Source organism: Rhea pennata, chromosome 7 (assembly GCF_028389875.1).
Source record: "Rhea pennata isolate bPtePen1 chromosome 7, bPtePen1.pri, whole genome shotgun sequence".
Taxonomy (NCBI): domain Eukaryota; kingdom Metazoa; phylum Chordata; class Aves; order Rheiformes; family Rheidae; genus Rhea; species Rhea pennata.
Genome location: NC_084669.1, coordinates 9726880 through 9871058, shown reverse-complemented (window position 1 = coordinate 9871058; position 144179 = coordinate 9726880). Strand labels below are relative to the sequence as shown.

Here is a 144179-nt window from a genome sequence, read left to right as displayed (position 1 = left end):
GTAAAAGTAGTTCACAAACCCACGAATGAAGATGGGCACACAACAGGCTTAAGGGGAACATAAGGAGAACAACCACACTCTGCTGGAGTGGTGAGCTCCCTGTTTTTTCTTACCTTCCACCTGAAAATCAGGGTCCAATGGGGCAAAGAAAGGCCATTTCGGGATGCTGAGCCACTTCTTGCCCAGGATGATGGATTTGCTGAAGATGGCTCTGCTGGCTTCATGGAGAGGGCAGGTCACCTCAAAGAGGTCCCACAGCTGTGTGCTAGTGCATGGCCTGCGACACACTCTAGCACCAAGTGCACTTAAAACTGGCCTCCTCAGCCATGAGAAACACAACAGAGTGGTACCCAGCAGAAAGGGAGGAATGAAACATATGGCAGTGTGTCATGTAAAGGCCCATCAGATATGATTCCTCCCTCCTGAAAGACATAACGCAGGGCACTGAAACCTCCCTCTCTACTGGCCTAAGTATGGCTGATGTTTCGCACAATACATGTGAGAGTGGACCGTGACTGTGATGTGGGTTTCCATGGTCAAGTGGACTATGCATCTTTCTCTCTCTCTCTCTGCCGAGTGAAGGAAGTTGAGCAGCTCAACTAAATTCTAACCATGAGGGGTTCAAGGAAGGGCTGGTGAAAGCGTAGCTCTTGAATTCTTCAAGCACAAGATCTCTGAAGGGCTCCTTTCTGGAAGCACAGCCCCTTGGAGGCAGCAAGAACCAAATATCTCTTGTCAACATGCCATCAGCAAGAGAGAGGCTGCCCACAGCTCTTGCAAACAGTGTTAGCCCCAGGAGCAGAGCCCACCCTGGCCAGGTGAACATTTCTTCATTCTGATCACAAACAGAGCACACCTATTTTTATCCCGCTCTGGTCTGATTTGCATGCGTAGATGTTAGCTCTTCAGAACACAAGCAAATCCTCCCATTTGCCTGTATAACATCTAGTGCAAGAGGCCTCATTCTTGTGTAGAACGTTTGGGTGCTACCACAGTCCAAATCATGAATGTCATTTTTGTGCTTATCTTCTCTTTTCTTTGATCTTTCCCAGTCTCTGATTGCTGATAGATTCAGCTAGCTTAGAAACAAATATTTCTTGCAGCTATGCTCTTCCATAAATAGCAATTGTATACTTCTAATCAGAACAACTTTTTTTTAATGTGTATCTGGAAGTTAAAGAGAAAGAAAGTAAAATATTTTAGAAAGGAATAGGATGTGAGAATGTGTGTATGTCTCAATCCTCTGCAGTACAGAACTGAGCACAAAAATGACTGGTGCTCTCAGCAAACATCAGAGTCCTCAGCCATTTAAACATTCAATATGCAGGGGAAGAAGAGGCATGGCAGCTACCAGTTAGCTGGATGGGTTTATTTTATTTCCCTGTCTGTTCCTCTTGAATGCTCTTAGAAGGGATGGCTCAGAGAATTCAAACTTCCTTGCTTCCTTGTAGGAGAAAAAAAAAATCCCTGGTTTGGGAACCCAACTTCTCTACCCAACCAGGAAGTCACAGGTATATCAGATCAGGGGGTAAAAGAAATGCTTGCTTTGCCCCCACTCAGACACATCAGAAGTGAAACGAAGGTCATGTCTTTCTTCTGTTGCTCCTAGGTTCTTTAAAACAGTGTTTCCACAGATTCACACCAATGTGATGAACATTTTTCATGTATTATTAATGCATTTCTTTATACAATGTTCCAAAAAAAAAAAAGTTTTGATTTATTCCATGCCTTAAACCCAATGTGACAAACTAGTGAGATGGCAGCGGGCTGTCTCTTTCTTTCTCCAAGATTTGAAAACTGAACTTAAAAGTCTTGAATTATACTCAGATGCATTCCACTCTTGTAATATTAACATTTTTTTTATTACCTGAACTATTTTCCCTGTCTCCCTTGACTCCCACAGCAGGGACTCTCATATTATTTCCTGCAGTGTTCCACCCCCACTTTCAGAGACCTGGATTTGAGGAGCTGCCCTACCGTTTATCAAAGCCTTTCCCTTGGTCATCAGAGAGAGTCTTGTCTGGTCTGGGCTCTATGAAATTGTCTGCTTCTACTTTTTTCCTTGCTTTTTCTTCCTCTTCTTTGTATTGAGTTATCTGTTCACAGCTGAGTAATCTCAGTAGAACTGCGGGGATGGAGATCTTCTTCCCTCACGTCAAAGATACAGAACCTTTTTCAGCTGAGCTAGGGATTGGCAATACAGATAGGTATTTATAAGTGCATGCACAAAGCAGGTACGAGGTGTCCACTGTGGCAATCCCTGTGCAATATTGTATTGATCATATATACCTCTGACCCCTTTTTCTGCCCTCTAACTGTACAGTTCACCTCCACCAAGACTAACTACTTCTAGCCATCTATCCTGCTGAGTACCTCTCAAGCAGCAGCCATCTATTTGAAAATAAATAAATAAATAAGCAAAAAAAATGCCACCAATCAACTAAGAAAGCCTTGCTTTCTTTTCTCCAAGATGCAGAATTTTCTCCCAAACCAGAGTGGTAGGATTCATAATATTCATTCTTAGACCAGTGGAAATGTTTAAAGGTTGATGTATTGTAAAACAGGTTAAATTCTCACCATATTCACCCACAAAGAGTTGGGAATCACTTGTTTTAGAAGAGAGAAAAGAAATTTTAAATCTAATGTAAATTATGAGATAATATGTTTTAAATTACCAGTGTTGTTACACAGAGAGAAATCGTTGATCATTTTCCAAGGAAACAACTGATACTGAGTTTGTAGACTGTCCCTATCATCAGCAGGTATTTTAAGTATGAAGCATTAATATAGGTGATCCAAATGCAGAACGCTGTGATAGGATTTGAGGTAAATGTTTTCGTTGTACTTTCTCAGGGCTTAAATTCTTTGTGTTTTTCAACTGTCCCTTCTTCTCATAACATACAAATCCTCTATCTTGCCTGCACTTTAATTTTTAAGCTGTTAAAAAATACTTCTCTATGCAATCCTTTTTATAGTCTATTGAGTGTATTGAGTTCGCATATGTAGAAATTATATATAGTTCCTAAGCTCTGTTCATTTCCTTGACAGTCCTTTGAGTAGGCGCTTCTCAGAATAGAAATGAGAGTTCCCTTCCTGAGAGTGTGGAACTCATCTAGCCCAAATCAGCATCTATGATAAAGATACTGGCACTAGTTTCGTGGATGGTTATTATTTATTTATGTTCCCATGATTGGCTAATGGAGTTCTCTCACCTGGCATTAACAGAAATATCTTTTTAGAGTAACATTATTTATATGTACAGATGACAGGGGATATTTTAAACCTCATAAATCAATTCCATTAACATTGGCATGAACAGAAATCAAAATCTTCTTCCTTTATATTTGCATTTCAGTTATTTGGAAATAATTCTAAATCTTCAATATCTTTTTATTCTTTATTTTTGCCAAAAATAATAGCCAGTTGTCCTTAAAAAAAAAAATCAAAACAGAAACAAAAAAGTCCTCTTCAGCTATGTTTCTGTTTCCATTTTCTCTGAGTGTGTGCAGTTGTCGGGGAACTGATCACCTTCTGTGACTACTTTAGCAGACAACTGTAATGATGAGAACATCAATGTTTGCATGAGATTCAGAGCTACCCACAGAAAGCAAATTTGGAGTGCCAAAGTGAATGTAGGCAAACAGAATCTCACTCTAAGAGTAATACTTGACAACCTGCCAGTCAGGCAGTAAAAACAAAAGCTGTATGACCCATACACCAAATCAAGATTTACCAGCCCAGCTTAATCTACCCTTACCAAGGACTGTATGAGGCTGTTTTGCTAACAGTTGCAGAACATGCAGGCTGTAAGGTATTCATGCACATTTTGTAAACAGAAGTGGGCAAATCTATAGAATAAATTATACATAATTTTTCCCCACTTCTTTTGCCTGCCAGCATAACTATGCCCACACTGTGCTGAAAAAAGGGTTTTCATAGATTTGCGATCTTAAGTGTTGAATCTATATTTATGAGTTTTCATGATGTTTCTGTAATAATAAGATTATTAATGTCTCTTTTACGTAGTATGAGGCACTAAAGCAATCAATGCATGAAGCTCACCAGCCTGTAACAGCAGCTGGTTCATTAGCAGTGACTGCTGTAAAGAGTGTGGTGAACATTAAGGAATATGCAGTTATTTTTAGCTGGCACACAATATTCTGTGCAAATCCAGCACCAGAAAAGGGCATGGAATTTGTAAGCATTTCATAGTCCAAGAATCGTTCCCCGAATGACATCGTCCACAGACTTCTACCTTTTCTCTCTAGTCCAGCATCCTAAGGTCCTAGTAAAAATTTTGATTATTGCAAGTCCTAAGACAGACCCAGAGATGAGTTCCTGGTACATGCTCCAGTGTGACGTGACCATTTGAGAGTTATCCTCTGAGTGTGCTGAGCTGTGCACCTTTCTTTTCAATGTTTCGTCTAGTTCCCATTTCCATAATATGCTCGTGAGAATATCATGCTGAGGTTCTTCAAAAGCCTCATGTCATCTTCATGTATGTTGAATTTTGCTCTGTCCTTAGTATCTCTTTTTTCAAGTGAGATCAGGATAGATAAGGAGGAAGTCCTCAATATAAGTAGCAAAATCCAGATCTTGCATCCTTTTGAAAAATCACAGAGTTTGGTGATAGCAGGTGCTTTTGCAAATACTTTGGGGTTTTGGTGGCTACTTGTGGCCTAATCATTGATTCAAGGTTAAATAGGCCACCACAATGCTCACATTAGACATCATCATCACTATGAGGAATAGTTGCATGAGGAATAGTAGCACACTTACGGCACTGTGCTGAATACATTATTTTGACTAGGACAGTGTGTGAACATTATTCAGTTTTTAAACTTTATTTAACCAGACTGGTAATGTCCTTGCTCGTCTGAAGAGCTTGTAACAGCATGTGAAAGTGGCAGCTAAGGAAAATGCCATCATTAGAAATATTTTCATTGCATCTGTGGGCTCTCTCTCTGAAGGCAGACATGTTGAAGCGATGCACACAGTATTTTCAAATTAGGACAAATGTATATGAGGGGCCTTTGTAACTTTGCTGTATATTCTGGGAAAGCTCAAACTGAGGATCTGACCTGAATTTGAAATTGAGTGGTCCTACCAGTTAAGTAAAAACTCATTTTTCATTACAAGAATCCATTTATTAGGTGAACCAAAAGTCCCATAAGCAGATAGTTTTAGGATTTCAAAGTGCCTTCATACAGGTTCTAGGAAACAACTTGCAAAACATGCAGGAATTTTTACAGAGATGTTTAATAAATCAAAGAGACACTTACAACAATGAACATCACTCAGTTTAGGTGATTAGTTCTTTACAGTCATTAGGATTGGAGACCAGAGTGTGTGGACTAGTCTCTTTTTATAGATGATTGATGGGATGAGAGAGATCAGAAACAATATTGTAGACAACAGATGAACAGAGAATATTAAAAAAGCAATGGGGGGAGGAATGAAGCCCTGCTGAAAGATTAAAGAATAGAAAGAAGTACAAATGAGCAAATCAATTATTGTGTGAAGATTTCTAGGATGTTGTTTAATTCATATTGGCCTGTTCTATATTTAGTTTCCTCACAGTTTCTTTTTTTATTGATGTTTCTTTTAGTTCCCTCGCTGGAATCTGATTCTAAGATGCATCATTGAATGATCCTTTGAGAGGAAATGTTATAAAATGAGACCCAATCTAGCAAACATTTTCTGACATGAGCCATCTTGCTTTAACTAAGCAAAATTCAATGATGCTGTTTCTAAGTATGAAAATTGTTCAAAGGAGCAAAAAGTTTCCAAGTTTAGGCCATGGAGCATGTACACCTATTTGAGCAGGGAAGGGCAAAAAGGAAGAAGTGGTAAAGTCAGATAAGCTTTTTCCTTCTGCAGCAATTTATATGCCTTGTGGGATGTTTTACTATCTTACCAAGTAGACGGGATGGGTTGCTGCGAGAATGATCATTTGCTTCACTTTTTAGGTCCAGCTCAGTTAGATGTAAAGTGGGAGCACTAGCACAGGCAAAGATGATAAAATATGTGACCAGTTTCCTCTGGGAGTCAGAAAGGGGTGAACAGGACCTGTTACCACCCCTCAGCACTCCTCTACCAAGCCCTGCAGGCAAGGCAACCTCAGGGAAATATGCAGGGAGCAAAAAGAAGAGGAAACCAGAGGAGAGGTGCTCAGGTATAAATGTAGCTGAGTTGAGGCTGAACTTTCTGTGCAGGGTGATGGTGTCTGTGCATGGAAGATACTAGGAGAGAGAAAAGGATTCCCACCTCTGCTGGGAATAGGTGTGAGAATGGGTGTCAGTGCGAAGAAACCTGTGTGCCTCAGCAAGGTGTCATAGTAAGGCAATAAATAAATAAATAAATAAATATACCTTTAAAAATTAGTGTAGCAGGAGTCACAAACATTAAAATAATGTAACCACACTCCTGCACTCACCTCAGGATGTCATTACAGAGCCAAGTCCAGACTATTCAGGAATCACTTCCATGCTGGAACATGTTTGAATTGAGTTTAATACTAAATTATTCATTTTTGCAAAGCCTGCCTGTAATTGTTTTTAATGTAAGCACTGATACATGCTGTCACCTATACCACCATCTTAACATTCAAAACTTCCACTGGAAAGTTAGTTAGGTACTGTCTAAAAATACTGTATGAAAAGTGCTGCTTTCTACAAAAAATGTCAACTTCTTCCCAGAAAGTTTGTTTTTAACTAAAAAAAGGTGAGGGAGATTCACGTATATCTGCTGTGCTCTGTAGGAGACAATAATACATCATAAGAAAATTTTCAGCCAGGAGGTCCAGGAGAATGAGGAGAGGAGGAACTTGACTAGAGCTATTATGAAACATTGTGGTGGTAAGTTCATACCAAAAGTTTTCAGCCTTACAAATGTTCAATTTTTGATTTTTCCCCAGAGGGATCAAATGTTTATTTGGCAGGGGGTCAGTTTTTCCCCACCCTCAGACTTCTTATAGTTCTACTTAGGACTATATAGTGAGAAACCACACTAAATTTCCAGTCAGATGATGCAGTTGTTGACTGCTAATTAGGGAAGTTATCTGGATGATATCTGTATTTTGTTTTGCTAATGGCGGATACTGATTTTTCTATCTGTCCATTCTCATCACTGGCCCATCAGAGGAGCTGGACAGAGTGAACGCTGTGCTAACAGTGGCACAGCAGAAAGCATCTGCTCTGCAAGCATCGCACTTCCACAGCTTTGGCTGTGTCTGATAAAGAAGCCCTCTGCTCTGGGGAGCTGCCATGAGTTAACTGGGAAGTGTATGAGACAACTAGCTTGATAGCAATAAGGGGAACAGAAAATGGGGAATGGAAATGGGAGCAAATATGCTTGGGAGCAGCTGGGTTAAAAAAGGACCAGTTAAAGAGGACCTGAGGGAACAGGTAAAAATTTTTGAATGTGAAGATAAGGAGGGGGAACTGTGGTTAGGATTTTCAAAGGAGCATAAGGGGGAATTCAGAGGGAGCCAAACACAAAATCCCTTAGGATTCATTCACAATTCCAGCAACTAATTTACAATCTATTAGCCCAGTAGTTATCGATCTGGAATGCACATCTACCATCGCTACTCAAGAGACAGCTTTCTTATGCTGGTCAATCTTATAAAAACCATGATCAATTTTATTTGTGGTTGCCATTGTTACATAGAGAAGAGTGCAAACAGTGCTGTGCTTCTATTATAAGTTTGAGAGACTTAAACTCTTAAGAGAGACTTACACTACATTATAAAAAAAAGACCTGCTTGACTTCAACATATAAAAAATGAACTTGAATACTGGATCAGTGTCCATAGAGAAAAATTGTTTTCAGAAAGGAAATCCAGGGACAAAGTATAATGGATCAAAAACAGTAATTGTAACCCAGGGAAGCTGGGATTGAAATGAAATCAACATTTACGCTCAACCAAATTGGCCCTGCTCATCACACTAGGTCAGCCAAGTTAAGCAGAAAGCCAAGATAAACATGACATAAGTACTAGCGCTGTTACACATTTCATCACCTCCATGTATAAGAACCTAGGAAGGTAAGTCAGGGGCCACAGTTGAGTGTTGCTTCACCGGGTGCCACTCACAGATCAGATGGCTAATTCTTTTAAGTGTATAATAATGAACTTTATGAATTACATGAAAACTGAAAATCTTTTCCATATTCTTATTTAGAGCTCTGCACAAGGAAAATTTTAGTATACACCTAAAACCTGCAATGTAGATGTATAGTTCTTCAAGGAGAATGTGTTGACTCTCAGAACTGCATAGCAGGTCTCATAAGTGGTATGCATAATTGCACCTGAAATAATGACTTGTCTCTGTTATTTTAGTCATTTAGGCAATTAAATGAATAGCATGCTAAATTATTCTGTCAAATAATTCACAGATATTTAGTATATGTATTGCCATATGATCTCCAGTCAGACTCCTCTCCTGGAAACAAATGGTATCATATTGTCTCACTGAATAATGTGTGATTCCTGTTTAAAATAACAGTACTGTAATAAATATGGAAGCAAATAATTTAGTCAAAAAGTTACAGCACTTTTTTTTAAAGATGTTTTGGAAGTACTTTTATTTTTTAAATCCAAGCACTTTCTAGTTTGTGCTTGCAATTAAATGCATGCAAAGTAACATGGAGGTCAGACTTCATTATGGTTTTGCTTCTACAACAGGAAAAAAGCAGTTGCCATAATGTACATGTTATTTAGCTTGTTTGAGGATTGTAAAAAATAAATAGTAGTGAGAGTGGTGTCATCTGCACTGGAGCATGAGGGAAAAAAGACATGGATATTGGCTAAAGTGCTGACAAGAATTGCATAGAGACTTGCAATTAGGTAGGGCTCCCCTGGCTGCAGCAGTTATGGTTTTGCAGCTCGGGGTGCCTGGATGGGATCTGCAGCTTTCTTAAGGTACAGAAAAGAGACAGAGAGCCCTTGGCAGTGTAGGAGTGAGGAGCATGAAGACAGCATCCAACAGTTCATCCCTGTCTGTATCTCTGACTGGCTGCAACATTTGACAAGGCCACCCACCTCTGCCTAACCCCGTTTTGTCTCCTGTCCTTTCCAAGCAACTTGTGAGCCTGTGGGCCAAGGACCAGCTCAGATTCTGCATTTGCACTGTGCCTGCAGCAGCCAGTGTGTGCTGCCGTAGTGCTGTAACTGCTTTTGGGCGGAAGCTCCTACCTTCAGTCATCTTGCTAGCTGGTATCTTGTGTGTTTTGGAAGAGCCTGGCTCTGACCTTCACAGAGTAGGTTCTTGTAACTCTCTGCAAGATGAGGACACTGAATGCCCTAGAGACAACTGAGAGAAAAGAGCAGCAAAGCCTGGCAAGCCCTCTGTGCTGCAGCTCCTTATCCCCAGGGAAGCAGGGAAGCAAACGCTTGAGAGTACATTACCAGGCTATTTTAGGTCCAGGAGCTTTGCTCACTTTTTGCTGTTACACCTTCTCCTTTCCTTTCTATGCTCTTACCTCTGATATAAAGTAAAAATCCAAACATTGTGCCTTTCAGAAACCTTACCTTTTTCCCCTAAACAAACTGGATGGCTTTGTCAGCTCTTGCCAGCTTTCACCTGACCCCTGCTCTCCTTTACTGTGCTTCTGTGGCATGGACTGGAGCTGGCAGCTGCTTGTAATTTCCTCAACAGAGATTATCTTGGAGTCAGGGTATCCCAAGAAGTAAAGCTTGCTCCAGGCAGGAAAAGGCATAGATCAAGAAGGGTTTGCTGGTGTTTCATGTGCTCTCATAGCCCTCTGGTGCTATGGTCCCTTGTCTGTTCTTGTTCCCACCTTGGCATTAGAGTCATCTCTGGGCTTCTCTCTTTTGTGCCTGGAGCGGGAAGAGGACCTCCTGTGTTTCTGCTATGCCCAATACTAGGCTACAGCAATGAATCTGCTCTGTTCCAGAAGCCAGTTCTGCTGTTTATGTGTTTACATGAAAGGTGGATTGCAAGACTCAAGGAGCATGGCCTGTACATATTCTCCTTGAGTCGATAATCCTTATTGTCCTCTTTATATGGAGAGAATCCAATGGGTCTGTGCAGGCAGCGTTAGGTAACCAGAGCAGAGTACTGTATTAGCTCTACCTTTGCAGTGTAAAAATATCTCTGGTTTAGGATAGCTAAACAGAATTTGGCCCTTGGGATTTATAGCCTAGGCAGGGTAAAGTAAGAGCTGTGTACATTAAATGCAGACTTTGAGGTAGGCCATCGCATCTTTCCTAAAATGATTTTACCCTACGGTCACATTTTGTTTGTTTTTAATACTCTATAAATTTACTGAGGAAGCTTTGATGCATGTTTTTCAGCTTGAAAGCAAAACTCTCTTTGTCCACCACTTTACAGTTTTAATGCTTTTAGCAGGCAGCTTCAAGATACAAAAATGAGCTGTACAGAGAGCTGTACAGCTAACAAGAATATCCAGAGCTGTTATAGAAAAGATTTAAAAGAACACCTAAGGGGCTGGAAAGGGACAAAAAGTCTTATGGCTGGGGCATAAGCCAATCTCTAACTGGGGATAGGAATAAAGTTCCTCTGTGATAGGTTGTTCATTAACTGCTGAGTTTATGTACCTTCCTAAGAAGAATCTGGTACCAAGTCAGCGTCAGTGCCAGGTTATTGGATCTGGTGTGGTGCTGGAGTGGTATTGCCTCTCTTCCTAATTAGCTGAGCCTTTTCTTGCACTGGTTTTTGAGTCTGCATAAATCACTTGAAGAATTACTTCTGGGTTACAATTGTGGCTACAGGGGAAAAGTTCTTTTGCATGTCCAGCTTTCTACTGTCTGCACTTTTTTGTTTGTTTGTTTGTCTTTAAATTTTTATTATGTTTTTGATCTGAGCCCAAGAATTGAAACCTTCACTGGGAATTTACTGCTAGAGAGAATTATGAAACAAAATGCAACCGCAACACTTTAAATGTTGATTTAAGTGGTGTCTAGACCTCATGCTGGCTTTCTGCACTAGGATGAGTTTCCCAAAGAGAATATGCCTCCTCCCCTTCCCAGATTTTATATTAAACTTCAATTCCCTATACTCTCACTCAAATCTGGTCCTTCTGTACAAAGAGGAATAATAGGGCTTCTATGTTTTTATTTTATTTGGAATTTTTAAAAGGCTTGTATTTAATGGAAGTGGAGGGAACATTTAAAAGGGAAGCATGAACATGTATAGTGCTTTTGAGTTACTAGGTTAATTAAAGAAAGCCACAAAAAGGTAGCAGTGGAAAAGGCCAAAGTCAAAGCATTGATCTTTCTGTATTCTATGGCATTGCTGTCGGGTCTGAGGAAAGATCGCCTGACCCTCCATGAGACTGGTTTATGCTCCTGTGGGCACAATATCATAATGAAGATAGCTAATGCTGGCAAGTATTGCTAGAATCACTGTTTTTATTAAAGCTGAATACTAGATGCTTTTGTTTTTCCTTTACTTTAGGGATTTTCTCTCTTCACTCATAAATACAGTGATTTGCTAATAACCAGCTCTGCAGTTAACGTATCTAACTCTGAAATAATCCACAAACATAGACCCTCATATGTAGATCTAGCACAGAAAATCCTTCAGTCATGCTTTTTTTTCTTTATGTTGGAGAGTGGTGAAGAATTATCAGCTGTTTTCAAATGTTTCCAGGACTGGAATTCAGGGCTTGTGTGTAGTGACAGAAAAATGTCAAGGAGAAAGATTTTTTTTTCAGTGGAAAGTCCCATTTTAGGACAAAAGAAAATTAACAGAATAGTATTTCTGCTGTTTATTTTGGCAGCAAAACTGCCCAATCATTATAGAGTATTTTATTTGGTAGTGATTCCAAATAAATCATTGAGAGGATAATCCTTTGGTTATTCTTTTACTTCTTTTATACTAGACACGACAGGAAAGGCAAGGCATCTCTTATGTGTGGAGCTCCTGGTTAATACAGGACAAAGTACTGAGCCAGAAGAGTTTATTATTCAAACAGGCAACATACAGTGATAGAGGAGATTTTACTACCCACACTTTTCAGATGGGAAGGTAAGGAACAATGACAGTAAATAACTTGTTCAGGGCACAAAAGATGATATACAAAAATTCCCCCAGACCTTCACACTTTTATGCCAGTACATAAACTGATTTCTACTATTTATTCTCAATTTTATAGGACTTGATAGTTCTTCTCTAAATTTTTCTTCATATTATTGTTGGAAGCCACCTGGACTGTCACAGAGAAGGGCTTCATGCCTGTTCATGATGCCATTATCACAAGAGACAGTTTTGGAGATGCAGAGAATAAGCCGAGTCCCCCAAAAGATCAGCTGGCCTTAAATCTTTCCATCTTCAAAGCCATTTACTGTGTACATCAACACTCTTTGCGCATCTCCCATGCCCTGAAAGGAACGATCGTATCCTGATGGACGACGAAAGGAAGGCGGTATATGTGGGACTTGCAATTGTTTGGAATCGAAATGGCTCCAAGGTTGCTTTCAAGTTTCTTGAAGTCCCTTATTAAAAAGATATTTCTACACATGGAAAAAGAGGAGGAATGAATTTCACTTGTTTACACTGTAGTCCAACTTCTCAAGTTAGCAAAAGTTGCCGGTGGGTTTGACTTCTCATAGGATCTGATGTCGGGACCCCTTTGCCACGGACACAGTGACAGAATTAAATTGATCAGTAGGACTTCAATAGTGGGCAATATTTTCCCCTGAGCAAAGAACCACTGGAAATACCATCACTCAAGTCATATTCTGAATGTTTATGTGGCACCAAAAGAGATGAACTGGCTTTGTGCTAGCCCTCTGCCCATGGCCAGATCTCAATAGCTTGGAAAGGTCAATTAAATATTAAACTCCATCCAGGATAACAGGTTAAGATGACTACATGCCGTGTAGCTTCTTTTTACATATCATGAGCTGTGCACAAGGGCATATCTAAATAAAATGCATAGGAAATAGCATCACACAAATATGATCTACATTTTTTCTTGATCAAAGAGGCTGAGGAAAAAATAATTAAAAAGTAAAAGCCTTATGCAATGAGATTTAAAAGAAAACTTTGGAAGCTGACAAGACGCATCTGGCACAACTTCAAAGTCCATCAAAGTACATATAATCAATGTTTGTCAATAGCAGTTTTGCATCCTTTAATTTATCTTTCATGGATATAAAGCATGATGTTATTAGGATCCAGTCCATACCTTAATTCTGTTTGAGATTTGATGAATCAGGGCTCCATTAAAATTCAGTGCAAATCAGCTTACTCAAGGACACATTACATAAAGTCGTGCATTATCTAACTCCTTTTATCTTACTGGCTTTCTAACTAGTTAAAGAATCTGGAATTCTCTTAAACTTGTGTGTGTGACCACCAGTGTAGTAAATCTCAGATGCATTTTGCTTGTGGGCACCTGCTTAAATTAATGCATGTGTGACATAAATATAATTTCTAAATTTTTGTGTATTTTGTAATGGAAGAAAGCCATTCTGGGCTCTGCAGGTTCCAAAGCAAGGAATCATCAGAAATAAGGTTCCCTGACATGCAAAGTTCGGTCCCCTTTTAACCAAGTCTGTAATCAAGTGCTCACATCATCTCTTTTTCACCAGAAAATTCCATTCAGAATAGAAAAGAGTCCTTGTGGTCTCATTGTGCTTTCTTCCTCATGTTTCAGCATGTGACCCCCTCCTCTTTTTATTTACAGTACACTATTCCAATCCCCTGAGTCAACAACTGTATTCTTTTCCTGTTGGTGTCATGTAATGTGCTTAGCACTATCCTATCTAGCTGCTTTACAAACATAGATAAAACATATTACTGGGGAATTCCTATGTGGCTTTGAGCTGCTGTCTGGGTAATGCTTTATTTGTGTCACCCTTTTCTTTCTTCCTACTCTGACTATAAACTCTTTGGGAGAAAGGATTTGTGTTTTCACCTGTTCTCATAACATGTAGTGCAAACAAGATCTGACCCCTTAGTTTGTCACTGCTACCAGAATACAGGGTCGTTTACTCTTGCAATAGCACTGCAGTTCCCTCCCCTGCTACTGCTGTTGTATTTGCCTCAGCTTCTGCAGACTGGTAGTTACTTGAGAATTTAAGTTTTTATAAAAGGGAAAAAAGGATTCTTAGTTCTCACATTGGTGGAGAAATGATCAAGAATGTGAACACTGAAGTTTAAAATCCAGAAAGCCATAAAAAGCACACTTTCAAGCCTTTAAAATCTTACTTTTTTAACCAGATCTCTTTAGTTTTTCTCAGGTGAAAGGGAGAAATGAGTCTGACTCATACTTTTTTTAAATGGCAATAATAGAAGGAAAACAAATCTAATACAAGAAAAATATTTAGTTTCATCATTAATTCATACTATTTCCAACTTTGATATTTACTGTTTTGAAACATTCACAAACAGTCAAGACAGTGATCATCTGGACAGGATTCATTTATCTCATCAGGGCAATCTGTTGAACATTAAACAATATTTGAAGCACAGTTAATTATTTGCACTGAATTAGCTCGCTTTCAAATGATTGTGGCCTGTCTGAAGAAACATAGGCAACAAGAAAAACCTTATTCGAGGGATAATCTAGCAGTGTCAGAATGGTTAACGGTGCTTGGTCCCGTCGGGTTCTGCCGCTGGCCCTGTTCCTGGGGAACGCGTATTTGTGCGTGAGTACGCTTTTGCATTACTTTTGCGCCGCGGGCCGGCTCTGCTGGCCGCTGAGCCCTGCCCGGCACCTGGAGGGTTCAGCCGTGAATCTGCATTTCCGAACAGCGACGTGCCCAGGTGAAACCCTGCCCCAGCCGGAGCCCCACGACGCATTGCAGGGCGCAAGCGATGGCGGCTTGAGCGCTGGGGGGTGCCCAGCACTCAAGCCGCCCTCGGGTCCCGCCGGCGGTGCCCTCGGGTCCCGCCGCCTCGGCCGGGGAGGCCAGCGGCGCGGCGCCAGCGGCCGAGGCGGCGCTCCCAGGCCACCCCCGCCGGCCACGCAGCTGCAGCGGCTGCTGGTCTTCATGGTGAATGGAGCTAGGCGATTTTCTGTGAGGTTTCTGGAGGCAGCTCTCCCGTGGCAGGCTGGCGTGTTGCAAAGCGCGTGCTTTCGTGGAGATGGCGCGTTGTGTGTTTTTGCGGTGCCCGCTGCTCCTGAAAGCATAAGGTATCAGATTAAACAGGCCAGGGGTATGCTCTGCCTTGGCAGTTTTGGCAGCTCTTTTGCAGAAGATAAAATTTACTCCTGACCATATGTTTTGAGTGGCTGAATTATCATTGCTACTAACATGGAAAGAAGATTAGCAGTAAAAGGTTCAACCCAACTAGAGAAGGCCAGAGCCCTGCTCCGTCAGAGCTTAATATACTTTCCCAAATCTATTCATCTTGACTTTAAAGAAGAATGAAAGAATGACTCGTAACCAAAGCAAACTTAAAAGTCAGTTTTAAAAACATTTCTTTTGTTCCTCCGAGCATTGTGATCAAGTAGATTTTCTTATGAAAGAATTTCAGATTCTTTTAAACCTCTGCTTTTTAATGAAGACTCCTATGCATGCAAGTTTATATTTACTGGAATTCTTTTCAAAATAGTAGATGTTGACATGGTTAAATCAAGTCCTCTGGGAAGAATACATAGTGAGGGGTTTTAATGGGTTATGGATCTTTTTGAAGTGCTTGGTGAATTTAAAAACAGTGATTTTCACAACACAATAGGGTTTTTATTAATTAGTGTATCATTAGGAGTACCTATCCCCTGACAACAATAGATACGGCGCACTTGATCCACTGATACATGTGACAGCTTGCTGGGGGGATCAATTCTAGAGCAGTTCAATGCCAGTTTTACAGACGTTGCGGGAACCCAATCTAATATAAAGAAGCTCAGGATGAATTGGCTGTTTTAATTCATACCCAGTGAGGGAGAGGTAGGTGCAGTCTTCAAGTGACATGAAGTCTTGCACAGATTTTCCTAACTAGTTCTAAGTACTAGGTTGATTCATTAGCTTTGACAATCCTAATCCGACTTTGCTCTAAATATCACTGTGGAAAACAGAGTGTATATCTCCTCCCGCCACGAATATTCATTAACATTGCTAAAATGCAAAAGCAACTCTGCTGTCACTGAAAAGCAGCACGACAGAATATTCAGCAGGCTAGTTTTTAATAAAACATGTTTTTTCTTCATAATTAATATAACAAGGTTTTCTGGCTTAGCACTTGGCATGAATCCCAGAAAAAAAGAGGGGAATGAGTTGCTGTGACGTGACCATTGCATGACAAACATGTTATGAGAGGATGTTTTTGCCTTAATGATTTGTTACAAAGAAGTTACACTGAAATAGTTTGAACGAAACAATAACAGTCATTGCACACTGCTGAAACTGTGGAAAACACCCCCTAAATTCCCATTTCCATCTTTTCTTCCCTCCTGTAAGTCTTTTCATCATCCTTTTTATTAGAATCTGCTTTTAGGAGTTTTTGCAAGTAACACTCTGATTAGAAAATGTTATGGGTGTAACATAGCAGAAGTCAAACATAGGTAGTAACTCATATTGAGTTGGTTAGAACAGAACAGAAAAGCACCAAGACATTTGTGGATCCAGCAGGCTTTGGAGCAGGACTCAAGGCAAAAATTTCCATTCACTTCTTTCACTATTACCTGGAGAAAAACTGATTACACCTGCATAAATACAGCGTATTTCCATAAAGGGCATAAATTTACATCACAGATGCAAGTGAGAACAAAATTTGGCCCTTCCTTTAAGCATATATGCTATAACTGTATAAAAGATTGTCTTCAGATGTGACAGGCCTTCTCAGCATATTTTGGCTTTTAATTGCAGTAGGTCCTCACTGATTTACACATCAGCATTGCATGAATAAGAACTTTTTAGAGAAATCAATATGCTTCCACTCAGCAAGATACTGTAATAGAAAAATTTTCTGGCATAAAGTGTCATATTGTTAGGTGTTCCTTACTTTGCCAAAAAGAAGTTCAGCAAGCTCATCTGCAGCCAGTTATATTCAAACACAACAGTTCAGCCGAGTATTCCCCATTACCAAAGCAGTTGGCTTGTAGTGAAGCACTTTTCCAGAATACACATAGGTTTAAATGATATGCTGAAATATTGTGCTGAACTGGGCTAGAGAAGTCAGCAAGAGACAAGATGGAGTTTGATCCCACAGTGCTCCCGCAATGGAGCTGCTTATACACTAGGCTGCAGCTCCCATTCAGCAAAGCTCTGAAGCGCTTCAGGATATGCTTGCAGGAAAGAAAGTCATTTTTAAACCAACAGATGTTCAGATCAAGCTTTTACCTTATATCAGTATTCAAACTTTAAACTCAAAACCACCACTAACAGCAGGGAGGAAGAGTTGTAGGAGTCCGAGCAGCAGAAATGACTCTTCACTTAATATTTTGGAAATTCAAAAAATTGATGTCTGCTTAATTGTGATAGAGAGCAATTTGAACTCAGTAGCTGTGTTCAGTTAAATAATCAAGTGCATTTATTTGTGAAATGATAAGGATTAAAGTATCCCATTAAGATCACACAATTGCAAAGAAAAGCTCCTTCTTTAGCATCAATAGCATCAATGCCTATCTTCTAGGTGGACTGCAGTAGATATGAAACTGTTACAGATACCAGCAGTATCAATCTTTCCTTGGCTCAGGTGCTGGAACACCCATGTTTTAGGGTGAAAAGTCTCACAGTCAACTCAGTTTGATATCTTCTCATGATAGTTTTTCTATCCACCAACAGATTTATTCCTGTAGCAAACTTGGTGTTTCCTTCAGCTTCTCATTCTAGTGCTGCATCACTCACAGAAAGGGTTTTTGCTCTGTTGCATTATGAACTGATCCCAGCAAAGAGGAGTGAATGCTGTCAAACCTGTTTTGATTTGTGGCCCACCAGGCATAATACTTTACTGCAGCACCAGCCTAAATTTGCCTGATGTAGCAGGAAAGCACAAAAGCCTTCACAGTGCCCCCAGCTAGTTGTGCACTGCTCTCTCCTAGAGGGAGCATTCCTTTCTGACCCCCGAAGGCAATCAGCTTATGCCCTGAAGCATGCAGGTTGATATCCCTTGTAACTAAAGGGACTTAATGACTTTGCATAAGCTTTAAGTCTAACAGTATAACTTGCGTTCTCAGCACAGGCTGCAAAAGCGTTTGATAATGCAGTAAACTTGAGTTAGTGTGACAGGGCTGGTTTGTGCAGCCCCATTGAAACAGATTTTGCAGCTTCCTCTTACTCTAGCATCCAAGATTGGGCCCATTTTCCACCTAAGGGCACCAAGACACCTAATCCATCAGTGAGCAACTTTACAAACAGCCAGCCACTACCGGGCCATTTCTCACAGTGCAAAGATTAGCTTCCAAACTTTGATCTCTTGGAAAACAGGAGCAGGTAACTCCTGTGCAGACAACCAAGCTGGTTTCAGCAGTACTTCTGAGGGCCCTGCTTCTCTCCTGGATCCCCACGATTTTTGTCCCAGCAATTCCATAGGAAAAGTTCTCAAATGAATAATCACCAAAATAAAGACATTAAATGTAAATGGCTGTGGGTATTCTGAACCCAATCAACGAGGAACATGTCACGTACTCAAAGGCAAATGTAACAATTCAGTGTAGAGGCAGATGTCTTGCTAGCAAAGGTAAAGAATTCAGATGTTTTGGTGGAATCCTTTAAGGGAATGGTTTCCCAGGCTAAAAGTATGACATGTTGCATGTGCACTCCAGATGACAATATGCCCTGCTTTCATCGTACTGCATATATGGCCCTGGCTGAGAAATACAATGTCATTGCTGGAAAAGCCACTTTCCCTTGAAGTTCAAAGACTGCCACTATCCAAGATGGTTGCAGGCGAAAATCTGGACAATTGTAAGAGCATCACAACTGTCGATTCCCTCCTCCTTTCACGAGAAGCCCAGACAAAGGTTCCCACTGAGAGCTGTCAGCAGCATCAAGGCATTCACTACGAAAAAGCAGTAGTTGTGTCTGCCCTCCTGGTTCCTTCATACCTTGTGCGAGTTGTGGATAGTTGTTCTAATACCCATCCTCATCTTACAGTTCATCTCCATTCCATATCCTTCTCAGCTGCAAAGCTATGATTACACCGAGGGACAAATAAAAGGGGTAAAACTTCTTTTGCTGCTGTAGAGGACACTGCATGGCAAATTGTAGGAGAATTTGCACGATCAAGTGCAATTAAGCAAATAGGCAAATTCACACTTAGATGGTTTATCTTTGTACTCCTGTAGTGCTTTCTTGTAAAGTATGTGTGAAGCTGCGTGTACGTGGGTACAGGGAAGATATCTTTCATCCCATGCCTCCTTCTGCTAGTCTGTCATCTTGCCATCTTGAGCAACTACACTCTTTTCTGTGGAATAACTTCTGTTTTGCGCACATGTAAATTCACAGTCTAGCCCTGGATTGTCCCCTTTGTGCTGCCTGTTTCTCCCCCTGCTTTTATAGTTTAATTATTCATTTTGATTGTAATATGGGGTAGCAAAGATACCTGAAACACAACTGCAGAATGCCCTTGGCAGCTGCAAGTAATTTCTGTTGAATCTAGGGTCAAATCTTCCTGGCTTTATTCAGAAAGAATTACTAGAGATTAACTGGACATTTTTGTCTGAGAAAGAGCTGTAGAATTCTGTCCTGAGACCAAGAAAACTCATGGTTCTGGCATCGCTGTTTGAAAACTATCGTATTTCATTAGTCTTTCTTTTTTGAGGACTTGAAACGGAAAAATAGAGAGTATCATATATCTGCAGCGTTTAACCTTTATACAAAGCCTAATTAGTGAAGTTTTGACGGTTCTTTGGAGAAATGAAGCTTTAGTGAAGTGCTGATCTATACGACAATGACGGCAACAGGGGTCAGGTGAAATTAGGATATTTTGAATTTCAGCCTCCTTCACTCCATTTTTCTAGCAGCCTGACTCCACACTTAGCAATGCACCTTTACCCGTATAAAATGTTTCTCCTGGACTTTTTTTGCAGGGTTTCTTTTTTATGAGCATAAAGTAATAAAATTTAAAATTGCTCTCCGCGAATTCTTCCAGCTTCATCCCCACTCTCCAGGGACCTGCTACGCACAGGATCTAGCGATTTTATTCCCTCTTGAGGGAACACGAAAAGTGTCGGTGTCGAGCTGCAGAAAGGAGCCTGCTGAAACAAGCCCCGTAGTCTAATTTCTCTCCCTCCCCCCTGCTTTTGTTTGAATCTTGCTCCTGGCTGGACTCAGTCTCGCACCTCGTCGGAAGGACAAGATCCTCCTCTGCTGGCCGCGAGGAATACGGCACGGCGGCGGCGAGGCGCCCGCCTCGGCGGCCCACGCGCGGCTTGCGCCCACGGCCCGCATCCCGCGCGGACGGGAGGGTAAGGTGTAGCCCGCAGGAGGCAACGTTTCCCCCTGCCCTGTGCAGCAGAGCCCTGCCGAAAACTTGGTGCAAGGACCTAAACAGCCAAAAATTGCCCAAATAGCAGAAGCCAAAATACTTCTGAACCAGGGCAGTCTCCAAGCGGCCAGGTGGACCTCACAAGGGAGCAGAAAAATCCCCAGGGCACGAGGCCAGTTCTGCCTGGGGTTCCCCCCTCCCACACACAGCTCTGCCAGTGCAGTGTGGTTGAGCCATCTGCAGCTTGCGCCAGGTATGTGAAGGGGGAGAAGCCCTAGAACAAGACAGGAGACTGGAACTTTAAAATAAAGCGTAGGTTTAATTCTTGGACCTGGAGCATAGCGCTCGCTGTGCAAGGTACAGGGTGCTGTAGCTGCATTTGTTCATAGTAACATCGGTTTTGTAGCAGTGGATAGAAGTCCTCTGGCAACCCGTTGTGTTTGGGACTCAGCTGCCCTGGAGGCTAAGCCACTGCTTGCTCTGAAAGGTGTTACTGGAAACTGCTACATTTTCTAGGGGGTCAGATTATTGCAACAGGAAGTTTAGGGTATCTGCCCTCTTAGAGGCAGCTCTGCTCATGGAGGGGTGCTTGGAAGCACAGGCTAGATGGGTAGTAAGCCTAGGATGCTAGGAAAGAAAATAGTACAGCAAAGTGCTAGGTCTCTCTCCTTTATTTTGTTTCTTGTTTTATAATTCGTCCTCCTAGCATAATGTGAAACCCTCACCTCCTACAGCTGGGGGAAACTGAGGCACAGGAGGGCATGATGCGCTCACCTCAAGCTTGTCAGCCTGAGCTGAAACCCTCTGAAATTCCCATGTGGAGCTAACAGCTGCCGTAAGTGTAGGGAAGGCTTAGAAAATTCACTGAAAACAAAAGCTTCTGCCCCAAAACACTTTCCAATCCCATTAAGCAAATAGCACAAAGGGGCACCATACAGAGATGAGGAGGGAAATGAAGTATTTCTTGCTTCATACTGTTGTTGTTTCTACTTCCTTATTCCTCTGTTTTATCTGTTTGTTCGAAAGGGAGGCATACTCTCCATTTGAAGAGTTTGTTCTGGTCTGCATTTATGGTTGAACCGTACCACTAATTGTAAATGGAGCAATTAGACCCTTCTGCTTATACAATTTCCTCGGCATCAAGGATCTGTTAAACGATCTGAAGAAGCCTGTGCCTGCACTCAGAAGACACATACACCAGGACTAGAGCTTTTACAGCCTTCTTATTTACTATTATCTCTGCAGTCACTTAACAGGGGCAGTTGTGTGAGTGTGGGTCCTGGCAGCTGCATCAAATTTAGCTATACATCTGTGTGGCTCACTTAGCTGCACCTGGAAATGGGCTCTGCTAAGCAGGTTGGGATATATCACTCTCACTGAAGTCAGTGGGAAGGTCAGAGCTGGTGTGTGTTCTCCCTGTCGCAAACATAAGTAGGATGCAAATATGCCTGAAGCAAACTTGTTCATATGTTCCAGGTAATATGCATAAGTGTGGATTCTGAGTTATTTGTCTAGTTTCTTATTCATTCATTCTTGTTCACAGTCAGTGCTTATTTCTTCTATATACCATTTTTTATATAATGCACAACTAAACAATGCATATATTTTCAGTTAATTGTATCTATAGCAATGCATAGGTAGACATAATAGCTGAGAGTATGTGTATATACTGTCTCAAATACATATGCTTATTTTTTTGGAATTATATTTCCTTCCTACAAATTGTATGAGGGGTAAAGAATAGCAGCTCCAAATCTACTTCTTTATATCTGCTGTTAGCATGTGTAGTGTCATTACAGCCAGGTAATTCTGTCTGCAACTGCAATTTAGAGCAAGAGGGAATGCAAGCTGAATTTTTCACGTGGAGAATGAGTCCTGATATGGAGTCAGTACATTTCCTCTCAGAAAAGCCTCACTCATACTCTTGAAAGGCTGAGGGCTGTTTTCCTTCTTCGTGTGTTCTTTTTTGTTGTTTGCCCTTGACCATGAGCCAAACAGGAAAGGCTAGAGCCCCACTTTGGAAGTTGAACACATGACATTTCCTCACAGGAAGTACCAGAAATGTTCTCCTCCATCCAAGCATTGGTGACAGCCTTCCAGCTCAGAGGTCCAAATCTCACCAGCTTAGCCACGCTTGGGCTCTTGGGCTATGCCAGCACTCACTGACGTCTGCTCTGCCATGCTGGAGCACATCACAGCCACTTGCTTTTGCAGCAGGCTGGAGCACAGCCTGTGTCAGTATTTCAGAGACATGAGGTGAGATTAAAAAGCCAATGCATGGTCACTTATTAAGTAAAGAGAAAATTTAACTCATTCAGGATATGCTTCTGGAAAGCACTTAGGCCCTGCGACTAGGTCTGGATGCTCAGAGCCATTAGCTTTTTAGGTATTTTGATAATCTTCTGAAAGAGCACTTAAAATTCATGCCTTTTTGTTCAGCTCTGAAAGAGTTAAAGAGTTATCTTGGATGTCCAGCACTGGGGCGAAAAGAAACCTGCCACCAACTGTGTTGTAAACCCAGCTCCTGTTGTCTTTTGTTTTCAGAAACTGACTCTCTACCCTTCTTTATCCCATGCAGTCTTGCAGTTTCTTCTTCCTGGCTGACCTTCTGAATGGTAAGTGCTTTTTTTTTTCTTCCATAAATGCATATGAAGTGCAGTGGCTGACAACCTGGTTCATCAAGACCCTTAGCCAGCGCCTGGCACTGAGTTTTAATAACCTCATGCACAACTTTGCTGAGCTTAAAATAAGGCATGTGATCCAACGAAGTCCGTTTGAATTTAGGCAAGTAAACCTTGCCTAAATGTACACCTCAGGTACATGCCTTAGGTACACCTTCAGATTCACTTTCTTCCTCTCTCTGCGTGGAGTCAGACCTTTTTGTGTGCTCTGCTTTGGTGCAGGAGACAACTCTGCATCAGGTTACAGCCAGGAGCATGTATGGCACACTGAAGCACAGACAAGGGGACATGCCATGGTGCTGATTCGCAGCTGATCCTAGGGTAGCCCTGGACTGCTCCTGCCTCTCACAGATCAAAGCCAGGACTTCTCTGCCACTCTGTGGCCCCAGAGATCTGCTCAATACAGATTGAGGGATCCACAGATGAGCAGGGTCTAACAGAGTAGGTCACAGAGTTGAAGAGAAGTCATCGTGCCAGCCTGCAAACCTCAGGCTGAAGAGGATGAGGAAAGAGTCTAGTTGTGTAAGATGGACCTGAAAGCTGCAGGTCAAATACATGCAGGTTGATTTTTTTTTTCCTTGCAGCAAACAATTAACTAGAGAACTTATTGCTGCAAGGCTTTGTGGATGTCCAAAATGCAAGCAGATTCAAAAAGTATTTACCAGTTCATGCAGATAAAAATCACTGATGGCTATGAATTGTATGTTGATAGCAGCTAAAGGAGTGATTTTGGGGGTAAAATTGTGATGGAAGTCATGTGAGGATATGTAGATACAGTGTGAGAATTTGTATATCCTTAAGCAGCCTACCTGGTCTATGTGGTGAATTAAGGTTTTATTGATGAGTTCAGTATTTTTTGTGGGTAAGACCTACTCTTTCTTTTCTTGATTTCAGTGGCTCTTAGATCTGAGCTTATAATTAGTAAAGTATTAAATTAATTTTACCTCTTTTCCTGCAAAAACAATGTGGCTTTCACTAACCACTCATTATTCAACCATATTTCCATTCATTAAATTAGCTTTCTGGCTTCCAGGTGAAACCTGCAAATCCAGCTGCCTTGAAACTCATACAGTACTACTTCTTTCCCCAAATCAATGTTATTCTTCTAATAAGATGTGTGTGGAAAACAAATTTCAGAATCATTCCTGTGTTTGAGCTCAGTATTTAGTTTGTGCAAATATTTTGTCACGCAGTCATGCACTTGGCTTCAGGCTGTTATCCTTTTGGCTGGATTTACCTTACTGCAAGCCTTGTGCAAACCAGCTGACCTGCCTCTCAGCAATGGAGCTCCCCTTCAGGTTCAAGGCCTTTCACAGCAAGTTAATCCCATCCTTCTGCGTCCTTTATGGTCCCCCGTTCTATCCACATTCCTCCTAGCTCCAGTCCTGGCCCGCGTGCAAGCTTTCTCCCTTGTCCTTGTTTACATATTCCCTTGGCTTTTTCCTTGTATCCCTGCACTGTCCCACTTCCCCCTCTCCTGTGAGTCCCTCACTGCTTCCTCCTTTGGTTTTCATTGGCTGCCTTTGCATGACACTCTGTTGTCCCAAGGGAAGGATGCTACAAAACTGCAGTAAAGTAACAGCCACAAATCTATATTTGAAGGATTGCCAGCTTTGTTGTTAGCTGTTCTTATTTCTTTTGCAATTCTTCTTCAAAGCTGCAGGCACCCCCAGGCAAGGCCTGTGTGGGAGGGCCAAAATACCATGATGTCTAAGTCTCTGCAGAAGTAAATGGGAGATCTACTCTACCATCATTTAAAATATGGTCAGGATTTCAGCCTCATGGAATAGCTTTATATTGTTATCAGAGAAAAAGTATTTAGAAAGATTGTGAGAAAAATCCTACTGAAATTAGAGCAGGTTCCAGTCAGTCCCCAGAAGTTCTGGAACTTGAATAAATGCTGAGTGCTTCATGGCCACTTTGATGTGTGTTTGCAATAAGCTTTAACTTTGCCCATCACTCATCTTGACAACTGCAGTTCAACAAAGTTACCTTGCAATTCAGGTCGCTCAGATGGCATCCGAATGCATCATATTCTCATTTGAAACATTAGTCATGACTTGATCCAATGAAGTTTTTGAAAACAGTGTGACTGCCAGTGTTGAGCTATCTATTCTCTCCGTAAGAGAGAGTCTCTGTAAGTTAATGAACAAGAGGATATTGATCAGAAATCCATTACTTGATTGACAGCTCTTGGCAATGTGAAAACCTTCAGATGAAAGCTCAAGCAGTTTAAAAGATCACCCAAACCTCAAAGCTGATTTGAAGCTTTAAAAGTCAATCCCTGCCTATCAATTATGGGGGGATTTTTTTGTACTACACAGAGGAAAGTTATTCTTTGAAAATTTGCATGCAGGATGTCTAATTTAATTTCATGTAATAGTCACATTTCAGTGACAAATGTCAGATCACTGCTTTTTTAAGCATGTTAAGGTTTTCCAGCACTTACAAAGAATGAACACTCTGATATAGTAATACGTTTAACTCACTACTGTATCAGATTTTGTGCATTAATTATGTGCTCAGATAAAAAAAATGTTGTTTTTGCTTTACTAAACCTATGGCTTGTTATGAATAATTAAAAAAATGGAATGGGAATACTTCCTAAATAAGAGATGTGGAAGCCAAATAGTTATTTAGTCTTGAAGCAGTGATAAATAGGAAGAAACATTTGAGTTTGTCATATATGCAAGTCAGGGCTTTCTGGTTTTTGGTTTTTTTATTGCTTCATGCTGCTGGGGAGGACACTGAGTACCTGGAAGATGGGAACTATCACCCACACAGCTTGTAATCACTCTTTCATTTTCATAAGCCAAAAGGAGGGCAGCAATGGATACAATAGGGCCTGGTGATTTCTCTGATTTGCTGCAATTTTATGTCAGCTTGGGCAGGGTTTCCCAATTAGGCTCAGCTTTGCTGAGTCCCAGTATTCGCTTTGGGGTCAGGGTACCCAGAAATGTTTGATGTTTTCTGAGCCCTCTTCAAGTAAGCCCTTAATGCTGCATCCTGGTCATAGAGCTTTGCCTACAGGTAACGGTGGGATGCTGGGGGGCTGGAGTGTGGGGTTCAGTCCCATCCAGGCCACAGGTGTGGACCGCTCTTGGTGCTCTCCGAGAGGAAGGCCATCTCCACTCAGCTGCACCAGCTGGCAGAGCCCTGCATACCTAGCTCAGGTGTGCACTAGCCTTTCCCCAAACCTGCCTGTCTGGGGGTCATGTGCTCCTTCAGCGCAAAGTGGGGTTAGTACTCTTCCTCCTCAAAGAACTGTTGCAAAATGGAATCAACACCAAAGCCCTCTGCCTGCAAGCATTACCAGGCAACCAGCTTTTACCTCAGAGATGCCCCTAAAATAGTTTGCGGTGGGTCAGCAAGTAATTTAATTGGTGTCACTAATACAAGGCTAGTGCATTGCTAAGAAATGATGCTAACACAACAATTAAAATGAAATGTCACTGTCATTTCTTAACACCATGCTTACACTGGCTGGTTGAAAAATCACAGAAGATACAGCTACGTGAGCTCAGTGTTTGTGTTCATTCAGAGCACTTACTCTTCCCCTGTCAGCTCAACAGAGTCCCCGCTAGCCTCTGTACAGCGTGCTGGGCATGTTTGCAGTGTGCCTTTGGCAGCTCTAAGTCCCCCATTCATCCTTCATAACTTTTAACAGGTATAGACTTTATTAAAAACAAAACAAAAAAAAAAAAAACTACCCAGTCTCTCAGAACAGTTCTTTAAAGCATCTGTGAAATAAAAGCTAACGTTCCCCACTAAGATTTTGAAAATAAACAGGGGAAACAAAATCAAACTCCTTCAACGTAGTCCCCCAAACTCAAGTCAGCTTGCAAAATCTTCCTTCACGCAAAGTGAGCTTGTGGGCTGCATTTCAGGCAAAACCCTCTTTTTGTTTTCTTTTCTTAACTACATCACATTAAATTTAATTTTGTTCACTATAGACAATGTCCTTATCTTCCAGTGAGATCCTTCTGTTCCTCAGCAAGGCGCGCACACACACACTTCTGCAGCACTTGCACACTGTCGAGACTCAGCTCCTGTGGAAATAATGAGCTGAGGAAAAGGAGTCTTGACTTGACATAGCAATAAATGAGGTGAAACTTTCCTTTTTTTTTTTTTTTTTTTGAGAGAGAGAGAGAAAGGAGAGTTGGCATGTAGAAAAAAAAAGAAGAAAAAAAAGACCGTTCTATTTTAATATGAAATATAAAACACTCATTGTACCAAAGTGGAATTTCTTTTTTTCAGAAGCAAAGAAAGAATAAAGATAAAGGCTGCAAGCGAATGAATGAGGAGAAAAAACTAAGATAATGTAGTCGATAATCAGTTCAAGGCAGAGCATTATCCATAGGGCCATCGGTCCAGCCCTAGGGGAGAGCTTTTTAAAACGTCTCTGTACGTAGTTTAGTTTGCTCATTACCATAGCGTGTCTTTGAAACACCCGAGCAGCTTCAACTGGCAGCAGACATACCTGTGGAAAGAGCAGCCAGCCCACTTCAATCAGCCTCCCCCCAAGCATCCGCCGGCGAAGCTGCCGGTCCGCCGGCGCTCGGCTCCCGGGGGGACGCTGCCGGCGCAGCGGGGCCGCTCCCGGGAGCGCGGCCGAGGAGCCGCTGAGCAGGCTGCAAAGCTGGTGGGAGGCTGCAGACTGTGCTGAAGTAAGGGCTCTCTTTTCATCGCGTGTCCGTGCAGTGCCCGGCACAGCGGGGGCCTAGCTCCTAGGAAAGGGGTTTGTGGACTCAGAGCCACGTTGGGATGTAGATGCCTAACTGTTTAGGGCCCTCACTCCCCAGGGATCGCTACCAAAATGAAGTTCTGTGTCCCAAGAAGTGGTAGGCAGCTACATACCTTTGACGATCTTGCCTTGCGCTGCAACGGCGATGATCCTGGTAATCAAAGCAGTGAGACAAAGAAAACCTGTTATTCTTGTAGGAATCTAAATCTCCTTTTCTTATCACAACCTGTGCTGGTAACAAGCATTAGGGTCTTCTCCTGGTTCTCACACTTAGTGCCGAGCTTGTGTGCTCTGTGGCATGCAACAGTGAGGAGTATCCACATCCACAGGACTCTCAGCCACCAAAGGGTAAAAAGCCACGTCCTCTCTGGGGCATCCTGGCTCCCATCACAGGAACCCAGCTGAGCAGAGCAGCAATGATCCCAGTGCACTCCAGTGCCCCTTGGCTGAGATGACCGGTTTGCAGAGGCTGCCTTGCTTTGTACGGGGCAAACTCTTGCTGGATGAGCTGTGAACTGCAGGCTTCATGGTACCAGCAAGGAAGAGCTAAGTTATGCCTTGTTTACCCAAGGTGATGCAAGTTCTAGACCCACTGTTGCCATGAAGTTCCAAATGAGCTTAAGGAGAAAAAGACTGACCGTTCCAAGGAATTAATTTTTAATACCTTCTCTCTTTTTAACAGCATTTTAATTCTTCTGTACTTCCAACCTCTTCTCACTTCTCCCTGCAGACCAGACTGATGACTATGTGTACTATGATGAGTACACTCAGTTAGAAGAGGAACCCCTCCTCCAAAGCCAATACACTGACGATCCTGACTGGTTTGAGGAAATGTATGGCCACAGTAGTGCTAGAAAAGGTATTAGTAACTCTGCACTTCTCAGGGGTGGGCAGGGAGGCAAGGAAGGGGTAAAATCCCGACACTGCATTTTCAGTGTGAATGTGGCAGGCCTCGTCTGCCAGCAAGCTCTCAAAATGCCTGCATCAAAGGGATGAGTTAGGAGGATTGTTTGCAGTGTTCTCCTTTGTATTTCTTTTGTAAGGAGTCTGTGTTTTATCTCTGGGTTTCACAGGATGGATTCTGATCATGCAGAACATTTCTGATTGCTACTACAAAAAACACAGGCTTATTTGTCTATAGATACTGTAAGATGTAATTGCTGTTTTCATGGATATATGTTCTTTTTATACTGGGAACCCAAATGTAGAGCAGGTTTCTCTCTCTCTCTCTCAGTTGCAGGGTTCTTTTCTTTTCTTTTTGTATTTTGTCATACAGGCAGGAAGCAGGAAAGGATCCTCAAAATTGCTCTGGGAACACAAAATAAGAGAGAGGAAGTTGGTCATAACATCTCCTAGGGTTATCCTCTTGCATAAAGAAAACAGAGGTGGTATGTAGCTGGCTTTGCTTGCCCCCAACACCAATTGCTCCTGGCAGCTTGGAGTAGAGTGGAGAGATTTAGCATAGGAATAGCATCTAAGTGACTCTCAGTAGGTGCCAACTCCACTGGAGCCATCTGGGAGTATTTTAGAGTATAATAATGATAGGTGGCTTTTCCAGGGCAGTTTTTTTAGTAAGCCAAATCCAGACACCTCCACACTAAGTATATGAAGACAGATGCTTGAAGCCAGCTCTGGTTCTTAATGCATCTATTTCTGCAACTGTTAGAGAGGCAGATCTTCCCTAGAGCGAAGGAATGGGTTTACCCAGTTAAGACTCAGTCACAGCTTTGGGAAGGGAGCTGGGGAGGGAACTTCAGATCTGAAAACATGAGCTGGAACAGCTTGCACTAAGCTCCATAGCTGCTCCTTTTGCACAACACTCTGATGGCACCTGTTAGTCAAAAAACATGAGAAGAGAAAACAAATGAGAGAGATGGAGAAGCTGAAAGTAAAACTAAAAAACCTGCTGTCATTACCTTAGCAGACCCCTGCTCCTCCAATCCCTGCAAGAACAACGGCCAGTGTGAAAAAAAAGGAAGTAATTTCCGATGCAACTGCCCCATGCCGTATACAGGAACTACATGTGAGAGAGGTAGCTGCTCTTTTTCCTAACTTATATTCCTTATTATCTTCATAACTAATGTTACTATTTTAGCTCTATCAATGGAAACAAACACAACGCTTTAGAAAACCATTTTTTTATGACAGCCCAGTGTAGCCATATTAATGGATCTTGCAGCCAGCTTATAGTCTAGACCAGAGTCTTTTTAAAGTGGTATCCAGTAAAATATACTGTAGGTGTTCAGAAAGCACATCTCTATTCTCAGTCTTCCCTGGTGTAGGCAGTGGTGAGTTTCCTATTGGTCTTGCAGCCCTTTTGCTGTAGATACTGTGAAAAAGGAGCAAAATCCCGTATCTACACTGCTACATAGTCTAGTGAGAGGGCCAAATGAGAACCCCCTTGGCAAGCCAGGAGGAAGCATGTCTTTCACTGACCCTGCAGGGCCCAGCCCTCATGCACATACAAATGCTGATAAAGTATCTTGTTTTTCTGTTTTATCTGGCCTCATCGTAGTGAGAGACATGTGTCTGGAGAAGAGATGCATCAGAGGAGATTGCCTTATTACATTAACCCCACCTTATTTCCAGTGCAGCTGTAGTCATCCCTACAAATTACCAGACTGTCACCGAGGTGAGCATAACCCCAGCAGAAAGGGTTCCTGTTTAGCTGGGCACTGTGTGAATTGTGGTGGGGACTGTATTGCATTATGGTTGAGAGGTCACCATACAGCCATTCGGTGGAGGGAGAGCATGTGTGACAGCAGAGGGTTTATTTAGAGAGTCATCTCTGCCCTAGTTGTTAAGCCTCAGTCTGCTACAGCTTCCTGCCCTGAGGATCAGCATCCTAGCCCAAACATTTATGTTTGATTTACGAGGTGGTGGTTCAGTCACTAGTGAAACCTCTGTGATAAGCATTTTACAGAGTTCCTAAGAATCACAGATTCAGTAAGGTTGGAAGGGACCTCTGGAGGTCATCTAGTCCAACCTCCCTGCTCAGCAGGGTCACATAGAGCATGTTAGACAGGGTGAAAGCTTACAGCCTAAATGGGAGTTTTCGCTAATTTCCATCAGATGTGTGAGTGGTTGCGTAGCTTTAAGCAAAGTAACAAACCTATTCTGTGTTTTCCATGTTGACAGCATCTTCACCATGCAGGCCAAATCCATGTAAAAATGGAGGCATCTGTATACGGCACAGAATCAGATCAAAATTCACCTGCAAGTGTCCCGAACTGTTTAGAGGGAGAATCTGTGAAATTGGTATGTCACTACTCCAGAGGAAAAGGCTGGGGGCTAAACCTCTAGTTAGCCAAAGGTTGGCTTCTCCATGCAGTCAGATTGATTGACACCCTCACTGCACACAGAACCTAACTGTGCACCTGCGGCACTGGCTTCCTCAGGGAGAGTTTCGGAGGCTGACTTCTGCAGCTAGCATCGGCAAAGGGGTTCAAAATAGATCCTGTGTTGATGTTTTCTGACTTGTGCTCCACCTAGCTCCCACTAGAAAAGAATGAATGAGCACACATTTCCAGAGGTCCTATGTGACCCATGGTAGGAATGTCAGGGTTTCCTTAAACACCAGAAAGCCAATGTAGTTAAGATTCATTCTGAGTTGTTTCTGACTGCCCAGGGCCAAGGGGGCAACTGCTCGTACATGAATGGGTGACAGGCCATGGGATTACCTTGGCGCGTGTGGAGTGTCTTATGCCTCTCCAGTACCACACCACAGGCACCACATCCCACACACACTTCCAAGGAGCAGAGCTTGTTTCATTCTCTTTTAAAAGTTTATTGCACTTCAGACAAACTCCATGTAAGATGAGTGCACCTCATTGCAGATGATCTTTCCTCCAACTGCCTACATGTAAGGTCCACAACCCATAACCTTCCTATTGGCACATCTATTCCCTTGTTATGATAGCAGTTCTGAACCGAGTTCTGGCTAGTCTTGCTAATACCATTTCTTGGACAGGCCACTGGGGAAGTTATCCTAGTTTTAAAAGACACCACTTAGCTATTAAGTCTTTACAATAGAAAGAAGCTTCAGGCATTTGAAGTCAGTCTTTTCTTCAGGATGGACAGATGTTGGAACATGATTCACATGTCTGTCCTACCAAACATAAAGGATATCATTATGTGGACTGTTGGGTCCTATAACTCTTCTGCTCCTCCGTGAATTGAACAGTAGAGCAAGAAGGGAAAGGAAGAGGAACTGCTTCAGGGAAGGAACAACAGAAGAGACATTTTCATATCAGATTTTTCTTCTTACAGGACCAGATGACTGCTATGAAGAGGATTCCTCCAAGTATAGAGGAAGAATGAACCAAGCAGTGAATGGGAAGACATGCCTGCACTGGAATTCCCACGTTCTCTTGGACTATCCTATTAACTCATTTATGAAGGATGCTGACTCTTATGGCATTGGTGAACATAACTTCTGCAGGTAATACTTTGAAAAAGCAACTGTAGAGGTCTCTAATGAGGAAAGCAGTGAGTACAAACTGCTCCCATGGATATGACAATAGGGAAGTCCTTAGGTGGTATTAAGGTCTCACATCTTCTGATACCCTCGTTTGTTTTAGACAGGAATGTATTATAGCAGCATTTCCTAAGTGACTGTACTGATTTGAGACTTCAGAGCCTGCCCTTATTTCCCTGAATTCCCTAGTTTTTCTCAAGGTTAAGATGAATGTGGGGATAATGACAGAGACCCTCTCTTTCCCCCTCCCCCATCACAGGCGTTGTCTTTCTCAAAATTTATGAAAGAATATCTCTGAAAGCTTTGGTCTCATGTTGGAGCATGAGGCTACTCTGCTAAACATCTTCAGATCTGTAAGCCAATTTCACGGAGATTTTTCCGAGTCTGGTTAGCTGATGCTGTCAACTGTTTTCTTCAGGAATCCTGATGGTGATGATAAACCATGGTGCTACATCAAAAAAAATAACAAGGTGGAATGGGACTTCTGTGACATTTCACCCTGCTCAGGAACAGGTAGAGTGGAAAGTTATAAATAAACTGCTTGGCAGTGTGGAGGTGCTCCAGACTGGCAAGCGCCTTGAGCTGGAGACACCGACACATTACAAGTCACCGCCACAAAATTGTGGCACCTTTATTATCTGGTTTTAAATAGCATTTCTGTAAGTTCTGCCCTGGCATAGATGATTCCTAGAGTACTCGGAATATTCAAGTTTAAAGCAGTTGAATTCAGCTTCAAGTTTCCAGCTATTCTAAAGTCCCTTTAGATGCACTGCGCCATAAACATCCAGCAGGGAAACTGTTGAAGTTGCTCACTGTGTGCACCCCATACAACAAGGCAAAATCATGCCCACAGTATAGTAAACCAATGTTAGAGGTGAAACTTGCAGGACTTACCCCGAGGCTTTGGGATTTACCACCAGTGAGAAGCTAAATATCCAAAAGCATATTGGGAAGCTACAAGAAGTAGGAGTGAGTCAGCTCACATACTTTAGACTGAATTGTTTCTGGCCAGCGACAGATCTGTCCAAGCCTAGATCTTTCAAGAGTCTTTAAAGACGTTTTTGTTTCTATATCTGGGTCTGCTTATTGTAAGGTTATTGGCTTAGTCTAGGTCAGCAGATGGAAGAGGGATAATACACTTTTGGAGGATTCCCAACAGATCTTCCACGTGAAGACCCTTTTCTATATTCATTCAGATATCAAAGAATTCAACAGTATTTCCATTTGGACTATTTTACCTAGGCAATAGGGTGCTAACACAATAATTATTAGAGACAGAGTTTATGTCTAAAACATGGTATAGGTTTTGCCAGATGGATAGAATCTTTTCTTTTTTATTGACTCTACTTTCTCATTTCCCAAAATATCCCTCCTTATCCTCCCCATCATACCCCCAGTTCCCCAGAAACAAATGCCTTCTTCTACAGGTGCCAGCCATGGACACAGAATTGCAATGCAGCCAATTGTCCCAGAGACTGGGAGTCGCTCCCTGTAACTTAACTCTCCTGGTCACAGTTTCCCAGTCTAATACAATCTTCACATTACACATTTTCTGTCTCTCCCAATGTAGCTGAAGAGATCCCAGGGACAGGAGAGAGCCTAAGCGTCCCACCTGAGTCAGATGATATATTCAAAACATGTGGACAACCAGAAAATCAAAGGCCACTCAAGAGGATCTATGGTGGAGCCAAGACTAAAGCTGGCAAACATCCGTGGATGGTATCTTTGCAGGAAAAGACTTCAATGAGGAGCAGGCATTTATGTGGTGGAGTGCTAATTAAACCTTGCTGGGTTCTTACTGCTGGACATTGCATTGAGTAGGTGCAAATCCTATGTCTAGGTAGCTAAACAAAAAAAAAAAAAAAAAAAAAAAGGAGAGCATCTGTTAAAGATGCCTTGAAATTTACAGTTCAAATCATTGCTGGGAGTCAAATTAAAAGGAAAGCATAGATGTGAAAAAAAATGAATATACACATGAAGTATATATATGAAACTGTACATATATTTAAGTTGTACGTACTAGAACAACAAATTAATCTTACTTTCCTAATCACCTATAGTGAGCTAAAAGAATAAAACAGCTTTATATTAGAGGGAAAGAAGAGTAATGTAATAACATTTTGCAAGGTATGGAAGAAGGCCTATAGGTATGACGAGACAAGTGCAAGTGATTATAATCCCACATCTCCATGAGTTACACGGTCACAGCCACAGTAATAGACTGTGTATACAATTCTGCTCTGCTCTAAATGCAAAGAAAAGCACGTTCATGCAGTTTCAAACTCAGTACCTATCATGATTGCAACAAGTTAAGAGCACATATATAGGCCAACATCACAGTTTTCCTGACTGAGCTCTCTTATAACAACCTCTTGAAATCTTCTGCCCATGCTCTACAGCAACAGGAAGCAGATATCTTGACTTCCACATGCTAAAACAGTAGGTTATCACCACCCTGCTAGGCAATGTCTGCATGTAATTTGCTTTACTCTTTCTGCAGAGATTCAGCAGAATATCTCCAAGTGGCCCTTGGAAAGCAAGACCTCAAGAAGAGAGAGCCTCAAGAGCAAATATTTGATGTGGAGAAGATCATTGTACATCACAAATACAAAGACAAAGATGGTGTCCAATACAACGATATTGGTAAATCCCTTCTATTGAATATTCATGTGGCTCATGAATATTCAATGAACTGACCTGAAGTTGTTTGAAGTACTTCTCTCCAGCTGAAGTCAGTGTAAGATTTCCATCTGAAAATATATTCCAGAAATAATTAGGCCAAATTGTGGCTTACATCCCTTGGATCTTTGGTGATGGGAATCATGATGGCCAGGCAGAAGTCATGGTGTGGGAAGAGCAAAAAATAGAGACAGGGCCCAACAGGGGTGCAAATAACATATCAGATATTTGTAGCCTTCACAGGGTTGTATCACAGGTATTGTATCACTACCAACAGGTAGTGCAAATAACATATCAGATATTTGTAGCCTTCACAGGGTTGTGTTACAGAATGATAAGGACTAAAATTAATTATAAATATTTTTGTTGTTTATCTTGTATCCAGCATTGCTTAAATTGAAGCCAGTTGATGGTCACTGTGCTGTGGAAACAAAGTATGTGAAAACAGCATGTTTGCCTAACTTCCTCTTTCCTGTTGGGACTGACTGCTTCATTTCAGGATGGGGTGCCACAGAGAAAGGTATTTGCGGGCTAGCTTGTTTTCAGTTAGTGCTTCTTTGGCAAGGTGGCCTGGCACATTCAGTGACTATTACGAGATCCTAATGTGGGTCTAGGTACTCAGTGAAACCAAGACTTGGAATTCAAAATTTAAGACAGCTAAACCCTCCTAGGAAAATTAATCATTAGCTGGCATCTCCAACTCTTAGACCAACCAAACATGCCAGAAAGTTCTGGAAAAGAAAATCCATCGCATTTTTTTGTTTGCCATCTGACACACCATGTCTTGGTTTCATTTAGAGCCAGCAACAGAAAGAAGAAAATATCAGGAGAGCGAGGTTGTTGTGATAGCTTCTGTATCTCAAGATAAGACCAAGAAAAACTGGAACTTTCACATGGTTTTCCAGCCCATTGGGTTGGAAAAAGCTTTTTAGAAGCAGCATCTGGATCTTCAGATGCACAGGAAAAAAAAGAAATCCAAAGCTTTTCAAGTTCAACCAGCACTATCCAAAACCTTTCTTGCCCACAGTAAATCCTGATGGGAGAAATTACTATGCTTAAAAAAAGATAATGGTAATTTTCTGAAAAATGCATTTTCTCATGTTCTGATTGATGTGTTGCTGTAAAGCAGCAGAAGGAAAATGTGTCACAGAGGCTGCAGCAGGTGTCCTACTGCTTTGTGACTGATACAGCCAGATATGATACTTAGGACCAAACTCTCCCTTCTGATGTAACTCTCATTGAAGTCCGTAAGAGACAAGCGTATTCATTTGATCAGAATGCACCAACAGAATTTAATGGACACTTTTTTTAAAATTCCAAATAAAAAGTCTCTTAAAAAGGGTATAGGGATTTTTTTTCCCCAACAAGAATATGAAGTACTCTGTTCATGTTCAAACTAGATGGCTTCTTTTAGCAGAGCTATTATTAGCATTTCAGGAAATCACCGCAGAAATTGAATATTTCCTGAAACTCAAGTACAACCAAACTTATAAAGCACCTTTAATTATCTGCAGATGTAGTGGGATGAAAATCTGGCTACTGCCTCTAGATGTCAAGTTATGTCTTTAGATTCACTATAATTACTCATTGCCTTTAAATATTGTATAATTTTCAGTTTTCATCTGTTTCATTAGTTTGCACATTAAAATAGCTAGTTGTAGAAGTCTGAGAAGTGCTGAGCAGTTCTAAGCCCCCTCCCAGGACCAAGGGGAGCTGCAGACCAGCACCTTTGAGAATTAGAATGCCACTGACACGTGGAGCTTATCTGAGCCATATTCTGGATGCTTGATTTTGATTTTGTTCAGGCAACAACCTCAGTGTCGTAAGTAAAGCGTCTAGGCTCAAACCATATTATTTCAGATAGACTAGCCCATGCATTCCCTCATCACCACTCCCAACTCCCCTTTCTCATCCAAATGGCAAATAAGCTCATATTTCAAATAAAGACAGCATATAACAAGATTGGGAGGAAGGTGCCTCAATTATTTGCTGCACATCCTGTAGATGATGAATCCCACCAGCTGTTGGATGCCAATGTCAAGTTGATTTCACAGAAAAAGTGCAATGCACCACGAGCATATGATCACATACTGGATGAAAGCATGTTCTGCGCAGGAAATCTTCAGAGGTCTGGAGTTGACTCTTGTCAGGTCTGTTGCTTTTTCTGTATTTGAACACTAATTTCTCATGTAAATAGTCAGGCTGTGCAAAGTAATAGCTTTGGAAGGGTACTGTATATGGATCTGTTTCTCCCATTAGTATATTTCAACAGCCCTCATCTTTCTTTCTTCAATACAGCTTGAGATTTATATCCCTAGAGCTAATGTCATCCCTGTCAGCCACAGGCAGATCTATGAAAGCTAGAAACCTGCCTCGAAAAGTTTGGTTTCTGAGGCAGTTTGTCATAATAACTTGAAAAATTTAGGTCCCCCCTCCCCGTATATGCTGTTACAGCCTCTGCTATCAGCAAAAATTCCAACTTGAGCTTCACTATCAGAGCTAATACTTATAGGGGAAGACACGATTGATAGTTCTTTTCATTACACTAGTGCAAATGTGAAGTGAGTTCATATTTATGCTGTTGTAAGACCGGGTAGGAACCTGAGCAATGCTTCCTGAGGTGAAAACTAACACTGCAAACATACTAAGCAATAGAAACCATCAACAAAACTGAAAAATGAAACAAGTCAGCTCAGAATAAAAAGTTTTGTTTTTGTTATTTTGGGGAGGTGCAGGTGGGTATCAAGTATTTTCCTTTATGCCTACGATCACCTCTTTATCTTTTTGAACTCAGGCCCTGAATGCCTGGTACTTCATGCCTGGGAAGTTTCATGTTACCTTGTCAGATATATGTCACTTAACAAACTTAAACTCTAGTTTCATTTGACCTAATTCCATAAAAATTGCAAGCATACTCAGGAACTGAGCAGCACCTGTTGGTACATGTTAGAAAAAACAAAAAAAAAATCAGTCTTTTAATGAGGGACGAGAATTCTTATACTGGTAAATGTTTTGCTTCACTTTTTGCACTTGTATTGCTTTTTCTCAACAGGGAGATTCTGGAGGCCCTCTAACTTGCATAGAAAATGGTTCCTACTATGTGTACGGCCTTGTGAGCTGGGGTGAGCAGTGCGGGTTAGAAAACAAGCCAGGGGTCTATACGCAGGTGACAACATTTCTCAATTGGATTAAATCCAAAATTCGGTCGGAGTCAAGGTCACTTCATTAAAAGATAGCATTTGGAACAGCAAATGGTAAGCTTGAGAAATTTACTTATTTTTTAGTCTTTTCCTCAACCTCCTTTTCCTCAATCAAAAACTTTACTGATGCTCTGATGCTTCCCATGACCTTGATGAGGTATTCAAGATCACCACCTTGGAAAAGGCATTAGAGTGGTTAACAGGATGTTGATTACAGTCTTTCTGCTTGGAGGTGTTCAAAGTAAGCCATCTTTTTGTAAGCAAAACAGATCAGAAACTAAATCAACTCCAGTTCTTCTCCAAATGAGTCACAGCAACACTCAGGTTCCAGTATTGCTTTTCAAGCCTTTGTCCCTGAAAATTCTGCAAGCTCAGCTGCTATCACTCTTTCCCTCTTCCTGTCATGCCCCCTGCCGAGGTGTTTTTACTACAGTTACTGGAATCAGACACATCAAAGCTATTGGTGCATGCTCCCAAAGTCAGTGGCATTTTTAAAATATATAAAATACATCATGTGCCTGCATTTGCCAGACTAGGGCCACTGGAATAATCTGAGAAGGGAGGATCAGGCAGGAGAATTATTTTTAAAAGCCCTTCTGTAGGGCTAACAACCCTAAATTCCATCAGTGATGCATTCCAAATTGAAAAGGAAGGAAAAAAAAATCACTAGCAGAAATATTCCCTTTATATCTGATGATAGGATTAGTCATTATGCTCCAGATCCACAATGATATACATGTGCTCAACTGCACTTCATACCAATGAGACCTAGGGGCTTTTAAACGCCTTTGAAGAGTTGGATCTAAAGGTCTTGGATAATTCTTGGGTTTTTAGAAGGTCTGCAGGTAGAATTTTGTATTTTTGCCCAATGATTCTGCAGCCCTAAAGGGAAATTTGGAAAATGGGATTAGTATTAAATCAGGACATGAAAACAGACATGCTTGCATGTGAGGAGTCAATTCATTAAAATAGTGGCATCTCTTTCATCCGAGTTCTAGGGCTTACAATCTTTTCTTAGTAGCCACCTAATCTATCAATAGTTAATCCTAGTATAATAATTTCTAACAAACTAATTCTGATTTTTGTGCATCAGCAAATTTGAAAAAGATTGAAGAGCTAATTGTGATCTGAATACACACTGTAAATTGTAAACCACCTCTCTGCTGTTCATTAAAAGGTGTGACCTTGCTTAGTCAATGATAACTTTGCTTCCACTGGCCCTTGTCTTGTTCATCTTTTAAGCCATCTGTATCATTCTTTTGTATACTCTTTAGTCAATGGTACCAATAATCCAGGAACATAAAAGTCTCCAAACACGACAAGTGTAGAATCAGGTTCATTTGATTTATTTAGTACAAATGATTTTATATTCTACCAATCAATCAGGTTCATTCATCTGCAGTACAAACCTGAGCCTGCCAGTCATCTAGTATTAATTTCATTTACAGCTTTAAATAAATTCTAGACTCTGTAATACATACTGTGATAAATAACAAAATATCCACACAAAAATACAAAGATCAATTTTAAGTTGCAATGTTTAGGTTGATTTTTAAAATAAAACATTCATAGATGCCACATATTGTGCTTCCTAGAAAACTGGAAAAGCTACAGGATTTGCAGGACAAGCTGAAAAAAAAAATCTAATTGTCTTGTTTCATGTTTCTGCTTACTTCTTATACAGCTGCATCTTCCTCCTCTTCACTTGCAGAATTTCTGAAGCATCAGGGTTGACTGTGACTTGCTGACATCCTTCTGTCTCTGACAGGTCCTGTAAGATCAAACCCAACTAAATTGTGACAAAAGTCAGTGGACAAAAGAAGGTTTTAACTGTTTTATTATTCTGTAAAAATATTTACAAATTAAAAATTAACTGGTAAACAAATGGGAAAAAATCTGAATTACTGCTCTGCATTTCTGCTCTGCTCGGAACAAATCTCTACCATGAAAACATGCAAATAATTTTGACATGCAAATAACATGATCCCTTCATGCAAGTTAGATACTACAAGTATCCAAGGACAGAATGTGCTCAAGTCCTAATTTCTAGAGCAAACCAGCAAACTCCTCATTTCCACATGGGTAATGCATCTGTAGATTTCCCTGGAACTCTCAGATCTTAACCACATGTAAGGCTTAAGATGATATTGCCTGCAGTCTCTACTGTCTGTGGTAGTAAATCATAGTTATAATTCATTTCCTGAATAACTTTTCAGATGGCGGAGTAAACCAGGGATATGTCCTGTTTCTCTTGGGCTGGCTTATTGTTTGGCTTGTTCCCAGAGTTAAAACTTAACTGAAACAAGTACTTAAAGTGCAGAGCTTCTCTTTTATTGTAACTTTTATTTTAACTTAATGCTTCCTTACAGTAGGGGCTACAAGGTCCCCAAACAGACTTTTGCTCTCTTGTACTGGGACATTGCAGACTAGGACCCACACCTATGGAGATGAGGAAGAAAGAAAACCTGGAAAATTCCAGCTTGTAATTTCTTGAAGTTTGTGAGAGACAGGGGTGGAGGAGGCTGGGGAGTTGTCTAGAGAGTTCCTTTCATCCTTCCACCTCTGCTCTCTGTAGAGATACCAGGATGTCTAAAGGTATGAAGACATCCATGAGCTAAGAGCAATACATTCCAAAATATTACTAAATCCTATTCTGTGGCATCATCAGCTGTGATAGTGGTGAACACCCTAGAGGAGCTCCTTCAAATTAAGGTTTAGACACTGCCACAGAATTCAGTGAGGGAAGTATATATATGTTCTATTGAAACAATGGGGAGAACTATAGGCTCCAGAGAGCATTCAAAAGCTTTAAAGGGAATGTGTGCCTGCCTGCCTTCTGGTGAGCAACTGGGATTTGTGAGAAGAATGGTTTCCTCTACTTACACCTCCAGGTTCATACTGAGCAGAAGCACCTTGCAACTCCATTTCCCGAGCGTATGCTAGCTCAGCAGCTCTTCTTGCCATTTCGACTTTGTAAGAACCTGGTGGTGTCCAGCCAATACCTTTGATCCAGTTCAAGTCAGACTTGTATTTGACCTGAGAGAATGAAACGTATGCCAGCATGTATTATTTCATCTGGCTCTCAAACAGCATGCTCTGAATCTTCAAGAGAGTGCATATCAGGAGCAACAGGATCAATGATAAACAAATTGTTTGTTCTCACCAAACAGACTTTAGTTCTTTTAAGAACAATTTTGTTGCTTGGTAAAGTTTGCAAAACACATTGCCACAGAACAGCTCCTAGCACTTGAACAGACAGTTCTGCTCAGTTATACTTACATCACTCTGCAGCTTGTAGGCTTGCTTTGCATGCTTCACATTTAGCTGCTCAGGATCACAAGTGTATTGGTGAAGAGGCTGCCTGTAGTTAACATTGCTGGCAAGCTGCTGGCTTCTCTTAGCATGGAGGAATCCTGGCTGGTTAAGATGACTCTTGAACTGCACCTTGCTTGGGGCATACCCACTCCTGTATTGGTTGTCACTCTGGAGTTTCCCCACTCTGAGGACGTGTCTGATTTTGGGATCATCATTTGCACTGCGGAATCCAATCTGCTGACCTTTGTCTCTTAGGAAAGCCTCCCTGTATTTGTACTGCAGGAAGTACAGAGGAAAGTATCGTTTTCAAATTCCTTTCAAATTCCATTATGCAATAACGTACCCTCCCCTAGCTATCATCAGTGCTTCCTGTAGTGCATGAAGACCAAGGGTTTGGCTGATAGCAAACTATATCACTTAAGCTAACATGACACTCTAGAAAAAGGATCTCTGTGGTAATTGTTAAAGGAGTGGAAAGATTAGAGATCCCCAGATACTGATCTCTTGAAAGCAGCCACAGTTCCTTTTTACTCTTGTACTGTCTAGTGTACACAAGAAATGGCTCAAGCAATGAAGCGCTTCCATCTTCAGCATTCCTGCCAACTGCAATCATCTCATGTGTTCAAAGGTGACACACTCTAATCAAGCTCATGCTTTGACTATTCATAGCTTAGTCTACTTAGGTATATCATAATATACCTTTTTCCCAGTAACAGAGCTTTGAAATGAAACACACCAATCTGATTTTGGGTATTATTAATGGGAGTCTATAGTTGGAAGTCTCTGCACTTACCAGCATTTGGTTTAACCAGGTCACCAATTTTCCCAAATCAGACTACAGGGCCCACTTATGCCAGAATTTACCCATTTTAACAGGGTGGGGGGTGTCATGGGAACAGGGTTGGGAAGTGCTTGAAATAAAAAGCTTCTTACATCACTAGCAATCTCTCTTGAAGCCTTTGCTGTCTGGAATGGGATGGCATCAATCCTAAAATCATAGCCACACGCCCTTGTCTGTTCCCAAGATGTTTTATATGCTTTCTGTTTGAAAAGAAAAGAACAAAATAGTCATTTCCCCCTGCAGTTTCTTAAATGTAGCCTCATGACTGCAATAATAAATGTTTCATCCTACTGGGTTTATTTGTATCAAGAGTCATCAGTACCATCTCCAAGGTTTTGATCCACTTCTATAACACTTCAACGTCTTTTCTGTTCTCCATAATGATAAAATGTCTCATCTGAAAAGTGCCACCAGGGTTTCTTTTTGTACTTGAATGTGGTTGGTTTTTATTTGATTTAATTTCTATTAGAAACTGTGATGCATGTCACATCAATATTGCATTGATATTGCCCTTATTCTCTCTTTTGATGCATCTACTTGTAGTGTCTTGGGTTTCATGGCATCATAATTTCAATACCAGCTATTTCAAGCTTTTCTAGTGTTCTCTATCTCAATCCCCAGCCACATGTGGCTTCATTAACTCATCTGGAATAACAGCTGCTTCTAACATATTCATGTGTCTTTGTGACTTTGAGGCTATGAAATACATTCACATCCTGAATAGAAATTGCTCTAGATTTGATTTTTCTTCCTTTAGTAGTATTCTTACAATAACTTCTAATTTGCTGTTCCCACCACACAGCCACTGTATCTTAGCTGACACTTCTAGTTCTCCCTTTCAGGCTTTATTCATTTGCTTTCTTAAGACGCTGGTTCACCCCCTTCTGGGGTTTGTGACCATATGAAAACCTGCACAAAATCAACTTCGTATTTCAAAAGGTGTTCTTGCTTTCACTGATGAATGTAGTGCTAGGTGGTGTTTAATTTGAATGCAAACTGAGATGTCAAAAGTCCAGCAGGAACTGGTAGAACAGTCCACTCAAACTGTGTAAGTATTTTAAGCCCTGCTAACAGGTCTAGAGCTGATCCTGTATTCATGTGCAATCATCCCTTTTCCCTTTTTATTTTTTACCCCTGTGGCTTCAAAGAATGTAAATCTTAGCTATTTCCTTTAGCTATAGAGCACCTCCTACACAAACCAGGAACTCAAAGATCTTTTCAAACTAAGGTCACTCTGACTCTACAGTTAAAGAAGACAGGGAACAAAAAGGAGGGACAGACAACATGCCTCTGTCTGGAGCAGTGTGGAAACAGAACCCTTTAAAAAGATCCCACTTACTGATGTCATTGTATCTATGTCAATGATGACAGCTGTGTCTAAGGAATCAGTTTAAAGTAAATTGTTGCAACCTCACGAAGTTAGACTGCATAGTAAAGGAAAGAGAAGTATTATTTTCTCCTCCCCCACCAAAATGGAAGTTCATGGATTTATATTTGTAATTAACTATAGCTAGACTGAAAGACTGAAATGCTTAATAGCTTCCTGTCATAGCAAGCAGAGTTGATTCTCCAAAGGGAGAACAAAAACAGCAAACTTTTCCTAATCCCGCCAGCAGGCCTTGCTATGTGTTGGCTGTCCACAACCTCCATTTTTTCAGTCAGGCTCAGCAAAAGACTTAGTGTCTACACATACAGGAAAGCTTTTTCATTCCCCAGCAAATTTGCCTTCCTTAAACAAGCATTATCAGCCCTGAAGTAAAAGGCTCTATTACTTACGTCGCTGATTTGAAGTGCATTCTGGCGGGCTCGGATAAAATCTGGGTGATCAGGGGGCAGGGTGTACCTGTGCCTGGCTTCAGAGTCTCCAGCCTTGTACAACCTCTGGGAAGTCAAAAGTCATTGAATACAACTGATACTGGAAACAAGGCTGAGGTCAAATGATTAAAGCGTAACAGAAGTTAATATCATTTACAATAAAATCAAACCTACATCACTGCACTGGAGGTAGCTATTTCTAGCATGAATCAAATCTGGAGAGTCAACCACAGTAGTGAACTTCAAACTTTCTGGCTTCTGACGGTACTTTGCCTGCATGGGGTGTGGGGGAGGACAACAACAACAAAATCCAAGAGGTTTATGTTAGACACAGATAAATCAGGATTACAAACGTGATAAATAGAGTTAAACATAAAAATCACCTTCTTGAAGCTGCAGTATAAAAAAAAAAAACTATTCTGCTTTAGTCTGAGTTGCTCTTTCAGCTAGGGAGTAGGGATGCCACTCTATCACTAATGGTGCCCAGGCACCAGACTTATTTTGTCTGTCGAAGTATGGCTTTACATTGAAAATTCATATGCAAATTCACTATGCTTAGGACAACTCAAAACTCGTCATTAACACAGAGTACTGAACAGACTAATGATCCCTTCAATGTGATTGTCAATGCTGTGTCTTTCTATATCACTTCCATAATCACCTGCTTAGAATTTCATAATAGAATTTGCTGCATTTATTTATTGCTACGTATTTTGTTTACACTCCTGTGTTTCATTCAGGATGGAAAATATTCAGCAGGTGTCACGCAGTGGACTTGCATTTCCCATACTGCTTCTTGGTAACTTACATCTTGTATAAACAGGCTTCTGCATCAAAAGGAAATGATAAGCTACATTCGTAAGTGTCATGTAACGAGGAGCCTTGATGGTAAACAATTCCTACAGATGTGCTATCCCATGAAAGATTTATCAGTTACCTCGCTGATGAGCTCTCCAGCCTTCTTTACACTTTCTATCTGCGGAGATCTCAGAGCTGTCCAACCAACCCCTTTCATGAAGTTCAGGTCTGATTTGTAGCGATGCTGTTAAAAATGAAACAGTTATCAGTTTTGCATCCATAGCTATTAAGGTTTTTAAAAAGACTTCCTGATTCATATTAAGATTTCAAGGTTTTTCATTTGCCATGCATATATCACATTGTAAAGCCAAACTGTTTGCATTTGTTCATTCCACCAGGAATTAAATAATGTATCATATGCAAGTTACAAGAGGAGGCCCCACAAGTGAATTAGTATGACTCAAAGCAGTAAGTAATAGCCTGTTTGTACTGGGTGTAAAAGAACCCCTTTTGAAATAATTTTCTGAGGTGAATTCAAGTCAGGATAATTATTTTATCTGGTGCATGCTTCCTCATTAATCCCATTTCTAAGAGGAAATCCTTACTCTGTTCTACCCACATAAAAGGCTTGCTCTACCTCCTGATTCAGTAAGGAAAAAAACAAGATAGACCCAATAAAAAGTGAAAGACAGTAAAGCACCCCTTCCTCCATCAATCCTGACTTTTTCTTCAGAGTGACAGTGGATCACTGTGTGACTTTAACTTCATCACTCAGCATTTCAGAGTCTCAAACTCTCTATATGCGAGATGGAGATAATAAACAGCTGGCTCAAAGCGGTGCTCTTACTAGACAGTGATGAGATCAGACAAAACCATCTTGATCATTTCTCTGGATTCCTAACCTGCCCCTAAAAGTAGCAGACCATGCCCTGAGTTCCTTATTCATTTCCTACTCTGTCCCTTGTAGGCAAGCTCTGAAGTACACCCTGATAAGCTCAAAGAACCTGGAAAAGTTACTTTCCTGTAATGTAAGCCACCATCACAGATCAGTAAAGGCTAAAAAATCCTGCATATCTAGATCTAAGCAACTTACACACCATCTGTTACCCATTACAGTAGAAAATAGGAATGGGAGTTGGAATGACAAAGAACTGCATCTAGCAACAGTTTCTATTCCATCCCAGGAGTATTCCAAAATGTTCCTAAACCTATCTGATATCTCCATACCCTAAGACAACTTGCATGCTAACAGCACTTTGTCTTCTACCAGCAGCGTACTGTGAGATTAGTCATTAGGCAAAAGGAGCCATCTGGAGAGCTCTACTGAACAATACACTGGGAAACAAAAGATTTAATGAAACAAGTAGCGCTGGTCTGCAAGGCAGGGTGACACGACTAACAAATGTGGAGGAAGGAATGCATAGATTTCTGTGACTACACAGAGAAGGTACATAAGAAATTGCTGGACAGCCTGAGAAGGAAGATTAGAAAGCTTTCCTCAGGGAACGGCCTTACATGCGTGTACATTTTTTATTATACACACATATATTTGTGTATGTACATGTGTGTGCATGGGTGCAGACAAATAATATGTATATATACATATAAAATGGACTGCTATGAAATATTTTTGAGGACTTGATAACTAAAATTCCAGTGGTGAAAGAGCAACTAAAATGCAGTTGATAAACTCTGTCCTTCCCACTGAATACACTCTCTAGGGTCTGTTGACTTTGAAACTGGAACTGAGATTCCCTTACTAATTCCTAAGCCCCACAGAACTTGCTCCCTTATTTTTGTTGCCATACATTTGGATACCTTAATTTCCTGGGCTAACACTTTTTTCTTTCCATTTGACAAAGAAAAAAGACAATAGATATCATAATAATAAAATTCAACACGGGTTCTTCAGCTGGATCATTTGCTTTCATTTGAAGTCATAAATCACAGTATGTTATTTTAAAGTGCCTTTTCTGGCAATGAAGAGTGCATTCAGGATACCAGATAGCATGTACACTGAGCAAGAAAGAAGGATCTAGACTCTCCATTGCTTTGATTGCCTCTGGCTTTCACAGATGGCATATCTATTCATACCTTCTCATCAAATATCCCATCACTTTGTCTCTTGATAAAATCAATAAATGATCAGTTCCCTGAAGACATATTAAAAAAAACGGCACAACTTTGAGAGCAACCTTTTCCACTTCCTTGCTGAATCATTCAGTTTATTTTCTTATGCTACAAAACACAGCCAAACAGAGCTTCCTGCTACAGAATGACTAATGAAAGATCACACTGGACCCTAAATTGTCAAAATACAAGTACCTGCATACAGGGAGCTTTATACACACACTCAATATCTGCATTCATGTGGAAGCAGACAGGGGCAATGGCTTGTCTCCCTGAACAAATGTACATGTGAACATGGAAACATGCAAAGTTAACATGGATGTTACCACACTGATTCCATCATTTCTGCAATCAAAATTTGTCTGAACTTACATTTGCGTGAGTAATTTATGCTAATACATCCAGGGGACTGGTTGGTTGATATCACCAGCTCTGTTTGTAAAATGGCCTTCTAACATGATATCCCAAATTAACCTCTGAACATTTAACCTCCTGCCCAAAGACTTCTGCACGTAAAGCAGTCGTCATCAAAACACTGGCTGGCTGTGACCCAACCAACTGGGCAATGATTTTGTATATTCTCCAGCAATAGAATAAGTAATATTGACCACATTGATTTTCCATCAGGCACATAACATGAGAACCTCTGCCTGACTCACGTTCCGTATGCATGGAGCAATCTGATATCCTGCTGTTATGCATACCTCAGTTTACAAGTGCTCTTCCTAAAAACATTGTCCAATGTCAATATACAATTTGTCCCAGTTGTGTAAGATTTTATTATTACTAACTATTTATAACTATTATTACTAAACTCAATTTGCAGTTAATAGAAAGAAAATCTTTACCTCACTCTGCAGCATATGAGCTCTTTTGGCCCATTTCATCTTCATGTCTTCTGGGATTGCTGTAAACTCATGGAGTCTCTTTCTATAATCCTGATCACTCACTAAGGCTTGGGCTTTCTTAGCGTGGACAAGATTCACCATGTCCATGGGCAGATGGTACTGAGACCACACTCCTTGGGATCCTTTCTTATACTCCTGTTCACTCTGTAATTTAGCAGCATGCAAGCAATGCAGCAACCTGTTATCATCCAGAACACTTCTGGCACCAACGTGCTTTCCTCTCTCCATCACAAAGTTGTATTTATATTGGTACTAAAAGCAAAAAAAGATAAAAGTGACAAAGGGCCAAATTACTCTAGCTAATTAACTTACGATTAAATCATTGAAATACCTATGCTGAGTGCAAAAAACAGCCAGGCTACAGAGCACTAGAAGGTAACTGTTTGAATCCCTCATTGCTCTCAAGTTTAGATGCCACAGTAGTTGCAACATTTAAGTTGAGCACAACTCAATACATGCTCTGAATATGGCCAAAGTACAGATCATGTTTAACCTCAGATTATGCATTTTTATTTTATGTCCCATAGAATTATATTTCTATTACTAGGAATAAGAACATAAAAGAAACAAACAAAAAAAAAGATGAAAAACCTATACAAGAGAAACATCATGCACTCTGTAGCCTTCAGATTTGTAAATGCCACCCAGCTATTTGAAAGAGTAAATTCAGCTATCCTGGATCAATAACTATGTTGAAAAGCCTAAGATGGTGGTCTGAGCACAAGAATAAGCACCAGCAACCTCTCATTCTCATCTTAGCTGGGACTATGACTCTGTCTGTGATCTTGCATTTATCCTCTCTGTGAAATGGTGATGATGATGATGATTATTTATACAGCATCAACAGGCTGTTTGGAACTTTAAAGAGAAAGCCTGGGCCTTGAAGAGTTCATAATGTAGTAGAAATGGGATAATAACACTTATCTACCACACAAGAGAGTTGTGAGGATTAAATTACACTAGCTAATGTTTATAAAAGTGCTGCAAAGATGAAGGACCAAATTCAGATCTGTTGTAAGAGGATGTAATTCTATTAGGGACTTGTACCCTTTAAAGGAGAGCTGAAGCTACAACCAAAATCATTCTGCAAAATATATTTAAGTATACATAGTATATTACAAGTAGATATAGTTGCTTCATAAAACAAATACACATTAAATATATTCATATTTTATCAATTAGAGAAAAATATGCAACTAAAGGCTACACAAAATAAGAGGGTTTTTTTAAACTTAATTTTAGTACAATTGTAGGTGTTTCTTATAATTTATTTCTCAAATTTCTTGCAAGGAAGAGATGAAATTACACTTTCTGAAAAAAGGATACTACTATGTCTGAGTATTTTGCAAATAATAATCCAAGTGAGAAAATGTTTTTAAGGGTAAGAAAACTTGTTTTTCTTCCTTCAGAAATTAAGAGGACACATTTACAGGAGCATCTACTAATTTTCACATCCTAACCAGACAGTCAGCTCTTGATTTGCAGAGATTCAAAGAACACTCAGCTTCTTGTGACCTCATTTCAAGTCAGGGGCACTAAGCACTTCCAGAAGTCAGCTCAAAGCTGGTAGATAGAATTAGTGGGCACTTTAGAATATGAGTAGCTGAAAGCCTGGAGAGCTGGGAGAATCTCTTTGATTTGGCTGTCTGTAAATACTTTAATTCACTAGCTATTTCCCACTGGAAGATGTTTAACCAAGCTTGGTTCTTGGTTAGCAGTGAATTTTTTTTGTTTTAAATTCACACAAAGAATCTCATTCATAAGTAATATATCCTGTCTCACACTTGTCTCACTTGGTTATGGATTTGCTTTAATTCACTGAAATCTGCTTTAGACATTGTTTTACATGGAGTTAACAGAAATTAGGCAAGATGGAAGGTTGAATCATTCAACTCACATCACTAGCAATTTCTCTGGAGGCCTTGGCAGTCTGGAAAGGCAGTGCTTCCGTTGTCAGCTTGTAGCCTTGAGCACGCAGATTATGCCAAGATTCCCTGTATTTTGCCTAAAGTAGGAAAGGCACATGTAGATTGCTGGTTTACTTTTAAATGTTCAAAGGAACAAACAAAGTGAGCCTCTTTCATTTGTTATTCTGACTTAGAGTTTCATTCCTCATACTCAAAGGATTTTTTTTAATTATCTTTATGAAATGCTACAAACTCAGACAACATACGTGTCTCATTCCTTATGTAGATTTAATTTACTCACAACTGCATACATGTTAATGTAGATAGATACTGTTATAATCAAACCAGGTAAAGCATAAATACAACAGATCTAAAAATTCCTCGACTTATCCATCATTCCTTGCCACTGTGCAGTTCATCCTCCAGTCCAAACAAATATAACAAATATAGCAAACTCTTACATCACTGAGGTTAGCTGCATTTATTCTTGCCCGTGCAAACTCAGGCAGACCCAGTGTTGGTGTATAGCGATGCTGACTGTCCTCTCCTGCTGCTTTATACAGGCGCTAGAAGAGATCAAAGAGATCAAAGACAATTGCAATTCATTTTTCTAATGTTTCAAAAATATAACAAAAGTACTTCAGTTGCTTCTGATTATGACAGCCATTATCAGCGAGCACAAAAAGAGCTAAGAATATATCAACACAACTGCAACTGCCTTTTCTTTTATTTTTTTCCCCGCTCTGGTATTAAAAAGCTTCTAAATTAATTGTTCTGTATATATCAAGATGTCAACCTGCTATACTCTTAGCCTTGCATTAGTATGTTCCCAGCAGGCCAAAAGGCCAAAAATGAACCTAAAAATGTTAAGAGCATCATGAATATGTATTAAACAAAAGAGCAGATATTTCTAATAGACTGGCCATATTTTCTAACTTTGATTCTTTCTCATATTATTGTAGAGACTTTTGATAATTTGCTCACAGGTTTTGTCTTGTTTTCAAAAATTAGAAAAGAGATTCTTTTTCAGGAGGCCTCTAAAGAGGCCACACTATTCAAGTGTACTCCCTTAAGAACACTCACCAGATTGATATTCTGAAACTGTTTCGTGTATTAAGAAAAACTGATAACGGGACTCTAGTATATGAGCACTATTTGGCACAAAGAGACTGAACTGAAAAATGGTGCTAAATATTTGTCCAGGAATAAATTGTTTGTGATCTAACTGTGCCAAAGCAGAAATCAGTGATGTTTTCTTTCCTTCTGATACATTCTGTTTTTCAGAACAAGGCTGTTTCTTCCCCTCTCTGCCAACCCTAGCTCACTACATTTTAGCATATTTTCTGATTCATATTAAAAGAGCCTACCTCATTAGCAATCATATTGCTGAATTTTGCATGAAGGAGGCCAGGAGAGTCTGTCACCGATGTGTACTTGAAGGAATGTGGCTGCTGACGATATTTACTCTGAGTTTACACAGAAAGAAAAATGAACAGGATCACTAAATTGTGTTATCAGATAAGGGACTTTTTTCTAATGCTAGTGCACCAGTATTGCTTCTTGTGCTTAAAACACTACTTTGCAAAGGATACATATCTATTAACCATTAGGCTAATTTACCTTTTCTACTCTGGTGCATGCTTGTTTCACTAGAGGAAACTAAGAGTAAATAAGGAATTCTGTGTACTTAAAGAAAAATGTGCTGCTTGCTTGTTTCACCCCTTCATGTCCCTAACCCCTGGCTAATGAAATTAGAAGAAAGGCAACACAATCCAGACAGAAGGTGCAACACAAGCCTGCTGAACCTTTTTGTGGGAAAGATGAGATTCACCCAGTCAGTGATGCTAAGTCAGAATCGTGAACAAAATAACTGCAAGCTCACTGCAAGCAGGGATCCATTCACTCGAATGCAACTTGCACATCTACATGATGACAACAGATCTAAGATTTGAAACTAGCAGAGAGTGTAAGGAGAGAACACAACAGAGGAAAGAAAAATCTGATTACAAAGGGTAAAAGAATAGGATGCAGAGGCAGCAAATGAAAAACAGACTAAGACTACAAAGCAGAAGGAGAGCTGAGGATAGTGTAATGGTCACTGGCATTGGGCACTCTGCAAATCAGTCTCATTTTGGAGAAACAGTACAAGGTGCCTAATAGAGTGCACAGACTTATTTTTAGTTGAAAAGACACTTTTAAAATCTAAAATAAATCACATAAAATAACAACCATTTGGGTCTGAAACACAAGAGAAAATATTGTGAAATCAGTTAGCAAAATCTACAAAACCTTGAACTCAGGTTCACCCATCTGTAGTTAGGACACAAATGGAGTGATCAAATGGAAGGGGAAGGAGCCTAGTTTTATCCAGTTAGTCACTTCGCCAGCCCAGTTTAATAGAAAGACATCTGGCAAACTCTTGTTTGTTGCAGAGAAATCAAAACCCTCTTTTGTTACCTCACTGATGAGTTCAGAAGCTTTTTTCTTTTCTTCAATCTCTAGGGCCCCAGGAATAATACATCCAACTCCTCGCATAAAGTTCATGTCAGATCGATATAAATTCTATGTGAAAAGCAGAATACAAGTTTGCATTTGAGATGACCTACATTTATTCATCAAAAATACACAGTAAAGTTATTCAAATAAATCCATTAAAATTAGCATCCACTACAAAAAGTTAATATACTTTATCCTATGGTCATGTGCTTGTGTGTGCATGTGTGTGTGCAGGTACAGTCATCATATACAGGCATACAAAGCACATATGTAAGATTCAGAAGAGTACTAAATCTCATTATCACTGAATGATACTTAGGCTCCCAAATTCTCCTTGTACCTTTGAAAAGAAACTTTTCCTAGATATATAACTTTTATTCATATATAATACATAAAACATATCTATATATTATTTATGTATAGATACATATAAAATGAGACTAGTTATATTCTTTAACAAAAGTTAGGAACTTTTAATAAGTAACATTTCAGACAAAATACTTTTGCTTTCAAACAGTTCTGAATTCTCATAATGTAAGCAGGGAACACTAGGGAAAAATAGTGCTGTGCCGCAGTATCAATTTTATTAAAATGTTTTCTACACCATCAAACACAGCAGTGAGTCACTGCAAATATTAGTTTCTCAAATACTACTGATACCTTAGAGCTAGATATATTCAGACAAATACTACTGCATTTGATGATGACAGAAGTGATGATAAGAACAAGAATTATTTTATTCTCTGCTTCAAAAAAATTATAAAGACCAAACAACTAATAAACACAGTTTTGCCTATTCAGTGCACATGTGGAAGCTGCTACTGCTTACTAAGGAAAGAACTAACTGTACTTAATGAGGAGTTTTGGTTCAGAAAGTCAATTGTAATGAATTCTACCTTAATTTCATTCAACCACGCAGGAGAGCAGAACCAACACCTCTTCTATTCTCTCATGCATTTGTCTGTCCAGTGCTAATCTCTGGACTCAAAGACATCATAGTGTTGTGTACAGGAAATATCCTTTGCGAGTGCATAGAAAGGACAAAACCTAGGGCTTTTTACTCACCTGTTACCAGCTATTAGAGACAGCTGGTAAGAGAGATAAATACTACACTAAAAAATGTTGCTGACAATTAACATTTTACTCCCAAATCAGAAGACAGGCATGGAGAGAAATCTGCCTCAGAATCTCTGATCATGTGTGCTTTTACTCCAGTTAGGGCAGCACAACTGGCAGCTGATATTAACACGTTTGAACATAGTCTACCATCTTTAAGATTGTTAAAAGTGTAAAACTGATATACAGTGGCATATTGGAGTCAGATTTGTTCTTAAGATATAGTATCTCCTGAAGACTCCTGAGGCAATCTAATCTATTAAATGCCCTTTGCTCAGTGCTATGCTTACAGACACAACTCACCATTGAATTTGTTAGGCATTATCTAGCTAATTCTACTCAAGATTTCATACTGAACTAAATTCATCCTTATTAGAATGTCAGTGGTTATATCTTGGGCTATAGTTTACTGGTCTTTTACAAATCAGATATATTTTTAAACAATAGGCATTTTGCTTCTGGAAGTACACATTAATTACATCCAGATGCAAACCGACTCAAAGATCAGAGGATAAACACTTTGCATGGTTAAAAAGACCTTGAAAAGAGTATTTCCCTAACAGTACAATCATTCCCACTTGCAAATACTTCTCTCCCCAGTCATCAAAGACTACTGTACACATCTTGGAATGGTGTGATCACACACGTTGTACAACTGTCTAATACGGTAATTGTCTCATTCCTGAACGTAATCAAGGGGGAACAGCTATTGTTTATGCCTCAACTGCTGTTCAAATATATACCATCAGCTGTCATGGTTTGGAACAGACCTATGTTGTATCAGACCCAGTAGGGAAATATCATTGGGATGTTTTGCAGTTACCTCACTCTGTAATTTATGTGCATTCTTGGCACATCGCAATCTCACATCATCAGTCAAAGCAGTATACTGGTGCAGCAGCTGTCTATATTCCTGTTCACTGACCAAAGATTGTGCTTTCCTGGCATGTACCAAATTTATCATATCCAGTGGCAGATGGAAGTGAGTCTTCGTACGCTCAAAACCTTGCTTATATTTCACCTAACAAATTAAAAACAGATCACACATATATCACAGCATGGTAATCAAAATTCAGGTTTTGATCAAAAGAGACATTCTCCATATTTCTCTATTTTCCAGTATAAATTATTCTTTTTAAATGTAAGTTCCCTAACATATTTAACTGTACTATGAATGACCAACATGTATAATTAGAATATGCTGCAGTCTATCCCAGGTCAAAACAGTACCCATCTACATTTTATTTAAACAGACTGAGATTTTTTTATAATTTTCATTTTTCGTTAAAACTAGATATATCTAATCTTTAGATAATAAAATTATCAAATTGACAAATGAATTCTTAATTCACTTCATTTCTAGAAAGCACAATAAAAAGTTGACGTTACTGCCTTAAGATAAAACCCAAACAGCCATATTTAAAAAAGAATCACTACAAATCCTCATTCAAAATATTTGCTGGTCTCAACTGATTTGGCCAGCTTTATTTTATAGTTTTAAATGCTGTTTTGTGGGGCAAGGTTCCCCCACCTGTTGGCTGTGGCCACGAAAAGAAAGCCCGAGGGATCTTTAAAGAATTTTTTTCACACAGAATTTCCAGATAAGCTCATGCAAATTTCAGATGGTCAGACAGTTCATCCAGATAATGAACATCTATGACTGTTGATGCTCATCAAAATAACTTGAAGTAACTTGGCAGATGGCTGAATTCTTCAGAAACTTATTGGTATCTGTATGAATTGAAGTATATCATCACACAAGAAAGTATCCCAGAACAAGCCCATCGCTCACTGAAATCCAGGAACACATTCCCATCTATATCCATGATCGGGCTTGTTATGTGTAATTTTGATAAGGAAATAAATGGTTCTTCTGAGATTACTTATATGCTTAAAATCTGGATTAAACCAGTGTTTAAAAGGTACTGAACAGTACAATGTTTACAGATAATGAATGAAATGTAATTCTTAGCACTTCCCAAGACCAAGTGGGAACCATTGTATGACCAAAAAACCAACTTAAATTCCAAAATCACATTCATTCTATAGCCTTTCAAGAAAAGAGCAATTTGAAAATAATCATAATTATTTGAAAATAAACTTTGTATCACTACTAAATTTATTTACTTGTGTGCAAAGAATACTAATAATTCTAAACTTAAGCTGTCTCTGAGTGATAATTTTGCAGAGTAAAATGTTCTAGGCCAGGAAACAGGGGCTTAGAGCAAGGGCCATGCAAGAATACATACATCTGTTCTTACTGTCAAATTAATGTTATTTTAAATAATGTGAAAAATGGTATCATCATGATTATATCAAAATATCTACAAAGTATGAGAGAAAGCCTTCAGTTTGAAATAATATGACAAGAAGTTAATTCACAGCTAAGTACATCTTCCACCAGGAACTACTTTCTGTTAGGAGAAGAATTCCAAAATACCCACATCTTCTTTCTTGTACTTACATCACTCTGTACCAATGCTGCATGAACCGAATGAGCAATATGAATATCACCATCCAGGCCACGTGAGCCAACCATCTGTCCTTTCATTTTCTCAAATGCCTCCTTATATTTGTGCTGAAAAGGAAGTAAGAATAGAAACCTGAATGAAAGTGAAGAGACACAAGTATCAGTCAAAATTGTTACAATCCAAATAAATGAGTTCTCATATTACGGAAGGAGAGCTATGGAGAATAAAATGTGCTATATTTAATATGCTAATAAATCTGAATAAACCTTAAGAGGATGCTAAGAATACCTCATCTGTGTAAATATTTTATCTTATTTAGAGAAAAAAACAAGAAATACACAAATTAACACTTAGAAAGGTTAGTTACCTGCTACTACACAAGAGGGGGAACACAAGAACCTAGCGCAGGTGCTACAGATTCCACTGAGGAACCTCTCCATTAGCTCTCTAGAAAACTCAGAACAATGAGTATCCTATCCCTGAAATTAATTTATATCTCTTTACAACCTGTAAGTAACACCCAAGACAAACACTGAATGCTAGAGCTTCATGACCAAGCCCTCCACTGCAAATCTTTCCTAGCAGATGGTGCCTGATAGCTCCTAAACAATCCCTGTGACCTGCCTGCATGCAAGTTGGTCAACTTTGCTAATAGGTGTTTGCTTTAGCAAACTTTCCCTTGCTTAGTTACCCAATAACACTCATTGTATCTGCATTTCCAAAAGCACAACAATGAATTAGACTGAGGCAGAATGTCTCCCAGCTGTAGAGTTGGCTGGACATGCTGTTTCCAGCAAGAGTCACTCAGTAGAGCAGAAAGATTCCGGAGTGACTGAAGAAAATATCAGCAGTAAGTTCACCTACGTCACTTATGATTTCACCCGAAGCCTTTGCTGCCTGGAAGGGAATGGCATCTAATTTCAGTTGATAGCCACCATCTTTTATCTTTCCCCAGGACTCCTTATAGCGAATCTGGCAGGAAATATGGGATAGAAGTGAAGCAGAGTAGCTGTTCAGATGGTTGACACAGTAGCATTACTGTTAGCCTCGCAATTTAAGCATGTTTTTTACATTCTATTCTAACAAAAAGGACTGACATAAATTAAACTATCAACACACAAGAGATATAATCAAATCACAGATGTCCATTATAGAAATGTACCTGTTTGTTCATTCTTAATCTTACTAAATTAATAGAGGTTTCATACAAAGTTTGTCAAGAAGTTTAATTTATCACTTTACTTCAAAAATATTTAGACTAGAGAATGATTACATACTGGAGAGAGGGAAAAAATGTTTTCCTCTAAGTCCAAAGCACTACTGAATTTTTCCCTTTCCTTTAAAATATTAGAGGTCAGATATGTACCTCACTGATATTCATAGCATTTAATTTGGCCTGAAGGATTTCTGGAAGATCTGCTGTTGGTGTATACTGATGCTTTACACTCTCTCCATGCTCCTTGTATAGCCTCTGGAAATAGAGAAAAATCTTAGTAGAGAGTACTCACTACACATTCAATCACTAGTTCAAATAAACATTAACAAACAGGTTAACGAAAAGCAGAGAGTACAGAAAAATGACAGCAGCATTAATTAATAAAGACAGGTGTATCAGTTAAGAAGTATTCAAAAAGTTTTGGAGTATGATATACCTAGCACACTAGAGAGAAATTCCTTGACATTCTAAAGGTATAAATTGATGAATATGAAAATTCAGATATCCAAATATTAATCTGATATGAATTCCAATATGTGAGTAGAGAGGAAGAATTAACAGTTTTTATTAAGAATATGCAGCCACGAGTGGTCCACAGACACTTCTGTAATTCTATGGAAATCTAGGGACTTTAGGTTTCCCAAACATATATCTTTCTAAAATTGTTAATTTTTAGCAGGTATTTAGCAACTACTCCAATATTATTTCCAGCCTTAGCTGCAAGGCAGTGCTCAATGGTCAATAAATGGTAAGATATAAAAACCTCAGGTCCTAAAATAGGTGTGATGAGCCAGTTATATCACTCTTTGGAGGAAGCATAGCAGGTTTGCTCAGGACTAGCTATCTTTCAGATGTCTGCAGACAGATAAGAGTTCTGTGCAGTTAACTTGACTTTCACCTACACAATGCCCATTCAAAGTTCACCTCTTTCAAATTATTTTTCTTTCTTATCTCAGTTTCTTCTTACATTGACACTGTAGTTTTCAGACTAGTAGACTAGCACAGATAGCCTCCAGTTTCTTTTTTTCTTTTTTCTTTTCCTTAGACATGACCCATGTCTTGACCACCCATCTTGCCTTTCCTAGAAATGTCATTTTATCTGAGAGTTTGAGACTAGGCTGTGACTAGGTTAGATGAACCTCAATATTTAACTCTGCTGCCACTTTCTGTTGTAGGTAGACTCTCTGGTATAGCAGCTCCATCAGAGGAAAGTCAGTAAGAACTCCAAATGTGAAGGAAGAGAGCAGCAGACTGATTTTGACTGTGGCTCAGTGGAACAAAATGATTTACATTTATCCTGCCTGAGAAGTCTTTTGGATCTTGTTAATTAAAGCAAAGGCATAGACACTGTATGTGTTACAATAGCATATGTTTTACACAAAGTCTTTCATCTTCCTTTTCATTTTAAAAGTATCTTTTTTCTTAAAATAAAACATTCTCTCATGTTTGAAACTTGTCTTTTTTGAGTGACTTTTGCTTATTACTCACTTCTGTATTATCCCAGTTAAGTCTACAATAGTTCTAAATCGCTCTTCTATTAAAAATAAACATGTTTAAACACGAAACAGCCTCAGTTCTTCCCTTTTAGATTCCCCTCCTGGATTTCTCTCTCAGTAGGGTGACAGCTTGAAATTACTAGCTTTTTCTTCCTTGTCACGCTGCCTCACATTTTGTTTGCAAAGAATACATAGAAATCAAAGTTTGAAAGATCCGTCTGAAAAGGAGAAGACTCCCAAATGTCGTCTTCTTCAATGAATCTCAGAAAGCCAAGTCTCTAAGAGTCAAAGACCGATCTTACTCCTCGGTCTTACTTCAAAAAAAAATTGGATATTTGTACATAAATCTCCCATTCACTTTAGCATGATCTCATGGCTTTCCATTCCAAGTTAGAAACACGCTCTTTGTGAGATGCACCACACCAGAACACAGAAGTTTCATGGTTCCCAAGAATAATCTCAGAGAAAGAAACAGAGAGAAAGCCAGTGCTTCAATCAGGTCGTTCAAAGAGGATACCACTCTTATAATCATAATGTATATACATTATAACTTACATCCACAGCCTGGTTATAACTAATTCTAGCCTGGATCATCTCAGGAGTGTCTTTAATACTGGTAAACTTCAAAGCATATGGATGCTGACGGTACTTCTTCTGTTGAGCAGAAAAAGATCAAAGCTGTGAATTTTGTGCTGCTCTTTCATGCTATTTGAAAGAGAAAAATCATAGGTTGCTGGAGATTAGAGTGAATTTGTGAACATAATTATTATTCCTCTTTCCTCATCTTTATATCCTAGGTACTTTCAGATTAATATTTGTTTCATTTTAACAATAACCTTTTGCTGATTAATATTAAAGTATTTCTCCCCAAATATAAAGAAAACATTTCAAAAATCAGACTCTGCCTACTAAAATACTCCAGGATGCATGATTTGAAAATCTTTTTCAGATGGCTTCAAATACAGTATGACTGATTACATTTTTTATTTATAGTTGCTTTAAGCAAGAAATGTGTAAAACTGTAGTATGATAATAATGGCAATAGTTAAACTTATTGTTTGAAGGTTTAGGTTTCCTCCTAACACTTACCTACAGCAAAACTGTGCAGTCATTAACACAGTGCCTAATTATTACAAGTGTACTTTCAAGGTACTGATATTAATTCTCTTTGTTTGAAAGAGCCCATAGTAACTTCCGAAAGATCTTGTTATATATACATAATTAAAATGAAGGCTGCTTGACGGCTAACTTATATTTTATCTATATGCTTCAGTCACTAAAAGCTTCCCTTTCTCCATGGATTGTCATATATCCATCATTACTCTTATATCTTCTCCAAATAGAGTGTACTAAATTTTCCTGATGCCTGAGATGAGCTCTCAAATCAATAAGCATGTTCATGGCACTTTGGAAATGGTTTATTGTTCAGTGTTCAAACTTAAAGGCATGTAAGCCTCCTTTAAACTGAGCTATGATCCACAAAGATGTGTTTGAGGTAATTCCTTGACTCTTTGGGAATTCAAAACCCTGATGTAAAGTATGTTAACTCTTTTAATGGATTACAAGCTTAGGAGCAATGTTTTGGTTTCAGAGGCCAAATCCCTTCGCAATGAGCACCTGTAACTGATTTTAATTGGAGACATAGGCAGCTTACTCTTTCTCCTGTTCAGTTGAGGAGACAAATGTTAGTTGATCAGAACATCTCTACATTTAGTTCTGAGAAACATTATGGCATTTGCTTTTTAGCAGAATTACAAGGGTTATTCACAGTGTGTATGTAAGAGAGGAGGGTCACACACATTTATAATTATTTAGTACTCATTAAAAGCTTGATATGAACAGCCTAGCATGTCAAATCTCAACATGGCAAAATTTTCACTATTACTGCATCAGGAACAACCCTAACTCAAGTCAGAACTACTATTTAAATGGTATCATGCTTTAACAATAGTCTATCCCAAGCAATTCACCCCTTACCACCAACTGCTCTATAGAAGCGGCAATCATCTAGTACAAAGATATGTATTGTAAACACTTGCATTTTTTGATATTTGGTCACAGTTATTGTCCTAGCTGGCATTGCTGCATTGGCTTTTATGAAGTTATCCTGTTTTACACTAGCTGAGAATCTAATTTATTGTGCCCCAAAAGTCAGTTTTCATTGCAGATGATTGTAAGGGGAAAAAGATAAAGTCAATAACTAGACTGATGTGAAAGGACAATTGTATCTTTGCTCAGACACTATATCAGTGGTTACATTTTTTTTTTTTTAAGTGAATGGACAGATGATTCCTGCCTCACCAGTTATTATCTAAAACATCATGAGATTCAGTGTCCTACTGAAGCAGATTTGGCCAATAGGACTCACTCTGCAAAATGAACACTGCAAACCTTTTAACAATTTCCACCAACATCTCCTTGGAAGGCTTAAAGGAACTGGAATAAAGGATTCTAGAGCTCACCTTTTCAAGCAAGTGATACTAGTTATAGAAAGAAAGAAGGATGAAAACCATTGAGAAAGATAGATAGCTACAGAGATATATATGAATTTCAATATCTAATGTGAATATATATGAAAAAAGAAGCAAGAAAGAACTTGTAACTTTTACAAAAGAGGTTCTGGGTGCAATGACTGCATCTTTTCATCATCTTTCCTGTTTTGCTTCATTAAAAAGGTAGGCTAGTGGGTAGCAATTGAGCACTGTTTGATTGCCATTATTATTCATAATATCATTTGTCACCTACTTGGTTTTTGCAAAGGCTATATGGACTCCTACTGGTGTGTGTTTGGTATCTGGTCTCCCTCTAATTACCAGCCCTGTCCCTGGTTTTGAGGGCTTTCATGTAGTATGCCTTTTTCTTTCCCCTTTCAGTGGAAATTATTTTAATTTTATACAGACATTTTGCACGCATTATGCAGCAAATTCTATTACATGCTGTCATGAAATCTCACCTCACTAATGAGTTCTCCAGCCTTCTTAGCCTGCTCCACATTTAATGACCCAGTGGCTATCCATCCGGTTCCTTTCATCCAGTTCAAATCTGCTCTGTATCGGTTCTCACAAAGAAAAAAAAAAAAAAGTCCTATTGTTGGTGTTCAAATACTTAAAGTACTAATAAAGGATTCAGATATCTAGAGAGCAACAACCAAGTCAAATTAAAGCCTGCTTTTGTTTATTTAATTCTGTGCAGTTGCAAGGAAAACAAAAAAAAAAAAAAAAATAGAGAATGAGATGGCACTATCAGGACTCACCTGCATTTGTACAGTATGCTTTGCAAAGCAGTTTCTAAAAGTGGTCTATACCTTACTGTCATTGGTAATTCTTACTCTGACTGGGCAAAAAATTCAGCATCTGGTATGCATTTTTCAAAAGGACATTCAGTATTTGCAATGATATGATATTTAGCACTTCCCAGCTGCTATCCTCATGTTACACCAGGGAGAAAGAATTTCATTTGTTTTTTTCCCATACATCTTTAAGGAGGAAGGATACAGGTACACTTTTCCTTTTCCTCACAAATCTCTCATACCAACAGGCTACTGAATTCCAAAAGTTTATACAAGCACTATAGCTAGGATTCCCAAAGAAACTAAATGTGATTCAGCACCTATATCTCAACAAGACTTGCAGACATACGTATCTTAGTTTGCTTTAGAAGTTGTCTTAAAAGCTCAGAGTGGTAAGTCTGACTTACAGTAACCATATATAGTGTCAGACAGTGTATCTAATGGTTACACCAGAGCATGTGACCATAAAACCTTAAATATACACATCTTAAACACGCCTCTTGGGCAAATTAGTAGTTAATAGTTTAAATATTAACTGTTTAATAGTTCAAAATGCTAATACATAAATATCTAAAGAAACTCATCCCTAAGCATCTGAAGGGGTTGAGTGAAACAGGCTTAAGCTCTGGACTTACATCACTTTGCAATCCATAGGCCCACTTGGCCCATGCCACTTTCATGTCAGTAGGCAGAGCAGTGTAGCGATGGAGGGCTGTCTTGTATCCTCTATCTGTGGCCAAATTCTGAGCCTTTTTGGCATGAACAAGGTTGACCATATCCATGGAGACATGGAACTGAGTCTTTGTATCCTCAAATGCCTTCTTGTACTCCAGATCACTTTGCAACTTTGACATTTGAAGGGAATGAGCCATCTGCGAATCTTCCTTCACAGCTCTCACTCCAATCAGCTTACCCTTCGTTTTTTCATAACTTTCCTTATATTTTACCTGGAAAGAAACAAATAGATCATAAGTAAATGATCTATGTTCTCAAGCTGGCAGCTCTGTAGTAGTCAACCAGTTGTCTATAAATTTTGTGACACAGTGGGTGAAGAAGTAAGAAATCCATTTGCAAAAGAGAACTGGAATGCCTTAGAAATTAGGAAGTGTCCATAAAGAATAAATCCTTTTATAATATAAGTATCTTCTCAAAAAGCTATAAAAATTACTGTTATCTCCAAGAAAAACAACTTTTCTTTTAAAAAGATTGAGTTTCGAAGGTTCTTTCAGGAATTTTCTGGCCACCTTTAAATGTATTACATTACAGTGTTTCACAGGAGATTTCTAGTTCATTTTGAGCTCTAAAATTTACCCTCGGGTCAAAAGGGAACAGAAAAACAGAGTCAGCATGTGGGGGAAAACAGAAAAAAAGGGAACAACGAATTGCTTAGAGCAAATCTTATGGCCAATTATGGAATAACAATCACCTAAAGAATTTCTCCATTGCTCTTTAGCATGAATGGAGCTCAGGTCACTGAAACAGAATTGACATCCCCAACACTCTGGTAGCAACCTGGAATGTCAGTTGTCCTAAGAATAAAGAAGGCTGATGGAGTCCATACTCACATCACTTGCCAGATCCCTCTTTGCCTTAGCAGTCAAGAAAGACAAAGCATCAAGTCGCAGCTCAAATCCTTTTTCCTTCTGCTTCTCCCAGTTACTCTTGTACAGTTTCTAAAAAGATGACAATAATACAATGATATTATTACTTTCAGTATATTCTGTTTGTTTTATAGTCACCAAAGCTCTCAAGCTGCATCAGACTGGCATACACTCCACTAGGCATGCAATCCCTGAACCAATGACCATATGTCCAATGATCTAATCCTGGTGTCTGTGCTTACATACCAGTGGATACTGTACACTCATTATCTCACTGGTTCCATTGAAACTGTTGATGTGTCACTGACCACTCATCTGAGTGAAGGTAACCACAGAAAATAAACCACAGGTTTTCCACAGAAAATAAACAGGTTCAGACCCTAAAACTGACAAGTCTTCATTGCAACAGATATATCCTGTATTTAATCAAGGGCATATAGTTTGACCATAATGTTTTTACACCTAAAACATTCAGACCATCTCAGAGGAAGCCTGAGATGTACCTACAGAACAAACATTTCAACAGCAGTTTTAACTGGAAGTTAACATACAGGAGTGAAAGAATCCAACCCATCATCCCCTGCAGTACCTCACTGATATTTGCAGCATTTGCTTTGGCCAGTATGAAGACAGGATCATCTTTGCTGATTGTGTACTGATGTAGGAACTGCTCTTTTCCTGACCTGTAGGCAACCTGACCTCAGAAAGCAAGGCATGATTAACAAATAGTCTATGCTTAGTTTCAAAGGAATACTGATTAAACATTACTGATAAAACATTACAAATATTCAAGGATTTACTAGGGTTAATTTACTTAGTGAATTAGTCTTTAGCAAAAGAATTTTTAATTCTTAGTCCGAATTTAAAAGCTGACCCCAAAAGCCAGGCAGACCAAATCAGTCACGGTTAAATGTCAGCAGTGAAACAATATGCAGTCCATGATACCATAGTTCTCCTTCCTAAAGTTAGTTACTTAACAGCCTACAAAGCTGATAGGAATTCATACTCAGTACAAAATGTATGCAAGAATATATTTTATTCAATATTAAAATGCAGCTTCTTTTCATGTGGAATAAAACATATTTAATGGGACACAGTAATAATGAAATTTAGGCATGAAAAGAAGAACACTATGCACTTGAACCTGTAGAGAACATTTGTGAAGTACAGGTAATTGCCTACATAATACTCCATCAAGGACTAACATTCCAATTTTAAATAAAAATACCAAGGATTATGACCCAATTAGGAAACATCTACATTTTCTGTATCAGGACAGTTTCAAAAGAAAGATGAGCTGCTCTGCTTCAGAACCCCATAAAACTGTTGGAGGAGTTGTTGAAAAGCTAGGAAAAGATGTTCTATCTCCTCAAGTGTGAAATTTCTTGCATCTCACAGACAAAAATATACATATTGTCCCTACTAGTAAATTTCTAAGTCCAGGGCTATTAAACTGTTCTCAACACCCATACAGAAAGGCAACAATATCCAGTACATAGGAATTAAGTACTGTAAGCCAGCAGAGCGGCACTCTCCTCTGATTCACACTGGTTTAATCTTTGAAACACACAATACTTTCATCTAAGTAAGTGTTAAGTTTTTAATGACACAGAGGAACAAATAAGGAAATAAGATTGCTAACTGAAAAAGACCATTCATATTATAACTGAGAAGATGTTAATATCTCCAGTTCAAGACCCAACATACTAAAAGGGAAAAAGAAAAAAATTTGGCAAGTCATTACTATCCCTAAATTAGCTGATCAGTAATTTTAGCAGTAGGTTTCTCTTGTTTCAGAAAGTTAAAAGTGAGCTGCTATCAGCTAGGTCCTGCCAGGAATTCCCAGATGCCATCTAATAAGGTAACTTGGCCATGAGGAAGAACAGGGAGTATTTTGAAGGGAAATCAGTTTGGGAAAATGCGTCTATTTTGTTCTTTTACTAAAAGTATCTTTACAGTAACAGCTGAAGAAGGTGCAGTTTATCATGGCCAATACAGTTTAAAATAGTCTGACATGACCCTCAGTGGAGAGGAACATAGAACTCTGGTCGGATGTATTTTAGTCTCTGATGATGCCTATTTTGCTTTGAAGTGCTGTCTAAGGATGAGACGGGAACACTGTTCTCCCTCCTGCTTGCTTCCTCTCTATCTCATTGATAGCCTATCTTGGTGTAATGCCGCAGGAATACTCAGGCAGTCTCTCACAGACACATTTCAGCTTCAGTTGAACCCAGTTTATAGACTTGCTGTCTGAACTATCAACAAGTGACCCAAGACTGTCTTGTAAAGGTACTTCTCTCTCCCCACCCACACCCCGTTTCTCTGGCCATTATTGTCATTATGAGCATAGCAGCCTGTTTCTGTTCCCATCAGTTTTTGTTGTTTATAGTTGAGAGAATTTAGAGAGAATTCATCAAATAAACACATATAAACCCTCAAGAATAAATCCCAAAGAATTTCAAACACTGGAAAGTTTCATGACTGGGCTGTCTTCCCCCTCCCTCCCCCCAGCATATATACCTCAAGAATGAACATATTGATAATAAAATATCTCCAAAGAGAAAAATTCAATCAAGGACTCACATCACTTTGCAGTTCCTGGCTTTTCTTGGCATGCTTGATCTGAGAACTGTCAGCCACACTGGTGAACTTCAGAGCATCAGCCTTCTGTCTGTACTTTTTCTAGATCAAATTAAAGTGAGTTACACCAAAGTTGCTACAACACTTACCTTTTCCAAAAATTTAGTCCTTTCAAACAGTGCATTCCTGATAAAAGACAGAAGTCCCATGTAAATTCCCACAACAGTTTTAGCACAGGGAACAGCAAAATACACTTCCAAATACTTTACAGTGCTAATATCTTCTGCTGGAATGACCACAGTGGTGAATAGCACAACAGACATGCCGAATGTATTGCTGTCAACACTGCAGAGCTACTCATTTGTGCCAGATGCGCTGGCTGTGTATTTCCAGGATCTAGACTGCACATGAATTATTGTGCCCTTCACAAACTAGATATGATTTAATTCAGTGCCCAGGAAACCATGTGAGCTATGCAGCCAATATTACCATCACATTTTATTACATAAGACTTCTCAAGTATACGTATGTGCTGTTCAAATCACAGTACATCAATGTTTCTGAGATATTTTTAAATTATCAAGATCAGGGCTGTTTTGAATCAAACTCTGCCTGAGTATTGTGAGTATCTTCTTTCAGAGTAAGCTAAACATTTCTTTCTGTCTTTGAGACAGTACTGGAAAATGTAACACACTACTTGAAGACTTCAGTATGATAGAGAGACCAGGCAAGCACTTCTTGCGTAGTTTAGTCAATCTCTTATTCTAACAGTTCAACAGTGAAGTGGGATATTCCACCTAGGAGGGGTGTAAGTGCACTTTTTCATTATCTGGCATCTCAGGAGATAAATCTTTGTTTGTACTGATGGGGGAACAGATCAGTTTACACTGTGACTCTGCTAGGGAAACACAAAACAGAAGTTATAAAAGCACCCAGCACTTCAAAGAGGTGCTCATTGCTTTATTTTAGGAACTTGGAAGGGAGGAAGACAGATTAAAAACAGCATGTTTTGTCACATTGCATGGAACACAACATAGTGACATTCTGAAAAAAAAAGAAAAAAAAGAAAAGAAAAAAAGACAAAATGCCAGACTGCATAGCAATAGAGAGCTCTAAAATAATATCCACAAGTTTTCAGTTTAACTGACTGTCAGCTATCTCTTGGCCTTACAAGGCATCAAAATGTAAAGGTAGATCATTATGGATTAAACTATTATGGAAGTGATTATTACCACAGCACACCACAGCAGCATATGTCAGTCTATCTTTAGCAAGACACTGGATCTGAGAGCAGCTGCTCTTCTTTTGTTTCTAAGATGTATTTTCCCCCTTGCAAGAGCAGTGAGTGAATGTCAGAGATCCAAGATATCAGTGTGTGATTTCCAGTAACTAACTGGCTTCTGCTCATTCCTCCAGCACTAAGTAGGATTTTATCCATCTTGTCAAACTTCTCCTAATTTATTCTTCTTTCTATCCTTTAACTTTCCTAGCACTAGTGAGACAACTCAACACAGCTAAGCAGCTGAGGAATTGTACTTCCATAAGGTTAATGGCAGTGCAAAACCATGAATTAATCAGGAGAAAGCAATGAAAATCAACTCAAGGTGAAGCTGGCAGTAAAGGCGTAACACTTACTTGCTGAACTATACGGAAGCTTCCAAATGTAGCTATCTAATACCTAATTTTTCAGCACTGCCCCTTAAAAGTCTATGTACTTCATGCAGCATTTCCCAAAAGAAATTCCAAATATTTTCAGTGCTGCTCAGCAAAATGGGCAGGTGAATAAACAGGAGTGGAAGCATAGTTACAGGGAATTCTGCCTCACAATCTTGACAGAAATCAATAACCATATAATGAGAAAAACAATTTTTAACTCTAATGCAGGTTATCCCAAACTGCCCTGTTCTACATCTATACTACATCCTTTAGCTCTTCCAGTTCTCAGTTTTCTAGTATTAGGAATTCTTTATCTATTCTACATAATGTAGTGGAATGCATAGGCCTTTGAATAGACAACAGCCAGAGCACTTTGCTTACCTCACTGATCAAATCTCCTGCCTTTTTGGCTTGTTCTATATTAAGACTTCCTTCTCTGATACACCCAACTCCTTTCATCCATGTCAGATCTGACCTATATTGAAGCTGTATAGGAGAAGGACATTTATTAACATGAGGGGCACAAATACAGTGTTTGCATGTGAATATGTACACACTTTCAAATTTCAAAAGCAAAGTACAGTCTGAAGACATTTTAAGAAGTAATTTTACAAATCAAATAGTGTCCATATGAAATTAGAAATAATATCAAGTACTGAAAAACTCTTTAAAATTTCATACAGTTTATAATAATTAAATTGAATATATATTATCTTACATCACTCTGGAGTCCATAAGCCTTCTTGGCCCACTTTGTCTTCACATCTTCTGGAACCACTGTGTACTCATGGAGTCTCTTTCTGTAATCTAGGTCACTAGCAAGTGCCTGGGCCGCCTTAGCGTGCTTCAGGTTTACCATATCCATAGGCAGATGGAAATGGGTCTTACTTGCCTCAAAATCTTTTTTGTAGGCAATCTAGAAAAAAAAGGAATGAAAAGAAGTTGTCTGTATCAGTATATTGCAAAGCCAAACCTATCCCAAATCGAAACTCTCATTTGGATACTTACGCACATTAGGCAAAAAAACATGTAGAAATCAGGTGTTAGGGGGAATCCATAAAACAGATGCAAAATGAATTTTGCAGAGTCTAGGGACCCCACCCCTATCACAATATATCTTATTTTAAATACACTTTTGTCTGCTTGAAAGTTCCATTTAGAAGTATTTATATGCTTATATATTTTTATATGTGTATATATATATATATATTTATATGTTATATATATATATTTAGAAGTATTTATGGGGTTTTAATAGGATGATCTTATTTTCCTGCCCCCAAAGAAGAACACCAATGCTCCAAAATTCCCCACAAGAACAAAAACTCTGTGCATTCATTATAGATTAACAGACTGGAAAAGGAAACCAATTTCTATCAAAGGTTTCCAAGGACTTATTATAGTGAAACATCAGTAATGGTGGTGGGTGGTGTGGAGTTGATGAAAGATTTATAATTATTAAAACACCTTTTAAGTATGTGAAATAAATAATTTACCTCACTACTCATCTTGGCCACCTGCAGAGAGTGCAAAAGTCTTGAATCTTTGGTTCCAATTGCTTTTCCTTTTGTTTTTTCATATTCTTCCTTGTATTTAACCTTTGGGGAAAAACAGCTTAAGTTAAAAATCATTTTCCAGTTACCCCAGAGATAGCAATATTTATGTCACTGACTATTTGGGTGGTCAAAATTTACAGGAGCCTAGTATGATTCTCATTTTGTCACTTCAGACTTCCAAGATTTTCTCTGAAATTCCCAAAGGTGCCAGATTGGTCTTATTTTTGTTTTCTTTAACCTCATTTTTGAGGCTTGCTCCTTTGAGATGTATATGTTCATAGATTTAAAGTCTTCTGAATAACTAGATTATCTGGGTTATTTTCATTTTCCCCAGTCCCAGTATGTTAATCAGTAAGGTTCTTACTGCAAAAGATAAGAAACCAACCAGCTAAAAACCAAGCAAGAAATTCAAGATTTGACTCTCTTAATAGGGTAGAGGAGAATGTTATGTTAGCATCTCTTCCATCCTACTCCATTCTACAGATTTCTTATTACCTTCACTGTCAAACACTTTCCAGTCAAAGAATCACTCCTGTTTCTTCCTTTTCTACCTCTCACAAGTTGAGAATTGCAAGATAAGTTGTTTTTAAGAGGGTTAGTTTGGATTTTTTTTTAATGTGCATGTGTTTAGGTTAAAGAAGCAGGCTAGAGAAATACACTTTACATTTATTGTGGATGATCATAAAATTGTTGAGGCTTTAAATAATTCAAAGCACTGAATTTTACTATGGGAGGACTGAGCTATTATCCTTTTGCAAACTTTGCTTCCTTATGTATGTTTTTATTTTAAAAAATAATTTTAAGAGTGAAATTTCATATCAGAGATTGATAAAGTTTCCAAGTGTTCAGCCTTTGAGAAAGATGAATACACAACAGTCAAATGCACATGAACCCAAATGAAGTGAGCTAAATGTTATTTCCCTGTGCTATAGCAATATATGTTAAGAATAATTCCTAGGTAATTAAATATAACCTACTTCACTAGCAAGATCCCTTGAAGCTTTGGCAGCAAGTAAAGGCAGAGAATCAAGTTTAATTTCAAAGCCTTGACCCTTACTCTTCTCCCAGCCTTCTTTGTATTTAATCTGAGAAAGAAAAGACAGTAACATATCACTAACGCACAAGAACTTCAAGAGAACATGGAAATAGCTAAGAGCAAAGCAGAAGTACAAATATATTCAATCCACAAACTGGAACTGTGTTAAGTCACAGTTCATTATCATTTTGGGTTAATTCATTGCCTAGGACCAAGTCAAGAGTTTTATTCTTGGAGTTCACAGTCACTTTTAATCCCAGAATATGCAGCAATAGCTCTAGATTTTGGCTGAATTTTCAAAGGAGTGGTTATGTCTATACTTGCAAATACTATAGATCAATACTCTAGAGCAGAACAACTGAGGCTAAGATGCTAGTGCTGTCTGAAATAACTGATGTTAGTGTGGCCCATTCACTGAATGCCTATTTGAAGCTGGAGTTGTTTAAATGAGCTCCTGGAATGCATTTTTCAGTTTAGTTTCATTCAAAAGGAATCCAGTTTGTGTGCTTTGAGACTACACCACAGTACGAACCAAAGATCAGGGAAGTAAGGATGATCAGATTTGCTTCAAAAGTACTCTCACAGCACACACTAAATTATGAATATAGGTGAATATCATGAGAGTCACAAGTTTAAGTTCAGAAGGTTAATGGAAGTTAAAGTACTAACTGTTTAAGCTCTTTTTGATGGTTCCACTCTAAATTCCATTAGGCCAGGATCAAGTATCTTGTTGGGCATACATCTAAAGAAGTATCCATGAATCCCTGTTTGCTGGATGTGGCTTTTGGTATTGTTGTATTTCACCATTATCTAACAGTGAGCAGGCATCCCAACGCATCACATCGACAAGGAGTGCTGCCCCATATCAACTCCATCAATCAACTCAAATTTAACTAAGAGGAAGACTATGAGGTATGAACAGGCCAGGAAAAGCTTGCAATAATGCAAGTTCAAAACCATGAAAAATTATGAAACAGGCTCAAAAATAACAGATAAAGTAGTAATAAATTGGAGGTTTTACTGCATTTGTATTTATGTCTTATTTATTTTTCAAAACATTGCCTACAAAAATAGAGGCCTGAAAATTACTTAAAAATTAAATGAAAGTTAAGATTTTTGTGCAAGTGCTTGATTTTAGCACCAAGGGCTCTAAGTTAAACATTACATATTTTAACAAAATATGAATGGCAACAAACAGTAGACTCTATCCAAGTTCACAGAAGTTACTGTGATTCTTTCTTTTGATTTCAATGGGCTTTGAGTTATTGTAGCTGTGCAAATCTTTAATCTGCATACAAACGTCACCACAGAAGCAGTTAACTCTGTGACAAGTACATTTATTTATTAAACAAATTCAAATCATCTGAAAAGATCTTGGAAAAAAAATTTACCAGTTTCACTATAGTTGAGATTGTACGCCTATCTATTCAGGTTACCATAGTTCATGTTGCTTAGTAAAGACAGATTAGAAACGCTAATGCTTCCAGAAATAGTGTCACCATCTTTACATTTATTTCTCTCTTTCAAGGGTAACATGTATACCAATAATTTTCACATTACTTGGCTTACCTCACTGTATAATTCAGCATTGGCTTTTGCCTTGATGAACTGAGGTACATCCTGAGGTAGAGAGTAATTTGTTTTTGTCTTCTCATACTGGGCTCGATAGTTCAACTACGATACATTAGAAAAAAAAAAGAAACAAAACAAACAAACCAAAAACCAACTTCAGTTATTTTTAACTTACCAAATAATATGCCCTTAACACTGAGTGACTACTGCTGAATTTCAGGTTATTAGTGCCATATATTATAGATACAGTCATAGTTAAGGTTGACATCATAAACAGATTGGAGGTACTAAGGCAATTATAACTTTTCCCTCAGTAGTATGAAACAGAGTAATTATTCTAGAAAGTGAATATTTTACTATTAATAAATAATTCAATTATAAAAATAATTATAAATGTAAGCACTAATAAATGCAAAAAAGATAAATTTCTTACAAAAGACATTTATACAACTTTTAAAAATGGAAGGAAGTACTATATTTTACTGATTTAATGGCATGCTTGCTATAGTTTTGGAAGTTATTTCATTCAATTTGTATTACTGTTTTCTTTGTAAATCTGCTGATTAATTATCAACAATTAAAAGCACTTAAGAACTACAAATTTTTTTATAGGTGAACTAAATTGTCTCCTAATTCTAATAAACAAAGATGCAAAGATGGCTAATGATGCCAGAACTTACATTGCTGAGCTGCTGTGCATTTATTTTGGCTTGAGTAATTTGTGGAGTGCTTGTAACAGAGCTGTACTTCAGTTTGTCTATGCTTTGTCTGTAGTTTACCTAGTTAAAAAAAAAAGAAACAAGATTTAATAAAGAAAGAAATGTTCAGATTGAAAAAATGAGAGATTGAATACACAATTTTGTTAGCTAATAGTCTAGATATATCACTACTTAAACCATAATAAATTGAGATGGGGAAACATACCATGATTTCTTGAACAAGATCTGTAGTTAATGCTCTAAAAACTTCCTGGGCTGAGGCCACAATTTTTAGCCCATTTTGAAAATGAATTTCAATTACAACCTCTATCCCCACTAAAACACAAATTCTTAAAAAGACACAGTTTAAGCTGGTCCCCATAAAACTGATATCCTTAATCATCACTCAAATTAATTTTTATCTTAATAGAGAGTTATAATGTTCCTTTATAGGGAAGGCTGTCCAGTACAACACAGTACAGAGTAAATGAACTGTCTTATAACTTTGTTTTTACTGACTTTTAATACAATAATTAATCACAGAAGTTCCTTGTATGATAAGAGTTTTGTGTAGAGGATAAGGGAAGAAAGAGACATATATGGTACAAAAAAAGTCATTCTGATGTCAGTCATTAATAGTATTAAGATTCCATGAAATTCCTAACACACTAACATTGTAGCAGTAATAATAAGCTATAAAAAGAAATATATTAAATCTTCAAATTATACATGATAAAACGTCACGGAGAAGATTTCTTTTAAACCTGTTGTTGTCAAAGGCCTCAGTATCACACTGCAGGCCACAATTATCATTCTCTGCAGGCCTTAATTAATATTCACTGTAGTTAATCACCACTTTGCAAACATGGCACATCACATTGTTTAAAATTACTTCCTTAAGAACACCTTTTTCAAAAAAGTGGAGTGTATTTCTAGACACTTTGAGTTACTGAAACTATTTGAATGAGATTTTTTTTATCTGAATTATCCTCACAAACTTACTTCTTTTATACTATAATAACAAACATTAGGCAAAATGCCCAAATTACTCACAGGCCCAGTGTGATCAAGCTACTTAAAACAGTTCATTTGGAGAGATAGCTACTGTTTCATCAGAAAGTGATGATTTCCTTTTAGATGAATATATGTATTTATTGTTGCTTCTAATCTTATGAAAATGAAGAAAGGTGCCAGTGTAACGAACCTGAATGCCAAAATGCCATAGTTCTACCCACTATAAACATTTCAGCACTGTCTGTGACTGCACATTTAATAGTCAGCATCTGCTCTGGGAGCATGTAAACCAACTGGCCACAAAGAATCAGTTGTACTGGTCATGGTCATCAGCAAGTAGCTTAAAATAGTCCCAAGGCCTATCCACTCATCAATAACTAACATGCTCACTTTGTCCTCTTGAAGAATACAAGACTTAAAATTAAACAACGAAGCTACCTCTTTAAATTTTTGTATGCCTTTTCAAAGGCAAAACTGAAGTTACTGCAGAAGAAGAAATAGGGCATATTGCAAATATTGCAATTGCAGTTATCAAGTACACCCCCCAAAATATCAGCATTCTCAATTCTGCTTCTTCATGCTACCACATTTTGCTTAGAAGGGGTCTTCAGGTCCAGCTACATCTCATGTAATTTTAATGGCCTCAGTGAGGTATCATACCCTTGGCTTCCTGCATTTTCCATGGAAAGACAGGTGATTCACCTCTTAGGTAGTCTGAAATGCCCTGTAGAAAAGCCACTCTCTTCCCACTGATACTTTTAAAAAGTAATGTATGGTAACTATTTTCCTAGTTAAGATGCTAGTTAGGTTCCTAAAATTAGGTAAGATCAGGCGAGCCTTTAATGCTTGCGAAAGGTGAAAGTACGGCATCCACTGCAGACTGATGCCCTCCATTTATTTGTAGAGCACATATAACCACAGTAGTACACAATTTCCTTCATATTATTCCATCAGTATCTCAATCCCGAACAGCACATCTCTTGCATAGACCAGAGGCCTAATGATGACTATATGCCCACTTCGGTCCTCCAGCAATGGGGCCTAAACTTTCAATATGGAATTTAACTGTTGCACTGAGCTTTGTGAGGAATATCTGTCCTGTGGGCATTCACAAAGAGCGGAAAGTCTATTTAAGTCTCCTTCTCCTTTCAGTGCTTGATGCTGTTGTTGAGGCTGCCCAGGATGGTGAGATCTTCTGTAAAACAGACTAGAGACTGAGCAGAACTAACTCCTTTCATGTCACTGTTCAGCTTGTGCTGAACTGAAACCAGTGATAGGAGGCAGTAGCACTTTCTCCTTTCTATTTCCCCGAGCCCTCTCGATTACCTGCACTTTTTTGCTTTGACTTTGTTATCACTAGCCGTTTGCTCCCATGATTGAATCATCATTTGACATATACAGTCCATCACAATCTCTCCTACAGAGAGATGATGAGCCACACACGCCATACATAAAAACCCATAAAGTTATTTACATCTTTCAGAGGGACCAACTTCCTTGTTGTCTGATATGAAGGAGTGAGAGTAGCTGGGTAATTGTAGTCAACACCGTCATGTTTGTAATCAGATTTATAGGCTATCTGAAACACAGGGAAAACAAAAAAAAATCTTTTGTTAAGCTGTCATTTGTTTGAATAATTATCAGTCAAGAGGAAAGGAGAAACAATAATATTAATATTAAATGCAGGAAACAAAGTAAATTCAATGTCGTCAATGACAAAGAAAATGAAATTATTTGCATAGTTTAGCCACTAATTGATTCTTTTTCAGCTCCTCAATTAATCCAATGCCAACAGTGGGAGCATTAACTTAACTTCCACCTATGACACATCTCTTTTATCTTCCTGCTTAGTTCTCAAGCTCCTTACAGATTTGTAAATAATGTACTCGACGGAATGGTATGTAACAAAACAGCTTCCTAACCCAGTAAATTAAATTGGAATCCAGAAATCTTCATTAAAGACTGTTTCTCAAGCAAAGGTCTGACCCTTACAGGGAGGGGGACCCAAGAACCTCAGCTCTACCAATGACAAAGAGAACTGAAGGAGCTCAGTGTGTTGCCAGATCACTGAATTTGCTTATTTTAGCTTCTTCCACACGGTGAAGCATAAATTAGGACAAAAGGATTTCCAGAGTTTCCCTGCTTTTCAATACATCCATCCTTCAGATGACCAATACAATTTAATCTTCATTTTTCTATCAATTTAATTCTGTTAAGATTTAAAGGAAAAAAAACAATACTTACACAAGTACAAATGAAAAAGACTTACATTGCTTGCCAAGCTGCCAACTTTTATGGCGTGTAACATCCTCTTATCCATGCCAATACCTTCATAATGACCTTTCATCTGGTTCTGGTAGGTTTCTTTGTATTTGAGCTATGCACAAAAGCAAAAATATTCTGAGAAAATATATTTCATTTTTCTATGCGTTATGATGTGTTTCAGTAGTGAGACAAATTATTACAGCTGTGATTTACTTGTGTTGTACTACTACAGAAACTCAGAGAGTCCACAACAACCTTGGTACTCTTAAAAATGAAAGCTAAAATCCCTCAGTGAGTTCTCTATCTTAAAAGACATCATTTATGTATTCCCCAAATCATATGGATGCCACACAAAGGGGATACTCTACATTCCATTGCTGAATATTATTTCATCAGAGATAAGCATTAGAATACAGTTACAGGTAAGCATTATTTGTACATTAACAAATGAATAGAGAACCATTTACCAAAACTGTGTTGTTTTGGTGCAGCTTTCACCAAGCCCAGAGGAAGACATCTTGAGTCCAAAACAACACAGATTAACCATCCTACCATTTCATCTGTATCATAAAAGACTCACTCCTCCTAGATTTCAGGAAATGGGAGCAAGCAGCATAATAGAAAATTATCAGTATCTTGAGACACAATTACTATCATTATTGATCAGTTTTATACACTAAATGCGCTCCTCTCCGAATTAAGTCTGTTGAAGTACCTTCTGTCTATCTTTCCATTGAAGAAATGGACATACACAAAGAAATAAGCAGTAGATTTTGAGAGATAACAGTAAAAACTGACAACTATTTGTTTGGGTTAGAAGTCCATTATAAGTAACCTTCTTCCATATATTATTTTGAATTCTTTTCATAATCCCAGATAAAAGAGTCATCAACCAGGACCTACTGGGGTAGGTACTACACAGACACAGATAAAAATCAGTTATAATCAAATTCTCAGTGCAGGCTTATTCAGAGCACAAACATACGAGCTGAGATTCCAGCAGCTACCAAGTTAAGCTGTCAGCAAGCTACATGCAAGGTACAGAGTACTTACATCACTGGTGTATTTTGAGATCTTGCTCACATTCTTGAATTGCGGAGTTTCACAGTAGTTAATGCTGTGGCCTTTGTTGTTTCCCAAATCCTTCTTATACTCCACCTGAGCAACAAAAAAGTTCAAGGGTAAGATATGGTAAAACCTTAACTTATTCTAGCAAGTGCTGACACACGTTATTTATTAGCCGGGCCCACAGTTCAGAGACTTTGATACAAGACTTTTATCAGATGGCATGTGATGAAAATTAAGATTAATTTTATATACTCAGTTCTACCCTTGACAATAACAGGTGATATATCTTCTAGACACTTTGGTATCTAAAGTTCCAAAGGACACCAACAACATCAGGCTGTTTGATTTTTCAATCTCCTACACATGGCACCTTGAAGGGCTACATTTTTCAGAAACTGAAGTTTGTCAGTCCTGTGTAAATATAAAGACACAGAGATCTATATCACCCTGGAGACAGAGACGCACGTTTTAAATCTATCTCTACCACCATCACAGCAGAGTTTTAAATGGCAAGAAATATGATCCTCAACAGTTAGAGTAGGCAGGTGCATCTTTAGTGAAAGGACATTTATTTCTCTAGCTATTACAACAACAGAACTTTGCAGTGTATTTAAACATGTAATTTTAAATAAAACAATATAGCAAAAAGTTATATTAAAAAAAAGAGAACAAGGGCACTGAATAACAATAATGGCAACAAGTTTACAGGCAGGAAAAAATGCAAGCAATCCCATTCATTTGGACCTCAAAGTATATGGGACAGTGCCAGGTTGAAAAGCATTAACAAAACCAGAGATCTATAAAGGAATTTTAAAGGTGGGTGTGGACCAGGCTAAAGGAAAAAGATGGATAATTTTGAACAGGAAGGATACAACAGGAGGAAGTTTACTAGCAGAATTCCTCAGAATAAGTTTAAAGAAAAGATCCGGTTTATTATTTTCATTAACTATTCTTGCACTGAAATAGGAATGTGCTGATGAAATCTAGGAGGTACTGTCAGTTCAAAGGAATGTTGGAGGTCATCTTAAAAGGTTTTGGAGACTGGAGTAATAGAAATGGGACTAAATTCAGCACTGTAGAAGTTAATATACTTAAGGACTCCTCACAAAAACTTCCACTGTAAGAGCTCACCATATGGAAAGATTAAAAAAGAGAAAATTGTTCATAAGCAGGCCGACCACAGACTGATGGCAAGGTGCCAAAGTAATACTGCCATGAAAAAGGCAAATGCAGTCCAAGGCAGGAGCAAGAAAACACTTTGGATCAGGGACTAGGAAGTGCGCATGCTATGCACCATGTTCCAGCAAGACCTTATCAGGAACCTATGTACTCTTACAGTCATTCCTGTTTAAAGAACATGCACTCAGGCATAACAGCTGCAGTGAAGGACTGTGAGAGGAGATTAGAAGAATTTGGCTTGCTTAATCTGGGAAAATAAAGGCAGAGGGAAGAAAATGACATCTGCTTATAAATCTCTCAGAAGGAAAATCACCACGCGGAGAGAAGAACTTTTTAAACTAAAGGATAATGTTTGCACAAACCACAATGCTAATGAGATGTACAGGAATAAATGTAGCCTAGAAATGAGAAGAGGATTATATGATACTGTGCTGAAATAGCAGGAGCCAGGAATCACTCGCCCAGGAGGCCCCTTCCAGTTCCACTTCTGGGGTTTTTTCATTATTGATGATTTTAGACTTGAATATCTCAAGAGCACAAGTTTTTAAACTGTCATGGAGAAGCTCCTGAAATTCACATTTATTAATAGCTATATAGCTGATATGACACTATAAATAAATTAACAAATCAGAATCTATTGAGAATTCCCTAGCAATCTTCTGTTACACCAAGTAGAGGAAGACTGCATTATCAGTAAGCCAGAGTCTTTTATAGAACAGAAGAAAAAAGAAACCCCCATTAGCACAGTTACACAAATTTTGGAGGTATTGGTATTTTTAATTAACATTGGAACTTTCTTTGAAAAATTTCAAGATACATTCTCAAGTCATCCTAATGCATTTATGTTTATAACCTCACAGTGCATTAAGGCACAGTACAGAGCTTTCTTAGATTTCTCCATGAGGCCAGAATTAAAATACTTTCCTGGTGTAATTTGCCACACTTCCATACAGATCATTGGAAGTGCCAGGTAACAGTATCTGAAGAATTGTTCTTCCATCTTTCTCCCCGGTTACCAGGCTGTGCGCAGATCAGTTTTGATAGTGACTGGACAGTAAGAATGACAGGTCTGTATATTTGTAGCCCTTACCCATTATGCACAAATGTTTGTATGGGTCACTCTCACCCCAGTGCCTAGATCAGTTTAACCTCTTACCTCACTGACAAGCTTGTTAACACTCTGGGCTTGTTTAAGGACTAAGTTGTCTTGGGCTGTTAGGGAGTGAAAGTGAGCTGCACCTTTCATCCTGGAAAGATCTTTCTTGTATTTTATCTAAAAAAAAATAGAAAAAGTTATAAAATAGACACACATGTTTTCAACATTGCTACTTATATTGGCTTTATGAGTCAGGATAAGACTTTTCCTATTCTTGCTTTCATAAGCAAATAGAACTTGCTTAGCTGAAAAATTGCAAGTTGTTACTTCCTAAAATAAATCATACAGAAAATCACAGGCCCACATCCCTTGTCAAGCTACTTCACTTGAACATTTTTTTAATCATTTTTCTTTTACATGGATTGAACAACACTGACTGTTGCTTGTAGCTTGAACAGATAACAAGGAGATTCTTGGCTAGTGACTGGCTGGAGCTTATGCGCTCTTCCATTACTTAAGTTAATTTTCAGTACTTTAATTTTAGCCTACTAGTCAGAGAATTACAGACAGTGACCAAGCTCTCTGTGAACTTTCCTTTCATAGGAACCAGCCTCTTAAGTAAGCAATGCTATTCTGTACTCTTAAAGTTTTAAGGACAGTTATATTTTTCCTTCTAAATAAACACATATTGAGATGAAGAATTTGTTAGTTTAATTTAGACATCTGGTCACAGACTTAAATTGGGCTAGGACAGGTGAAGATAGATAATACTTATAACAGCCTTTTGCCAAACTCTCTCCAACAAATAGGTATGTCAATATTTCTTACACACAAGAAGATGCTTTGGCTCTTTGCCTCATATTGCTACATATTTAAAAATCAGATTCATGATGTAAAAAAAAAAAATCAAATGATTTGAAATGTGTTGAAATGCTAAGTTGTTTTTATTTTCAAAGTCTGCACACTGCTTCCCATACTTTAAAGAAATTAAGCAGCTTGATAAGTATTCTAGTGTGCTAATGTTACTGGCATGCACCAAGCCTTCTCCTCACTCCAAATACTACAAATACATATTGAAAACTGACTTTTAGCATTTTGAAAACCTATACAATTGGGATCTTTAACTGAGAAGTTTAAATATTTTACATTTAAACAGGGAATCATTGGACTTGTCATCAAAATAGCGATTAGTCACAGGAGGTCTCAAGCTTTTTATATTCTCTCAGTCATAAATTTAAGTAATAGAATATGGTGGATCCTTTTCAGTCTAGTTAACTGCTGGCATCTCGTCCAGGCTGGTACAAACTGAAAGACTCAACCATTTGTTAGCTCTTTAGAAAACAGACTGAAGCCATCAGCTCAAATAGCCCCAAAGGGCTATTGATGTCCATACTACAGAAGCTGTCACTTACAGGAACCCTTCACTGCAGCAACAACAGAAGAGTATTGACCAGCAGACTGGCTCATTTTTGTCACTACTAGAAATGGTCTCCTCTAGCAGGGCTGAGGCTCTTTGATCAGTGAGCTGCATGCAAGTCACACATCACCACTCCTGTATGACAATTCTTTAGCTCACCACCCAAAACTAAAAATCACCAGAGTAGAAATAAAGCTCAGTCTTGTGAAGTGACAATGTCATACTCTATGGTTTCTTTTCCTCCCTATGACTTGCTTTGTGCTAAAGGCAGGATACATCAAAATATCAAAACCAATCCAGCTCATTTATCCTCCGTTTGCTCACTACTGGGAATAACACAATAGTCCTCAGGATGATTAAGGCAGTTGAAGGTTACATTAATAATACAGGTGCAAATTTGCCAGGAGGGTTAGCCTAACAGTAGGGATTCCCATTAGTTGCTGCATCCCTCTCCTCCCTCATGCAAGCTGGAGCTGTGTCCCCTTATATTAATGGATATTACTAATCCTCAAGTCATCCAGGTCCCAGCAATGCAGGGAAATGTCATTGTTGTTTACTTCTCAAGTGTAATTTTAGTATTCTGCTCATAGGCATTGCTCTGACAAACTGCTGTTTTTAATTGTTTATAAATTGTACTGATTCAGGTTTCATACTTACATCACTTGCCAATTCATTTGCTTTCTTGGCATTTTGATAAGCTGGAGTGATCATAGCAGGAAAGCTTCCTTTCCCTCTGCGTTCTTCATATTCATCCACATAATCCTGAAGAAAATTCAGTGTTTACTCATCACACATGAGCAGGTGGGCCATAAGTAATTTCACAAAACCCTTGTTAGTAGGGAAAGTTCATTACTTCATTTTTTTAATGAAAAAAGAGAATATAATGACCAATCATAAGAATAAAATCACCTATTATATTAGCTCTGTCTCTAAAGTTACTTGTGTTACATTGCTAGAGAAGTTGAGGTAGCAATTAAGTATACAATGATATATACATCCTCCTAATCTCACCATGATTCCTATAGCCAAAGAATTGGTTACACCTGCTTACACCTGTCTACCTCAATATATGTTTGCCAAAAGCTGAACAGTTGCTTAACCTTTGTAAGTTTAGCTTACAGTCAGCTACCAGTCACAGCTCTGTGACTTGATAGAAGACCTTTGAACATGTTAATCCTCACATTGTAACTGTCCAGAAAATAATATTTTTCTTGTTTAATGATGTATTTTGAAGATGTATTCATTAACAAGGCAGAAATACCTAGTTATTACAGTGGTAAATTCCTTAGGAAGTAGATCGACTCCATTTTCTTGATTTAAAAAAAAATGTTCTAGAATTAATCTAGAACCTCTTAAATCTATCTATAAACAAGTTCATAAGTAAATGTTTGCCAATTTGAAAAGCCTTTTGCTAATTTAATAATGAAATATTAGAAGGTTTTTTTTTTTGTTTGTTTTGTTTTTTTTTTTTTAAGAATGATTGTAAACAATGGTCATCCCTAAACTTTTCAGGGCAAAATTTGGGGAGAATATGTTAAGTATGCAAGCAAGTACAGTATAGTGTAATCTTTCTCTGTATATTTTATAAATCCTTTGTATTAAAGAGTCAGTTTTAGTGAAAAGAAAATGTAGAGCGTGCCAAGAATTAATATAAGAGTATACATACATAGCATACATAGTAAAAACTATAGATTTTTATATCTCTCTTGGGATGTCTCAATACAAAACTAGGTATTGTAGGTCATGTTGTGTAACATCAATGTCATATGATAAAACGGGTCATACCGTAATCTTTCAACACTATAACATCAGTTAAAGTTACTGTGTCTAAATTATGCCAGAATCAGGTACAGAAAATAAAAGATATCCCTGACTAATAAGATGAGTTAATCTTTCAAATGCCATTTAAGAGCCAGAATTCTTCAGACTAAACTTGTCATTTTCTTCTTCTCTCATCTTCCTCAAATACATTTTAATATCATTGCTCATATTGCTCAAATTCCAAAACAGTATTTTTAAAGTTCTATATAATTAACTTTAGCCACTCGTAATATTTTTAAATATGAACAAAACAGGTGTTTACCAAATAGGAATTTACAGCAACATTCCTTAAATTGGTCATGTTATATATGTCAGAATGAGGTATGCTCACGATCTTGACAAACAGAATTCTAATCTATTTATCCACGTTACACTTCCTACAGAAAGATCCATTAATTACAGTATCTGTACATTATGTGAATAAAAACATCAGAATCCAATTTATAAAGACCAAAATCAAGCTAAATTTGAAGTCTGTGACTGAAGTTTCAAAGATACTTTCAAAGAAAAAAATCTTTAATTCTATAGATATAAGCATTCTGATGCTTGAAAATGTAATTAAAACTTTTTCAAACTCATTCTATTTCCTTATTTTTAATAAATGTGCGGAAGTTCAAAGATAGAAACTAACTGAAAGCTTGCTATGTATTCTAAACTACCATACTTTTTTTTGTTTATAAAAGAATACTATTTGTCCTTTCAAACTCCATTTAGCTGAATTCTGGAATCAGCACAACTTCATTGGAACAGAACTTTGGATCTTTTTGGTATACCACAAAAGTAACTGTATTCTCTGAAAAATGAAATAAAAGCAAAAAGGATGTCATAGATCAAAACAGATAGGAAGCTTATTTGGTTACGCAACTGCAAAAATATAACCTGTCAGACTTAAAATACCACTTCTGTAGAAGAGCAGAAATCTAACAGATTTTTTATGAATTTCAGTGCCACTAGTACATATTTAGAGCTGCAAAGCTTCTAGGATTTCTAGAAATATTGGCAGGAACAAGATGCTTAACTCTCATCTTTCTATCATTTTAAATTCCTTTCATATTTTCTTCCAAATTAATTTATTGGAGGAAGGTCTCCACCAGTAAATACATTTTAGTATGATGCATAACACCATCACAACAAAACTGTACACATTTCCACACATAAAACTCACTAAGATAAAAGCTTACCCATCAGAGTGACCCTACCATAAGGATTGTTTAATGATAGTGCATGGACACTGCAGTCTTATCTTGTAAGTTCTAATGCCAGACGTATCACATATTCATAGTATTGTGCTGTTGCGCATTATCTTTTCCTTTGAGATCTTGCTTTCTCACACAGGAAAGTAAAGTGAAAACAAGTCACACTGCCCTTTGCAAAGCAACTGGCCATAGTAATGATCATCATTAGCATGGATGTCTCTCAGGAACTGCATACCTGGCCATACTGATCTACATTTTCTCTTGTGGAAGTAGCATCTGTTCCAGTTGTATGGCTGGCTCTTCCCTTGATCTCTTTCTCATATCTTTGATGATACTTCACCTATCAGGGAAAAAAAAAATAAAATAAATAAATAAAAAAAAAAAAGGAAAAATATCATCCTGATGAGTTAAATCCGTTATACACATGCTGCATACTAAATAGCACTAAATGACATGAACATGTTGATAGTAAAAGATTGTCAAAATTCCCCTTGCCACCAAACTACAGAAGTCAAATATGCCACTTCAACATATGAAGAAAAAGAGTGGTGCACTTTTTAATAGTACACTAAGAACATGGGACATTGGGTCATTTCAATCCAAACTGTTAGCTCTGTGTGTTCACTGTCCACTGCCCACTGACAAACAGTGGCTAATCCCTGATACTCCAACAGGTTAAAAAAAATATAACCGATGGTAATGTAAAGTCATGGTTACCACAGAACACTCTTTCCTCCCTTATCTGCCAGAGGATCAGCTGCATTTCATTAATAAATGGGCTTGATCCTGAAGGACACTGATCTCTCCATTGAACAACAGAATTTTGGCAATCAACTTTCAAGTTTAAACCAATATTTATACTACTTCTGCTGAAGACAACACAATGCGTAGAAACTGAGGCTGCTCTTTAATCACCATGTGTGTTTGCTGGCACAAATGAAGGGTCTTTCACAGGCAAAAAAAACCCATTCAAATGTTTTAGACTCAGATGCTTTTGCCTTCAAAATTTCAGGTGCTTTTGCCTTCAAAATTATAGAACTCCTCTGATTTTCCTTGATGACTCTTAATAATGTTTTAAGCTAGCTTCCATCAAGCTAGCACAGTATCTCATCTTCTCCAATGAAGAGTTTTCCTTTCACTCTCCAGTGACAAAATGGAAATAATTGTACATTTTGAAGCAATACTGGTGTCCTTTGACAATGCTTTTAAAAGAATACAGGGAGATTATGATTTTGTTCTGTTTGGAGAAGAAAAGAAAGTCAATAAAGATCAGCATAACACAGAGTGAAACAAAAACCTGTCACAGTAAAGAGAGTAAAGTGAGTCTGGAATAGAAATAAATATTTTATACATCTATATCAGATGTGTGTGTGTTTTTATATATACACATATATACATACACATACACATATATACAAATATATAAATGTATATTAAAGAAGCTAGTTTCTTTGGTTCATGAAAGCTCCTCTAAAATACTAACACACAGCTCAGTCCTGCAACAGCACTAATTAAGAAAAGGAAGAATGAACTGTAAGGATCCACTGGGAGCATGGAAAGGCATGGCAAAGTAGAGCTCTGCTAACTCAAACTTCCTCAGATATCAGGTCACCTAAGAATATTGTGGCTTCTGTGTAAGTTCTGTGCTGTTCTCCAGCAATTCTAACTCACATTAGGTTGGAGAAAAATAAATCAAAGACCACCAGCTGTCTCCTCAAGGTCTTCCTTCTTGGTAGTATGTAACAAGAGGCTGAGTAAATGGAAAGCCTTTGCCCAGAAAAATCTATGGTGTTTGATTCTCAAATAAAATGCCCAATTTTTTCCTTGTGCATAAAACCCGACTTTGTCCCAGAAACAAGAAAATCACTTCAAAAATCTCTCGATGAAGTGCACTGCTAATGTAACTCCACAATGATCATGGAATTTTTGCCAGCAAACATAAATTTAATCCAAAACCTGTGCAACAATTTTTTTATTTTCTTTCAAAAAAGAGACTTTGCTTTGGACACTTACATCGCTGGCTAACTCATTAGCTCTCTTGGCTATTTGATAACCTGGAGTGATCATAGCAGGAAAGCTGCCCCTTCCTCTCTGCTGTTCAAAGTCTTCTGTGTATTTCAACTGGAAAAAGAAATAAAAACAGTTCAGGAGCAACTAGATCTCACCGACTTATCTTCACTATAACACATTATTATCAACACATATTATCTTGATTATCACACATTATAGTTGTCAAGTTGGGCATTCAATAGCTAGGAACTGCCAGAAGAATGATGAACCATGAAATCTGGATCTACCTTCTTTGTGTATATGTTTTACAATATAGTCTTTAATTACACGATCACATGCCTTCCACAAGACCTCTATGTCTCATTCAGGATATAGGATAGATCACAACTGCTTAAAGAAAACACTGAAGTTGTCTGCAAGATACCTGCTTTATTTAAATTAGAGTCAGGCAGCTTCATGCTTTACCTTGATGGGGCCTAGCTGCTGGCTACAGGCCAGACTGTTACTCTGTCTTCAGTTCTGACAGCCAGATAGTTCTATAATAGCCTAGAACTGAACAGAAGTAATGCTTCCACATATACTTCCAGCAGTATATGTGGAAGCATTAAACTTTTAATGGTAAAATGTATCACAGCAATATACACTTAAAGAGTTTGTATTTCAAATATTAACTTTTGCTTTTCTTTGTGTTCATATTTTTAGGCAACTTAGGTATGTCCTAAGAGTCACTTGCAGAGTCAAAAAACAGTTTCCTTCTATTATGCTTACATCACTTGAAAGCTGTCCTCCGACCTTTGAATGAAGGATATCTGGGGTGTCTACAACAGAGTTAAACTTTGAAACTCTTTCTTCATGTCCCCGCTTATATTCTACCTGGAGGAGAAAAGAGATATAAAATACATGTTACAAATAATAATTACCAAATCTACTTCCTGTGAGAAGGTTTCAACAGAAAATGGGCAACGGCAGTCATGACAATCCCAATTGTATAGTCAAGCTGCTGGCATCATTTAAGGTCCAATTTCCTTAAAGTAAATTCAAGTAGGAGACAGAAATGACCCAAATAATCAAAGTTTCAAATTATACTTGATTTATGTGAGCCATAATTTAATTAAAAATGTTATGAGAATAGCCATTAACAGCACAAAGTACTAAGACATACTACAATGACAATTCAATGCAAACAGTGTTTGCAGAAACCAATGGAATGCTTTAAAATTATTTGTACAGGGTTTATTTTTACTTGACTTATTTTTATAAAGCAGTAATTTTCTGTGCATACACGATTTAAAGTAGCTTGGATATAAATTCAGTTTAATATTACAGGTGTTTAATTTCTTACAATAGAGAAACAGATCAGAAAATGTAAATAAATAGATTAATAAAGGCATAAAATGAAAATAAAAGCAATGAAATAAACATTTTAGAGTGGTCCACTGATTTCTCTTAGGTTGTCAAAAATTACTACATGTTTCACAAAATGTTTGTATGTTCATACTGTCATTTATCCTATGTGATTGTCTTTCCAAATCAAGTAGTTTGCTAATAAACCATGTTAAGGTTTTCTTACTTTGTAGAATGCCCATCACAGAACCCACTATTTAAGGTGAACAGCATAAAACCAGGATTCTCTAGCCTCAGGAATTCTAATATACATTTCAAAAAAAAAAAGAGACTTACATTACTGCTTAGTTGAGTGGCTCTCTTAGCAACCTGATAACCTGGAGTGATCATAGCAGGAAAGCTGCCTTTGCCTCTGCGTTGTTCATATTCTTCTGTATACTGCAACTGGAAAATTAACATTTTTGGTTTTGCTGTTACAGAAGAACCCACTGTTGCTTGATGTCACTCCTCTTATAATGCCTGCTTCCTAAAGGTACGAGTCACTTCACATTTTTTAAAAGTAAACAAATTAAGGTGCATAAAATTTATAAGATTATTAGGTGGAAATATTTTCTATATACAATAGAAAATATTCTCCATTCATATCCATCATCCACTGTAAATTGCCTATGTTGACTGGGTCACTAATTCACCATAGTCATACTTCACAAGTGATTTCCATCAGCCAAGGAAGGATAATCTATGAAAGGTCTACACTACAGAAATGAAGGTCTGTTCTCCATCATGAGTTCTGCTCTACTAAGGCAAACAGCGCTGCACACCAGATCAGTAATCAAGATCACCTCAGTTATCATTCACCAGTATTTGAAATCCATTTCAATTACATAAATACATAATTACATAAATACGTAATAGCATTGTCACATGACTAAGTACTTACATAGCTAACTATTGATATTCATAGAAGTAAACATGTCAGTTTCTTTTTTGGTAACATATTATTTTAAGTTTGGCTTTAGTACACAAAAAAGTCTTCAAAATACGATAACCCATAAGAATAAAGCTATTCTAAACACCAGCCCACTTACATCATTTAAATTCTTCTGTGCCTGAGCCATCCTGACCATCTGTGGATCTGGGATGGCTCCTGAGTACAATGATTTTCCTTCCTCATAGGCAGCATAGTAGGCATTCTACAAAACAAAAATTGAGTAACAAGCAATTCATACTCTTGTTTTAATACATAGACACTTGATGAGACAGGAAAAAAGGAAACACATACCACGCCCTGGGAGTGAGATCTACCCTGTGCAGGTGTACCACAGAAGGCCTGCAGTTTATCTATCTTTTGAGTGTGAGTGTGAAGCAGAGCATGGATGGCCAGACCCAACATCAGTATGTTAGGATCAAGACATCAGCCTCCTGAGTGAGGGTCAAATGATTCCCTCTTGGATTCAGATCACGTCTGGTGAAGCTTCAGTGTCAACAGAAAGGAGACACTGAGTACAGCTGTACATGCAGCAATCCAAACTGCTAATTGTACAGAGTGCATCTGTACAATTCTTGCACCCTAAGCTATAATCAAGTTACATTGCCTTGAAAGGTTTAGTCAAATGAAAAGCAATGGCTTTTTTAAGACTGAAATGCTGTGACTAAAACTCCCAAGGCCAATACTTGGTAACCTACAATCTAGCAGCTCTCCTGCAGGCTATGGCTTGGAGACTTGAGGGATATGTCTTACCTGGCTGGCCAGCTGTTGGGCTTGACATGCAGCTTCAATGTCTCTGGACCTCACATCCCACTGAAAGACTGATTTGAATCGTTCACCTTCTTCTCGATATTTTATCTACAAAAAAAATGACTTATTATTAATAGCTTGCTGGTACACACACACACACACATATAAGCACACACACATATGCACACACCCCTCCCAGAAGGAATGCAAAATGGTCAAAAACAAGGCACATAAAGTCTCTCGGTCCAAAGTTATATAGAATCCACATGAATTACAGCAAAAAATGGAGAGTAATGCACTGCTTCTGTTGTTTTGACGTGCACTTCCCACCATAACAAATCCACTTCAGTGCCTGCTACTTTTGACTCCAGTTTCACCACCACCTTAAACCAGTCCAAATGCAGGCTACTTCCAAAAACACCTCCCGCCATACTAGGCGACCATTCTTACGCTCTCTCATGCACTGACACCATCAGGCAAGCAGCCATGTGGCAAGGTTGATCAGGGAACTGGTATGTAGGATTTCACTGTGTTAGTTTTCAGCCAAATTAGTTCATCGGTCTGGCTCGTTGCAAAATCCTCAGTGCCAACACAAGAGAGGCAAAGGAACAACCTGACTGCACAGAACTAATTCTTAGGGTAGCAGCATCTTAAGCAGCTTAAGACAATTTACTCTAGTCATAATGTTTACTTGTGTGTGCGTTAGACTTCTACTTACAGCAAACCAGTCCAGTTTTCAGTGCCAACTAACAGTTTCATCCTGAAGGCACATTTATATATAATATGAATGGCGAAACCTAGCGATTATGGCAAGCAAGTCTGATCCACCAAATTTCATCACTCCACAAGAAAATACCAGTTACGTTCTGACAGCCAAAAAAAATTATCTTTTCCTCCTTCTCCCTCTTTTCACCAACACTACTTCCAGCCTGCTCACATGCGAAAGAGCCTCATAGCCTGCAAATCTATTCCACACAAAGACTACATAACTACTTCCTCTCTGCCTCCCATTCTTGGCAAAGTAGTCTATGGAAGAAAAGATTAGTGAAACTCTTTAGGTCAAAATTCTATGCTCCAAACCACATAGCCAGGTTGTACCTAAGATTTTTACTATTACTGGAGCTGCATGTCTGTAAAGGAACAGCATATTACAGCAGAAATCTAGCACAAAGTTCTGAAACAATAATTTGGTCTTTAGCTAACACTTTGGGGGGGATCATCCATTAAGATTAAAATCCTCAAGAAATATTAAGCAAAACATATCAATCAAGCATTAGATGAAAGAACTGTTACCAAAAAGAAGTGTTTAATATCCTACTCTCCTGTTTCCCTGCATAGTGTCTATTAAGTATCAAGATTGTGTGAATGCAACTGAGCACCACATCTAGCCTTGGGTCATCATTTTCCTACTCTTTTTTACTTTTATAAAGGCAGCATATAGAGATCCAAATGAAATTAAAGCCCTGTAGAGTGTGTTACGCAACATACTCTACAGATGCAAAAAATAGAGTCCTTGCCATGAAGGGGCATAATCCAAACCGAATGGACAGAAAAGTCACTGAGCATGTATACCATTATCCTGATTTTATAAATAAAGAAGTGAAGGACAGGGACATTACTGATTTGTCTGCTCACACAGAAATTCTGCATAGGTGGAGGGAACTCCAATTTTATCTCTACATTCCAGGCAATGTGTCAAAGCAAGTGAGAGCATTTGGTTAGGATTTAAGAAACGTGTTAAATTTTCTGCATGAGAAATGTTCCTACCTATAAAATAAGACACTAGCTATTGAAACCTTTTCTCAGGTTAGCATTACTTTATACATTTACTCATGAGAAAGTTTTCCTAGATCAAAAATTTCTACAGAAGTACTCGCTATAAATGAGCACTGCAGGATCAGCTTCTTTACTAACCATAGCAATTTTTTCTTTGGAGTTGAACCTCATTACATGATTGAAAAGAGCAGAAGGTGCTTTAGGTGTAAAAACCAACTGAAAGTGATCTTTGAGATATAATTTTCCTGGCATGTATATTCACAGACACTGGAAGTATCAGAGTCTCATATCACTGCCTAAAAACAGAAATAGATCCTTCAGCAATTCCAAACTCATTCTTGACCAGATCTGTCACACAGTTTAAAGTAAGTGTCATAGCCACTGCTGATACAGTTACAGCCAATGATACTGCAAACTCTGATGTATAAGAATACTGAACAAGAAAAGATATAGTATCTGGTAAGGGCTATTGAATGTATATCAACTTTGCACAGCTGATAGAAAAAATAGGAACAAATGTAGTATATTATAATATAAATAAAAACCACTTCCTTTTCTTACTTTCATATGATGGCCAATCATATTTGAACACATTGTTTTGGTTACTAAATATAGTTATGTAGTCAATGGTATTATTTTAGAGTACCAAAAGACAGGACATTCAAGAAGGCAGCATTATACTAAGAAATGAGCTCGCTGCCAGTTATTATTGGCTGCATTTCTGTTTTTCCTTCATTTTATAGAGTACATATTAATACAAGTTTGAATATATGTATTTGGAGGAAAACAATGCAAGACACAAAAGAATGACATTTGAAAACAAAACACTTCGACCACCTCTAGAGGTTTGCAGATGCACAGCAGCTTTTTAGAGGATCGGCACAGTTAAATGGGCATGAAAAGCTATTCCATTCTTTTCATTTTAACAAAATATTGTCAACCAAACCATGCAAGTCCATGCAGGTACCCTAGACTTTATGTTTTCTTACAAAAGGGAATATCAGCTCAGGTTTGTCAGAAATGAATAACAAAGCACGTATGTGAACTTTCACCTCCATCCCCCGGGATGGATTTTATTTTTTGTTTCATGCCACTTATTGTCAGGTTCAAGACAAGATCTTAAAGCAAGTGGGTCATTCTTTTTCCAAATGGTTTGGTAAACCTCCCCCCCCCCCCCAATTTATTTACTAGGTTTGCACAGCTCTGGGTAGTATCCCTTGCAGTTTAAGTAAACAATGCTTCCATGTAGATAATCAGATTTGGCAGATAAGAATCTGTTACCCATTTTTGTCTCTGAAAGTATAAGCATATTCAAATACAAGCTTTTTGCTTGGTTTCTTTGAAAAATGATTCAAACTTGACTCCAGATTCTACTCTCTGGAAGAACACAGGTAAATAAAGAATATATATTTATATTTCTGAAACAAAATGCAATATGATATCAAAATATAAAACAAAGCTAAACACCTTTGGCTTCTTACCTCACTTAACACTTCCGATTGTTTTTTTGCATTTATGTTTATTGGTGTCTCAAATACACTTGTGAATGTGTTGTTTTTTGGATTATGCCTAAAAAAGTAAGTGTAAAAGGACATTAGGAATCTATTAGACAGTTGACCAGAAAGGTTCTCTTTGAGTACTCAGAAACATATCACCAACCTCCACCTTCCTATACATAACTTAACCCCCACTCATATATAGATCTCAGATAACATTCATGTTATTATTATATAGAGAAGGTGCCCACAGCAAAATTAATTTTAATGATTATCATATCAATGCTGTGTTTCTAATAACAAGAGAGAATAATAGAATAAAAAACAACTGTCATCTCTCCTTTTTCAGCTGACAAATTTGACAGGAATTGATCATTATAAAACAAAACTTCCTAGAACAAACCAATTTGAATGAAATCTGCATTTTACACATTTTCCTGTATTATTAGCTCAACCTTGTTAACTCTTAAACACTAATGTGGAAAGTACTAGATTTTATAGTTGGGTTTATCTTCTTGTCAAAATACTAAAATGGCACTTAATTTAGTAACTTTTAACATACTGAACAAAACAACAAATGAGGAAGTAACAAGAATTTCCCACCATTTTTGATTCATGTAAATCCAGACAGATGCGCTAACGCTACCAACATTACAATTTCACAAGAGCGACCAGACTGAGTCCAAATGGTGATCTTCTATTAGAGTAAGGTAACTTAACATTTTAAATCTTTTCCAAAAACAAACACACACACACACTTACGCATGACAGTAGGGCTTTTTCTCATGGCTAATAAAGTTATTTACTGTTAACATCATCTTGCATATTTCACAGTGAAAACAGGCTTTATGCCATGTCTGGAAATACAAAAAAACAGAAATAAAATCAAAGTTATTTTTATTTCATGACCATTCTGTTGAGTTTTAAATCTCACTATTGATCCTTTCCATTTACTTCATGAATAACTATTCTTCTTCAAGCAATATGTCTATAATTAACTCATTTCGATTCTGGTCCCAATTATGGGTTAAAAATTTTTGAAACTGAGAGATTTGCACTGTGTTAAAAGTGCCACTCCACACATTTATTGTAGTCCAAAATAGTAAAGAAAGAGAACTGACCTGATCTATACAGTTAATCTTCTCAGCAGGGTAAACCCCATAGCCACATCTAGCACACGGCTGCACATTCATCTTGAAATCCACAGAGTGAAAAATATATAGGTTTATACAAAAGGTTCAAAGAGTATGAAAGTGACTTTTTGGCCTGCGCAAAGCGCACTCTAGATGCTCCAGTCAGGGCCTTTGCTGTGGTCAATGGCTCCCATTAAAGCTGTGAATTGAAGTCTGTTGCTCCGTTTGCTGACCTTCTGTTTCAAAGTCAGCTGCAGGCTGGCTTTTAAAGCTGCCAGTTAGTAAGAGTGGTTATTTTGGCAACTGTGTCACTGCATAAGGGAGGGGAGCAATATCCTTCTCTAAATAGCAGAGTGAACTCACAGAAACAAATCATGTCCATGTGAACATTAGAAACAGATCATTTAGTATTTCAGTTTTGCTGTAAATCTCGTTGTCATAAGCCCAGGATGAAGAGAAAGGTATATACAGCAGCAGCAACTATTTATCATAGTTGCTCTTCACTGTGATATATAGCAAGTGACATCATTTAGGACTAGTCTATGTATTTCTGAACAGTCTTATATTAGAAAGTAGCACCAGCACCAGCAAGGAAGAAGGCTAGAAATACATCTGCAGCATCTTGGCCCTTTGTCACCCCTAGAAGAGGTACAATGGCATTGCTCCAGCCAAGCCAGAAATTCCTTCCCTTGGTGCCAATTCAGTTTCTCTTTGTGTGCTATGGGCAGCTGAGCCAAATCACATTCCTTGTGACTCAGTCTAGTCAACCTCCAACTCCACTGCTAGATGTAGAAGGACACCCAGTGTAGTGGACAGAGCCTTTTATCTCAAAGAATTCTAAACGTGGTAGGTACAAATCCAAATATCTATCGTCCGTGGAGAAGTCACCAGAAAGGAACTATTCAGTATTGAATAGAATGAGCAAAGCCACTATTTAACAGTGTACATGAAGAACAGAGTGACACAGATCAGAATGTAGAAGTTCCTTAGCCAAATAACACTACTGAAGAATCATTCTGCCTGATATTAGGATTCAACCAAGTTTTTAGGTTTATGAAGTCTGCTCTGAACAAAAGAAACTATTAATTTTTACTGCCTACAAATGGTCAGGGTTTGAGATCTACATCTCACCTGAATCATAAAACCTCCAGTTGCAGGCTCCGTAACACTGGGACATTGCAGAGTTCTCTCTACTGTCTCTACTCAGTCACCCACACATTCATGACACTTCCCGTATGAGCAGCAGTCTTAGGATAGTGCTAAGCACTTTTCTTTTGTGTAAATTACAGTCAACTCAATCAAAATCAGTGCCTTCTAAAGCTTATGGGTACACCTAGAAAGCCATCTTCTCAAGACATGGAGATACCCAGCTCTGCTTTTACTGAATGCTGACAATGTACTGGCACAATGTACTGTCAGCAACTGGCGTGCTGAAAATAGAGCTCCTAATCTGAAGAGCAATGGGCATGACACAACATCCTGCAGACACTTAAGGCCTTTCAAAATAGCTGATTAATGGCAATATATAAACAATTATATTTTCATTAAAAGTTCTGTTCAAAGAACACAACTTTCCATATTAAAATAACTGCTGAGTTACCTTGTGCTATTCAGGATCAGGAGCAACTTTATATTGACATCACTATAATATTTATTATGCTTACATCTGTGAACCAAAGCAATTGGAGATCTTCCAGTTCCCTTCTTGCTCAGTTTTTCATCTTGTCCCAAACTGAAATTATGTTTACAGGAATGACCTGTCATAGCAGCCAGGCTGTCCCCTTGTTTAATGCTGGGCACGCTACAGTTGCTGCCTCTTTGTGCTCATCTATTCCAAGAGTCAACACATTGTATATTTTCTAGATAGTCCTGGTTGTCTTGTTTCTAGCTGAACTCATGCTAGAATCCTAGGTCTTCCTATACTCCTGCACGAAAAAAAGATGCACAAGGCCCTCCCGACGCTGCAGAGAAAATAAATTTTTAGGCCACCACTGAAATGACTGCTGGGAGGTGCTGAAAACAGGACAACTCTGAATGACACAAAACTACATGAGTCACAACTACAAAACAGCCATCCAGGAGCCACTTCATTTTGATCAGGCAAAGACTTAAATCACAAACCAGTGCAAGTTTGTTATCTTGACAAATCTTTGCAAGGCATTTTCTCTTCAGCTAAAAGCTCATTGTGGCTTTTCCCCCCTTTAAGTAAGGCCATGTAAAGGCTTTTTTGATATCAGTGAAGATCTTAAAAAGCTTTACTTAGCAGTAAAACCTTAATCAATGTGGTTTAAAAGTAGTGCCGTCATATATAAAGAGACAGTACATTGAAAACGCAAATTAGTAGCAAGAAATACTGTTACCTCTCCAACTGCCTTAAACTCATTGAAACAACTACAGAGAAAATTTGGAGCAGGTCTGCATGGAATGTAAAATCACACTCTAGTTATAGAAAGTAGCCTCCAAGTGCTCTAACATACAAGTCAGGACTGCCTTTTCCATCATTCCTGAATAGTGGCTGTGTCCCTCCAGCCACACGAAACAGCACGAAGCCAGACACCAGCACATCAACAGTATCTTTCTTCAGTTTGCAAAGAAAGGTGCCATTTTCTCACACAGACTGCCAGACCTTACCCACTGTTAAGTCACCTTCAAACCTTGGCCTTTCCTCACCATAACCTTCTCTGAACTATATAGTTATCAAGATATCTAGACTCATAGCCTTTTGTCTCATATAGCCTCTTCAGGCTAATCAAATTTACCATAAGAACAAATTAGCTTGCAAAAACAGTGAGTGAAAGGTCAAAAAGACTTATCAGCACCAGGATCTCACAAGAGGAGACAAAAAATCTCTTTGGGATTGCCTTCCTATCTTTTACAGGAGTTTTTCACATGTTGCTACTATGAAAACCAGCCAACAATGATTACATTTCACAATTAAAAGTATTTGTACTTACACTTTCCCTTTGCTGCCAGGTTCTGGAAGGGTCTGTGCAAAGGCACTTTACAAATGCTCATAATACAGCAAGAACAAAAGAGAGAGAGAGAAGAGAGAGACAGAAAAAGAGAATTGAAAGGCCAAGAAGCAAGGCATCTCTGTTACAAAGCAGCTAAAGAACTGATGAGGATGTGATACAACTTAAACTGAAAGCTTGAAGAAAGTGTGCAAAACACGCACAACAGAACCTATGTGTGAGTCCTCCAAGGACCACATATTCCCATTTGTCAGGTATTACAACCTAAAAATGCCCAAACTTTAAAACTAACAAAACATGGCAGGTGTAATGCATCACTCCAGACAGATCACAGCGAAATCCCACCCAAACACATATGCAGAGTTGACGGGATGCAGTATTCTACAGAGATGCATAAAGTCATGGTGTACAAAACCATGCTGCACACTCTCAGTATTCCCAGCAGTATATCAAAACCATGCAGGCTTTCTTGCAAAATATACAAAATCCTAACAACTGTCATTTAGGGGGGAACATCTTGTGAGATGTTCAAATTCCCCACCCTGAAAGTATCCCTACCTCTGTCTCCTGGGCCTCAGCAAAGCTCTCCCCCTTGCTTTCACAGATGTTGTGCAGAACACAGTACACAGTTATTATTCCAGACAGGTATTATTTAGTTGCCTCAAGCCTTCTAGTTTGTACCTGCCATCTACCTTTCAATGTCCCAAAGGCACACTCCATTGTCATCCTGCAGCTGCTTAGGCAAAAGTTAAACAGTTCTTTTCTACATGCAAATACTCAGTCAAAAAAAGCTTCATTATTAATGTTTTTAGAGAGTAGAGTGAGTCTCCAGGGATAAGAAAAGGAATGCTGATGCTATAGGTATCACACTGCTGGCTTTTCTCCCTATCCTGTAATGCATACGGCCAGCTGTGCAGTATTATACATGAGAAAATTTTTCCTTCCTGACCCTTCCCCAGGTAGCAATCACTACATGCCCTGAAGCAAGACACTTCCTTCTACTATCCTTTCTAATTTTCCCTTCACTCATTACTGAAAAAAGCAGGATTTTCTGAAAAATCTAGCACTTTATATTCCATTAAAATTGGTTAATCTGACATGTAGTTAAGAAAGGCACTAGAGCACACTAAGGAATCAATCAGTTTGTGAATGCCAACAACTGAGGTAAAAAGAAAACAGGAGTTTCCTCCACAGTTCAAGTCAGAAATTCCCTATACATAAATCTATTAGTCACCTCTTGCAGCTTAACAAGCATTATAACACACAACAACACTACTGTCTCAAAGCCAATATATATGACTTTTAGAACAGATCCTGTTCTAGTCCTACCAAATTTGGCCACGAGGAGCAGGTGATGACAATAAACATTTTCATCAGGATAAAGAAAGTTAGAGCTAGCACACAGTTTCTGCATTCCCCAAGTAAAACCTGCACATGTTCTTGGGAAGTACATTTTCATGTTTTTAAGTTCAGGAGCCACTGCCCGTCACTGCAGGCATACTGTCCTCTCCCACCTCTCCTTGTCACGCGTTTACTTGAAGAACTATTCATTTCCAGTGTTTCCGTTGTCCATAATGATCAGCAACGGATTTGGAAACGCTGCTAGCTTCTTAAGAAGAAGCAGACAACAGATGGCTAGAGTTTGGTTTTCAGGGGCAAACTTTGGCTACAACTCCAAGCAGGAGCTGCAGGCGTAATCCCTCGAAGCAGAGACCGGCGGCGGCACGTGGAAACGTGGAAACGCGGCGCCAGCCACCGCGTGGTTCGAAGCGCCTCTGCCACTCGGAGCGGCGACCCGTAGTGCAGCTAGAGCCTGTTTGTTGCAGCACCTGCATTTTGTGCCAATTATGAAGCAGTTACTCTGAAAAATGTCGCTTTGATGTGAGTTTCTTCAGGTAGTGAATGTTAAACACTACACACTGCTGGGCAAGTGTACAATTTTGCAGGATTGAAGCCTAGATCCGGGAGTAATTAGCACGATGGTGCCAATCTTCAGCCCGTGCACTGGACTGCTGGGCCTGATGCAGCAGCTACACAGCAGGAAATCCTAATTAGCGGAGATGCTACCCACTCGGTGATTGCACAGATAAGGAAATGCCCCCGAAGTTTATATAAGGGAAGAATTTTCCTTAGATCTAGACAACCTCACGTCCCCGTGTAACTTAGGGCCCTTCTTCCGAATGGCAGTGACAGGGCACAGCTACTAAACAGCGGTAATTTTCTTCCTGCTGCGAGGCAGCTCTCATTACCGGGGAAGCGGGGCGGGACGCAGGGCGCAGGGCCGCGCCCCCGCGACGGGCCGGGCCGGGCCGGGCCGGGCCCGCCGCCACCGCCCCGCCCCGCGGCCGCTTTCGCTTTCGCTGCCGCCTCCCGCGCCGCTCAAGGCAAGCCGCCCCCAGGGGGCCCCCCGCTTCGCGCCCCCCGCCCCCCGGCCTCGGCCGCCCCTCAGGCCGCCCCACTGCGGGCCCTCGCCGCAGCTTCCCGCCGGGGCCTCTGCGCGGGCGCCCGCGGGGCGGCGGCGGCGGGGAAGACGCTGCTCCGTGGGCCCGCGAGGCGGCTGGCGGTGACGGCAGCGCCCCCCGAAAGGCGGGGTGCACCCCGTCCCCCCCCCCCCCCCACGGCGATGCCCTCTGCGGGCCTGGCGCCCCCCAGCGCCCGCCGGGCCCGCTTGGTTAAAGGCCCCCGAGGGCCCCTTTGTCCACAGGCGGTTCAGCCCCCGGCGTGGAGGAGCCGCTGGTATTTCTCGGGGCTCAGAGTCTCCCGAGGCGAAAACACCTGCTCTTCTTGGTGGTCCGATCCGGGGCTCGGGCTGCGCCGAGCCTTGCTCCGGCGCCCACGCCGCGGGGGTTAGCTGGTTTTTGCCTGTCTGCCACAAACTGGAAGTCGTTGATCTGTTAAAGCTCAGCAGGGCAGTTTTCAGGCTGGGTGTAAAAGTGTGCTCCTTCGCGTCGAGCGCGGGATGTAGGCTAGCTTAGCCTGCCTGAGCATGGGGAAGGGCAGGGTGCTGCTGGTTGCCCCCGCGAAACTCGGGCTGACGCTGGACGAGGGGGCTCGGCTCGGCTCGGCGCGTCCCGCGGCCTGGGGCGGCAGGCCCCGCGCCCCCGGCCCGCCGCGCACCCCGCTCCTCGCCGCGCTGCCGGAGGAACCGGCCTTTCTCGGTGCAGCGTTCTGCCGGCCTAGTGATCTGAGCAACCTGACCGAGGGATCAGCTCGGCACGTGGCGTGAGATGAGAGAGGGGCCGGTTTTCTCCATCAGCAAGAAGTTAGTGGGTCAGCTCAGCCATTCTGTCCAGCGACACTCTTCCCCTTCTGAGAGGGGTGAGGATGTCTGAGGCTACCCCAAAGTACTGCGGGGAAAGTATTGCTGAAATGCAGCAATTTGTGTAAGAGGTGTTGTGATGTCATTAAAATGCCTTTTAATTTCCAGAAGGACTTTACAACTCTGCTGTTCTTAAACACCATATGCATGTATTAATTCATCGTTAGAAGAATATAACATTCGTATTAAGGATGAATATAGATAAAAGAGAGAAGTTAAGAACTAAGACTGAGATTCCATCCATGGATCATAATAGCATGTTTTGTGTTATACTTATTTGAGTGTGTATATGCAAATAAAAACATGAGAGCTTTTTGGATGTTTTAGTATTGGATAGGACTTCAGTTCGAAATATTTTGGTGTTAGTTGTCCTTGCTTTCTTTTTTCCCAAACCATTAAAAATCTAGGAATTAGTCAACAGCGCTTTCATCGTAAGATGACTTTTACCTTTGCGCTTATCTGCATTTTGGTATTAGAAGAGTCACTTTTTGGTAACTACCACACAGTAATATAGCCACAGCTGATTGTGTGCAGTGTCATGTTAATGCAGGGCTGAAAATCCATTTGATTTATAGAAATATTTTTAAAATAATAATGTTCATTGAAGGATGCTTACATTCTCACACTTACCTGTAGATGTCAGGAAACCAGCATGTTGATCGCTCCATTCAAAACAGAAATAATGAAGACCAAGGTGATACAGTTGATGCAAAACCAGACAGAAGTGGCAGATTCTCACTTTTTCTAAAGTAAGTTATGACTTTTGTTATTTTTGTATCATCTATGATATTACCTTATGACAGGACTTTAATGTTCAGTTTGCCACTTACATAGCATCACAGATGGCTCTAGACAGTGAGGTGGTTTTATGTTGTATAGGTTTAATGTATCTGATCTGTACCCTACAGCTGAATAGTCACGAAGCTGCTCTGATTTACAGAGACCTGAAGTATCTCCCAGCCACTTTGTTTGGTAGTCAACAGACCACTAAGTTCATTTAGCATCAGCTGTAGCCCCTCATCTTAAACATTGCCCTGTAATGGAGCTCGGAATTAAATATGCCATTAATTACCTGTTTTACTGCATTCAGCTCAGCTAATCTTCTACATATTGGAATCCCCTGCTGACTATTTAAGCTAGTTTAAAGCCTGAATATGCTATCTAGGTTGTAGCACAAAGAAGCTTTATTGAGTCTAGAGATGTAACCTGCCACAGAATAAATTAAAGGCCTTTCATTTTAAAGAGTAAGTAGTCTCACTAAAGCATAATCCTACTTTCATTAAATATATAGGAAACTATAACTATGGCTGCTTGTCTGTGCTCCTAAAAGTGGTAGATAAATGTGACTGAAAATGCAAAAGATGAAAAGTGGACGTGTAAAATTTGCTGGAGAATGTGAGAGATTACTATTTCAGGTTATGAATTTCTTGGATTTAACGAGGTTTTATTAGAGATGTTTATTATAAAGACTATTGTATTTAGTTTTTTTTTTTTATTTTTTTTTTTACTGCTAGGCATTCACATTCAAGAGTTCAAGAGAACAATCTAATTCAAAGGAATTGCATAGAGAATAAAATTATATTTCTGCTACTTATAAAAGAATCTAATGAGGGTAGCAAATCTTGGACTAATGCAACTTCACTTCTTTTACAGGAGACTTTTGATGTGGTTCTGGGCAGAATCACTTGACTTTCCCCATTTCTTATGTTCACATTCCTAAAAAGTAGTTTTTGATGTGTATGTGTATTAATTTTTGCAAATTTGCATGATACAAAATAGAGAAGATAACATTTATTTCTAATTCTTGCCTAGTGTTTTTCAAATATTTCTTCTAAAACTTATAAAATATGTATTTTAATATCTGAATTGGTCTTTCTTATATGAAGTGATACACTTATACTATTACTAAATTATGCCACTCATAGCTAATTATTCCAGACAAGAATCAGCATTTCTATCACTTTTATTTTAATAAGAAATTGTTCAAATAGCATTCATCTTTTGGGAATGCCTTGAATATACAATTGGAACCATTTTTCTTTAGAAGTAAAAAATCACTTAGACTGAATAAATACAGAAAATAATGAAGTAATTGAGACAATTCAACATTTTGTAGAAAATCTGATAAATCTAGCAGAGAATTTTGCCGAAAGTGATGATTGACAGGAAAAGTCTTAAAAATCTAAGCACATTGACAAAGTTTTTGTCTTACTGAAACCAAAACTCCTTGGTCTGGAATAAAACGTGGAAGGAATGTGAGAGGATAAAGGAAGAGGGGATATAATAGAGGTCTAAAATCATGAATGTCAAGGAGATAGAGAACGACTGTTCATTGAACTTTTCATTGGATGTCATCGAGTTTTTATGTAATGTCCATGCAGTAGATTTGAATCAACCAGAAAGATGGGGTTTTTTTACATAGTGCAAAATGCTGACATAGAACTTAGAGCCATAAAATAATGTAGATGTCAAGATTTTAGATGAGTTGAAAAGAGATTAGATGATTTCTTGGAAGAAAAGTCCATTGGGGATATCAATATTAAAATCTTTGGTGCAAGAAGGGTTCTGTGAGAATATGTCCTGCATTCAATTTCTTTCATTGGTTCTCTTAACACTTATTGCTAGCCCCTACTTTTAGTTGGAACCTCTGTAGCTCTGTGTTCTCCACTTTTGTAAGTATTAATTTCATGTTACTAAAAAGTGTCTAGAAAAATTTAGATAACTATAACTTTTTGGCCCATAGATCTGTTTTAGCAAACCAATGTTTACCAGCTGGGCTGTAGTTTCAAGGAAATCATACAGTGCATTTCATTTATTATCACTTAAATACTTATGTAGGCTCATAAGAGAGTAGTTGGATTGTTAAATTAGGATGTTAATTTTAATGTTGACGAGAACAAATCATTGAGAAATTAATTCAGAGCCATGCAGAAAGGACAGCTGTTTCACAACTCCAATTCATTCTTGCGTCTTCATGACTGGAAATTTATGTAGCAAGAGCAGTAAACGGATGTAAGTGAAAATCTTTCCTACAGCATGCTTCTCTCCGAGAAGCCTTACTGAGGAGGCCCCAGGGCTCAAAATGAGCCATGACTTGGGCAAGCTCTTCTCTCTGTACCACAGTTCAGGGAATTCTCTTCTGTATGTTTTCTTCTCTTGAAAAAGTAGTAATACTTGCTTAATTTTGTTGGGTAAAAAGTGTTTGGGAGGAGAAGTGTTTGAAGAATTAAGTTTTGAATTAACATTTGCCTTTGCTTTGTTTGTTTTAGGGTTTTTAAGCCACTAGATGGCAGGCTGGTATCACTTTTGTTTACTACAAAAAAAGTTACTGTACTGGACAAGTTATGTAAAGTTGCAGTGTAACAAAACATTGTGCTTCAGAAAGTAGAAATAGCAGGATTCTGTGGCAAGCCTGAGCACAGCACAGCTGTAAATGTCACGAATAAAAGAAAATTGGGCTGATGATTTGAAATGTGTATTTTAATTCTTTGTGTGACAATTAGAAACAGAGCCATAGAACTTTTCCTTTTCTGTTCTTTATGTGCTCTGTAATATTATTTAAGCAATTATCTTTAAAAATAGTCTCACTTCACCACAGGATTATTTAGTAACTTTATTCAGTGTCTTTTTTCTTTCAATGGGGCATTCCATTGCGAGGTAAGAAACATGCTAGCCAGATGTATTTTAGCATCCAGGTAACATCATGAAATAGAATAAAATTCTGGTTTCATGGCATTAAGGATAGGATTCTCATAATACAGAGTTTTTAAAGGTGTATATCTGAAAATTACTAATGTTTAGTAGACTAGCATTTGCTATGTCAACAATCATGATTGTGGGCTTCAGTTAAGATTAATGCAGTAAAGGATAAGTGTTAGTAGTATCTAGATACCAATTATTTTCTAATTTACTTGTATAGAACCATTTGCCTCTTAGTTACTTTTATCCTTTTTCTACTTCAGTCCTGCTATCTGTTTGCATTCAGTATTCATTTGGAAGCACAAAACAGCATTCAAAACTATATTTAAAAATTCCTATGAATACCTAGTTATCACTGAACTGAAACTCTTTATACTCCTATAGTGGCTTTAATTCAGAAACATCAAATGAATTGTAATAAAACTTCAGTGAGGCATTTGAGACATTTGTAAGGTACACTGACATATAGTCACAGTGCAAAGCAACAAAATATCTGTGAAGTATTTATTTCTGCCAAGTCAGAGACTCCATTTTAATTAATTTGAAAATCTGCCAGAAAAATCAGTGCGTATCTGGTCTTCTGTATTTCAGTAATTATGATATCTGTCAATTAAATACCCGAGCAAATTAGTATTTAAGTCAAAAAATTTGCAGCTAAATAGGGCTTTTTTCATATATATGATGTTTATTGAGGTTTTAGAGCCTCAGACTGGGGGAAGTGCAGATGTTAGTGAAGTAGTGTAATTTATCTTCATGACTCATGTCTCAATATAGCCATATTTCTCTAAATGGCCTTAGCTTTCAAAGAAGAAATACTTATTTTTTTGACATTCAGCATTAAAATATCCCTTTATGTCCCTAGGTTTTAAACATATTTCCATGAAAATGGATTATCCTGTATAACTCTCATGATGGTAGTAGGCTGTTAAGTTGGTAGATCACCTAATTAAGTGAGACTTGAATCCCTTCAGGAAAATCCCTGATACAGATTAATAACCAGTTACAATAACCAGACAGCTTTGGCACTGTTACAAGCCTGGAAAATTGTATTTGTGTCAAACTTGCTCTTTTGTTGTTCTTCCATGCTTTTGAAGTTATTTTCCACCCACTTTTGATTGCTAGCAGTTTCTTTTTATCCAGTTTATAGGAAATTATTTCACAGGTAGAACTGGTGGAAGAATAATTTCACAGTGTATGGGTTTTTTCCCCTCACCCAGATTTTTTTGCAGATTTACCCATTTTATATTGTTTGGGCCATTTGGAAACACTGTGCCTGATCTTATAAATGAATTGCTTTATGTGTAGAAAACTTCCTGCTGCTAGCAGCCAGTGCCTGTGAAGCACTGTGTTAATGTCAGCTGTTCCTGCCTTGAAATCAGTGTGTTCAAAGTCAAATGATGCCTTCAGTGATACCTCATCTGTTTCAACATAACTTTTACAGTTCCATAACAGGTTTTCAGCCTCCAAATATTACAGATCTTTTTAAAATAAACATCAGTAAGAAAAGTATCTCTTTATCCTTAGATTAGATAGATCAAAAATAGATAGTTTGCAACAGAAAACAGCTAATGAATGTTTCCTTAACTGAAGTTATGCTCTGGGCTGGAACTCAGAGATCTGAACTGAACTCTTGGTTCAGCCTCAGGTTTCCTTTATGGCTGTAAGCACTGCAGGCCTTGATTTTACCCTGTAAAGGAAAAAAAAAATATATATATATATATATATATATAAACTAACTTTGAAGTATCCTGATTTTGATGTTTACTAACTCCAAATCCTGACTTCAAAGTCTAGCACAATATCAAATTAATTTTGTTTGGAGTTTGTGGGTTTTACTTTACATAAGCTAAATACCAGTGTATATTTCTCCTGAAGCACTAACCATGTAATTTCAGAAACAGTAGGTTCAAACATCTGTAGTTTGTACTGCCAATGTTTATTCCTACAAAGGCATTATGAGAGATTTTAACATAGTATAACAGGTACTTCATTTGCCTTAATCTCTTTTAAGCTAGTTTTGGTTTTGTAGTTTTTGTGAGATCTAGGACCAACTCTTAGGGAATACTGCAGGAGTGTTTGAATAACAACTAGTTAAAATTGTGGTCAGTGCTTGTACTTTCCTCTTGGAGACTTGCTGAGTGTAATATATGGGAAATGCCCAAGTACTTTGAACTTGCATCTAGTCTAAAGCATAAGAAGTCACTAATTTGCAGCAAGTGTTTGTTTCCAGTCTCCTTAGAGACTTTCTCATGTGAAGCATAGCAAACATTGAGTTATCCTTGAACTGTATTTGTAGCAATCACAGCTACAAGTCAAGAATCAGAATTCCTTTTCATTGAATTTATTGCAACAAAAGAGATAAATTTCTCAGTGTTGTTCAAAATAGGGAGGAAAGCTATTATACAGTATAACTTATTTTAAAGCAACTAACAACAAATTAATCTGAATTTATAATAAATCAAAACTATGTAAGAGTATATGTAAAAGAAACAGTTCTATGAAATAGAGTGCTAAAGGAATTTTGTAAACTGTGTATGATAGTTTGATGTTTTGTTTTTTTTTAAAAAAAAAGTTCATTGTGTAAATATTGTGGTGATGATGGATAAGGTTCTGAGAGAAGGAAGAAAAATGTATTAAAAGTTTGCTATCTCACCTCCCACCTTAAGATCTGCTGTATTTTCCTACAGTCTTGTGCTGGGGCAGTGTAGAATCAGTGATAGGAGTGTGTTTTCTGCTTGTCAGCAAAGGTAGATCAGGCCTGCATGACCTCAGCTTGCAGGGCGATAGCTATGGAGGGTTGAATAGCCCCACAGAAAAGTCCAGCGTGACCCACTGCTGACACAGGCAAATCTTTGGGCCTGAACACAGAGCATCCTGTTTCACTCTCCATTGTAGCCCTGAGCATGGTGGGCTCCTAGCATTAGTAAAGAAGATTACACTTGCTCTTGAACACAAAGTGAAGCTATTTTCAGATGCAGTGTGGAGTGCCATTTGATGATGAGCCAAGGTACTGTAGAATGTGCTGTATTTCCGTCCTTCTATGCCGCCTTTTTGAAGTCTATGAATGAATATCCTAAAAGAGTTTAGCTTATATCAAGCTAATTATAACTCTGTTGGCATTTTGCAATTGCTAATCCTAGCCAGAATGTTCCCTAAGAAATAGTTTTTTTTTTTTTTGAGTTTTTGCTTTATTTTGAGTTATTTTCCGTGCTGTCCATAAAAAAAAATACCAGCTAATTGTTGCTAGTACCTGTAATAGATAAGAGGAGTTTTCTCTTTTATTTTAGGGCATAAATGGGAATTGCTGAGGTACACTCTACTACCTAGGATAGGATCCCGCAAGATTTCAATTTCCAGAATGCCTGTGGAAAGCATGTATGTGCAGGTTTTGTAGAAATGAGCAGAAAGCCTTTCAGCAAGCGATAGTATGCATTATCTTTTATTTGTAAAACTTTACCTTTTGAATGTTATTTGAATACTGTGTTGCATAACACACTGTGAGTCTTGCACCGCAGATATCATGCAGAAATATAAATAGAGAGTTGAGAATCTAGAGCTTATTCTGTTTTGGTCCTCTTAACTGCACGAGTTATACGCAAAATTGTCGTGTAGGCTGTAAATCAGTCTTACGATGTCACCCTGCCTGGCTCCCCCCCCCCCCCATGTTAACTGTGGACACAATGTTAGACGTAACAAGCTGTTTCCAATAACTTTTTTGTAAAATAAAGCTGCCTGAGCACCACTGTGCTTCATCTGTTCCATTTATATGTAATGAATAAAATTGCAGCCACAATTCAGGCCACAGTGTGTAGTTCAAAAGGACAGGAAGACATATTTAGATATAACTAACAAAATTCCAAAAGTGTATCTATAATAAACAAAGTATGTCAGAAGGTATACTCTTAGGACTTACCTTTTCAAATAGCTCCGCTGCTCCTACTATCTGGCACATTTCCAGCCGGGGCAGTTGTCCCAGACAGCATTCTCTGTCTTCTGAGCTCCTGGCAAAGATTCTTGTGCCTAATTGAGGAAGGATCTGAATATAAAAGGAGGCAAGAAAGCTGGAACAGAAATTCAGATTCTGAAAAATGCCCTATAGTGAGGAATTTAAAATGTAATCTATTTACTTTCTCTAAGTAAAAGTAAAAGGTGATTTGATTGTAGTATACAAGTATGTATGTGAAGGAGGAGATTAGGAGAAGGGAAGCATTTTTCTAATTAAATTCTAATCTAATTCATAAGCTTTCACTGTGTTGTTGGATCTGTTTATACCAAGTAATTTCTTTCAGGCGGATTTTTAGTAGTGAGGACATCTAACCACTGGAATATTTTATTTAGTACATGGCATCTTAAAAAAAAAGGGGGGGGGAGAAAGAGGGGGGTATAAATATAAAGGATGTTCTGTAGATTAAACGGAAGCTACAATTTGTAGAAATTATTGAATAAGGTTTTGTGGTTCATTTTGTGAAAGATCAAACAAAAAGTACACTTGCACAAAGATGAGTAAATTGCTGCAGTTTAGCATGTTGCTGATCACTAGTTGGTTTTGTGCACTTCATGGACTGTTGCAAAACAAAGTATGTTCTGCTAAGCCATCCTTGTGGTAGATTAGGCCTTATTGCGGTTAAAGCTGATGTATTTTGCATTGTGCTTTCAAATGATGTGGAGCATGCACATAACCATTATTTCAATTCTGCCAAATAGTTGCAACTTGATAAGCTGTGGTATCCTGACTGTTAAACCCAAGGTCCCAGATGTCTTTTAGGCCCTTATATACTTTGGGGAAATACCATATTCTGTGGACTGCAACTCTCTCCATTTTATAGTTGACCTAAAATAATCTTGTGTAAGCATTGAGGGTTTATCTATTCAGGGAGGCCAATATGCAGTAATTGTAAATAGGAATTACAGTATATTAGTGGTTCTGTGCTAAGATCCATTATTAACCTCCATAGTGCACAACTGCCTTTGTATCAGGCAGTCGTTTCCACCCGGAACATGGCAGTAAGCTACCCACGCGCTCTGGACCTAAAGATTCTACCAAAATGTGATCCGTAAGGCTGATATAGTGCATATTAAATTCATTCTCTAGGTTACTGCATACTAAAATCTCTGTTTAAAGAAACCATGAAAGCTGCAATTGCTTTATGAGATAAGTCTGTTTGGGCTCCATTTTATAATGGAAAACTTAAGACTCAAAACTTAAGACTCAAAAATGTGGAATTACTTTCACAAAGTTGTTCAACAACCGTAGCAGCATTCATATTCAGTTCTCTGTCCTGAGCACAACTATATGGCTCTGTGAACAGTACAATGTATCCCTCCCATAGAATTGATCACATATTTTCTTTTTATTAAATAGTTTGTATTTAAAAAAAAAATTTAAAAAGCATAGTTAACATATAATCTTAAATATTTTTATGACTTGTGTTCTGTTGTAGGAGGTGATACAGCATACTGTGAGAAATAGGAAAATGGCAGGATTTCTTTAAAAAATGAAGCATTATAACTTTGAGAATTTTATGCAAAATCTGTAATAATACTGCTACATAAGTTATAATAAGAACACAAGAAGATTATTAATATGATAATATTTTATTGAATGAATGAACCCAATCCTGCCTTGAGCAGAGAAATTTATTAATGTTTCCTGAGCTCTCTCTCAACCATATTATCTTTCATTCTGTAAAATTTAATCTTGAGTCTTGTTTCCAGCCACCAGACATTTATGTGTTTTTCTTCTAATGCATTGGGATATAAAAACTAGCCTTTGTTAGTGTGTGATCTGAGAGTCTACTTCCAAAGATGACCTTAATAAATCATAAAATGAATGGCTCTTCTAAAAATAAGCTGGGACCTAAATATTTATTATGGCCCTGATCCTGAAAACACATATAAACAGGTTTTGTTTTACTGCGTGGTGAGTCCTGTTGCCTTTAGTAAGCCTGCTGCTAGGAGAGTAGTTGGGTGGGTTCCTGAGGACCTGTGCATTGGGATGGCGCGGTGGTCATTACATTTCATTCCATCCCTTCCCAAAAGGGACTCTCAAGGTTTAAACTCTTGGGCAGAGAGGTGTATGAAGAAGCAGACAATGCCCATGTCACTGAAAAATATAAACCTTAGACTCCAGTATTACCAGTTTGGCATTTTCACCATTATTTAAAATTTCATTAACACAGAAAACAGGACCACTAAAGGGATTAGAAATCTAGGACTGCCTGACTGTTTTTTATATTTTTGTTATTATTTTGTGTTGTATTGCTTATATTGCATTACTTCTTTCTAAATCACTGCTGACAGTTTTCATGCCTTTTGTGTAAGACCAAAATAAGCCATAGTAAGCAATATAGGTGAAATAATGTCTAGGTGTTTGGGGGAAAATTGTTATGTTCAGTTGTGTAGGACCTCTTTTCTTTTTTCTTCTAAATGAAGAATTTCTATTATATTCAGAAGATTCTGACTCTAATGTGAGAAATTTCTTTTGTTTTCCCTTCTTAATTCTCTGGAGCATATTTAGAAACAGCCTTCTCTGCAAACTGGTTATTTAGTAGTGCTAATCTACCAAAGTCACTAGACATCTCAAAATTGTCAAATAATAGATTTCTGTATGGAAATTGAAAGTATAAAATATTTACTTGAACTTTTTCTTGCATTATTGAAGGCTCATCATGAAGCAATCATTTGAACTGTTAAGCTGCTTTTCAGTTTATCTCCTAGCACATAATTTAGAAAGTTAGGTAACCTTTGTTAAAAAGGGATTTTGAGAGGCTTTATTTATTTTCTTACTTGATTTACTCTTTCAAGAGAGTAGTTGGTAAGGTGTGGTTGTCTGAAAAGAGATAGAAATCACATCAGACCTTGTAGTATGCTTCAAGAGAAAAAGTTTGAGAGCCTATAGTCTGTGGTTGGTAGGTGTATTGGGCAGTCGCAGCCCAGGATCTGGAAGCTCTTGCGTGCAGACTGCGGGGCTGCAGGAAGGAGCTGCAGCAGGCGGCCAAGCCCCAGCCTCTGTAGGGATGGAAGGAATTACCTTGCAATCAGAGGGGGCCAGGAAGTGTTTGCTGCAACTCAGACAGTCACTGTGTGAGATGACTAGGAACAGGGACCCACCCTAGAAGGACACAGTGGTAAAAGAGAGAGCTATGCACAAACCTTTAGATTTCTGCCTTGTCTAGCTAGTTCACTTTGAGCTTTCTCTATCTAAAAAAATAATTACTTTAGTTTTCATTCTGTCTTTTTGATATGGAGAGCCTTTTGGTATCCTTTAGGAGCTTGCTATAGGAGCAAATCCTGCTTAAAACCACAGCCAGCTCAGAGTCCCATCACAAAGTTGGAATAGAACAGTTAAAATCCTTAAGTGGCTGTTAGATGAGAAATTTTTTGCGTACTATCAATAAATGCCATATTGTATACCTATGGGAGTTCAAAGAATGAGAGTTTTTAAACAATTATTCCCGTTATATTTGTGGGAAAACTAAGAAGTAGAGACATGATTGAATTAACAAGGTCATAAATTGATTCAAAGACAAAGCTGGAAGCAGAACTTGGATCTCTCAAAGGCCAACATCTTCTGCAGTGGTTCATGTTAAAGTTTATAGTAGGTTTTACACTGTACTTCAGCATGTAGCCTTCTTAGGCATTTGACCCAGTACTACATCATCAAATACAGTATAATACCATATGAGTATTTGGTATTAACCATATATATGTGTGTGTGTGTGTATATGCACACATATATACACATACATTTATACATGTATACATATTATATAGCTATGTTCTTTTATATGTTTATACATATTAAATAAAATATACTGTACTAGTAATAGTCTTTATGATTAGTATTTAGTCCTTATTCCGTATAATTTCTATTTTCTGATTATTAAAAGTGAAAGATTATCCATTTTATAAAAGACAACAAATTCAAATAGAGACATATTCTCCTTGTCCAGAAATTTTGCTGCTCTACCAATCTGATGCAACATTACAGGAAAAGGCAACATGATAATCTGTTATTTGCATGCTGCTCTAAATCTGCATGTCACTTTACTGAAGTGGATCTGACAAAGAACAAAGAGTCTGCCTTAAAGAATTTAAGATCTGAAAAAGCTCTAGTCAGGTTTAACAAGTATCTTGTGCTTGTTATTGCCAATAGGTTTCAAGAACAAGAAATTCAAAGAGAGGAGAGTGTACAGTAATTACAGGTATACTACATATGATGAAATAAGACTGGGTAAAAGTATTAAAGCTGGCAGGAAAGAAGGTTATGTAGGAGTAAGACCTAGTAATGCATGATCATCACAAAGTGACAGACCTATAAACAGATCATTAATTACTGAGACTAATGTGGAAATGTAGAACTACATTTTGAACATTGATTTGTGTAATTTATGAATTGTTTACTGTTTCTTTCTTCTTTTGGAAGAATAATTCCAAATTGGTCTTAAGCAGGTTCAATTTTGTTACACATAACTTAATGCTTTGCGAATTCAAGCACAATTGAGTTTGCATTTTCATTATGTCCTCTCTATCCTGTAATTACTTGTTAAAAAATTCCCATCTGGGATTTTTCAGCGGGAGAGTAAATATAGAGCTCGTGATGAGCTGTGGTCACAAATATCATCTATACTATACAGGTAATAGTAGAAAGAACTATATTTTATTTTAGACAAAGAGACAATCATAGAACAATATTAACTGCATAGAAATAAAATCAGCAATATAGGCTACACAAATTTCTTCAGAGATCTTAAAACTAATGTGTTTTCCTGTATGTTTACTGCACAGTATGATAACAGTGGGAAATTTATTCAAATTTTTAAAAGGTCTTCAAACATAAAAGTCATTAGGAGGATATCTCAGTGACTAATAATAGATCATTGCAGGTGTAAGACAGCAGTTCAATTCCACATCATTAAGTGTGTGAAAGTTCTCGTGATTTTTGATGAATTGGCTGAGAAATGTTGTCCCATACACTCTGTCACTTTATCACTGCTGTCATCTTCTTGCCTGGGCTGAACAGAAAGTCTGAAGTCCTGGCTGAAACCAGAATAAAACTGTTCTACAATGCCGAAAGGGATGGGGACTCATGAAAGGATACTGAGATAATTTGTGTTCTTTAAGAACAGCATGGCTTTTAAGATGGGCAAGTTTTCTTTTTAACAGAACCCTATTATCAGTCATTAAAAATGATGTATCATTACACATCATATTAAAGAAACATGCTAGAGTAAAAACAATCAAAACATTCTGAAATATTCCTTATCCAGTTAAACTTTTTCGAGTTACTTAGCTTCATATAGCAAGAGTAAGTCAGTCAAGAGAGTTCTCTCACTTTTTTTATGTGTATATTTTAACTAGAAATTAATGTAATCGGTTTAACTCTCTTCTAAATGGTCACTTCCTTAAATTGAATAGTATTTTAATTGTAGGGTTTTTGTTTTATTTTGTTTTTTAAACTACTTACATCTTTCAGTATAGCCACAAAAGTCCCTAACTTTTCTGGAAGTGAGAGGGAATATACCTGCTTCCAAAGCCCAGGTATGCCCGTTCTTTTTGATTAAACCCCTTAACTTCCTCTTAGGAGGAAAGAACAATTGGAGAAAGATCATGTTTTCAGAAGAGCTCTGTGGTCTGTGGGTTACTATCAGTCTCTTTGTAATCATTGTTAATGTTTGGGTGTAGTAAATTAATTGCCGTACCAGTTTCAACCCTAGAGACTGCATTTTCTTCTTCTTAATGTTCCCTTTTAGCCACTCTTCTCACTTGAGTGTTTTGCCTGCATTACACTGGCTCTGTAGGAAGGAGAGGCCCTATCCTTACAGCAGGCCACCTTTTTTAGAGGAAAGGTTTGTGGCAGGTAGTGGCCTTTACACCTTACTGAAAGCTCAGCACTGCTAGACTGCACAGCTGAGCTCTTCTCATAGTATGCTGTCTTTCCCTGTAATGTTTCCCTGTAAATATTAAGTAATCCTTATGGTGTTCAAGGTGATAAACATATGCAAACCAAAGATCTCCCATGGAAATATATCATGATATACTTGAACTTAAGCAGACAGTTCTCACTGAATTACTTGGCGCCCTGGAGGACTTGTGGACGTGGGCCCAGGAGCTGGGTGTAGCAGGTGAGAGATGTGATAAGAAACTAGAACAACCAAAGAAGCCAACATACTGCACACCTCTTTTTATTCTGTTAAGGTGGAATACTGATATACAGCAGAAGAGGAAAGTGCAGTGAGGTGCCAATAGAAAGGAAGCCAAAGGAGAAGAAATTACTACTGCTAAGAGACTCTGCTTCCAGTAAAATGATCAAGATTTTTATTTTTTTACTGAAAATAACCTTTAAATATCTTTAAATGTTAACAGGGGCATTTTTAGCCATTTAAACTCATAAATCCTGTTATCCTTACATACTGAAATTATAATTTATTCACAGTGGAACAGAAACAAAGTTTATGATATTAGCATGTAGTACTCTAGACAGTCATGATCAGAGTTACTGTTGGTGCAACTGAGTGTATCTCCACTAACTTTGATAGAGTTTTAGCCATTCATGGTGATGAGAAATTTGGCCTTTGGTATTGAAAAGTTCAGTAGCAGAATAATAAATAGTATGGGAAAGCTTAATTTTATATTTGAAATGTGAGAAGTTGATAATAATGATTTTCCCAGGGTTGACACCAATGAAGTGTAGCCTTTATGAAGTTGTGTTCTCAGACATACCCTTGTCAAGCCTAAGGCCTGGATTTAGAGACATAATAAGGATGAAAATGTGCAAGCTATATGAGGGTGCCAGAGTGGAGGTTCAGTTTTGCTAAACTCTTGTCTGAAAGGAGAGAATGTGAAATATGTGAGAGTACTGACAGGCAGAATATTTCTATTTGAGGAAACGATCAGAGGTGACCACTAGTGGAGTAAAGAATTATGGAACAGTAATAATTATAAGCTTAAGAAATAGGGAACAGTCATAAAATAACTGTGTTGAATCTGGACAAGTTTAATTCAAAGAGGAGGAAATAGAAGGCACTGGATATCAGACAATCAGAAAGAAAACCAGCTAAAAACATTTTATAACACTACATAATAAACCTGTGGAAACCCTCTTCATTTTTTTTATTAGGAGGCTTAGTAAGAACAACATTTATATTAGCATGTGCCCAGTTTAAATGTTAGAAAATAAAAATTTATCTGTAAAGCTTTGTACTTTGAGTCACAGACCAGTTTCTCTGGCAAGAAATTTCTTTTAAGGACTTGACTGTTATGTACTGATTATATTATTGCTCGTTATTACTAGCAGTAGTTTTAGCTGCTTTAAGCCATAGGATAGAACCTTAAACTGTCAGTTCAATCAAGTTGGGCAGTTCCTATATTGTGCTATTTTGGTGCAGAGAACAGAACCTTCAAAAACCAATTTCTGTATGGACTGCAGACCTAAAATACGTATATATCACAACTTTGCTTCCTTAGTCATTCAGTTTGGACAGGTACCAGAAGTTTTCTGGAACTCTTTTGTTGGCTACCAGTAAATAAATTGTAGGCGTAAACCTACGGTAAATGTGGCTGCTTAGTAGCTGATTAGCCTGTTCCGCTTGGAAGGAATCCTTAGAACAAAATCACATTATGATCTGAAAAAGAGATGAAGAGGATAGACTCCTGAGTGCAGTAGCCATACTGCTGAGGCTGACCGTAACATTTAATATTGTACAGCATATATGCTGGCCTGCTTTGGGGAATACCAGCAGTTGTTGCATCCCTTAAAATCTGGATGTTTCTGCAGGGATGAGTACACACAATTGAGGTCAGAAGTGAAGTGGTTTCAGAAGAGAAGCTGCATGGCTACATTATTACGCTGCTTAACCCAGCTCATACTTTCAGTCAGGTTTCTTGAGCAGTAAGATGTCTGCATGACTTCTGAACTACAATTAGCTTGCCTTCAGCCTTTTAGAAAAGAAGACAGGGTAAACATGGTATTGTACCATTGATGTAGATCTGTTCTGAGAATTTAGAACTGTTCCTGGGTTGGATATTAACAGAAATTTGTGTAAAAACCCCTTAAAATTATCCCGTGGTGTGTTGCAACCACTGTTAGTCATAGAGCTTGTTCAGGAAGTTAGTGAAGCCAGCAAAAGCCTATAGAAGCTTGAATCCAATATGAACGGAGAAAATTAGCTTCTTCATTGACCGGAGTTGTCATGTTGTCATATATTGTTTTGAAATTCCTTTCTCTCTCTCTCTCTCTCTCTCTCTCTTTTCTTTTATTTTCTTTTTCTTTTTCTTTTTTTTCTTTTTCTTTTTTTTTTTTTCACTTGAGATCTGTCTAGTGATACAGGACCAGAGGGATTTTTAGGTTAAAATAAGAACCCAAGATCTCTTTGAAAGTCAGATGTAATATTAACATCATACAGCTATGGATAATTCTTTAAAATGGTTAAAGTCTTTTCTTGAGGCAAAGCGTACTTAATTATTGCTCCCAGAGCACTCTGAAGCAGTATGTGAGGAGGATACCAATACTTCCTATTTGCTAGCAGAAACAGTACTTCCCAAGTATCAGATAAAATCATAGAATCAGTAAGGTTGGAAGGGACCTCTGGAGATCATCTAGTCCAACCTCCCCGCTCAGCAGGGTCACCTAGCGCATGGTAGACAGGGTTGCATCCAGGCGGGCCTTGAAGATCTCCAGAGAAGGAGACTCCACAACCTCTCTGGGCAGCCTGGTCCAGTGCTCCGTCACTCTCACAGGGAAGAAATTCCCCCTCCCATTTAGGCAGAACTTCCTGTATTCAGTTTCTGCCCACTACCTCTTGTCCTGTCACATGGGACAACTGAAAAAGAGTTTTTCCCTATCCCCTTGACATTCTCCCTTCAGGTACTTGTACATATTGATAAGATCCCCCCTCAGTCTTCTCTTCCCCAGGCTGAAGAGGTCCAGCTCTCGCAGCCGTTCCTCATAGGGCAGATGCTCCAGCCCTCTCAGCATCTTCGTAGCCCTACACTGGACTCTCTCCAGTAGCTCCATGTCTCTCTTGTCCTGGGGAGCCCAGAACTGGACACAGTACTCGAGATGAGGCGTCGCCAGGGCTGAGTAGAGGGGCAGGATCACCTCCCTCCACCTGCTGGCAACACTCTTCCTAATGCAGCCCAGGAGACCATTGGCTTTTTTGGCCACAAGGGCACATTGCTGGTTTATGGTCAGCTTGTCATCCACCAGCACTCCCAGGTCCTTCTCTGCAGAGCTGCTCTCCAGCAGGTCAGCCCCCAGCTTGTACTGGTGCCGAGGGTTATTTTTCCCTAGGTGCAGGACCCGGCACTTGCCCTTGTGGAACCTCAGGAGGTTCCTCTCCGCCCAGCTCTCCAGCCTGCCCAGGTCTCTCTGAATGGCAGCACAGCCCTCAGGTGTGTCAGCCACTCCTCCCAGCTTGGTATCATCAGCAAACTTGCTGAGGAGGCACTCTGTCCCCTCATCCAGGTCATTTGATGAAAAAGTTGAATAGGATGGGACCCATTCAAAACCTTATTTTGAATTCTGTATGAGAAGAGATAGTATAGTTGGATGTAAAAGAGTACAGAGAAGGCCTGCCAGGTGCCACTGTTTAATTTGACCTTTTATAATACAGCATGAGTTTACTCAAGAGTAGAGGAGATTCTTTTAAAAATGAATTGCAGTAGCATATAAAAATGAGGAATAATCTAGAGAAGGTTTTTTAGGGTTTCCAATTTGTTTTTTTCCTCAGTAATTGAAAAAGAGGACACTTAGAGCTGCAGACAGCAATTGTTAATTTTGGAAGATAACTTTTCCTATGCAACATATAAATCAGCTGGCCGCAATCTCATGTCTACAGACTATATTTGAAGCAAATGGTTTAGTAATTCTCCAGAAAGGCTTAGATGTCAGTGAGAATAGTGAAAGTGCTTAAACTGAGATTACGGGGAAAAAAAAAACAAATTTTGTTTAAAAACAAACTATATGCAGTTATTTGTGCTGAGAGAAGGGGTTTTGTTTTCCTCTAAGACATTGGCAATAAATACTCTTGGAAGCAGGGTGTTGTTCTGCCCTTTCTTGATTGTTGTTTTTAATCATGCCTTCTCCAAAACTTGTTTATATTTCTGGGATTGAATCAGACCCTTTTTAGTGTCTCACTGGCTTCAGTTCTGTTTAAGGAGATCTTACCAACATCAGAAGTCATCTGCTTGGACCAAAAAGTCCACTCTAAAAGCAAGCACTAAAGTATCACCAAGTTCCTCATACTTGTACTGAAGATGTGTTAAATGATGAATCATATTGACTGTAATTGCTTTGGTTGCTTAATACTTCATTTACAATTAAGTTGGTGAGTAAGGTCTGTGCTATCCTTCTGCATCTCTTTGTAATCCTATTTAAGACACCCTCATATAGGAGAAAGGTCAGTACACGGTCATGTTAATGGAGAGTTTTTTCTTTTTTTCTTTTTTTCTTTTTTTCTTTTTTTCTTTTTTTCTTTTTCTTTTTTTCTTTTTCTTTTTTTCTTTTTCTTTTTTTCTTTTTCTTTTTTTCTTTTTCTTTTTTTCTTTTTCTTTTTTTCTTTTTCTTTTTTTCTTTTTCTTTTTTTCTTTTTCTTTTTTTCTTTTTCTTTTTTTCTTTTTCTTTTTTTCTTTTTCTTTTTTTCTTTTTCTTTTTTTCTTTTTCTTTTTTTCTTTTTCTTTTTTTCTTTTTCTTTTTTTCTTTTTCTTTTTTTCTTTTTCTTTTTTTCTTTTTCTTTTTTTCTTTTTCTTTTTTTCTTTTTCTTTTTTTCTTTTTCTTTTTTTCTTTTTCTGATGATTACACCAAAATATATTTAGCTTTTGCATAGCTTCTGACTGTTTATTGGCAGACCAAGTTAACACATGACCTATTCACATATGTAAGATTTGTAAGTAGAAATTGCCTTGTGCTCATTACCTTCAGAGAATTTAGAGATATTGATGATTTAATAAACAAATCCTATCAAGTCATTGGGTAAATTGTGTATCTTCTTGCTCTGCTTGGAATCACTACTAAGAAAGCCCTATCTGTTCTTCCATAAGCTGTTTGTAGTAAAAGCAAAAAACCACTTAAGTCCAGGACCATAGTTTGCAAAAGGTTCCTGCCAGCCTGACCTAAATTTTAGGCCATTTGTTTCATCCATGAGATTCAGGTTGAGATCTTCATATACTGCTCTTGGCTGCTGTTCACTCTAGGGTGGTTTTACCATCATCAGAATCCAATAGCGTACAGTAATTGCTGCGTGAAAATTTCAGGATTCCACAGAAGAGTTATTATCTTTACATCTCTATCTGAAATACAAAGGAATATAAATACCAAAAAAAAAAAAAGAAGAAGAATTAGGTAGGGCAGCCTTAATGGTGTGAATTAAGATAAGGAGCCACAGTGTGTGTGACTAGCCACTAACAGTGTTTTCATTTGGTTCACGTAGAAAAAAGAAGAATGGAGAAGAAGAGCAGCCAAAGTTCACTCTCAGTAATCAGTACCGAATTGTTACACCCACATTCCAGTATAATATGGACTATGAGAAAGTTGGCAAATGTATTATTATAAACAACAAAAATTTTGAGGAAAAAACAGGTAACTTTTCTTCCTTTGATGATACTCATTACAAATTTTAGAGGTTTTACTCTTTCATTAATTAACAAGGCTGTAATTTCTTAAACAGGTAATTTTAATGAATATATTTTTCTTATCTAGAAAATTGTTGTTGCTACAAAGTACCCTTTCTTTAACACTTATGCTAGAGCAGCTCTTAGCATCTCCTTTGGTGTTTAAAACACTCCTTGTGGGTGTTTTAAAGAGCAAAGTCTATCAACTTCAAAATAAACCTTTGCCCCAAGTTTAAGGTTATGTTGTTAAAATTTGAACTTTGTCATCAGCAGCCCATGTTATAATTTCTCTGTCCCTGAGCTACAGATAAAAGACACTGCTGTGCTCTATTCACACTCCTGAGATAGCTGAATTTAACTTTCCAACTGAGCATGGTTTTGAAGCAGGCAGATAATATATGTGTTATAGTCAACTTTATAGGTCTTTGCTGTATCATAATGCCCTTTTTTGTACACACTGTACAAAGACACTAAATGAGCTGTTTACTCCAAAAAATTAACATAAGTTTCTTTTATGTGGGCATCACAGTGGCATTTCTTATCTATAGAAAGATACCTGAGGATAGGAGACTTAAGTTCATTTTTATGTGGAACTGTTAACTGTGGGGCTTTTTGCTTCAATTTCATATTTTTGGTAGGGATTTTAAAGGTAATATTATGAATATTTGTATTTTTTTAACAATGCTCAGCATTCTTTAAACTTGTTATTCTTGCAATGCCTTATACATATGGTATATCATATAGCCAAGAGATACGGCCACAGAGGTCCCATGGTGCAAGATGCTGGGGGTATAGCAGCACATTTCAGGACAAGATGCATATCATCATTGAACCTTGCCTTTTTTGCATTAAACTGAATAGTTGCTCTGAACGCACAGGTTATTTGAGGAAGTTACTAAAGGTTTGTTTTAAAATCATGTCACCATGACATTGTCAATAAATTGTAAACCTAAAAAGTTACCTATGAATACGTGAAATGTTTTTAATTGTTTTGTGTGCAGTCAACTGTATTATTTGTTTTCTGGCAGGAATGGGCACACGCAATGGCACTGATAAAGATGCTGGAGATCTAGCTAAGAGTTTTAGAAACTTAGGTTTTGAGGTTTGCACATACAATGATCGAAGCTGTGATGATATGGAAAAATTACTGAAACGAGGTAATAATTTAGAATCATGGAATAATATAGGTTGCAAAGGACGTCTATAGGTCATCTAGTCCACCCCCCTGCTTAGAGCAGGTCAAATTAGAGCAGGTTGCTTAGACCCCCATAAATGCAATTTTCTATGTAGAAGAATTCGGTTTCTGAATTAATTAGGCTTAATTTCCCATCTCTTCCTTCAACATCAGTTCATATATGTGTAGTTTTTTATTATATTAAACTGAAGAGTGTGGTCCATCCTGCCTACTTCAGTGGGCTAAACTGAGTCAAGCAAAGAGCAAAGTTCATGTATTTAACATACTCATTGTGTTAGTGAAAAGGGGCTTGTGTCATCTTCATTTACTCTTTTTTAATTCTTTCCCTTAGAGACCCAGAGTAAATTTGGTCTTTGAAAAATATGTTTGCTGATTGTATTTTGTATTTAAAATGTTGCTTTCTTTGGGCTAAGAAGTTTTTGATTTGTAGTTGCTGAAGAAGATCACAGTGGTGCTGCTTGTTTTGCCTGTATTCTTCTAAGCCACGGGGAAGAAGGCCTTATATACGGCACGGATGGACCTATGGCAATCAAGAGTCTGACTGCTCTCTTCAGAGGAGACAAATGTAAAAGCCTCATAGGCAAACCCAAATTATTTTTCATTCAGGTAATAGCCCTAAGGTAAATATAATATAATGTATCACTAATGCAGTAGGGAAAACATATTATGTTGTTTGTTGGTTCTAGAAGGGCCCTGTAAGTTAATTTATTGCATTTTGCTAAGTATTAGGTGAAAAAAAATGTATTGGGAGAAGTTGACTATGGCTGACTTGTTTATTTTTAAAAGGTAATTTATATGCAAGATTCATAGATATAAAGAACATGCTGTCATTGTAATTTTTTCCATCCTTTTTTTTTTTTGTACATGGATTCTCTTTGTTGTTGGTAATATATCAAGTTCAGGGAAGAAAGATAATCTCCCTCTGTGTGCAAACAGAGCTGAGGACAGTGTGTGAGTATCAGTAGAAAGAAAGATGTCTAGATCTTTGAACAAAGGCTGTCTCTACAAATGACTGCATTCTACTAAAATAATTCTTTTTCTCTCTTTGAGTAACCTGAAAATTGATATCATATTATTACATTAGCATGTGAATAATAGTGTATTACTTAAGCTTTTTAAAGACAGCTTTTCCAAGCAGTATGGACTGAAATACCATGGGTCTGAATTCCCTTTTTCATCATAGTGTTCTGTACATATGGGAATTGGAGCAGGCATGTGGTTTTCCTTAGTTGTTCCATCAATTAATCCTCATACTTCTAAAGTGATGTTTCTTTGGTTATAAGTTTGTAATGGGCTCAGTGTTGCTTTAAAAATTATCTTCTAAAAGGCAACTAATTCAACAGACTGCCCAGCAGACTACTGTAGCAGCTGTCAGTCAAAACTACTGTTCAAGGACTGAAACTTAGCAGCTTGGTCTATGGTTCCTCTGCATAGTTTAGCTAAACTACATGACTAAGAGGAAAATAGAAATAAAAGAGAGAAATGGAAAATGCTACACATAATAAATCTCTTTATTTCCATGGTGTTAGAAATGCAGTATACTTGAAATATACTGCTATGGCAATGAATGTCAGGAACCAAAGACAATATGTAGCCCACTATAAAGAATATGTCCAGAATTTACATTGCATAAGTTGTTAGGTAATAACTGCGTGCTGAGGACAACTCTAGATTAGTAAAATTGCACATAGTTTTAAGTGTACTAGCCAACTTTAATGCTGATTTGGCACCTTGATAATCCCCGAGGTCCAGCACCTGCAAGACCACTACTTCCTTTTACTATACAGGAGAAACCATATATTGAAAATAGATAAGCTAGTCATGGCCAGGCATGGTTCTCGAACATTATCACTAAACAACTTAAATGACTTCAAGTATTACTTTTCTAATTCAGGCAAAGTACTGCTTAAAGCTGTGTCAATTAAAAAATGTTAACAACCACTTCTTTATGAAACACCTCATTTCTCCTTATTAAATAAGTTCTCTTTGTCTTCTCTACTGCTTCAGGCATGCCGAGGCTCTGAATTTGATGAAGGGATACAGACTGACTCTGGACCTGCAAATGACACTCTGGAAACAGATGCCAATCCTAGATACAAAATCCCAGTAGAAGCAGATTTTCTGTTTGCATATTCTACAGTGCCAGGTAAATAAATTATTTTTTAAAAAGTGAGGGGAGTTGTTGGGGGAGAAAGCCTAACAATTTGGAGTCATTTTAACTTGCAGTATTTGTATGTGTGAATTAGACATGCATTTTTACACTTGAATTTCAGCTTGTAGGTATGCATAAGTAAATAAAAAAAAGAAGTAGAGTTATTCTCTATGAAGAACTTTTTCAAACTTTTTTAAAATTTCTTTTCTCTTACCATTTTTATTTTGGGAAAATACAAATAGAAGTGCCATACTGGCTTTCACTACTGTTCAGAATTTGAATGTGCTGTGGTTACCACCCTTCATTCTTCTAATGAGAACTCAAAATCTAAGGAAAATATTCCAATTATAGTGCTATGGAGTTAACAGTACAGGAATGCTTGTCCAAATAGCAGTAACTTTGTATAAAGTATATAGTTAACATAGAGAGTGTGAAGCTGAGTATGACAGCTGTCATCAGAAATGGAAATAAGTTATCTTAAATACTTGTTGAAGATTACTTGATTAAAAAGCATGATCTGATGTAACTCCTTAATTATAGAGTAGACAGAGTTTGGAAATAGATTATTAATCTGTTTGATTAGAGTAATTAGTATAGCTGGAAAAAGTAGCCACTCATATCTTCAGTTTTTAATTGACAGTTTCCAACTGTAATTGTTCTGATGAAACATGTTATTTTTGCATAACTTACTGTGTCTATACCTTACCTGTAACAGTTGCAGCACGACTACCGTTAGTATTACAGACTAACCTTCATTGATGATATTTTGTACATTAGTGGACAAATCACATAAATACCTTGAGTGGTACCTGTATCCATCCCTTTTATGCTAGCTACAACTGGAACAACAGAAGGGCAGCCCAGATTTGGCAGGGGAGAAGGCACAGACATTACAGAAGGCAGATGCAATGCTATTTTGGGAATCCTGTCCTTCTAAGGCCCAGTTTAGTGAATAGACTCAATGTGAGTTGAAGGCCGGAAGAGGAAGGGCTACAGCACAGTTTATTCCTAGAAAGGAAAAGCATGTAATCTTGCATTTTCCCAAATGCAAGAATATAGCAAGGCACTTCAATATTGTGAGGATCGGAGAGCTAAGAATACACAATATTATCTGCTTTAATGAATTAGACTATGTTATGCAAATGATGAGAATTAAACCTTCCATTCGTGCGCAGTTACTCCTTCACCTGGAACCTTTCACGTAAATTCCACCTCTCTGCCATTCCACTTTTCAGCACCTGATAACATGAAAAAAGAGGAAAAACAACCCCCTGTACTTTCTTCTCTTTTTCCGCTAAGGTTATTATTCCTGGAGGAATCCTGGAAGAGGCTCTTGGTTTGTGCAGTCTCTATGCTCTGTTCTAAATGAGCATGGAAAACAACTTGAGATCATGCAGATCCTCACACGCGTCAACTACGTGGTGGCCACAAATTTTGAGTCACAGTCTGATGATCCACGCTTCAGTGAGAAGAAGCAGATTCCCTGTGTGGTCTCTATGCTCACTAAGGAACTTTACTTCTGAATACATATTTTAATGCAGCCGATGGCATGAGATCAGGGTATGCCGTTGGGAGGAGGTTTGATAATAAACTGGTGTAACACATTTTTTAATAAAAGAAATGTAATTATACTGACTTTTTATATTGTATAAACTGAAATTTCTGAAGGATGGGTGATATGCAGGATTTTAATGATGAAACAAATGCTGTGGGCCAGCCATACAGCTAACACCTTGATTTCCCTTAGTGTGACTATCTTGATTTACAGGTGCTGAAGATGTATATCTCCATGCCTATAAGCAAAGAAAGCTTCCAAAATTACACCTATCTTCCATTTACTTCATACACTCAAGAGATGCTGTGAATTTTTCTTTTGTAATGTTCAACTGTTATGTTGCATTATGTGTTTTTGGATTATTATCTCCCTACCACTCAAAACTTTCCATCTAATTTCGTTCATATTTTGGTTGCTGATTTTTCCTTTTAGTCTTGCATTGCTCTTGGTGCTTCACCACTATGAAGTGGAAAGCTTTCAGTGTTTGTTGCTTCATAGGCTGCGTAGAATAAGAGATGTAATTGTTAGAACCAATGTTATCAGCTGCTAGGAGGAAAGACAGGGAGATCATCAACAGGATCAGAGTGGGATTAAATGAAATTATCTTGATGGTTAGTTTTTGCTGTTCAGTTTTCACATTCACTAAACACTGATCTTGCATATGCTAGTATTGGAAAAGCAGAGAACCTTTCTCTCTAGAGGACAAAAATAAGTCGAAACATGAAACTAAAAAAGTTGGCAATTCCTTTCTAGTTTGACAATGGAGTTACGTTGTTTTGTTTCATGGAGGGTTTTTGGATTGTTTGTTTTAAGCTTAGGAACTATTTGATCTATTTCTCCATTTTGGGGAAAGAGTGAGAGATTGAGATTCAGATAGCTAACCGATAAAGGTTATTCCTTTTGACTAAATGATTGTTCATATGTTCTACCTACCACTAAAATGGGGGTGGGCCTAGCGTAATGCTTACTTGGGGGTGTTTGAGGAAGAAAGGAGGGGAAGTCTGTCTCTAAATCTGAAGAAATTAAACAATCTCAAAAAACAGATTGTAAAATGAAAGAAGCAGTCATGAGACTCCATCTTTTCTTTCACTAAATTACTGGTTCATGGAACAGTGACTTTCTTGGAAATTTCCGAAGAGCACCATATTAGGGGAATATTTGGCGACAAGCTGAATTTGTAGCTATTTAAGAGTGTTTCTTAGTCTAATATGCTCAGTTCCCTTTTGTGAGCATTATTAGTGAAGACAATTTGATTACTCTGTGTTTTATTTGAAAGTCAATTTACTTAGCTCTGATTTTAGCATAAGGTAGATATGTAAAAAATCAATATTTGTAGATGGTTGAGCTGAATTTCATATAAATGTAACAAATAGAAAAATCAAAATGAAAATCTGTAAAACTTTGCAAACTAACTGGAGGAATCCTTATTAAAATACTGTAATAAAGAATTTTTCTTTGTAAATTACAGTTAAATGATAGAACAGCCTAAAACTGTGGTGTTGCAGTTTTTCTACTTCGAAAAAAAATGTGCTTGATGATTCAGAAATTTTGAATGAACAGAGTTAATGATTAGCTTTTGTTCTAAAACTTTAAACTTGAATCTTGAATTGCTAGAATTGTGTGTCTCAGTAGTAAATGTATGTTTATGTTTAATTTCTGTTTATGAGGAATTTGCCAAGATTGGAAGTACTTACTTGAATAGAAAGCAGAAATGCCTTTCCGGCTATGCATTGTCTTGATTTTGTATTTCGGAGATATGTTACTGGTACTGCATTCCTACTCTTTATATTCTCTTTAGAGTTGGTAGCTAGCTCAAAAAGCAAATTAATGATTTGGTTAAACTAATAAATGAGTAGATAGTCATCCTTTTTCCAATTAATGTACTCTACACTTTTATGAAATTCTCTAAGAAAATAGGTGCTTAGTAGTTAATGTTACCACATCTTTAAGTTTATTTCCTACCAGTATTGTGATATAGTGAAGCATATATTTTTTCAGAAGTCAAATTTACAACTGTGTGAATTCAATAAATGACTGTTTTGTAGGAAACTTGAGCATAACACCAGTAAAACCTTTCTAAAAAAATTTTTACGAGTATCTGCCTGTTTAACACTTAATCTGGTGAAGCGAAAACAAACCAAAATACATCTCAAAACCTTTCTCAACAGAGATTACAGATGGTCTTCAGCACCTTTGTCAAGACAAGATTTCCAGTCTCACTTGAAAAGTCGTTTAGAAGAATAAGCCGGTATTTGATGACTTGGACTAGGCATGCCAGATGCTCTGTTAAAGTAGAATTATTGAAAGGATTTTGATGGAACTGTCCTGATTTACAGGTGACATGGTGTCTGTCTGTCTGAGAAGAAAGGCTATCTAGTAGTGTTACTTGGCGCTCTTCAGTGCTCTAATGTGGCAGACAAATAGGCAAAGGAGAGCAACTTTTAACTGTGAGTTACAGTAGTATGGAAAGAGAGAGAGAAAGGCATCATTCCTTGTGTTGGGACCCGTGTATCTGCTAGATAGAGCATTGCTTTACATCATGTCTAAAAAGTATTGTTAATATTACTCAAGAATAAAACTTCCCACCAGCTGACATCACATCATGTAAAGTGATATGTTTACATCCTGATAGCTGTGATAGCCAAATAGTCATAAGGAGGCAGTTTAGAGTAAGGAGACCTTATCCTCTGACTTGCACAAGACCAAACAGCTGAATAGTGACTTACGTGAAGTAGGGCATTTTAGCCTATTTTCAGTTCAAATTTATAATTATTTTCTTTCTAAAAGCAATTCCCTTGATATTTGCAGGCTTAGTTGAACACCATTTAGTGTGGAGTGACAAGATTTACTGTAGTTAATGATTTGTTGGCTGTCTCTGCAGAGAAGCCAAAAAGTTGACCTAGGAGTGAGCCCAGTAATAAGTTGACGTGATACTGTAGACACACTGCTCTGGGGATAAGTAGGGACTGTTTGGAAAACTGAAACAACAAAACAAAACAATCTTTGGGGTTTTTTTTTCTGCGTGGGAGACATTTATGGTTGGCTCAAATGTGTGTATTATTATTTTTTCCCCCCTTGTAAGTGAACTACAAGGTTCATTTGTGACCAGGTTTCCCCTTTCAGAACAATCTTTTATTTGCTTCCTTTGGTAGAAATGGGAATTTCCTTGTGGGTCATATTTCAAGGTGTTTATATTTATGCAAGGTTTATAAGAACGCAGTCACTGTGCAGAGCAATAATACATTGTGTTGTGCTGCAGAAAACGATACAGGTAACTTGAAAATGTTTTAAGGGATGTTTCTACTAGATCTTCCACACCATGAACACATTTTGCCTGTAAGTATTAACATAGTATTGATTTATATCTGAAGCTTTATAATGTTAATTCATTTGCAGCACTTTATTTGCATTTTAACTGAAGTGTCCTATTACATTTTGAAAGATTGAAAGCAATCAAATTTCTTAATACCATGCTTCCAAACTATGAAGGGGTATAATCATGGAATTGGCGTTGTCTATTCTGAATTAGAAGTAAGTGGTTTAAAAGAAGAGAAATAAATGATTGAAGAGAAATAAATGATTAAATGTAACAATTATAAACTTGTTTTCAAAATACCGAGTGAAATCACACAGATTATTAAGAGCCTATTGTAATCCCAGAGGTTTTTGTTTTTCCACCTGCAGATCTTGACTTTACTCAAACCTAGATGAGACTTTTATCCTGTTATGGACTCGTATAATGTTTTTGTGACAGATCACTTGCCAGTGGTGATGGCTTTGTCAGTCAAGCTGAGAAGAACATTGCAGTGTCTTTGATTGAAACCCCAGGTGTGGGGGTTATGAATATATGGAATGTACATTTGAGTCTGAGTTTGCGTACAGTCACTTTTTTTTTTTATGTTTTGTTTGCTTGCTTATTTTTGCTTTTTGTCCTTTTTCAGTAGGCAAAAAGCCTAGGCAGTAAAGCTTATAGTGTAGTTTTGTCAGCACGTTTGTACAACAAATCTTTCTCCCAAAAAGGCAAAAATGCCGAAATTTTCCTATCAAAAATGTACAGGCAGAAATGCTTTAGAGCTCTCCCACAGACCTAGGTTAGAAATGGGTTGTTGGCATTGGCACCATGGTGTCACCTGAAACAACAGCCACTGAAGTCTGTAACGTCAGTTGAGTGAGGGAGGCAAAATTTTGGGTACCATAACAGACTGTTTCTGACTGCTACTCCTAGCTGTTTCATATTTACTTCTGATACTGTGGAGTAAATCTCCGAAGGTATACAAGCCAAGGAAACCACTTAAATCTCTCGGTTGAGGCAGGATGTTCAGAAAGGAACAAGAGAACAGCGCTGCAGTCCTGTAGGTTTTCCCAGAAGCTCTGCAGTTTCATGTAAACAGGCATGTTAGAGACCATATAATGTTGCTGTAGCTGTCAGGCAAGTTTAAGCCAAGTTATTACAAGAAAAGGATTTGATTTTGCAAGGAATGGGAGACTTACGGTGGGGCAAAAGGAAATTTTGAAAACCGTTTCCCACATGGTATTACGAAAGGACAAAACTTGATATTGTTGGAAATGTAACTAAATGAGAGAAACTAGATCTGATTTTAAATAAACAAGCAAGTAATTGTGACATAATAAACTGTTCAATGTCCAAAATATAGTACCAAAATATAGTGCAATCGATTGGCAGGGGTCCAGAATTGCAAAGAAGCAGCAATACAATGGATGTCTGTCTCTGTTATCCAAACACTGAAGAGTGTTATTTAAGAGAAAGGCAAATGAACTTAATAATAGAAGTCCATAAACCAAAACCACCCTTTGCCTTCTAAATGTTCCATCTCTGTCGTCTTGCAATTATCAAATCCCACAGACTGCTACTTGCTTATTTTATTAAATGGTTATTTAACAAAACTTTGGAGAAGAACATGGTAGTGTATTACTGCGTTTTACCTTAATTTTATCCCCTATTTCCACCTCTGCTACAGCCTGGCTATAAGACAGATAGTCTCGCCTCTTCTGAGAGTTACAGGCAGGTTACAATTTCCATGGTAAAATTGGAGGGGACATTTTGAACATCAATTTTCATCAGTAAAAATAGATATTGTCTGTTCACTCATCTGTAAAATAGTGATACTAATCCACATCTTAGAATGCTTTGAAATGTATTGTTGTTTATAAATTGCTCTGAGGGCATTGTATTAATGGTGCTAAAGACTTGTAAATTATTAGACATGTAGATTTGTTACTATTTTTTTTAATATCTTTAGATTTTAAGCTCTTTAGGCCAGGCTATGCTTACTTCAGGCAATTTCAATCAACTGCAATTTCAATCAACTGCTAATCACTGTCAGAAAGATTTATCTGATGCAATGTTCCTGGGTTGCAGCTGTTATAAAGGGACAAAATGGGACTCCATTGACAGATCTTCTTAGTTCCTGGGTCATTCCTTTGAACTCCATAATTTTGTAAATTAAATGATTAATATATGATATTATATAATTATTAAATTATAATTTTAATATATAATATAATACAATGTATATATTAAATATTCTAATTGTATTTTATAAGCATTATTATAATTTACTATAGATTTTTATCTTTCTGTATTTATTTGTATATAGATTTATCATCGCTTTAGAAATAAACACTTTTGAGGTGCTTGTTATTTTCTCAGGTGACCGTAAGTACAATAAAATACTTGTCAGCCGGAATCCAAGTGAAAGGAGTTAGCCTCAGGGTTTTTGCTCTCTTTATTTTCTGAGTGGAAGAAGCAGTCAGGATGGCATCCAGAAATAGAAGAAATTCTACAGGTACAAAATTTAATTTATGGAAATTTGTCAATTGTGTCAGGTTTCAAGCCATTTTCATCAGTATTTGACACTATACCTTTCCCCTTCTTGTGCCAAGGACTTTGTCTTAAGAAGTTAGTAAAAAAAGAAAAAAAAAGGGAGGGGGCCAGCGTATTAGGAAAATGAGATGAGTCCAGCTGCACTTACTCTGTGTGTTAATTCCATAATTCTACTCTTCTGCTCCCTTCTGTAACAAATCTATCCTAAATACAACCCATCCCTTTAAAACAGAATTGGCCTGATACAGAGGTTAGACAGACACTATAAGAAGATTAAAATCCTTAAAAATTAACCAGGAACAAGGAGATACCATCGGTAGTTCCAAGACACTAGTGATGAAATCTTATCTCTACTGAAGTCAGTTGTAATTTCAGCACAAAGTGTTTCTCGTGCCACCACAAAGTTTGGTTTGTGGTACATTGCTGGTGGATATCCAAAAATTTGTGTACGTCCTCTACTGTCCCTTACTGGAAGATACAAAATGTTGTCGATTGTGTTCCCTTCAGTCACTGAATTCTTTTGAAATCTTAATTTCCCATACAGAGTTTACAGCTTAAAAGATGGAATGAGATTTCCACTTACTATATTAAAGTGCATTAATAAGTGAAGACTGAGATTTTGGTTACAAATCCACCACTGATGAGAAAATACAAGTCTGAAACTATAGCTGACCACAGAGTATGCACATCACAAATAAATATTCGTTGAGATATTCCCACCCTTCCCTGAGGTTTTAGCTTGTGTTTTCCATGGTAGATGTTCTCCTGGTGGTGTGTCACAATTCACAGAGGAGGGTGGTTTCCATAGTGGTGCCGCATCCAAACTGAATGCTGCCTGCAAACGCTGTTAGCATGCTGCTTACTCTCTTTCAGATCACTAGTAAGAAGTTAAGACCAGACCTAAGACAGAGCCTTACGGTATCTTCCAAGCCACCTCCCGCAATGCAATATACTGGCACTCTCTTTTGCTTACAGATGTGTCCAGTTGTCACCCCAAACACACTGATATCAGCGGAGGATGGCCTGGCCCTGCATTTTAGAGCTCTGATTTGTGCTTGTCATCTCTAATTGAACATGTTTCATGGCCACTTAAGCACAGAAGCCCAGTGATCAGCAAAAGTTTCCAGTTTGAGCAGGTCCTTGTAATAGATCAATTAGCAACAAATTGAATAATGATGCCATTCATTTCTCTTTGATTGCTAGGAGTTCAAAATATATTCTCACCCAGTGATGAAGTTTGCAAGCACGGATTCTTCACCAAATCACCACCTCTTCAACTCTTGAGCTCACAGGTATTCTGCCACAGATTAGTCATATTCCAGCAATGCCTCAAGAAACGTCTGTTATTTCTGCTCTCCTGAGTTTTGATGAAAGACAAATTATTTTCTCTTTGGCAGAATTCCTGGAAAAGGCGTTTTTTCATCCTGTGCAAATCCAGCAAGGGTTATTACACCCTGAAGTACCTAAAAGGCCAGCATATAAAAGGCTGCATAGCTGTTGATCAGTATGTAACTCTAATGCATCATCTTTTTGTTTAAAATCACGTATCACCATTCTTAAATGTCCACTGACTGTGCAGATGTTAGTTGCTGCTTGAGATTCTTGAGCCAAATTCTACTCAAGAATTGAGTCAAGAGGAGAGTCCCATGGACTCTTGTAGGCTTTTGGTGCAGCTTATAGCATATAATTTATGTAGAAGTAAAAATTCTAAATGTTTCTGGTGGAATTTGACACACTTACCTGAGGGATTGTGACAGTATGGTGTCTGCAAAGCAGACAGCTTGGCTCTGTGATCCAGAAGGCTTATATTCCTGTAGTAAAAGATAATTTATCTTCTGTGAGTATGACACTATGCATTTATTCACACACAAGTAAGTATGGAGTGCACCACTCTTAACTGTTGAACAGAACCTTTCCTACCTTTTGACTTTGTAAAGTGCTCCACAAATAGAGCAGAAGTCTCACTGCTTTTTCTTAGCCATTTAGGCTGATGTAGGCTGCTCTGCTGCCACTTACCCTTAGAAATGCTCTGCTTGGCACATTTGGGATGGTCATTTCATTCTACTCAAGACAGTGCCCATTGCAGGCTGCAGCAAGGCTGGATGTCATTAGCTTTGTAGTGTTACCTGTGGTATTAAATATATATATAATATTATATATAAAGGGAAACAGTTATGTCAAAAAAATGTAAAGGTTTTACCAGTCAGACTTGAGACCAGATCCAAAGGCCACAGGACTTATTAAGCATGGAGATCGCTGGACTCACATTGCTATTGTGTTTCTTCTATTAAAAAGGTTTCTAATGTGAAGCTTTGGAAAAATTTCCAGCTTGCTCAGGGGTGTATTGCTATATTATTATCATCATTATTGTCATTGTTCTTACTATTTTTGCTACAATAGCAATTTGGTCTAATTTAATGTCTTGGAAATTAATAGACTTACAGGGCTTCCATTTAAGAATACATTAAAAGTGCATCTTACTTGTTCCTGCTGTCCTCCGTTAGAACACTGTTAAGGTACATTTGGTTTCAAATCAAACTTACTGTTTGATAAGTTGTTGAAAAACTGTAGTTGTTGAAACAAGATTTGCAAAGCATTTTTCTTATTACAACTTCTCAAGATTTTATGTGCAGGCAAGAGCCCCTTTATTCAAAAAGAAGTTTCCAAAATTTGGGCATAGGTCATTGTAAAAGTCAATTTTTATGTGTTCGTTTTAGAGTTTTCTTTATTGAAAGACAAGAAATGTTTTGGAAGTGTGCCTTATTATTGAGAATTTTTTGTAGGGAAAGTACATACCTTTTTCCAGGCAGATCTTTAATGTCCTGCTGTGCTTAGAGTGTAAAATACATACACATACATACATGTATGTATGTGTATATATAGGATGTTTCATATGCTTATCTTCACAGGATCATAAATGTAGAAATTGGCATAAGTAATTCTGAAAGGATGGCAACGGTAAGGAAGATGTTTAAATGTCCTCCTGAAGAGGTGATGTCTATTAGTACTGGAGACAGAAGTTACTACCTCATTGGGAGGAGCAGGTATGCATAGAAAGGCATGTAAGTGCAGCCTGACATTACAATTAAGCGATTGTAACACCATGCTGCTGCCCCAGGGCAAGGTCCTTCTCCTTTCCTGCAGCTCTGGCCAGCAGTTCCAGTCTCTCCTCATATCAGGTCTACTGACTGTGCAACTCCAGGATGAAATGATCCAGCGGAAAACTGTTCTTTATGTCTTTTCTTTCTTTTCTTATTTCCTGCGGCAAGGTTAATTTTCTACTGGTTCAGACAGCTGATTTAACTTCCCTAATAGCCGTGCTATTATAAGATTCAACATGAGAAAGTAATGGAAGTTCACAGCTGGGAGTGGGCATGGCAACAACATTTTATCAGTGTGCTACTGTAACGTCAATCTCTATCAGTAAAGGGTCAGGGAAGAGCAGACAGTTTTGTCTTCTAACCCTGTGGCTTCTGGGAGTTAGGAAAGCTTATGCTGCTTATGGATAAATCACAGGAAATAATCCTGCCCTAGAAAAAAGGTTATTTATCAAGAAAAACAGTTTGAAGAGAAAACAGACTCTAAAAGGAATGATTCAGGGCCTCTATTCAGATGGCTGGCTTTGCAGCTCAGCAGCACGGCTGCTGCACTCCCTGCTTTCCCAATCTATAATCCAGTCTTCAGCAAGAGCCGATATTACTGCTGTTGTGGTGAGCAGCCAAAGTTCAGTGAGGGAGTACATTTGGCAAGGTGCTTCTCTGCTGCTACGTGCAGCTTCTGCCCTCAGTTTCCCAGCCACAAGCATGTCAAGGGTTTTTCTGTCTTAATGCAGAAGAGCAGCTGATGTGTGAAAGGCTGACGAGCACAAAGGAAAACACATACCTATGCGTTGCTTGAGCACACCATTCCACACCTTCGCTCAGGGCACTCCTTTCACAAGTATTTGATGGGAAGTGGTCTGGAATTCATCAAACCAATCTCACTCGCAAGCACGAAAGTGTTTCTATGGGGCGTTCATGACCCATTGCTCATTCTGTCTGCCCAAACACATTCATAAGCCTTACTGGCCATTTTTGGGGCAGTACAGAGCAAAGCAGCATTACACATAGCAAATGAAGCAGTAGGAACCATTCCACCCCTCCTTCACCTCTCTTGCGTGTGCATGTGTGCGTGCACACACACACAAACACACACACACCTTCAGAGATTTAGCTTTTAATCTTGTACTGCATGCCACCCAAACGCACTCTCTTCAACGGAAGAAGCAATTTTCCCTGTTGATTTCAGAAAGTGTTATTTTAGGCCCATAAGAGGAAGTGGGTGAGCAAGTGCGTTTTCCTTGCAGTTTACTTATGAGGTTTGCATTTATGTTGTTCCTCGCTGCAGGCAAGAGATAGAGGACTGGGTCACTGAGATATCTTCAATCTGCAGGGAGGCGAAAGAAGGTGGATGTCCTCAGGTGACTTGCTACTACACTTGATTTAAGAAAGAAAGCAGTTTGTAAGTTCATTAAAAACTTGTGCTAAGAGGCAAGGAATTTTCCTGATTTTGACCTTGCAAGTTGGCCTTTGACATTATTAATTGAAAATTAATTTTCCTTATAGATCAATTAGGCTGGACTTATGAATTAAGCAGGCATTGCACAGTCTGTGTTCCACTGGGATTGATTTTACATTGAAGCAATCTCTTTGAAGAATAAGCCACATGGAAATTAGTTGGTGATTAACATTATGCTGCAATGAATTGCACCTTTGATGTCTCAGAATGAAAACCTGTGTACAGTTTTTACTGTGGGCTTTTTGGATATGTCTACATGCTGTTTTACAGTTTGATTCACATGTAGCCTGTCAGTGCTATGAACCAACTGGAAGCCTGTTAATTCAGTGTAAAGCCTAAGTTTCTGTACTTTGTTGGTCAGGTGAGCCTAATATTTCAGACTCAGCGCTACGCTGCTTACATCCTAACAGCTTCCAGCCAGCTCAGAGTCTAAGTAGAGGAAATTTATTTTTGCCTGCAAAATACCACATATAAAACCTATCTGAGCCTTTAGAAGTAGAATTACTACTACTGAGATGCCCTGTTCCTTGTAGCCCATGCACTTCAGATGCCTGTCTTACACTGCTGTTGTCTTCTCTCTAGAACCAAGATCTTGCAAAGCCAGAAGTGAAAAGCCGACCTTCCTCTTTGCCATTATCCCTGAATGATGTAGCTATGACCAGCCACCTGGAAAGCCAAAGCATCCAGAAGGTAGATTAGCAGTCCCTAACGAGCTTACTGACAGGGATAACTGTGAAATTTGTTTTGTGTAGTTGCTAGTTTCAATCAAAATAAGTTCTGAGAACATGCACTGATTGCCAGTTGGTGTCTTCTGCATTATATTGGGTCTTTATGTAGTAGGATCTGGATTATAATGTCAGAGTCCCCACGCAGGGTCAGTACTGGCATATTTTTTTTACTAATCTGCATTTAAGTAAGGGCAGGTGTTCATGGCGGTGAGCACTAATATTCATTGGCCATATCAGCTGACTGGCAAAGATTGGTGGTCATCTTCTCATCCCTAAAATAAGCCCCTACATATTTGCTTTAACATGTCTTGGCAAAGCCATTTGAATATTTTTTGTGCAGCTACTGGTGATGTTCTTCCTGTTTTGTGATTGCTCTTTTCTTTGACTTTCTCTTCAGACTTTAAAGCCTAGAGGGGAGTTCAGTTCCAGTGACATCCACTGGAACCTGGATTCCTAGCTGTCCTCTGTGCCTTTCAGATCTTCTCCCTCAAAATGTAAATAGAAAGGAAGGAAAGCTTTGCTACTATCCCAGAGCAATTACAGGCTCCATCCTTTGGCAGCAGACTGAATAGCAGCCAGGGAAAAATTGGTTTTCTATGATTACAAAGCTCCATGCCAATAGTCTGCTGAAGGAAGCTTAAAAAGGCTGTTACCCAGCAACAGGCAAAGTAAAACATCTGCAGAGTGTGTAGGAGTCAACATTTTTCTTTTCCATACAGGAGAAAGGTCTCTCAGAAGAGAAGAACAGGCCTAATTCAGATCCTGGCCCCCATCAGTCTCAGTACAACTCACTGAGAAGAGTTTTTCCAAGCCTGGTGAGCAGCTTTTGACTTGTCCAGTCTGCAGAAGTAACTATTGGCTCTCATCTCACCTGAATATCTGTACCTGTAGATTATTCATCTACTTCACAAGCATGTTGAGTTTTCATCATGAAGGTTTTATAAATATAGCTAATCTATTGTAAATATATGTAAAAATATTGTAAATATAGCTAATCTATTTGGCATTGAAAATAACCTTCTGAGAACTTGCTTGAAATACCTTTCATTTACTTTGTTTCTTGGGGACAGATCCTTAGAGTTTCTCTGCAGCGATTGCAACTTGTGACACCTCTAAGAAGCTTGATAGAGAGCTCTGAAGGTGTCCTGCTTGAGGACTTATGCCTCCCACCATATTTCTCAGCTGTGCCACACTCTTTCTGAACGGTTTATTTCTCTATCCTCTTTCAGAATATGTGTGCAAATAGCAGCTGAATCAGTTTAACAGAACTAAATAACAAAGTTTTGTTATATTGAAGAACACCTCAGGGCTGACCTTATATTGACATAAGTATAGCTTCCAGTAATTTAGCTTCCATATCTGGTAGAAATGATTCTAAAAGATAAAATGATAAACATGACCATGCATTATTGGCTGCAGGTTCTGACTTGTGTTCCCTGAACAAGTAGCTGCAGCAAATTTCAGATATCTTTTACCAGCCCTCTGCCCTTGGTTACTGTCTTTGCAGCGGAGTCAACAAAATAAAATACGTGTGCAAGGCTCCACCATGCCAGTGTACAGTTTGGCAGCTGATTATAAAACCATCTTTATTAGCAGTTTATACATTGGATTATGATCTGGAGTGGCTGAGACATAGGGAAAGAATCTATCCTGCTATCACAGCTAGCAGGATTATAAATCACATGTTGCAATAACCATCCGTGTACGTACAGCCTGGCAGCAAGTATGAGATAATACAGCTAAATTTAGTTTAATGAAGTGAAAATAGTTGAAACTACCTTGTAATGCCATGGGTAGTTACCACAGTAGAGCTGACACACAGTAATTTATGAATTTAGTTGTGAGTCTGAGCCCTAAACTGGGTTGGATTAACTCAGTTTAAAATCAAACACTTTGTTTTTTATCTAGTGCTGCTTTGTATGCATGCCAACGCTTTCTTTCTCTCTCTCTCACATATCGCTTTCCTGTCTCTCTCATTAATCCTTCTCATAATTACGGTGACATGGAGGGTGTGTATTATATACTGCTGTTGAGAGTGGGACAGAGTGATCACAAGGAATAAACAATAAGGAGTCTGTATTTTACAGTCTGTGTTTTACTCTTTAATCTGAAGCAGAGGGACTAGCAGGAAGCTCATATTTTTGTTTCAGGATGGGTGAAAATATTATGAATGACCTTACCAGAGAGCTAACAAGGAACAATGATTGATCATGTGTCAAAAATATTTTACTTGCCTCTTAAGTTTAGTATCTGCTAACATCTCTATATCCTTTCTCTGCTCAATGATATTTAGACAGTTTATTTACAGATTATGTCTTGCGTTTACTTCCTGTTAAAAGTATGACTCCACATTCCCAGTATCTAGTTACTTTTGGTGGATCCCTCTTGCATGTCCTAATCCTGAAAACTGTTTGGTGAGTAACTATTACTCCTGCAAACAGGCTCCTCAATGTCAGGGAATCTAGTCACATAGTCAGGGACTCAGTAACCTAAGAGAGGTTTTCAGGACCTGGTTCCTTTTGAACCCACTTTCTAGGGCTACAAAATCAAGTTTCTGTTTACTAGGCAGTTCATTATCAGCTATTTTCATATGCAGCTTTCAATACCTAAAATGCATCAAAATAGTGAGTTGTGACTTGTGTCACCCTGTACTACTCATTACTGACATACAGACCAGTCAAGATTAGGCATCCTAGTCAGGAACACTGGCTTTAATATGTGTGAGACATATGTGATTAAAAGAGAAGTCCCTCTTTTAAAGAGCTTAGCACAGTGCATAGCTTTTGACTCTTCCCCTAAAAGGCCTAAAACTAACAATTGCTCAATTGTTTTCCAGTTACCCCTTTCATATTCCATTTGTGCTACAGCTAATCTATTTTGTAATCTGCTTTTTTCCTAATCTCACCTTGGCTCAACATAGCCTTTAATAATTTGCTTAGCTGTAAGATTGAGAATGATTTTACAATGAAGATAACTGTACTACTCCACTTCCAAAGCACCTGGAAGATCTGAGATCTAGGCCAAATGCTGCTGCAGCAGTTTAACCTTCTACTTCCCATTATCCCCTAAATCTGAGATGGTGCCAAGAAAACACCGTATTTATGTTGCAAAAGATGGCCACTGTTAGTGGCTGAAAGATCAATCTGGGAAGCTGATGTGTGCCGTCTACTCTTGAGAGGGGTCAGAGGGTCTCAAAGAGCTCATAAAATCACCTCCTTTACCCTATTTTTCCCCAGTGTTTACTATAGGATTCATCCAAAGCCCCTGAAAATTCACTGGGAAACCTGTTCACAACTTTAGATTATGAGCATAGAGTCAGTCCAGTTTCCACCAAGGATTTTTGCTACGGGTGTCCTGAGGGACCGTTTGTAGGTGTGCACTGACTCCTAGAACATGGGCTGCTTTTTTAATGACATTTATACCCACAAGGAACATAAATGCCTTCATAAATGCCTAATGCCTTCATAAATGCCTAATTTCTATTCAATGCCAGTTTCTTTTCTTTACATGAAAGGGAGTAATTAGTTTAATTTACTTTACTTAGAAAACTCTAATATATTTGGTGGCATATTTAGCAGTTATTAAAATTATCACCATGGAAACCTAGGATGTAGGTAGAGAGATAAAAAAAAATTATTGCATCAGAAACATGGCATGGAGAATTGCACAGTGAGGAAACTAAATACTAATTACCATACTTTTTTCATTATAGTGAAGTCAATAAGGAGACATAAAAATAAATAATTTATCTTTGTGACTTAAAAAGATAAACTTGGTGGAGAGATTAATTTCTTCTTGACTTATGAAATTGTCCAAAACTTACTATTTTGAGTATTTATGAAGCATCTTAAGGCAGAACATCCCTCAGTTTGCAAATCATTCAATGCTGGGTCTCCAGCCCTCTGAGGTTTGTTCTAGTTCATGGAGAAGTATGAGTTAACAGATTTGTCATTAATCAGGGAAGTCCAAACTTTATTCTTTACTTGATAGCAGTTACTTGAAAATAGCAAATATTTTCCTATCTAATTCTAGATTTCTTTTGGATTTTTTCCCTAGGATAAGGACTCTAGGACTGAACCCAAATAAAAAATCTTTTGTACAAAAGAATGTATCCTAAATACATGGAGTCATATATAAGAATTTAACACACTTACCTTGGTTTTAAAATAAGATAACAATTATTGAGCACACAGTGAACTGTAGCTTCCTGCTTACCACATACCAACATATGAGAAATACTAATATTAGCGGCCAGTATTGTAGATGTGCAGTTTATCTCAAAGATATAAGTAGAAGCACAATTACAGATACCTTTATCCTAAAACAAACTTGTATTAGCATTTCTCTCTTCAAGGAGAAGCAAGTCTTCCCACATTTCCTGTGGATACTTGCTGATTCTATTACTTTTCCAAATAAATGGAAAAATACACATTAAATAATCTGTAAAACTGTTAAATATGAAAACATTATTTTAACAGAATAAAAATATGGGAAAGACTGAGGAAAGTCCATTATCATCAGAAACAGATGAAGACATCGAGGAGGAAGACGACGACTATTACAAAACTCCGAGCAACATTTTAGCAAAGGTAGTTTAACAGATGTGAGTTTTTCTGTTTTGTTAACTATAATCTAGCTCCAAAGATACAGGATACATTTAACAATCCAAGGAGGGACTGGTATATAAGGGAGCCAATACTTTGCCGGAGAAATACATTTATAAAGCAGTAGGTGATAGAGCGTTCATTTGTATGAGAAAAAATATACTCATTCAAAGGATTTTTCTGGTAGCAAGTAGCATTTTGACAAAAATATTGATGATTTTCTTGAAATTCCTCAAGTAGACTACTTCAATGTAAATGGTTTTTGCCCACTCTGTCACAGTTTTTTCAGAAACTATTAACTTCTTTAGCAAATTTATCTGTACATTATTTTAAATATTTTAAAACATGGTTCTACTAAAGTGTCAGTAAATGCATAAAATCAAACAGTAATTTTAACATGCTGTGAAACGTTTTGATATATGCATTTCAGTTTGAAAAAAGGGAGCAAGAGAAGTAGCTTTGGGGGATACTTCAGAATATAGCTGATTATGTTTCGGTCTGAAAGGAAAGCAGACGATAGTGTCACTAATACCAGATAACATTAACATCTAAGTTTCAACCATTTAGAGCTCACTGTTTCTGGGAGGTGACTTATCTCAAGAAAGCTAAGCTGTATTAGCCAGTGGTTTATCATTATACAGAACAAATACTGAATAAAATAATGAAATCAAGAAGATTTTTCTGTAGGCAGAACAGGAACATTTGCCTCATATATTGTTATATGTTTCTAACAGTGTAATACTGAAATATCAAAGCCTGACCCTACAGCCAAATCCAATGTTCCTATGCAAGAGAAGCCAGTGCAGAAGAATACTGTAAAGGAGAACATTTATATGTCAATGAAATCACTGTAAGTAACAACTTTATTAAGGTTTTGAAAGTTAGAAGTGATACAGTGATATAGGAAGAGCTGTCTTTCTTGGTTTCATCTTGGTTGAATGAGTCTGTTTGGTCTTGGTTCAGAAAGTTCAAAACAACTGAGTACACTAGAGTGAAATTCAAACTTATCAAAGTGAAATTTAAACTCACTTTGCAAACTCATGCATTTAGATAGGCTCTGACTGTAGGATACAACACTTCTGTTTGACTGAAACTCTTTCTAGTCTTTTATGATGCGACAGGCAACCACTGCACTCAGATACCCCAGCCAAGCTCCAGTGACACTTCAGCCAGCCAGATTCCACAGCAGGCAGCACTGTCTAGTGGTAAAAAGAGGAAAAGAGATCTAAGATGTTAGATCGTAGTTTTGCTAGTAAGAAGTTATAGGATCTTGAAAAGGTCATCTTCCTTCCATTATGCCATCCAAAGGATGGATCTACTGCTGCATACTCAAAGGTGCAGTATTTGGCAAGCTACCAAAATATCTGAAATTAGTGTTAACAGTTCTAGTGCCATAATTAAATTTTACAGCTGTCATGTTATAGCACATTACACTGAAGAGAAGCGTGCCTTCATGGCAGAAGGATACCAGTTTTGAGATGGAGGAGTGTTACTTGTAGGTGACAGGCCTTAACTAACAGGTGGTCAGATCTTCCTCTACCTAGTAGGAAGGAGTTGGAAATGCAAACTCATGAACCAGTTTGTTATGACAGACTCATTGAAGTGTTTCTGTGTAACCCTATAAGCCTATACCATCTGAATTAAAACCCACCAAGAACAGGTTTTGCTACTCACTCCAGTCTTGATGGGAGAAGGCCCCAGTTGTTACGTGGTTAATCAAATAACCTAAAAAACATTTAAGCATATCTGCATTATTGTATCCCCCAGAGGACAGTGTTACATCCCCACAGAAGCCAGTACAGCTAACGCCAACAATCTGTACTCACTTTCTTTGTCAAAGCATGCTTTTAGCTGGAATGTTTTCAGGCTTAATAGTAGTCTTTAAATACTTGAAAGGTTTATTTTGAGATTTATGGTCCATTTTTAGAAGGACAGTTTATTTTACTTAGCTGTAATTTTGTCCACTGGATATGCTACAAGAACTTGTTATTCTTTGCTTCACTGACAGCTATTTGACCTAGCTTCAAACAAAGCAAAATTAACTGTGACTGGAAAGGCCAGACGAGTACATTTTCTATTGCCCTTTCTCTTCAGTCAGGTCCTGGATGAGGATCACCAGCGCATGTGCACCAGTGATGGACTTCTGACTCCTCTCAAGTGCCAGGAAACCAATGCATGTCCAAGAGACTTGGTGGCAAACAGAGACCTAAAACTTGCAGAAAGCAGCACCGGGCAGCAGCCAACCCTCCAGAAAAAGCAAAACTCGTTACCCCTTTCAGTGGTTCAGCTGACTATACTACTCAGGTAAGTGTCTTCTCCATTTTACATTGCAGAGAAGACAGATGTATTCACGGGCTTCTGATGAGGTACTGATAAGCATGCCTTGTCTCTGGTGTTTTCTCTCACAGTCAAGTTACAGATGAGACCCAGCTGCAGAAGTTGGATATTTTCATCCCCCTGACTGATGTTAACAATTACTTAACACTTACTGAAGCAGCAGGACAAATATGGTGAGTTCTGGATGTCTTATCAGATGTGCCAGTCAGATGTGAATGAGTGACAATCAACATAGAGATAGAAGTGTGGATACCTCCACATACATTTTTGACTGTGCGGAACAGGACAGAATCAGTGTATGTTAGAACTCCAGAAATTTCCTACTGCTGTGTCCAACTGTTCCTATAGTTGAGTTCCAATTTCCCTATTGAAAGGGACTGTATAGAACTGAGATGTCTATGGCATCTTGTGCAGTTAAATCCCACCCAAAAGCTAATCTTCTCATATTCTTGTGAATCACATAGTTACTGCTAGTTAATTTTGCCTTTGATTTGGTGGACTAAAATGATAGAGATGTTGGGAAGGGATATATCTTGACCTTGTTAATACTAACATTGTATTGGGGTCAGGGTCATGTACACTTTTACAGGGACCTGTTGGGATGATTGGAGCAATTTCATTTCAGCGAGAACCAGATCAAAAATATCACAATATCACAATATTACAATATCACTTACACTATAAGTTATTTCAAGAAGGAAATATCAACAAATGCAATCCTATTTGGTCATCTTCATTCTGTTAGAAATAATTAGATATCTCTTGTGATTCCTTTATTGTCTGTCTTCCAATGGCCTAGTGTGTCACACTGGACTGGTCCTTACCGACTGGGATGTATATTTAACCATGGAGACCGTATAGTGGCTGTGAATGATCTGTACCCAAAAAATGTGGAGGAAGTTTCCCTGTTTGTCAGCAGGTCCACAAGAAAGGAGGTAGGCTCAACTAACTTGAATGTGATAGTCAAGTGAATTAAACCAAATGAGAAAGCAAGTTATTTTTCACCTTTCAAAGAGCTTCATTCAAATGGGTTTATTCTATTTTGAGTTTAGCATTAGTAATCTCAGTGCCAAATGGCCCCTCAGCATCATTCTGACATAGTGCTTCTGATTCATGAGCTATTTGGGAAATTCAGAGTCTGCACTGTTGTGTTTGAGGGCTTGATCTCAAAGAGCCTGAAGCAACCTTGCAAGATTCTGGCCAACTATAAATTAGAGTTACTTGGTATTTTTTAGATAAGGACTTTGGGGAATAAAAGGAACGCCTCCAGTGAGCTTGTGGTGGTTTTGGTCAAAAGAATTTTCTCTCAAGGGTAGCTTAGCCATCTGGCTATTGAGCACAGAGAAAAAAATCCTACCTCCTATTCCTTTTTTAATCAAGCACTATGCAAGCTCCTTGTCTGATACTTACTACTTTCTTTTGAAGAACCTGGAGGATTTCTCAGTGGTGCCTTAAACTGCACAGCGATCTGCTATGTGTTGAGTCCTATGTTTCTCTTAAATGGAGTCCTATTTCAGTATCCAGGCTCTCCAACCTACACAGGAACACCTTCACATTTAAATTCTTCTTAGAAAGTTGAGGTCATCAGATGTTGTTCATACCTAAAGAATAGAAAGCCATTCACAGCAAGAAAAAATACTGATTTATCCTTTTAGCTGGTAAAAAATACAAGTCATACAGTAGCACAGATGTTGATCAGCTGTAATAAGCTATAAAACAGTATCTCTCACCTTGTTTTTCTTTTTTTTTAAGGTAAAACTTACTGTATGTAGGATCCCAGATTCAGATATCTTCCATACTAAAGGATGCTCATGTTCCTGAAAAAAAGACCTCAGCGGTTAAGTGCTAAAGTTTGATGGAAAGAATAGTGAAGAAGAATGTAATATATAACATATGCATGTAATCTTTACCTTACAGAGCTGCCAGGCAGCTTTTCGTGCTGAAGTACAAAGAATACAAGATGTGGATTTCATTTTCACTTTATGTCCTAATAACTTGTTTTGGACACATGAATGGCATGTGTTTGGCCAGAGTGAATAGATTGAACAAAACTAAATGTCGAAGCATGTGTCAAACCTTTGCACTGTACACACTTCTTACCTCACTAGAAAGTCTTGGTTCATACCTATGCTTGTCTCTTTACACTGAGTTATACTCATTTATACTGGTCCCCTAATCATTTAGGGGTGTGGAAACCACCTGCATTTGGAATAAAGACGTGTTTTCCTGTTAACTAACTACAGAAAGGCAAAGGCAAACTGAGACCTGTAATGCGAGAAGGAAGGTTGGTAAATGAAGCATCGTGTAGCAGTGATTCAGTGGGGACTCCTGCTGTGTTATACCCCTCTTATATTACAGCCACAAAAAGACATTTAAGGGATGATGGGGAAAAGTTCCAGTTGGAAAAGGG

At 38.3% G+C, this 144179-nt stretch overlaps 4 protein-coding genes across 5 annotated transcripts; 3 read left to right on the top strand and 1 right to left on the bottom strand.

Moving 5' to 3' along the window:
* The first annotated feature begins 27863 nt into the window (after positions 1-27863).
* HABP2 (hyaluronan binding protein 2) lies at positions 27864-58391 on the top strand. Its single transcript, XM_062580391.1, has 13 exons — positions 27864-27945; positions 28522-28650; positions 29713-29823; positions 30307-30423; positions 30930-31049; positions 32061-32232; positions 32687-32781; positions 33839-34085; positions 34769-34911; positions 35333-35467; positions 36952-37097; positions 38000-38201; positions 58336-58391. Exons 1-12 carry the CDS (start codon positions 27864-27866, stop codon positions 38174-38176), a joined length of 1674 nt encoding a protein of 557 aa, XP_062436375.1. The 3' UTR covers positions 38177-38201; positions 58336-58391.
* On the bottom strand, positions 39473-93421 carry NRAP (nebulin related anchoring protein). Of its 2 annotated transcripts, XM_062579737.1 has the most exons (42): positions 93186-93421; positions 92827-92921; positions 92050-92137; positions 88796-88900; positions 88143-88247; positions 87391-87498; positions 86479-86583; positions 85714-85821; positions 83936-84040; positions 81341-81445; positions 79327-79443; positions 76977-77081; positions 75928-76035; positions 75133-75237; positions 72627-72725; positions 71944-72048; positions 70316-70423; positions 69279-69380; positions 68501-68698; positions 68164-68268; positions 66130-66228; positions 64136-64240; positions 63511-63618; positions 62581-62892; positions 61610-61714; positions 59212-59310; positions 57311-57415; positions 56809-56916; positions 55938-56051; positions 54297-54494; positions 52319-52423; positions 51229-51327; positions 50323-50427; positions 49852-49959; positions 47895-48206; positions 45056-45160; positions 44293-44391; positions 44080-44184; positions 42396-42503; positions 41427-41738; positions 41031-41183; positions 39473-39918 (listed from the first exon to the last, which is right to left on the bottom strand). In XM_062579737.1, the coding sequence occupies exons 1-42, from the start codon at positions 93255-93257 to the stop codon at positions 39817-39819; spliced, it is 5214 nt and encodes a 1737-aa protein (XP_062435721.1). In that variant the 5' UTR covers positions 93258-93421; the 3' UTR covers positions 39473-39816. The 2 variants fall into 2 exon arrangements, with proteins under 2 accessions (XP_062435721.1, XP_062435722.1); XM_062579738.1 differs by lacking the exon at positions 59212-59310.
* A 5452-nt stretch (positions 93422-98873) lies between these two features.
* Positions 98874-125941, top strand: CASP7 (caspase 7). The gene is made up of 7 exons (XM_062579861.1): positions 98874-99015; positions 100125-100237; positions 118616-118764; positions 119825-119953; positions 120422-120597; positions 121999-122137; positions 123443-125941. Exons 2-7 carry the CDS (start codon positions 100125-100127, stop codon positions 123664-123666), a joined length of 930 nt encoding a protein of 309 aa, XP_062435845.1. The 5' UTR covers positions 98874-99015; the 3' UTR covers positions 123667-125941.
* A 3533-nt stretch (positions 125942-129474) lies between these two features.
* PLEKHS1 (pleckstrin homology domain containing S1) lies at positions 129475-143590 on the top strand. Its single transcript, XM_062580730.1, has 13 exons — positions 129475-129505; positions 130750-130835; positions 130941-131047; positions 132453-132587; positions 133930-134002; positions 134683-134790; positions 135548-135643; positions 139307-139417; positions 140167-140282; positions 141527-141736; positions 141841-141942; positions 142569-142704; positions 143522-143590. The coding sequence occupies exons 1-13, from the start codon at positions 129475-129477 to the stop codon at positions 143588-143590; spliced, it is 1380 nt and encodes a 459-aa protein (XP_062436714.1).
* Positions 143591-144179: the final 589 nt, after the last annotated feature.

Bases quoted from the DNA above. Each gene is read 5' to 3' on its own strand.
- CASP7 (XM_062579861.1), top strand. From the start codon at position 100,125: ATGTCAGGAAACCAGCATGTTGATCGCTCCATTCAAAACAGAAATAAT. The intron at 118,765-119,824 runs GTAACTTTTCTT...GTTTTCTGGCAG, and splicing joins AAATTTTGAGGAAAAAACAG to GAATGGGCACACGCAATGGC. The intron at 119,954-120,421 runs GTAATAATTTAG...TTTGATTTGTAG, and splicing joins GGAAAAATTACTGAAACGAG to TTGCTGAAGAAGATCACAGT.
- NRAP (XM_062579737.1), bottom strand. From the start codon at position 93,257: ATGAATGTGCAGCCGTGTGCTAGATGTGGCTATGGGGTTTACCCTGCT. The intron at 88,901-92,049 runs GTAAGAAGCCAA...TTTTTTTTGTAG, and splicing joins AATCGGAAGTGTTAAGTGAG to ATAAAATATCGAGAAGAAGG. The intron at 56,917-57,310 runs GTACATATCTGA...ATTTCCTGCCAG, and splicing joins ATGCTATGAATATCAGTGAG to ATTCGCTATAAGGAGTCCTG.
- PLEKHS1 (XM_062580730.1), top strand. From the start codon at position 129,475: ATGGCATCCAGAAATAGAAGAAATTCTACAG. The intron at 131,048-132,452 runs GTATGTAACTCT...TTATCTTCACAG, and splicing joins GGCTGCATAGCTGTTGATCA to GATCATAAATGTAGAAATTG. The intron at 142,705-143,521 runs GTAGGCTCAACT...TTTTTTTTTAAG, and splicing joins GCAGGTCCACAAGAAAGGAG to GTAAAACTTACTGTATGTAG.
- HABP2 (XM_062580391.1), top strand. From the start codon at position 27,864: ATGAAGTTCTGTGTCCCAAGAAGTGGTAGGCAGCTACATACCTTTGAC. The intron at 32,233-32,686 runs GTAATACTTTGA...TGTTTTCTTCAG, and splicing joins GGTGAACATAACTTCTGCAG to GAATCCTGATGGTGATGATA. The intron at 35,468-36,951 runs GTATTTGCGGGC...CACATCCTGTAG, and splicing joins ATGGGGTGCCACAGAGAAAG to ATGATGAATCCCACCAGCTG.